Consider the following 131,390-nt stretch of genomic DNA (forward strand, 5'->3'; position numbering starts at 1 on the left):
ACTTGCTGCTCTACAATCCTGCTGTAATAAAAGGGAAATTGCTGTTTGTGGATCTTTTCCCATCTCCCCGGTGCCAGCGCAAAGAAAGAAAGCAAATCCAGCTGTGAGCTGGGCGTCTCTGACAAGATCTTGGATAGGTGCTATCCAAAGAACTTTTTCTCTTAATTGTTCTGATGGAGACGAGGATTATTGCAACGCCGACCTCTTTTTCTAACAGAGTATTTCCCAAGTAAGTAACAACTGAGAAACAAAACTGCCCCGCAGCCCCATCTTCACTGTGGATGCTGACACCAAATGACTGACCCACTACTGGTGTCAAAGCCAACGCAAGGGCACAGAAGTCTCTGCCCCAGCTGTAAGCAATGGGATCACAGCCCCAGGCAGCTGAAAACAAAACATCAGCTCTTGGTCCCTTGGCGGCATCCTGCTCTGTCTGCTCTCTCAGCACTGTTTTCTCTCAGCAAGTGGCTTCAAGCAAGCAAAAGATTTAGCAAGGAAGCAGCAGAACAAAGCCTCGCAGTGCTGACCCATTCTGGGTATTAGAGGAGCTGTTTGAACCAGCCTGGCTCTGCAGTCAGGTCACACCAGTGCTATCAGCCTCACTCACCCCGTCTCAGCATTTCCAGCACCAGATCCTGCAGGTCCACAAAGGCAGCCCGACCTCACAGCCCCCACACAAAGCAAACAGTCCCACATAGTCGCACCTCACAGGACTTATCACAGCCGCGGGGAAGGAGGCTTCCCCATGCAAGACAAAGGCAGCAGGCAGGTGCTCTACACACCGCAGGGCAGCGCACTGCATAGAAGGGCTGAGAAGCAGCAGGGCAGGACGAGAAGGGACGGCGCGGGGCGGGTCCGATCCCTCCAGCTGAAGAAGGGGTGCTCCTAAGGCAGGCCGGGCCCTGAGACGGGATGATGGGGGTTGGTCTCACCCTCCCGCCCCCTTCAGCCTCTCCGTGATCCGTGTCCGTCCCCAGCAGCCCATGGAGCAGTACAGACGAGGGGTCCCGCACAGGCCCCGCCGCGTCCCCTCCGAAAGCCTCCGACCCGCGGCCCGCCCGCAGGCCCCGAGCTCGGCCTGGCCGCCCCGGGGCGGTCCCGCTCCCACCCCGTGTCCCCGGTGCCTCCAGAGCGGCCCGTCCCTCCGCTGCCCTCCCCGCGACGTGCCCACAGCCTCCGGGAAGGCGGGAGCGCGGCCACCGGCGGCACCTACCCCGCTGCCTGACGCCATGTTGAGCAGCAGGCGACGAGGGAACGGGAACTGTCGCGCTGTGCCAGTCGGTGTCGTAAAGCGAAGCGGTCCGCCCAAACACCAACAAGTGCAGCGCTTAGACATAGAGCGGCGGGGCGGCCTACCGCTTCCGGACGGAGCGGCCCGCCCCCAGCAGCGCTCTGGCCTTGCCGTGCGGCGGCAGCTCTATGCTCCCGGCTCGGCCATGCTGCGGGCGCTGCACGGCGCCGCGACCGCCCGGTGCCCGCTGCTGCTCGGGCTCCTCTCCCGGCAGGTGCGGGCGGCGGGCTCAGCCGGTGCTGAGCGGGGCTCGGTGCTGAAGACGCCCAAGGTAAGGACGGTGCGGTGCGGTGCGGTGCTGTGCGGTGCTGTCCCGTCCCGGTGCTGTCCCGTCCCGTCCCGTCGCTCCGCTCAGGCTCCGCTCTCCGTCCCGCTCAGGGCACCCGCGACCAGCACCCCGCGCAGGTGGCGCTCCGCGAGCGGCTGTTGGGCACCGTGGTGACGTGCTTCAAGCGGCACGGAGCGGCCGCCATCGACACCCCCGTGCTGGAGCTGCGGGTGAGGACTTGGAGCCCTGGGAGCTGCGGGAGGCCCCGGGGTGCCCGCAGGGATGGCTCAGAGCTGAGCTGTGGGGTGGGATCACTGACCGAAGCACTGACGCTGCTTGTCCGCCGTGCTGTGCAGCGCCTGCTTTGTGTCTCACTGTGCCTTGTCTCCTCTGTTGTTCCACTTTGCTCTAGGAAGTGCTGATGGAGAAGTATGGAGACAACTCAAAGCTCATCTATGAGCTGCAGGATCAGGGAGGGGAGCTGCTGGCCCTGCGCTACGACCTGACTGTATCCTGCCTTTACAGCACACGGAATATGCAGCTTTGGTGGCAAGGACAAACTGAGATACAGCCTCCTCTGCCTAGTTTAAAGGCATTGGGTAGATATCAGTGTCCTGGCCTGTCTGCAGATCCCAACCTTTTCACATCAGGATGGCCAAAAGCTCCTTCCCATTAACCAGTGGGTGTCCTTTCCAGTCAGTCTGATATCTGCAGCAAAGCTACTCTTTCATACTGTGCTCATGCAGTGCTCCACACCACTGATCATCCTTCTGCCTTGTTACAGTGCCCAGCTCTGTGCTGTCCTGTGCAGGCTATGCCACCTTGCCAGTGTTGTGGTAGTTCTGAGAAAGCAGCAGTGTTTGCTGCAGGTGGAAAGCAGGCATCCATCCTGCGCCTTCTCCATTTCCACAACGTGCCTGAAAAGCTCTTGTGCACTACATGTTGTGTTTTCTCTGTGTCACACCTAAAGAAAGCAGAATGACCTGGTAAGGGTCCATGTCAGCAAGGTGTTGCCTTGCTGTGGTTATGGAGGAAGATGGGGAGCGTTAGGTTTAGCTTTTCGCACCTCAGAGGATCTTCCTTGTTCCCATCCTTAACTCATCAGTCCCGCAGGTGCCCTTTGCTCGCTATTTGGCAATGAACAAAATCACCAACATCAAGAGATACCACATCGCAAAGGTGTACAGGCGGGACAGCCCGGCCATGACCAGGGGCCGCTACAGGGAGTTCTACCAGTGCGTGAGTGTTGTGCCCCTGTACGAGGGGGCTGGGGAGAGCACATAGGGGAACAGCTGAGAGCCAGACTCCTGCAGCTACCCAGCTGTGCCAGAGCCTTTGCCTTTCCTTGTGCCTCAGGATTTTGACATTGCTGGCCAGTTTGACCCTATGATTCCTGATGCTGAGTGCCTGAAGATAGTGCACGAGATCCTGAGCGAGCTGCAGATCGGGGATTTTCTCATTAAGGTGAGACCAGAGGCAGGTATTATTCACACATTTGTGCCTTCGCTTCCTGGCTCCAGTGTGCTGTGGGATTGAGACACCAGTCAAAGGACACAAGCAGACTCCCAGCAGCTTCTAGCACTCCTTGGATGAAAGCAGGAGGAAATTGCAGTGGAACATCTTCCCTGAGCTAAGTGTGTTCTCCAACCCCCAGGTTAATGACAGACGAATTTTAAATGGCATGTTTGCCATTTGTGGCATCCCGGAGAGCAAGCTCGTAACTATGTGCTCTACTCTGGACAAGCTGGACAAGGTAAGCATTGTGCTCTCACAGCACATCACTTCCAGTCTTGGGTTGGATGTTGTGTGCAGGTCACTGCCTTAAGAATTAAGCCATTAGTAATTGTAAAGGACACAAAGAGATTCTGGGTAATAGCAGTGGCTGAAAGTAAGACTTGGCATCTTTAGTGATCTTAGTTAACAATCTCTGTGAGATGCACACAGATCGTTAGTAAGGATCGTTCACTGAGAATTATGTTATATTCCAGCATATGTTCTGGATACATGGGCCTCTGGAGGCTGCGGCTGATGCGAAAGTTCTGCAGTGACAGATGCTCTTTACTCACCTTGTAGATGCCGTGGGAGGAAGTGAGGAGCGAGATGGTAGGAGAGAAGGGACTCCCACCTGAGGCTGTGGATCGAGTTGGGGAGTACGTTCAGCTTCACGGTGAGCACGGTGGGATCCAGCCCTTGCCCTCCCTCTTGCTCTGTTGCTCTCCCCATCAGTGCAGCTGCTCTCCTCCATGCCAGGCAGGCTGGGGCAGCACACGTTGTTGCAGGTGCTGCTGCACTGACTGACCTGAGGCACAACTTGTCCCTGCAGGTGGCATGGACCTGATTGAGCAGCTTCTCCAGGACCCAAAGCTGTCCCAGAACAAGATGGCCAAGGAGGGGCTGGAGGACATGAAGCTGCTGTTTGAGTACCTGACGCTGTTTGGCATCACAGGGAAGGTGAGGAGGAGCAGAGGCAGGAGGGGTTGCTGCCCTGCTGGCCTAACAGCCCTGGGCCCCTGAGCACAGCTGCTGAAGGGGCTTCTTTTGTGTCCCGCAGGTCTCCTTTGACCTGAGCCTGGCGCGAGGCCTGGACTACTACACGGGGGTGATATATGAGGCTGTGCTGCTGCAGCAGCAGAACAACCACGGAGAGGAGTCAGTCGGTGTTGGGAGCGTGGCTGGAGGCGGCCGCTATGATGGTCTGGTGGGAATGTTTGATCCCAAGGGACGGAAGGTGCCATGTGTGGGGGTCAGCATTGGGATAGAGCGGATCTTCTCCATCCTCGAGCACAGAATGAAGGTAGGTGCTGCTGGCTGTGTTTTGTGTGGGGTGGTGCTCTCAGAAGCAGTTATTTGTAACTTGAGCTCCACGGTGTTGAGGAGGAAAGGATTTTGGAGGTGAGGATGATCCATCTCAAGCCTAAACATCCATGCAGAATGTAGAGCCCATAAGGTTACAGTTGTGAGAAGCATTTTGTAGCAATCACTAACGAGGTTTCAGAGAAAGCACCTCAGTAATTTTTAGGTCTAGTGTGATGAAATAGGTGAGCTCCTGCTACAAGGTACATTCAGCTCACACAGGCGCTTCCATGACTGTGTCTGTCCCTGCAGGCTTCAGGGGAGAAAGTCCGAACGACTGAGACGCAAGTGATGGTGGCTACGCCTCAGAAACATTTACTCAGTGCGAGACTGAAGCTCATCTCTGAGCTCTGGGATGCAGGAATCAAGGTAAAATCAGGGTCTGCGTGAGATCTGGAGACCTGGGAGCACTAAGGGGAACTGCTGGCTGCAGGATAATGAGATTTCTGTGCAGTTGTTTTGTTCCAATATCCACCAGAGCAAATTTGCATTGATGATTCACCACTGCTTCCTTCTAGGCAGAAATGATGTACAGGAAGGATCCTAAACTGCTAAAACAGCTGCAGTATTGCGAAGACACCGGCATCCCCCTTGTTGCCATTATAGGAGAGGAGGAGCTGAAGGATGGAGTCGTCAAGCTGCGAGATGTTGCAACAAGAGAGGAGGTGAGCATGGCTCTGCAGCAAGTCTCAGGGGTGATTCCAAAATCCAGCCGCTCCCAAAAGGCTCCGTGTTTTCCTGGAATTCCACTGCAGGTCGGTGCTGTGGATCTGGCAGATAACTGCTCCTTCCTGCTTGCTCTGTAGGTTGATATCCCAAGAGAAGAGCTCGCTGCTGAGATCAGAAGAAGGCTGGAGCCGTAGGACTTCTCTGGCTGGAGGTGCAGAACTGGAACCGCACTGCCCCCAGCCGTTACCTTCCTGCTGGAGTCTCCTCAGTGCCCGCCGGGATTAGGATTGCACGGCGGTGTCAGGCCAGGGCAGTCTGCTCAGCAGGAGCAAACAGGTCTGAAGGATCACACACAGTGCCATGCCCTGCTTAGCTGCTGGCCGGGCCGAGCTTCTGTGCTCTGAAACTGTGATGTGGGACCGTGCAGGGGCTGGTAGTGCTGGTGGACAAGGCGGCGCGGTGCGGGCAGGACGGCGTGGCCCTGCGGATCTACCCAGTGGAAGCAGAGCTGCTGCTCGGCCCGGGCTGTGGGTGCACGGCAGCGGCTGCAGACGGGAGGGAGCTGAGGGCGGCGGGGCAGGATTGGGATCAACCATAGCGGGTGTGCGGCGGGGCAGGGTTGGGATCGATCACAGGCTGTGCAGCGGGGCAGGATTGGGATCGATCACAGGCTGTGCAGCGGGGCAGGGTTGGGATCGATCACAGGCTGTGCAGCGGGGCAGGATTGGGATCGATCACAGGCTGTGCAGCGGGGCAGGATTGGGATCGATCACAGGCTGTGCAGCGGGGCAGGGTTGGGATCGATCACAGGTTGTGCAGCGGGGCAGGGTTGGGATCGATCACAGGCTGTGCAGCGGGGCAGGATCGGGAGCAGAGCGGGCGGCGCTGTCGCGTCTCGGTGCTGTTACAAAATAAAGCCCCATCCCGCCCCGCACTCATCGCTCCGCACGGCCGGTCTGGCTGCGGCACGGCACTGCGCAGGCGCGGTCCCGGGGCGGTCGCGAGCAGCAATGCGCATGCGCGGTCCCGGAGCTGTCAGAGCGGGTGCGCGCGCGGCGGTGATGGCGGCCGAGGCGGTGCGGGAGCAGGCGGAGCTGGTGCGGAGGATGAAGCAGGACAAGGCCGAGCCCGACCAGGTGCGGCTGCGCTCTGCGGGGGGAACCGGTGTGACGGGGAGTCGGGTGAGGAGGGCTGGCGGGGGCCGTGCGGGGTGTGCGGGCACGGCGGGCTGACTGGGCCCTGCCTTCCTCACAGGTCGCCAAGGAGGTGGCGAAGCTGCTGGAGATGAAGGCGGAGCTGGGAGGGGATGAAGGCAGGCACAAGTTCGTGCTCAAGAACCCCAAGGTGAGCTACGCCGCCGGACCCGGCCGTTCCCAGCCGTGCTGATCGCACGGCGTGCCGGGCTCCCGCTGGGCAATGCTTTGCAATGCTTTGTGATGCTTTGCAATGCTCTGCGATGCTCTGCAATGCTTTGCAATGCTTTGCGATGCTCTGCAATGCTTTGCGATGCTCTGCAATGCTTTGCGATGCTCTGCAATGCTTTGCGATGCTCTGCAATGCTTTGCGATGCTCTGCAATGCTTTGCGATGCTTTGCAGTGCTTCGGTGCTGAGGCATGGAGATGGTTGTGAACATTGCTCCTCAATAACAACTGCTACCTTGATGCCGGTCATTTCAAGGCTGCGCTTCCAGACCACCTGCCTTGCCCATTCCCTTGTTATAGCAAACATTAAGTGCGGTGCGGGGCCGGGGAAGGGAAAGATCCCGCTGCTCAGATGTGCAGGATGAGGATTTGGTGGCTGTGTGAGTGTCAGGAGAAGCAGTTTGTGTTCCCAGCCCGTCCCAGCTGCGCCATTGCACTGCTGTGAGCCCTGGGTGGGGTGTTCCTGCTCTTTGCTTCCACTCATTGTTGGGCCCTCGAAATCGAAAGGCAGTTACTTGGCAGTGAGTTCCGTGTTCCTGGAAACAGGAAGGCTTCACGGCAGTAATTCAATGAACCTTAACAGGAAGATTAAACGGGGACCCATGCAGGCGAATTTAACACGTATCAATTGTCAAAATACAGGCCTGACCCTTCTGGCTTTTTAAGTGCTGGATTCTTTGCATCACCTCTGTCTGCCGCTGCACGCTTCTAACCCAACGTGCCGTTTGCTTTCCTTTCCCTCGCCTCGTGGCAGGGCACACGGGACTATGGCCCCAAGCAAATGGCCATTCGTGAGAGAGTCTTCAATGCCATCATCGCCTGCTTCAAGCGCCATGGGGCAGAAGTCATCGACACGCCGGTGTTTGAGCTGAAGGTGAGTGAGAGTGCAGCACATCAGCAGAGCTGGTGGAGATTCTCTGTGCTCTCGGGCTCATCACTTGACACTGAAGATGCTGTTTGCTCATGTGATCTTTTTTCCATAGGAGACGCTGACAGGGAAATATGGAGAGGACTCGAAGCTCATCTATGATCTGAAAGACCAAGGAGGAGAGCTGCTGTCCCTGCGCTATGACCTGACTGTATCCTGCAACAGCCAGTGCTGAGGGGTTTTGTTGTCTTTTCTGCCCTCCTCCTGTGGCTGCCCGCAGGGAGGAGGAGGGTGGGGGGGCAGCCCCTTGGCATTGACCCCCTCCAGGCAGGGATAATGTTAAAAGGTAACATGTTACAGTGGGTGCAGAACTGTTGCTCAGTTACTTATGCTGCCCGTTGCTTGAATTAGTCAAAGTAATGCAGGTAGGTAGAGAGAAGGAAGATCTCTGCAGAGCGGAGTTCTTTCTGCAGCAGGGTACCCAGACTAGGTGGCAAGGTCTCACCTAAGGCAGTGCTGAAAGATGCCCGTAGGGTAAATGCCCCCTTGGTAGTGGCAGGATGCTGCCAGTCCAGCATCTCTTAGCTGCTGCTTTGACCCACAGGTGTGTGCCATGTGTGGTGCCACGTGTCTGTGCTGGGGAGATAGTGAGGCTGCAGCGCTGCCCGTGACTGATATCTGGGTGTGGTGATCCCTCCTTGTTCCCATCCTTAACCCTGTGGTCGCAGGTGCCCTTTGCTCGCTATTTGGCAATGAACAAAATCACCAACATCAAGAGATATCACATCGCAAAGGTGTACAGACGGGACAACCCGGCCATGACCAGGGGCCGCTACAGGGAGTTCTACCAGTGTGTGAGTGTGGGCAGCTGCAGTGCGGGGCTGGGGGCTGGGCAGTGCTTGTGGGGCCGTAGGACTGTGGCCGTTATCCTGCAGCCGCCCTCTGTGCAGCTCTGGGAAGCTCCTATTTTCCATCGTGTTCCTCTTTGTGTTTGAAAAGTAGCTCAAGAGTGGGAGAGGCTGAGAACGTTGGCTGTAGCACAGGGCGGTGCCTCGTCAGGGCTCTGAGCCATTGTAACCCCCAGGTGTGGGTGCTGTTTTGTACTGCGGAGAGCAGCAGCTCGTTGCCCCATCTCGCAGTGCTTGTCAGTTTGGTCGAGGGGAAGAATTTCCATGGGATCCCAAAGGTGACAAGAGCTGAACTGCTGAGCTGCCCAGCTGCCGTGGGAATTGCATCATCCTTCCTCACCTTCAGCTATCAGAGGGCTGACTGATGCAATCACACACACCTCCTTCTTTCTCTGTTGCCCCGTTTTATTTTGGAAGCTTGGTGAAGCTGCATTGAAATTTACTCACCATTCCGTCCCATGTCCCTAATTGTTCTCTTCCTCAAAGTCTGATAGAAAAACTGCGTTTGGGGTTTGTAAACTGGAGGTGAGCAGAAGGTTTCCTTTTGCTTCTGTGTTTTTCTTCTCTGAGTTTTGATGCTTTCTTTCCTGTTTTTCTACCACGGGGCAGCAGCTGCCTGAGACATCGTGCTGTGAAGCTGCAGCTGCCCATGCTGGTGCTCTCTCTGGTGATCTGCAATGGACACTCAGCGTGTTTGATTTCTTTTTCTGTAGTTGCAGTTTTGGTTTCGTGTCAGTCGAGATCACTTCTGCTGCCTTAATCCCCCCGTGTGCCTTGATCTGCTTGTTCATTTAGAAGGGGAAAGCAAATAAAGAACATCTTGAGGATCAAGAGTTGAAGCCGTGGCTGCAGCCGTGCCCAGCAGTGCTGAGCTGCTCTCTGCCTTTTCTTGTGCCTCAGGATTTTGACATTGCGGGGCAGTTCGACCCAATGATTCCAGACGCCGAGTGCCTGAAGATAGTGCACGAGATCCTGAGTGACCTGCAGCTCGGGGACTTCCTCATTAAGGTGAGGCCAGGACTGGATCCTTGGGTGGATTTCTTTGGGCTGCAGTTGGAAGCAGTGATGGTGGTTCCTGTGGTTGTACCCAATAGTACCTGCCCACCGAGGCTGGATCCAGAGCACTTAGCATCTTGCCTCTCCTCCCTCTTGTGGTGTCTATGTGGAACGGCTGTGCTTCCTCTCAGGACCCCTTTTAAATGGGTACATGAGGAGGTCTCCTGAGGCCATAGTTAGCAGAGTTCTCTTGTACTGGCAGTGCAAGGGACATAGTGAATGAATCTCCTGAGTCTGTGGCCTGTTCCTGAGCTATTCTGACAAACCCACGTATCAGATGATTTGTCCTCCCTTGTCTCCTCCTTCCTCCTTGTCTCCCAGGTCAATGATCGGCGCATCCTGGATGGGATGTTTGCAGTTTGTGGTGTCCCAGACAGCAAGTTCCGAACAATCTGCTCCAGCGTCGACAAACTCGATAAGGTACGGGCTGCAGCTCCAGGCTGCACCTGCTGGGCTCCCTGTGAGTCTCCGTCAGGATTAGGATACAAAAACTGCAGGGTTAGGATACAAAAAGACCGTGCAGAAGTGCAAGAGATGGAGTTACAAGCATGACCTGAGGGCATTTCATCTGCTGCTTCACTCATAAACCTTTTAACCTCCCCAGTGCTGAGGGAGTTCTGCAGTGTGGAGATGTGCTGAGCGGGGCTGGTGTTTGATCACCTGTATGGGGCAGTGCTATCAGAGACCTTCCTCAGGGGAGACCACATCCCTGAGGCAGTGGCTGATGTTCTTCTCACCCCTCACAGATGCCATGGGAGGAAGTGAGGAGCGAGATGGTAGGAGAGAAGGGACTCTCACCTGAGGCTGCAGATCACATTGGGGAATACGTTCAGCTTAACGGTGAGCACGGTGGGATCCAGCCCTTGCCCTTCTTCCTGCTCTGTTGCGCTCCCCATGAGTGCAGCTGCTCTCCTCCATGCCAGGCAGGCCGGGGCAGGTGTGCTCTGAGCAGGGATGGGGGGACACAAAGGCAGCACACGTTGTTGCAGGTGCTGCTGCACTGACTGACCTGAGGCACAACTTGTCCCTGCAGGTGGCATGGACCTGATTGAGCAGCTTCTCCAGGACCCAAAGCTGTCCCAGAACAAGATGGCCAAGGAGGGGCTGGAGGACGTGAAGCTGCTGTTTGAGTACCTGACGCTGTTTGGCATCACAGGGAAGGTGAGGAGCAGAGGCAGGAGGGGTTGCTGCCCTGCTGGCCTAACAGCCCTGGGTCCCTGAGCACAGCTGCTGAAGGGGCTTCTTTTGTGTCCCGCAGGTCTCCTTTGACCTGAGCCTGGCGCGAGGCCTGGACTACTACACGGGGGTGATATATGAGGCTGTCCTGCTGCAGCAGCAGAACAACCACGGAGAGGAGTCAGTCGGTGTTGGGAGCGTGGCTGGAGGCGGCCGCTATGATGGTCTGGTGGGAATGTTTGATCCCAAGGGACGGAAGGTGCCATGTGTGGGGGTCAGCATTGGGATAGAGCGGATCTTCTCCATCCTCGAGCAGAGACTGGAGGTGAGTGCATTGGTACTCAGCTAAGCACAGGGTTTACATTCTCCCCATGTATTCCATTCCAGCAAATGTTGAAGTTGGTCTTTGATGGATAAGCTGTGCAGGCCCCTGCTGTGTTCTACAGCAGGGTGTCAGAATGAAGTCAGTCTCCACCTGTGCACACCTGCAAGCACAGGAGGGAGGCTGGGATAAACCCCAAAACATGGGACCATCACAGATGATGTGATTCTAGGATGGGTCTCTGGCTGCCCAGAGCGTATGCTGTTCTTAGAGCCTTGACTGTGTCTGTGTGTCAGTAGGATCCTTTGAGTCTCATCTCCTTTCTAGGCCGCTGAGGAGAAGATCAGGACAACAGAGACACAAGTGCTCGTGGCCTCTGCTCAAAAGAAGCTCCTTGAAGAGCGACTGAAGCTCGTCTCGGAGCTGTGGGATGCTGGAATCAAGGTATAACCAGGTGATGGCCAAGTCAGGAGCTGCCTGATCCACTGTCTTCTTTCTTATGCCTGGAAATGGACCACATCTGGCTTTGCTCTGCGAAGAAGGAGCCGTAGGGAGAGGGTGGGCAGCAGCCTGCCTTCCTGAGTGGAGCTTGCCTCTCTCTGCCCTAGAAGAGATGTTCTCCAGGGGGCGCTGGGTGGTACGGCTCGCTTGGCCCTGTACTGCTGCAGGGGCTGTCGTGGCTTTGCTCAGGGTGAATGGCCAGAGGAGGGCAGCACTTCGGGCTCTGCTGAATGGCAGCTGTGATGTGCGCTCCAAAACACAATGTTGCAGAGCATTGCAAGGAGGGGAGGAGCCTGGGCTGGATATTCATTGTGAAAAAAGCCACCCGTGTCTGTGCGCTGCTCCTGCTGCAGGTCTGCCCAGCGGAGAAGGGGTGCTCCATAGGGCTTCTGAGCCAAAGGAACACCACAGGTGTCAGTCTGACACACACTAGAGCTGACAGCCTGGTGCTTTCCTAGGGGAAGCAGCATCTTACCAGTTCCTCTGAGCTGTGCTGCGTTACTTTCTAGCTGCAGTGGCCTGCCTTGATGTCAGCCAGTCCCTGCATGCCCCCCATTCATGGGATAGCAATTGGACTGGCCTGGGAATGCCAGAGCAACGATGGGGCGCAGAGCAACAGGCCAGTGCTGAGAGCAGCCTTGTGCTCTGGTTCCCTTCCAGGCAGAAGTACTGTACAAGAAGAACCCCAAGCTCCTCAATCAGCTGCAGTACTGCGAGGACACGGGCATCCCCCTCGTGGCCATTGTGGGAGAGCAGGAGCTGAAGGATGGAGTCGTCAAGCTGCGCATAGTGGCAACCAGGGAGGAGGTGAGGGCTGCTCGACCTTCCATCACAGCTCAGAGCTGCCTTCCATGCCACAGGGTCAGCCTGTGTACAGCAGGGGAACTGGTGCAGGCCCACACTTTGAGTTTGGTACCCAGGGGAGAGGTGAGAGCTCAAGGTTCTGCAGCGAGGGAAGGGTCGGTGTTGCTCTATGGCTGCCTCCATGTTCCTTCCAGGGTATGGGAGTATCACTGAGGGGCCTGGAGGTGCCCTGCTGGAACAAGGAGGGGAGCAGCGGCCGTCTGTGTGCTGGTCTGCTTTGGAGAGAGTGGAGGAGCATTGAGCTGGGAGGGTTACAGTAACCTGTACTGGAGGGTTACTTACAGTGCTTTACTCTCACAGGGTTCAGCTCTGTGAATGCTGCTGCCTGCTTGATCCCCATAGAGGGACTGGTGTCCTGGTGGCACTATTTCATCAGACAAAGGCCATGAATTACAGCACGGGCCATTGCTCAGGGAGCACCAGCTGCTCGTGTTGTATTCATGGAGCCTTCTGCTTTCTGTGTAGGTCAACATCCGCAGGGAGAGCCTCGTGGAGGAGATCAGGAGGCAAACAAGTCAGCCTTAGCGCCCACCTGGACGGCTGCTCCTATAACCACGAGGCTGCTCGGCTCCACCTCCCAGCCCCCTGGCAGCGGGCACAGGGGCGGGGGAGCCCTTGGAGGTTGCGTTTATTCTTTGTTTTGCTCCCTGCCCTTCCCAGCAGGAGCGGAGGGGCCGCACTGACTCCTATGAACCGCTCGGCTGTTATCGCAGAGATGTTTTGTGAGCGGCTCTGGCACACGCTGCCTTCCTGGCTGCAGCTGCGCCATGACCAGAGGAGCCCCACGCTGCCAGCGGCCTCCGGGCTCTTGGCTGCAGCTCCTTGTGCCCTTCGCGTTCAATAAACGTCCAGCCCGGCGTCTCCGCTCTGGCTGCAGGGTTGACCTTATCCCGTGCCAAACGCTCTGACAGACAATACATCTCGTCCATCCCACGCCTCGCCTCTTTCCTTCCTTCCGCCCACCTGCCCCCTTCTGCTCCAGGAGCGCAGCGCTGCCGGGGGAGGGGGCTGTGCTGCGCCCCGACCCTCCGCGTTCTCCTCCCTCCCCGGGGCGGGGCGGTGGAGGCCCAGCGGTGGGTGGTGGGGATGGAAGGTTCCAGAGCCGGGCGGGAGCCACGAGGAGCGGCGATGGCGGAGGAGGTGGGTGCTGTGCGGGACGGGGGTGCGGGGCGAGAACGCACTCAGGGGGTCCCCGCGTGCTTCGGCCGTTCGGCTTCGTGCCGCGCGACTCGAGGGCACCGCGTGGGGCCGGGCAGGGGCTCGGAGCGGCTGCTGGAGTCTCGGCAGCGGGTTCGGTGTGCGCACGTCGGGGCTCAGAGCCGCTCCGCGCTGCCGGGGTTGGGAGCCCCGCGTGGGGGGATTGCCGCTGCCCGGACCCGTCCGGAGGGGTCTAATGCGCTTCAGGAAACGCGGAGCCCGGCGGGGACAAGGAGGCGGAGGTGCGTGGGGGTAAAATGCAGCCAGGCGCTGTTTTAGCGAGAGCCGGGATCAGAGCGGCTGAGTCCTGAAGGTTGGAAAAGACCTCCACGGTCAGAGACCCACCCCCACCACAACGCAGCTCCGAGGTTCAAAGGCGCCGATGGGGCCGGGCGGTCCTTAATGAGTGCTCGGTCAGTACTCGGTCAGTACTCGGTCAGTACTCGGTCAGTACTCGGTCATGGTGGTGCCGCGTGGGCAGCGTCCTCGGCTCCCCCCTGGGGCCGCAGTGCCGGGCGGTGGGCAGGAGTTGGGAGCCGGTTCCCCGAGTCCCACCATCCCGCCTGGGGCGGAGCTCAGCGCGGCCCGACGGCTCAGAGCAGCGCTTTGCTCCCGCCTTGTGTTGCCGTCGGTGCCCACGTGCTCCAGCAGAGTCGCTGCTCTTGTGGCGCGGAGCCGCATTGCTGCTCGGTTGTGCCCCGGGAGGGCAGAGCAGCGCCGCGCTCCTTCCCACGGCTGCAGTCCGGCGCTCAGCCTGCGGGCTGCACTGCGGGGCTGGTCGGGCAGCCGGACTCTCCGCCCGGGGGCGACGCCGACCTCCTTACTCCGTCCTCCGCAGTGGATCAGCAGCGTCAACCAGAGCAACAAGGCGGCTCTGCTCACCTGGGTGAGAGAAACCGGCATCGACCTGGTGCAGGTGAACGGGCAGAGGCGGTACGGCGGCCCTCCGCCAGGTGGGTGCCCGCAGCTCGGCGCGGTGCTGCCGGGGGGGGGATGATGCCGGGATGGCGGGCGGTGCTCTGACGCCGCCTGTGTGCCTGCAGGGTGGGTGGGCAGCCCGCCGCCCCCCGGCTCCGAGGTGTACATCGCCAGGCTGCCGCGGGACCTGTATGAGGACACGCTCATCCCGCTGTTCCAGAGCGTGGGGCAGCTCTACGAGTTCCGCCTCATGCTGACCTTCAGCGGGCTCAACCGCGGCTTCGCCTACGCCAAGTACAGCGACCAGCACGGCGCCGGGAAGGCCATCGCCGCCCTCAACAACTGGGAGGTGCAGGACGGCCGCGCCATCCTGGTGTGCCGCAGCTTCGAGAAGTGCGAGCTGAGTGTGAGCGGGCTGCCCGGCACAGTGCGCCACGCTGAGCTGCACACTGTGCTGCTGGACGCCACCGAGGGGCTGCTGCGCTTAACGCTGCACGCCAGCACCGGCCGCAAGCAGGGCAAGGTCGCCGTGCTGACATACAGCTCGCACCACGCTGCCGCCATGGCCAAGAAAGCCCTGCTGGAAGGTACCGGGAGGCAATGGGGTGGCTGGGATGGATGCTGGGGGGTTGAGGTGGGACGGACGGAGCGTGCAGCTGCTGCGGCTCCCCTAGGGAACGTCGAGCTCTTCAAGAAGAAGGTGAAGGTGGAGTGGCTGAAGCCGGATCTGAAGGAGCAGCTGCAGGCGCTTCGGGAGGAGCCGCCCCCCAGCAACGTGCAGCACCTGGGCAGCCCCGAGCGGGTGCTGCCGTCCTCGGAGCCGCGTGCTGCTCTGGGCCGCCTGGGGGCTCTGTGCCGGCAGCTGCACCTGGGGACCCCCCGCTTCCTCACCCGGTGTGTGCAGGCCGAGCCCAACGGCTGGCAGCGCTACTGGGGGCAGGTGGTGATCCCGTCACACCCCGTGCCCTGCAGCACCTTCCTGTGGGTGCGGGAGGACACGCCGGGCACCGCGGGGCACGAGAAGATGAAAGAGGCGGTGGCGCAGCTGGCCCTGATGATGCTGGGTGAGTCCATTCCCACCTCCACTACCAACATGGGGCTTTTCCTGGGGCTGCTGGGGGTGGATGGGATGCAAAGAACCACGTGGCACCCAGCGCTTTCCTCTCCTGCAGGGCACTGAGGGCACATGTGGGCACACGTTGTGCCCAGCTATGAAATGAACCCGAGCCTGACGTCACGCCGTGCAGCAGAGCTGAGCCCAGCCGGGCCGTGTTCCTGTTCAGCCTTGTTTTGAGTTCGTTGGGGTTTGTTTAAGGCCATCTGGAGGATGCGGGCGCTGCCCCGTCCCCACCGGCGCTGGTTCTGTTGTGGGCAGCAGGCGTGCCCTGCCTGCTTCCGTGTTCTCCCGTTGATGCAGTAGTTCTGTGTTGCTGTGCTGCTGCAGGGCTCTCAGGAGCAGCAGCTCACAGGGAAGGATGTGAGCTGGGGGGGGCTGGTGTTGGGCCCCATTGCCTGCAGCCTCATTGTTTCCATGGGGCAGCCCGGGAGCCCTGGGCTGTCTGCAGGCACTGTCCGCAGCCTTGAGGCTTGTGGCCACTGCTGGCTATTAAAGCAGCCTGGGAAGCACTGGGGGTGTTCTGATGTGTTTTGTTGCTGTGGTTTCCCTGGGTGGGTCCCTTTCTGCAGCCTCGTTGTGCAGCACTTGCCGATGTCACCCCGCTGTCAGCTGCACACGCAGCTCCTGGAGCACAACAGCCACCTTTAGCCCAGCCATTCCTTTGGCTGAACGTACTGTGTGTTCTGGGCACCTCTGGCACATTCTGTGTGTTCCCATCATTTCTTCTTAACTACTTCAGCAGGGCTCTCATCACCCCAGTGCCCAGCAGGCACATCCCCAACGTTCTGGGGAGCCTCAGGGAACTTTGGACAAGCCATCAGCACGAGCTGCTAGGAACCAAAAGGCACTAGTTTTTAATACACCTAAGCTTAGCAGTTGCCTGATGATGTATCTGCTCTGCCGCAGCCTGCGGGGGATGTGGCACAGTCCCCACCGACCCCGTGGAACATCACAGCAGATGGGAACTGCCCCGTTTCCTCTCGCTGTCCCCACACCGCAGGCCCCACCATCACCACCATCACCACCATCACCCTGCCTTGTTCCCAGTCTCAGCACGGCCCCCAGCAGCCCCTCAGTCACTGTCATCACTGTCGCTCCCCGTTGCTGCCTCTGTGGCTTCCTGCTCCTCCCGCAGGTCTGCAAAGAAGTCCTCCCCGCTGCCTGCAGCTTTACTGCTCAGGGCCTTCAGCTGCCCGCCCCGCTTCTTCTTCTTGCGATACTCATCCACCACCATGGAGCCCAGTGACGAGATGTCCCAGAACTTCACCTTCTGGTCGTGGGCGCAGCTGGCCAGGAGCTGCCCGTCTGGAGCCACGGCCAGCTGCTCGATGGGCTCCCCCAGGTGCTGCCCAACACAGCCCAGCACCCGGTTGGGCAGAATGTTCACTGCCCTGGGGGAAAGGGAATGGATAGAGAATGGATAGAGAACAGATAGAGAACAGACAGAGAACAGATAGAGAACAGATAGAGCCCGGCCAGGGGCAGGACACCGGGATGGCAGCCCAGCCCTCCAGCTCAGTGTGTTCCTTGCACTGTGAGCAGCAGCTCAGCTCACCCTGCCCTCCTCCTCCTGCACCCCCTGCCCAGAGCCCTCCCCGCTGCATCCCACAGCACTGACCTGATGACCCCATCGAGGGACCCTGTGCAGACGATGCTCTCAGTGACGGGCACCATGCAGTCCACCGACTCGGCCCTCAGAGAGAAGCGGTCGCTGGTGGCCCCAAAGCCGTTCCAGTTGAAGAGGTAGATGGTTCCTTCGCTGGAGCCACACGCCACTTTCCTCCCTCGCTGGGCAAGAAAATAGAGACCAAAGCAAAGGCAAAACGAGCCGGAGCTGGGCAAGAAGCACAGCAAGGAAACGAGGGGGCTGTGCATGTGCTGGGCTGCAGCCCGGCCCTACCTTCAGCAGCACTACAGACGTCAGGTCACCACTCTGCGGCTCCGAGAGCAGCTCGAAGCGGCGCCTTTTGATGTTGAAGACTCCCATGGTGCCATCGCCACTGCAGGACACGGAACGGCCCGTGGGGTGGGGGTCTGGGGCCTCCGAGGGCAGCACGGGGCTCAGGGGCAGCACCGGGCTCATTGTGGGCAGCACCGGGCTCATTGTGGGCAGCTCCGGGCTCACTGCAGGCAGCTCCGGGCTCATTGTGGGCAGCACTGGGGCTCACTGCAGGCAGCTTTGGGCTCATGGGCATCCCGGCCCGCGGTACCTGGCGGTCAGCAGGATCCTCCCGGCCCCATCCGCCGCCATGGCGCTGATGTACTCCTCGTGCTGCCGGGCCTCCAGCACAGCGCCGCCCTTGCGCAGGTCCCACACTTTGAGCTCCCCGCCGTCGTCTCCCGTGGCCAGCAGGTGCTGATCGATGGGCAGCACGCAGTTGAGGGCCGCGCTGCGGGAGCACGTGTGTCAGCCGGGGCCCGACCCGCAGCCGGGTTCCCGCAGCCCGTCCCGGCTCACACCCGTGCGCTTTGGCGATGCGCGTCTCCAGCCGGCCGTCCTCCGCCGCCAGCACGTGCAGCGCTTTGTCTTTGCTCACGGTGAGCAGCCCTAAGGACGGAGCGTCGTCAGCGTCGTCAGCGCCGGCCCGGCCCGGCCCCGCTCCCCGCTCCCCGCCCCGACACTCACTGCTGCCGTCCGGGGAGAAGGCGACGTCGCGGCACGACTTGAGGTGGTGTCCCGACGACCAGAGCTGCCGTTCGTCCCCTTCATCGCAGCGGTACGAAAACCTGCGGGCGGCCGTCAGGGGGCGCGGGGCGGGGCAACACAGTGCGGGGTGCTCACAGGTACCCGGTACTCACAGGTACCCGGTGCTCACACGGTGCTCACAGGTACCCGGTACTCACAGATACACGTCGCCGTCCACGTCCCCCGCCGCCAGCAGCTCCCGCTCCGGGTGCAGCGCGATGGCGTTGGCCGCCGCCTCCAGGCAGATGTCGTGCGGGGTGTCCCGGAGCTGCGGCTCCGCGGGCGGCTCCTGCGGGGGGATGGAACGCGGTGAGACGAGACGAGCTGCGGCCCCGCACCGCCCCGCACCGCACGCACCTCCTCGGACGCCGCCATGCCGCCGCGGGACGCCTGCTGCGCATGCGCGGGCTCGGCCGGTGCTGAAGCGCCCCCCGACGTCCAGGCTGACTGAAGCGGACGGCGAGAGTTCGAATCCCGGCTTCGTCGCGTGTCCCCCCCACCCCCAACTCGCACCGCCCCCCGCTCCAGATCCAACCCTACACCACCTCGGCCTGTGCCGCAGTTGCCAGCTCCCTTCACCCTCTCCAGCCCTCGGACCCAACGCTGAGCCAAGCACCGCGCTGCCTACACACACACACACACATTCAGAAGCCTTGAGTGTCATTTTATTACATCTACGAGGGTTGCAGATCACAAGCTGTACAACAAACCCGAGGAGCCCCAGCACAGCCCCATAACGAGGCTGGGGCTGCGTGTGCTGCCCAGGGCAGGCAGAAGCCAGCATGGGGGTGAAGGAGAACGGCAGCCCAGGCAGAGGCACACCCGCACTCTGGGAACGCTGCATCCAGCAGGACCAGGCTCCAGCTGCAGAAGGAGCAGATGGAGGCAGGCAGCTCCAGCCTCAGTACTTGGGCCTTTTCACCTCCACCCTGGAAGGAGAGACGGGCACAAGGCCGGTGAGGTTGCAGGAGGGGCTGAATGTTCTCCCCCCTCCTTCCAGACCCATTGCCAAGAGGCAGCACAGCTCTTTGCCCCCTGCAGCCCCCAGGAGGGATTGTAGGAGACACAGCACAGGTAACTTTACTAACCCATCAGCCTCCAGCTTCTTCCTCTTCTCAATGATCTGTGGAGAAAACACAAATGCCTGTTATACCTCATGCACAGACAGCCACCCAACTGCCCCCCTCTCCTCCATAAGGACAAAGCAAGCAGCAGGAGCACTGTAGGATGGCAAGATACTCAGTGTGAGAGCTGCAGCTGGAGCAACGTTGTCCACAAGCTGTCTGAAGCCTGGACAAACTCGGTCTGTTCCCCCTTTGGCCATCAAGGCCAAGTCCCACTTTGGTTCTCACTGGGGGTGCTCATGGCCAGCTCACCCTGACAAACCCTCCTCCTCCTGGATGGCCCAGCTCTGCTTCTTAGAAAACAGGAAGCCACAAAACATGCCTCGTCCCCTCCAAGCCCACCTGAACGGCTCAGAGCTGCTGCTTTTGGGCACATCCGCTTGCTACACAGTACTAAGCAAAAAGCCCCCCTGCAGCACAGCAGCAATGCCTGGCTGCAAGGACACGGGCTGGACCAAAGAGAAGAGCCAGCACAGCAAGCAGAGGGTCAGCAGGGAGTTCTCCTGAGCCAGGGATGTGCTGGTAATTCACGGCCTGAAAGAAGCACCACGAGCTGCAGGCACTCACCGCACTGATCTTCTTCCACTGCCGGTCCAGCTCTGCCTTGTCGTTTGTCTCCTTGAAGCGGCGGGTTTTGCGTCCCTCTGACATTTTGATCCCATACTGGAAGGCCGCCCTGCAGAAGGAATGAGAGCTCAGTGCCTGGTGCAGTCCTGTGTCCCGGTGGTAGAACAGACACACCTGACCCAGTCACAAGCCTGTCATCCACTGAGCCAGCTTACAACCCTGGGAACTGCCCGGGCAGGCATTCCTAAGGGCAAAGACAACCCATGGTTCCTCCTCCAGCCCTCACAAGGGGCTGCTCTTCTCGGTTCAAGCTCCCCCAACACCTGGGCTTGGCAACTACTGCCATTCCCACCCAGAACCCACCCGTTCCTCAGCTGGATCTAGCACTTCACGCGTGCTGCACTCACTTGGGCAGAGCCTCTTTGTTGTTCATGTATTCGCTGTATTCCTCCTGGGTATCGAAGTCCCAGCGGCCCAAAGGCCCTTTCTTGTTACCCTGCAGCAAGAAGAGATGATTCAGCAACTCCTCAGTCGACACTGGCCAGGACTCTTCAAGCCTTTTGTATGCCCACAAGATCTCAGACCATCACCAGCCCCAGTTCAGCACTCGTGCATCCAGTGTGGACCTGGCTCTGAGATCCTGAGCCCTGCAGTGATACCCAGTTCACCATCTGGCCTCAGCCTATGGCAGCCTACCTGATCCATCTTGCTGTAGTCCACTTCTTCATCGCTGTCCACAGCCATATCATCCATTCTGTATGGGGGGAAAAAAGCACAGAAGGTGCTCAGAGTAGGTGTCTGGGACACAGATCAGGATGTTGGAGCCACGTGTCAATACTGATCAGGCAGTGAGCTCATGACAGACATCTCTCACGTCCTCATGTTGAACACTAAGCTGACCAGAGAGAAGTGCCTCCAACCCAGAAGATTCTCAGCCATCTCTGCTCTCCCTGGCACTGAGGGGCAGGGGGCTCCAAAGAATCATTTATAGCAAAGATCAGATAAGAAACTCAAGGAGCATTTTTATCAAAAAGTTGCATAGACTGGCAATGCACCACAGCCAGTTGAAGACCTGCTCCTTCCAGCAAGGAGCAGTGGTGCTGAGGAGCAAGTTCCTGCTGCTAGAGAACAGTGGCCCCTTGGTGCACCCTGTTCCCAACCCACAGCTTCTTGCTGCTTCCTTACGTAGCAGGGTAGCACTCGGCGTAGCTGTTTGACATGCCAAAGAAGTCTCCCAGCTGCTTCTTGTCTTCTGGCTTCTTCAATGTGGTAACAGTAAAGGAAAACAACAGCAGATAGGATTATGTACAGCTAAGGCTGAGGCAAACAGCACACTCTCCTACACACCCAGCAGACATCCACCCCAACACAACTAAACCAGATGCTGCTGGGCTTACGTTTGGTTTAGAACAAGTAACGAGGCCCAAGCAGCACTTCTCTACTCCAGAAGGAAGAGCCCTCCCACAGGAAGGAAGGACAGACACATAGACACTCAGCACAACTGGCCTACAGAGGAAGCCTGGTCCTGTAGTCAGCCAGGCTGCTCAGACGGTAAAGGATATGTCTCTGTCCCTTCCCAGCCAGCAGCTCCAGCAAACTTCTCGTTGATGGACTTGATGAGCTCCTTGGCAGAACCAGGTCCTGGGGCAGGAAGAGCAGCAGGATGAGTTTTGGTGGGGGAAACAGCTCACCTATTACACCTGGGGCTGCAAAGAGCCTCCTTCTGTATGATCAGTTCATGCAGCTTTAAGGCAGCCTTAGGGCAGACAAGTGCAGTCTGCTCCTGCAGGGTACATGGGATGGACAGCACTGGGATGGGGTAGCAGACAGGAGCACAGGCTGCACAGCAGGTAGGAAAGGGGAAGCTGGAGAACAACAGTGAGCAGCAAACGTCAGTTTGAGCACAGACAGAGGTAATTCATGTAAGGCTGATGCCAGGAAGAACTTGAATCCTCCCCAGCTGGCATAAGGTCATAAGTGGATTTGCTGCTAGAAAAACATTTGTATACCCTCAACCAGGGCTCACCTGCAGCAATTCATAGGCAAGAGGCTCTTAACTGCATTACCCACCTTCCACAGCAGACAACTCCTGTCATAGCAGTTTCTGGGAGAGCAGAGCTCAAGCAAGACAGTAAGGCAAGCAGCTGTTCAACAGCCTGCAACAGCATGTGACCTCACTGCAGCATCCAGCCTCATTCGAGTAAGCACACGACTCTACTCACCTTTGTCAATGTCTGTGGGCTGCAAAGAGGGAGAGATACTGTGTCACTTGGGAGGGCTGAAAGTATGCAACCGATGGTGCTGCATGACTTGCAGCTCCACTTTTAAGACTGCTCGTGGCAATCAAATGCACACGGAACTAAATCAAAAGCCACCAGCCCGTGCCAGTTTTGCCTCGCTTGCTGAAAGAGAGCACAAGCACCCAACCACCTGCCGGCCCCTGGCTGGAGAGACAGAGCTCAACATGAGCTGAACACAGGCACAACTGGGAGTACGATCACACCAACCCTACAGCTGCGCTCACCGTGCTTCAGGAGCAGACTCACCTCGTCATCAGCCTTGGGCTTCTCAAAGTAGCTGTGCCTCTTCTTCTCCTCCTCCCGGTCCCGCTCCCGGTCCCTCTCGCGCTCCCGCTCCCTGTCACGCTCACGGTCCCTCTCGCGGTCTCTCTCACGGTATCTCTCCCGCTCCTTATCCCGTGGCATCTTTGCAGTGGAGGGCACGTAATCCCCAATGTCTTCAAAGATGCTAAAGTGGAAAAGAGCCCATGCTTACAGGTGGTGTAAGAGAAGCCACAACCACCTCCCTTTGAACTGGAACCTGACAAAGGAATGTGCAGCATCAGCACAAAGAGCCAAGGATGCCTCTAGAACTGGCTCCTCTGCCTGTCAGAAGTACTGCTGCATTTCTGCTCTCTATCAATGTCTGATTTTGCCTCTTGTGGACCAGGACAAGAGACTGCCCTTGCCTGCCTCAATCAAGAGATAAAACAAAGCTTGTCTCCAGCCTTAGCCATCTTGTCTTAAAAACAGCATGTCCAAAGAAGCAACTTGCTCCACACGCACTAAACCCAGTACTCTCCAAACTCAGATGATCAAAAAGGCATTAAGGCAGATAGCTCTGACCCCACGGCCTGTGGTGGCAGAAGGACACTTACTTCATATCAGCTTCAGGGGGTTTCTTCTCATCCAGCTTCCCTGCAAGGACACAACAGCAGTAAGATGCACATTGCTCCACACCCACCTGTGCTGCTTCCCAGCCCAAACAGTGGCAGGCCTGGAGGATGTCCTCCCAGCTTCCTGGCCACAGCACAGCTCAGCACCTCAGCAAACCATCAAGTTCCTCCCCCACAGAAGGCAATTCCCAAAGAAACTGGTTAAGAGTAGGGAGAACAGAGCAGCACAAGCCACTCCTGGAGCTGTACTTTCTCAGCACTTATTCAGCTGTGAACACCCTGCCTTCAGGATGCAGTGTTTGGAGAGCAACAGGAAGCCACTGTCCTCCAAGCTCACTGCCCCGCAGTGCAGAGAATGCGGGAAATCAAAACGTATCTCATTCTCTTGGGAGATGCTTCGAGCACGAGTCCTTCCACTTGGCTCCCTTCAGCACCTACCTTTGTCTTTCTTCTTGAGCTTCTTGTTGCGAGTTCCTTGCCTGAGGTAAGAGAGGATCTGTGTCAGCTTGCTGATGACGATGTCATTTGTGGTCAGCGTAGTCTGTGCCTGAAAGAGAAATGCCCATGGAAGTGGCTGACTCTGCAGAGGGCAAGCCCTGCTCCAGGCAACTCAAACCAGCACAGTCAGGGGACCTGGACACCAGCTGGATACCTCCATGGTGGGGCAGTCGGCCTTGCTCCGGATCAGCGTGGTGGGGATATCAGTGTCAGCGTACTCATCATCCAGATCTACCACGTAGGCCATCCTCCCTGGCAGGAACAGCTCATTCCTCTCGTAGGCTTTGCTCTTGAACAGAATGCGGTAGATATTTCGACCTGGAGGGAAAAGAAATGCTCTTAAGATGCTCCTAGGAGAGCAATGGACAAGCCCATAAAGAACCATGTTTAGCTGATCAGAGACATCAGAATCAGCTCCTAAGAGCCACGGTTGTGCTCTCAAGTTCATTATTCCTATACCCTATATGCCTCCTTCCATCAGCTTCAGCATTCCTCCCACATCCAAAACAACACAGATAAGGTAGGGAACAGCCACACGCACACAGCCTTACCCAACCGAGTCTTAAATTCAATTTTGTTCTCAGGATCTTCATCTTTCCTGGAAAGACACAGAAACTAAGCATGCTAAGCACTCAGCCCCTCCGCATCATCCCTCTGAGAGGCAGCTGCACTCAGCAGTGCAAAATCCTCCACCACTCACTTGGTTTCTTTCTGAGGCTTCTCCATCATTTCCTCTTCTTCCTTCTCTTTGCTGGCAATCTCAGCCCGCACCTAACCACAGGGTAGATCTGTGCATTACAGACCACGTCACACCACTGCCGTTCATCACAACAAGGAAGGCCATTGCCACGAGTTCCCCAGCCATTCATAAATCTTTCCATGAAAGGACGATGCATTCCAGGAATGCGCTGGCAACACCACAGTATGTGACAGCAGGAACTACACCCCCTCCTCACCACCTCTGCCAGCTGGATAGGGCACGATAACAGAAGAGCAGCGTGGTGGTATCTGTACTCACCTTCTGCAGCAGGGCAAAGTCCAGACCCTTCACCAAGTGAGTGTGCTCCATGTCACCACCCAAGAACTTGGACTCCTGGATCAACTGTCTCCTCTTCTCTGCAGCAGATTTATCCCTGTGCAACAGAAGTGGAGGCTGTTATGAGGCAGCCGCTGTGAAGCAGAGTGTTAAAAGAAGGCCATGTCACAAGCTCACGTACGCCTCTGCAGTGGGCCCCACAGCCCTGTAGTTTGCAGTTGTACTGATCAGCTCTGTTTCCTCGTAGTCCTTGTTCACACCATCTCTTCTCTCCTTGGCTCGATCCCTGTACTTCTCAGCCAGTTCTCTTTCACGCTCTATCTCCTGCTGGCGCAGCTTCGCATAATAGCTGAGGTTGGAGAAACAGCCCAACATTAGTGACACATTCAACACTTGATGCACTGCTCGGGCAACAGCCTCTAATGCCCCACACACGCCTGTTCCACTCTCCATCTCTTCCCCAAACACAAACTAAAGCACTGTGGGACACATCTCAGATAAGATGAATCTATAGTAATGAGGAGCTCAGTCTTCGCTTCCAAAAGGAAAAGATGAACGCCCTGATGTGTCCCTTTCAACACTTACCTTTTCTTCTTCCTTCTACGAGCGGCTGGATCTTCATCTTCATTGTACTCCCGGGGCATCCTGGAAAAGGGTAAGAAACAACAGGTACAACCTGCACAGCATGACGGAACAGTCACAGCAGAACATCACAAAGCCCAAAGACAGGAACAGCACAGTCCAGTATGTCAATGAGAGGAGGACAAAGTTCATATCTGCAGTTAGCAGAACCTGATCTGCTTCTTAAAATCCATGTAAAACATTCTAACAGCTCTGACCCACCCGTTTCTCACATTAACTCCAGCAGCACACACGTGCAACACGGATACCCCAGCACAAACCTCGGTCCAGCTCTGCTCCCCAGTCCCATATCCACACTAACTAGCGTAGGCCTTTAAATACTGCACTATAGAGCACAGGGTTAGAGAGCCGGGCAGGTTCAACAGCCCTGAGGGATGAAGGCTGAGCTGCGCCGCGCAGCCCCGTGAGATGCACCCAACTCACTCATGGTGGCGAGATTTGGATGGTGGCGCCGATGTTGGCGTCGCCCGCGGGGTCATGAGGAGCTTCCGAAAGTCTTCATTGGTGAGTTTGGACCTGCAGGGAGGAGAGGAGAGCAGCCATCAGCGCCCGGCATGTCTGCCATGAGCCGAGTGTGCTGCAGGGCGGGCTGTGTGCACAGAGCTGTGTGTGCTGCAGGGCAGGGCTGTGTGCCCGGCACTCACTGGTGGAAGGAATGCGCGTCGTCCACGTCGTGTCCATCGGGGGCCAGAGGGTTGGAGAACGGCTCAGCTGGGGGCGGGAAGGAACAGCGCTCAGAGCCGGCCCCGCACCATCCCGTACCCATCCCGCACCCGCCCCGTCCCGTTGGCGCACTCCGTTCCGTCCCGGCGCTGTTACCCGCAGATCTCTATCACCGCCCGCCCCTGCGTCATTCCAGCCGCCCCGATCGCGCCACCCCCCTGCGGCCGCGCCGCCCGCCGCTCCGCACCAACACCCGCCGGTCCCGCTCCCGCTCCGCCCCCCCCTTCTCCTCACCGTCCCGCTCCGGCATCTCGACCCGCTCCGCTCCCCTCAGCTGTCGCACCGGAAGTGCCGGAAGTGCGGAAGTGCCCGTCGCCCTCCCCGCCTCCCATTGGCCACTTGACCGGACGGGCGCGCCGATTGGTCGAGCGCCGGGATCACGCTCCCTGCGCTTCCGACGGAAGAGCGGCGCGCAAGATGGCGGCGGCGGTCGTGAGGGGCATCGGGGGCGGGTTGGGCCGCAGCCTGCGGGAGCTCCGCGTCCATCTGTGCCAGCGCTCCGCCGGCAGCCGCGGCGTCAGGTGAGCACGGGGACGGCGGCGGGGGGGCGGGGGGCTGCTGCCGTACGCGGCTCTAACGGCTGCCGTACACGGCTGTGACGGCTGCCCGCCCTCGGCAGGGAGTTCATCGAGCAGCACTACGTGACGCTGAAGCAGGCGAACCCCGACTTCCCCATCCTCATCCGCGAGTGCTCCGGGGTGCAGCCACGGCTGTGGGCGCGGTACGGTGAGTGCAGTGCGGGACCGTGAGTGCAATGCGGTGAGTGCAATGCGGTGAGTGCAATGCGGTGAGTGCAATGCGGTGAGTGCGCTGCCGAGACGCGGGTGTCCATCGTGTCTGTGAGCTCCCTTTAAGCACTGGAAGGCTGTGCTGAGCCCCCCCACGTCCTCACCTTTTAAATAGCAGCCCCCTAGTGCCAGCACCAAGCCTGCAGGTATCTGCTTTGTCCCTGTGATCTGCAGGGAGATAGAGCTACTATAGTAAGGGCTACTGTAGGAGCAGTGCGTTTTTCAGCACGGTTTTGCTGAGGGGGTTGTGATGATCTTCACATGAGCCAAAAGCAGCCGGGTTGGTCACTTTGGGACAGCACAGCGGCCTCTGCTCAGCTGCAGTGCTCTGTGAGGTGAGCAAACATTGTAGGGTGTGTTGGATTCTCCAAGGAAACGGCTGAGCAGTGCGGTCAAGAAAGCTGGAAGCAGTAAGTAGGGCACAGGAAGGCAGCTGGGGGCTGCAGGGTGCTGAGGGGTGCTGACACTGACCGGAGACACTGGCCCTGGGAAGCCCAAAGCGAGGCCTTGGTTCACCCTTCCAGCAGAACAAAAGGATGAGGTCTAACCCTCCTTCTTTTCTGCAGAGTTTGGCAAGGAGAAAAGCGTGTCGCTGCACAACCTCAGTGTGGATGAAGTGGCGAAGGCCTTGGAGAACATTGTGAAGGGCAAGGTGTGAAGACAGCCAGCAAACAGACTGAACGCTTGTGACTTTTAATGTACGATGCGTGTCCTTAACTTAATCACATAAATGCACGTGCTTCTCCTGAGCATCGCTTCTTGGGTTTAAAACTGTAGCAGTAAATCCAGCAGTGTTTGTACATCTCTGCAGCAACAGGAACCTTCCTGTACTGGTTGCAGCTCAGCTCTGCCCTACATAGTAGGGAGGCACAGGGCATCTTGGCAGTGCTTACACCATGACCGGGACACCAGGACCAGCATTCCTATATGGCCAGCACTGCTGCTTGCAGATAATCTGACCCCCCAACAAGCCTTCAGGCAGCGGTGCAGGAGAGCAGGGCACGGGGTGAACAGTTTATTCTTCCTCAGGTCAGGACGGCAGGTTATGTCATCTGGGAGAAAGTGGATGATGCAGCAGATGGAGAACTAAACACAGAGGCACCCAGTGGCTGCAGGGCCATGTCCAGCAGCGCTCGCACCCGCTCCTGGAGTTCTGGGGTGTTCTGGTGCTGCTCGAGCATCTGGTGCCCTCCTTGTCTGACAAAGTCAACAGCAACCTGTGTGAGAAAGGAGGAGTGAGAGTGGGCTGGCTGCTGCTCCAGGCTGAGATGCCTGCAGTCTGCTCCATCTGTGCTGGGCCTGGATTCCCCTTGTTCAGCACAGGGGTCAGGGCTGAAGGGATCCACCAGAGCTCTGCCAGATACTTGAGTCCAGAGCCAGGTAAATCCAGCTGTTCTGATCACTGCTCTGAGTGTGCAAAGCTTGAAGTAAGGACAGTGGAAGGAAAACGATGCTTCCCCACATAACAGTTGTGACTTATAGAGGGGGCAAGTACCATGCACAGAAAAATTATCATAAAGGAGCTGCCCCCCAGAGACAAGAGAAAGGCTTCCGACTGTCACACAGGTGGTTCCCATTTCAGATGTGTATCTGGGTGCTGAGGAGTGTGGGGAGAGAGAATGAACAAGGGAAAATACTTCTGTTTAAATGATAACGCCCACCTGTGGCCAGTGCAGGAAGAGGAGGTGCAGCAGCTCCAGGCACTGCCCCACCACCTCAGGGTTGGGTACCATGAGAACATGCAGCAGCAGGGAAAGGGCATCTTGCTGGTGCAGCTGCTGGCAGTAGGCCGGGCCCTTCTCTGCTATGTTGCACAGCACTGTCAGGACCTGCACAGAGAAGCCATGAGAGTGAACAAGGAGCGCTCTGCAAAGAACTCCTCTTCCTCAGAGGTCCTCCCCGGTGGCTTTTGAATGCTCTCCAACAGCTTTTCCCATCTCCCGAGGCACTGCTCGTCTGCATGTCCTGCTTTCTCTCAGCAGGATCCCTCTGGAGCAGTCCCAACTACATCACCCCTTAGGAGAGCATCCCTCGAGACCCTTCCCTTCAGCTTTAGAGGCTTCCAAAGGAAGGTGGCAGCAGCCTTCCTAGGCTCACCCCAGGTGCAGGCAGGCCTGGCCTCAAGTCAGCATCTGTCCCATGTCCTCAGGCAGGAGATCCCTCCGCCAGGATAAGACTGACAAGGCAGAAGCAGCGACTTCAGAGGACACGGACAATGATGTTACCACCACACCAGACTCTATGAAGTTGTTAGCACCGACTCAAGCTGACTTCAACTTGAGCACTGCACACACACGACTCCTGTTTGTGGAAGTTCAGAGCTCTCCATAGATGTGAGGCACAAAGGAAGGCCTTACCAGCATGCTCACTGTCTGGGAATGTGTCAGGAGCTGCAGCAGGGCTGGGAGCAAGTCCATAGAGAGCAGAGCAGAGCAGAAGAAGGGCTCATCCGCTACAATGGGCAGAGAATAAATACGTTAATGAAATTGAGGCCTCAATGCACGAGGCACAGACTTGGTACGTGCCGACTGCTCTTTGCAAGTGTGAGGTGTGCTCACAGCACAGGACAGACCAGCTTAGACAAAGCAAGTGCCAGCAGACAGGGTCTCACTGCATCTTACCAAACTCAAAACCAGTCCTGGAAACTCAGTCAAGGAGGAAATGTGTGTGAGGGGAAGAGCCTGGCTAATTCAGGAGCATTTCTGCTGTTACTCCTTAGAAAAGAGCTCTTTTCCATCCCCAGAGCACCGCCATCTGTATGAGGTGAGACACCACCCGGCAGTCCCTCAGGGCCTGTCACCATGCAGCATGGCTCTGCTGGCAGGCTCCTTGTGCAATGACCTCCACGCCTGCAGTCAGGCAGCTCAAGCTCTGCTTACGGCCTCACAGGGACACTCACCTGTGAGGTTGTTCAGCAGCCAGAGACTCTCCGGTATGATGAACGGCTGCTGCTGCAGGTAGCACTGCATGATGATGAAGAGGGCCACGAGCAGGCGCTCATCTTGGGGCTGGACTTCATGGCCTGTCTCTTCGGCGAGCAGGTTGCCGAGGCAGCGCACAACCGGGCAGACGAGCTTTGACAGCATGAAAGAGCCTTTCGGTCAGCCCGCATCCCCAAAGCAACACAAAGAAAGGCTGACCCTGCCTGCGTCTTACCAGCTCCAGGCCCTCGGAATCACTTTGAGAGATTTCAGAAGCGATGTCGCACAGGAGTGAGGTAAGAGCAGGCACAGCCCCCAGCGACATCAGCTCCACGTTGGCTGTATGGCTGCAAAGGAAAACATCACTTATGTAGGTCAGGAAACAACAGCACTGGTCCTGCAAGCACGCACACTGTCCATTCCCTCCACTGGGGCACAGATGGCTGGCTGCAGTCAGGCTGGACAGGTGATGCTGAGCCAACCACAGCAGCTTGGGGAGAGGAGGACACAAACCCAAAAGCATTTACCTACAAACAATGTAGTGGAGGCACCATGCAAACTCTACTGCGGCTCCTGTCCCAAACTTGAGGCCAGAGCAAACCAGTCGAAGCATGTGCTGGGGGAGAACAGAGTCCAGAACCAATCTGGGATCAGAACAGCAGAGTTAATGGAGGCACCGGCCAGAGCAGGACCGATAAGCAATGGGGACAGATCAGCCCTAACCGCTAGGCAGCTCCAAGAACACTCCTGGAAGAGGCTCTTGGATAAGGGCTACAGTCTCAGCATCAGCCAGGCTCCCCTGTCAGTGGCAGGGCCTGGGGGCACTCAGACACCTCGGCTGCGGTCACATTTTTGGCACTGGGTGTCAAGCTGATCTTTTCCAAAGCCAGAGAAATACAGCCAGAATTTCCCCACTGGCCTGCCCTGTTCAACACTGTCCTTTACTGAAATACCAAAGCTATCCACTCAGATTAAGCTGAGGGAAGAGAGTCAATCCTGGCACCCTGATCTGCAAAACAGCCTCCATAATTCAGCAGGAGACTGCTCTGAATTATTAACATCACTGGGATGGGAAATGCATCATTGTCTCTGCCGTGCAAATACCACGCAGGGCCCCGGGGCACATGCTGGTGCAGGGTACAAAGCTCAGACTCACGGAATGATCTCAGTGGGGGCTTCCTCGGCCTGGAGGAGCTGCGACAAGACGTAACCCAGACCTTCCAGCACAGCCTCATGCGGGGACTGCAACCAAACAGAACAAAGGTGACATCCACAGCAGAGCCTGGAAGACCCAAGGCACCAGCTGCGTGCCACTGAAAGGTAAGGGTAATTCAGGCAGACAGTGTCTGAAAGGCCTAAGACAAGGTCTCTTTATGGGGAAGGGGGTGGTAAGAGCTACTTCACCCACCTGGATGCAGGATGCCAGCACCGGAATAATGCCCTGGGGCAGAAGCTTCTTCCTCACAACTTTGCTTTCCACTACCAGGTTGCCCAGCGTGTACAAACACAGCTCCTGAAACGCACCCGAGAGCAGCTCATCTCCATGCAGGGCTGACCCTGCCGTCCTGCTCCGCGGGGGAGGATGGAACGGAGCCTTCCAGGGCGTCCCTTCCAACCAGCACTTCCACACGAGAGCAGCAGGCTCGGCCAGCTGAGCTGTACTGGGAGCAAGAGAGGGCAACGCGAGCGTGGGCCTTACCGTCAGCTCCACGCTGTGTCCCGAGAGGTACGTCAGCAGGTAGGAGGTGCCGGGCATGCACGCCTCAGCCACGGCAGCATCGCTGGAGTGGGACAGCTCGTGCAGGCAGCGCGCCGCCTCCAGCTGCACGTCAGGCAGGTTGCAGGTGAACAGCCCGACCAGCGTCCGCACGGCTCCGTCCAACCTGCGGGCACACCGAGCTGCTGCCGGCTGCACAGCGGGACGGGCGGCGCTGCGGGGCCGGGCTGCGCTCACCTGACAAACTGCTGCTGCGTCTCTTTGCTCTGCAGCGCCCGGCGGAGGAGCCTCAGCCACCTCCTGCGATCCTCACCGCCCCGCTGCGCGCCTCTGAGCAGCTCCGAGACCTGCCCGCACGTCGGTGCGGCACCGGGGTTAAGGGGCCAAGAGGTCAAGGGGTTAAGGGCGCGATCCCCGCCCCGCCGCCGTGCGCCCACCCCGCGCTCACCTCGCCCTGCAGGGCCGGATCCTCGCCATCCTCCGCCGCATCCCCCGCGCCGTCCCGCCCGCGCTCCGCCCGCTCCTCCCGCAGGAGCCGTTTGCTGACCAGCTGCTGCTCGCGCCGGGCCTTGCGGAGCGCTGCGTGCGGAGCGGGTTACAACGCGGATCCCAGACCGGGCGGCCGCCTCGCCCCGCTCCCCCCCCCCGCACCCGCGTCCCGCTCCCACCTGCTTCCCGTTCCCGCCGCCGTTCCCGCAGCTCCTCCGCGCCGCCCCCCGGCCCGGCCCCGCGCCGCCGCCTCCACATGGCCGCGGGACGAGCGGGGCGGAGCGCGGCGCCACGTGACCGGATCCGGCCCTGCCCCCGCAACGCCGGGAGGGGATGGGAGCCGAGCGGTGCCGGCGGCGGTTGGGGCTGTCGGGAACCGGGAGCCGTTTGTGTCGGAAGGGACCCCAAGGGCCGCCCGGCCCCTGCAGCGCACCGGGACACACAGCGCTCACAGCCCGCACAGCCGGACCGCGCCTGTCTGCGGGGATGGGGCTCTGCCACCTCTCTGTGCACCCCGTGCGGGGCCTCAGCGCCCTCACACACACAAATACACACACACACACACTCACACACGCACACGGTCCCGAACCGCAGCACGGTGCGGTCACGTCGCTGGGGCAGCTCTTACATCCCGCACATCCCGCACATCCCCGGGGCCGTCGGGGCAGCCCTCGGCGGAGGCGCGCAGCAGAATCGCCCTCCCGCTGCTTCCCATGGCACGGCGGTTCCGTCCCGCTCAGGAAGCGACAGTGCCGGGATCCCGCAGTGCGGGCGGTGCCGTCTGTGAGCTGGGAGCGGGCGGGAGGAGCCGCTAAAGCGAAGCGGGGCAGGACGGAGCTGAAAAGCGCCGACGGGGCCGGGACGCACCTGCGTTGCCGCTGCGCCGCGCTGGAGGCGGGACCGGCGGGCGCGGAGCTGTTGGCAGCGCCGTCGGCTCTTGGCAGCGGCTGGAGGAAGCGCCGCGGGGCACTCAGCGCCGTGCAGGGGCTGCCCGGTGAGACGCAGCGCGACCCACCTGCGGGGGGGAGGGGGGTGGGCGCGGCCGGGCACGGAGACCCCGGGCGGTGCGCGTCGGGAAAGCTCCGACCCCGCGGGGATCGCGGGGAGGGCTGGGGCTGCTCTGGGCTGGGGCAGGCGGAGGGCTGGAGCGGAGCCCTTCCGGCTCCTTCACGGCACCTTTTCGGCAGAGCCGAGTCTGCCGTACCTGGGAGCTCGGGGTACTTCTGGTTACCGCTCCCGACATCAGCCTGCAGTTATCTGGGCTGCGGAGCGCTACGCGGTGCCGGCGGGGGCGGGCGGGCATCCCCAGAAATGATTTTCTGCTGTCCCCCTGGGGCTGGTAATGAGGAACATCCCTGGACCGGCAGAAGGAAAATACAAAGCTCTCTTTTGCAATTTCCTGCCCCAGATTGCACGGAAACAGAGCTGCGGCCGTCCCACACTTGGCTCAAACCAGCAGCTCCGGCTCTGCTGTGCTCAGCGCTTCTCGTTTCTCCAAATCCGGGATGTTTGCCGGCTGCTCGTGGGCAGCACCCAGCAGCCACGTGCCCCATCTCCAGCCCTGCTCCCGCTGAGCCAGTCTCCTTCTGGGCCAGAGCAGCGCCGCGCAGCAGCAGGTGGAGCAGGCGGGGTGTTGTGCCGGTGACCGCGCGGGGCTGGAGCCCTGCCCCGAGTCACGGCAGCGCGGCACCCACCGGCAATGAGGGCAGCGTGCGGCCGGCGAGGGCTGCTCGGCAGGGCTGATCTGTGCCAGGGCTGCCCCGCTGGCCGCAGTCCCACAGACCGCCCCGCTCGGCGCCGTCTCGTTCCCAGGCTGCTCGCCGCGCGTGGGGCCGCTCTGCTGCTCCTGGCGCTGGGGCTGCAGCCGGCCGAGGGTCGCTGCGTCTTCAACCGCACGCAGGAGTTCTGCCTGTGCTACAGGCTGACCCAGCAGAGCGCAGGCAGCGTCATCCAGTGCCTCGCCGCCTCCACCGTGGAGTTCCAGGGGGGAGACGTGGAGAAATACGCCGACTTCCCCATCCAGGACCTGGACGACTCCACCATCGACATGCTGGGCAGCCTGCAGATCAGGAAGATCATCTTTTCGGACCTCGTGGTTCCCGAGGTGCTCCTGGCCCGCGTGCTGCGCTTCTTCTCCTACACTCAGGTGCAGGAGCTGGTGTTCGAGAGCTGCGGCTTCGTGGGGAGGAGCAGCTGGGCGGACATGGTGGGCCGGGCGCTGCCCATCGTGTCGCTGCGCTTCCACAACGTGACGGCCGCCGAGCTGCTGGGCCGCGAGCCGGACCTGTCCCCGCTGGGCCGCTGGCTGGGAGCCCTGCAGGAGCTGTCGGTCACCGCCTCGCGGCTGGTCGCGCTGCCCTGCGCCGTGGGCCGGGCGCTGGGAGCCCTGCGCTCGCTGGACCTGACGCGTAACAGCCTGCGGGACGACAGCCTGGCGGCCGCCTTCTGCCGCGGCTCCTTCACGCGGCTGCGGGCGCTGATCCTGCGGCACAACAACCTGACGTCGTTCCGCGGCGTGTGCGGCAGCGTGCGGCTGCTGGGCGAGCTGCGGGAGCTGGACCTCAGCCACAACGCGCTCACCGCCGGCGCGCCTTCCTCCTCCTGCCGGTGGCCGGAGACCCTCCGCGTCCTCAACTTGTCCAGCGCCGGCCTGGACGAAGTGCTCGCCCCGCTGCCCGCCGGCCTGGAGGTGCTGGACCTCAGCTCCAACCACCTCCGCGCCGTGGCCGTGTCCCTGCGCTCCCTGCAGACGCTCTTCCTCAGCCGCAACGCGCTGCCGGCCGCGCCGTCCGTGCGGGGCTGCCCCGCGCTGCGCAGCCTGCACCTGGAGCACAACCTGATCGCGGAGCTGCCGCGGGACGAGCTGCTGCTGCTGGAGCGTCTGCGGGACGTGGCCGCGGCCGGGAACCCCTTCGACTGCAGCTGCGCCGGGGCCGGGGCCGTGCAGGCGCTGGCGGCCGTGGGGTGCCTGGGCCGGGGGTGGCCGCAGGGCTACGTGTGCCACGCGCCTGCCCGCTACCGGGGCGTGCTGCTGCGGGACGTGCCCACCTCCGCGCTGCGGTGCAACCCCGCCGCCGTGCTGGCTCCCGTCTGCACGGGCCTGGCGCTGCTCTGCGTGGCCGTGGCCGGCGGGTTGCTGTGGTCGCGGGGGACGCGGCCGCGGTGGCTGCGTGGCCGGGGCCGCCAGCAGGATGCTTGCAGCAGCGCGGAGCGCTTGTAAGGGATCTCCCGGTGTCCCACAGCGCGCTCACTGTGGAGCTGGGCTGTACCCTGCGCTGTCCCGCAGTAGCGATGCCTTTCCCAACGTGATTTTGGAAATGCTCTTAGAAGCATTAAGGTTGGAAAAGATCTCTTGAGATAGAATCAGAACCTTCAGGATCATCGAGTCCAACCGCAGCCCAGCCATCCTGCCCTTACTAACAGCCCTCTGCTCAATCACGGCCCTGAGCACCACATCCAGGCTGTTCTTAAACACACCCAGGGATGGTGACTCACCCACCTCCCCGGGCAGCCCGTTGCAGTGCTTAACAGCCCCTTTTGTAAATACCTTTGTCTTGATATCCAACCTAAACCTCCCCTGGCACAACCTGAGGCCATTTCCCCTCATCCGTGCCAGCAGTGAGAAGAGACCAACCATGCCCTTTCTTTACTGAAGTGCCTCAAACAGAACACGGCACTCAAGGGGAGGCCTCACCAGTGCCAAGTACAGGGCAGGATGACCTCCCTAATCTTGCTCAGCACACCATTCCTGATCCAAGTGCCATTGATCATTAATACAGATATTAAATAGAAGCAGCCCAGTATTGAACTCAACGGGAAACTGCTTGTGACTGGCCACCAACTGGATTTAACTCCATTGACCACAACTCTTTGAGCCTGATCCCATGGCTGACCTTTAACTGGTCCCTGATGGCTCCCAAAATTACCTGTTCCATCACCTTTCTGGGCACCAAGGTGAGGCTGACCCTCCCCTGGCACAACACGAGGCCGTCACCTCTCATCCTATCTCTGTTACCAGGGAGCAGAGCTGGGACCCCCCCTTGTCATTACCTCCTAGCAAGGAGTTGCAGAGAGCGATGAGGGAAAGGAGCGGGGAGGGGAGAGGGGGCCAGCTGGGGGTGGGCAGTGATTGTGCCATGCTCTGTTCTGCTTTCCCATTAAAATCTGCTCCCGGGCCTCGCTGGTGTCACCTCTCCATGCTCTGTGTGTGGCTGCCAGCGTGTGCAGGCTGGGCCGGGTGGTGAGCAGGGCGCAGCATGCAGGGATGCTGGGGCTGGGTGTAGCTGTGGGCACTGTGGGGTCAGGCTGCCCACCCACTGCTGTCAGTGTGCATGGCGTGGGCGGGTGTGCACGTGTCTGTGTTTGCACCTTGGGGTTTGTTCTGGGAACTGGGAGCAGCACCTCCACCCAGCAGAGCAGGAAGGGAAGTCCCTGCATACTGGAAATCACTGACCCTTATCAGAACCTCTCTGCTCCCACTGGACCCACTGGGCTGTTTTCCCATCTACACCCAACAACTCACATCCCGTCACACCAGACACTGGGGTGGGCTCAGGGGCAGGACCAGCTCTGTCACCTCGTCCTATAGGGAGTGGTGGCAGATAGAGGTGTGTGTGCCTGCTCCCACCCTAGTGCTACGGGCAGGGCCTGAGACCCCTCTCCTGTCCCTTCAGCCCGTATTGCCACTGAACAGAGCTCCCCAGCTCCAACTGGGTGCTCTTGGTACGACCAGCCTCCAGGAGATGTGAGCCTGTGGGCTGTGTCTGCTTCTTGTCACTGGATAACATTGTCCAAAGAGCCTCATCCCCTGCCCGCCTGGCTCTGCACACAGCTGTACCCGATCACCATCAATAATGCACAGGAACACAATCCCCTGTGCAGCCTGATCCTGTGCTGGGTCTGAGCCATGGATGGTGAGGAGCTGAGCAGGGCACATCGCACGTGTCTGGGGGTTCTGTCCCCTGGTTTTGGGGCGGCCTCCAGGGCTCACCTGGCTCCTGGTGGTGCTCGGGGCAGGAGCTGGATCGTGTCCCTGCCACCATGCACGTGTCCCCGCCAGCCGAGCAGGAGGTGTGTGTACGAGCAGCCGTGGGACTGCAGCAGGCAGCAGGTGGGGCTGGGAGCAGCAGCTGTGCTGGGGGGTTGGCGGTGGGCCCAGCGTCCTCCCCTTCACCTGCCTGGAGACCTTGAGCACCGTGGTCACAGTGGGAAGCCCTCGGAGCTGTTCCCTTGGTGCTTGGGGTACGGGGGGAAAAGCTGGGGCAGCTGGAGTGACCCCTGTCCATGCCCGATGTTTCCAGGGGAAAGCCGGGCAGCTGGTGGTGCAGACCCACTGCTGCTGCTTCTAGAAGAGAAGGAGATCCAGGTGAGAGCAGCAGGGGTGGGGGCACTGAGGGGACAAAGGTTCCTGGGCCTCAGATGAGAGCAGGGAAGGGTTGGGAGTCTCACCCCCTCTGTGCCACACTAACCATTTACAGCCCAGTGTGCCCAGTCCTTCCTTTGCCCTGCACTGGTCATACTGGGAGAAGCTGAACATCTTCACTCCTTCATGGCAGGAGAGCTGCTTGGCTGTCGATGACATCTTCCACTTGGATGCAGGACAGGTACCATGGGCAGCCCTGTGCCCAGCCAGACGAGCCAGGGACACGTGGCGGCCATCAGGCTCCTGTCTGGGCAGTGCTGGTGGTCACTGCTGCCTCCTGGGGCGTGCTCAGGTCCTGGAGCTTGTCCCACACGTGGCTCTGCTGCTGCTCCTCATCCCTCCCTGTTTCCTCTTGGTGTTGGGTTGTGTCTCCGTGCTGTGCCATACTGTCTGTGCCATTCATGCTGTCCCTTGCCATCTCACCTTTGCCATGCCATCTGCTCCATGCCGATGTCCTCTGCGCTGGGCCATCTGCACTGTTCTGGTTGTGCCTCCTCTGCTACATACGTCTCTTCTACCAGGAGAAGGTCTTGGAGCTGGCAAGACCTCAGCTGGCTCTGCTGCCCCTTGGCTACAGTGTGTCCCTGATGCTGTGGGACCCAAACAGCCCTGAGACCCAGCTGCCACTGCAGGACATCATCTGGCAGGTGAGGGCATGGGGAACGGCTGCAGAGAAGTGACCTTGCTGGGCTCCAGGGTCCCAACCTGCTGCTACAGCTGTCAGACACAGCCGTGCCTGTGAGAACCAGCAGCTCCCAGCTTGCCCACAGGTGATCAACACCGTATTTCAAGAGCTGGAGATGTCGGGGAGCAACGTGCAACGCCTGCAGACGGTCAGCCTGGTCCAGGTACGATGGCAGCAGGGCTGGCCAGGACAGGCTGCTCCCAGTCCCAAGCGATGCAGCCTTTGGAACTAGTTTTTCTCATACCCGGGATCCCCAGAAATGAGAAGCCTGTGCACAGCCCCATGCGGTTCCCAGGGCTTTGGCTTTGCCTGGTGCTGGAAGCAACCCTGACACATTCCCTTCCCAGCCCATACATGGACACCAGCAGCCTGGGGCCCCAGTGGGTGCAGGTTGCCAACAACCCCCTCCTTCTACCCTCCATATAACACTGCCCCGTTCCAGGTCTGCGCTGAGGGCAAAGCCTGGGACCTGCTCCGTCCTGATGGCCGAGCCCTGCACGTGATGGACATCACACCCCTGGGCCTGTAGGTAGCTGAACCCCAGGGGCTGGCACCCCAACACCCATCGTGGGGATGGGCCGGGGCAAGCAGAGGTGAAAGGACGTGGTTCTCCGTGTTCACTCTCATCTCTCTGCTTCTAGAATGGTGGAGGATGCGATGGAGGTTGCTGTGTCCAACGCCCAAACTGCCATCAGCGTCTACATGTGGGGACTAGGAGCTGCTCCAGCCGCTGGACCCTCAGCCACACAGGGGTGGGGGCTCGGCTGATGCCCCAGGCGGGGATCCCGGCTCCCAACATCACACATTGCTGTTCACTCCAGCCTCTCCCCAGGGCCTGCAGCCTCTTCACCCTCACGGTGGAGCAGCAGCTGGACGGCGGCAGGCAGCAGCGCTCGGCTCTGCGCATTCTGGCATCCCCAGGAGCCCATCCTGAGCTGTACGTGTGGGAGCTGCGGCTGGGCCTGGCCCTGCCATCACACATCACACCCAGCTCCACGCACCATCCCGTCTGTGGGTGTCTCTCGGCAGGGTTCCCCATCCCACGCTCCAAGCAGCAGGCACAGGAGCCCTGCCCTGGATCGTGGAGCGGCTGCTGGAGGGGAACAGCCTCACCTTCCTGCTGCTGTGTGTGACGCTGCCAGGTAGCACTGGGACCTTGAGGTCCCCCCCAGCAGTTGCACTGTGCCAGCCCCCGGACGTGGCACGGCTGCTGCACCCCGGGCTCACTGCTGCCACAGACACCCCCGGAGAGCAGATCCGGGCTGCCCTGGCGCTGGCTGAGCAGGTGAAGGGGGCGAACAAACCGGTGTCACCCACACACTGGGACCCTGCACGGGAGCTGGCAGCGCGTCGGGAGAAGATCCGAGGGCTGCGGACGGAGCTGCAGGAGGCAGCAGGCTGCAAGGAGCAGCACGGAGTGCTGGGGCAGCTGCAGAGAACCCTGCGGGAGCTGCAGGTGGGAGGCACTTATGGACACCCCGCGGCCCGGCCAGTAGTGGGGCAGCACCAACCCCTGGCTGTGTTAGTTGTCCCAACCCGTCTGCACTGAGGCGGTCTGGGTGGGATGAGTTCGTGCCTGGAGCTCCCTGGCACCCCCCGTCCCTTTTTCCAGGTGCTGAAAAGCCAAAGGTGGGAGAAGAAGCAGGCGGCGACCAGAGAGCGCGAAACAAACCAGGCGCAGCAGCCCAGCACCAAGGTAGGTGCAGATCAGGCACTGCCCACCTCCCCGGGGACCACCTGGGCACAGAAGCAGCACTGAGGATGGCTGCCCCCCATTGTGTACCCTGCCACCACAGGACTCGATCTCTGCACCAGCACAGCAGCCTGGGACCCAGATGTCACCAGAGAGTGCCAGCCTGGAGCCAGTGGGAGGTGGGGAGCAGGGGATGGACGTGCCCCACGCCTGGGGGACTGAGGCGGGCAGGAGGCATTGCCTACACTGCATCCTTCTCGTCCACTAACATCAGAGCCCAGCGAGAGCTGCAGGGCAGGGACCAGCCAAGCCCCAAGGAGCACAGGGCAGCAATTGATGGAGGAGTCATGGGCACCAACCAGGAGACACACAGTGAGTGAGACCCCACCAAGTCCCTGCCCAGAAGCAGCCCAGGTCCTCCTGCCCCCAACCCCTGGCTGTACACCCTGTGGCCCCGCTTCTGTCAGGCAGGGAACCAGCACGAGCCATGCCAGTCTGAGCAAGTCGAATACTCCCTGGCAGAGGCCCAGAGGCAGCAGCTGCAGGGTCAGCTCCAGGATGGGGCAGCACCAGACCAGGAGGTGAGTGTGAGAGCAAAACCTGACAGGACAGGGTAGGGAGGCAGACCTGAAGGGCTCCAGGCTCCCACACATCATCCCAGTGCTGCCCTGTCCTCATCCCTATCCCTGCAGCAGGATGCAACTCGCTTGCAACAAGAAGTGGCCGTGCTGCATCCGAAGGCAGCCACGCAGCACCTGGAAGCCCTGCTGCATGGCCAGGGGCAGGAGATGCAGACCTGGAGACAGCACCTGCAGCAGGTGGGCAGTGCTGCTGGCATGGCCACGCTCGCTAGGGCCAGGTTGGTGCCAGAGCCCCTCTGTGTCCTTGCAGGTGCTCCAGGACCAGCGGCGCCGGGGAGAGGAGCGGGCAGAAGCACTGAAGCAGCGGTACCAGGCACTGCTGCTGGAGGTGCTGCGGGACGCCGTGGAGCTCTCTGTGCACAACCAGGAGCTGCAAGAGGCCAGAAATTACAGCTCAGCCGATGCCACCACGCAGACGCCCTGAGCAGCGGGGACAGCCACCATGGCAGCAAGGACAGCAGGTGCTGGTCCCTCCTGCTGCTGCCAGCAGACAGGCAGGACGTGGCTACAACTGCTGCTCAGCACAACACCTCCCGTCCAACCTACACTGCCTTCTGAGCAGCACGGGCAGGGCTCTGTGTGGCACCAGGCTGACGCAGGTGTGAGGCTACAGCTGGTGCCATGGGAGGGCTCATAGCCCCAGGGGTGCTGCCAAGTGCAATAAAGCGGGTGACCCCACACCGAGGAGTGAGAGGCTCAGATGCGTTACCAAACAGGGCGGTATGGGGCTCTGCCAAGTGAATCTGACACCTTCCTGCAGGCAGGACAAACACACACATCATTAAACCACAGCTTTAATAACCACACCAGAGCCAGCAGTGACTTCTGCCCACCAGGAACTCACAAGCCACACAGCACTTGTCCAAATCCAGGCGCTGTTTCCTCTTTCCTCTGTAAGACTCCCCTTACAATCCCTGCCCACAGAGGCAGACAGCGACGCTGTGCCCAGGGCAGGCAAACGGGGCCCAGGGGCAGCAAACCTCCAGCCAGGGGCTGGGCTGAGGATCAGGGTGAAATACTGCGGAGGAAGGCAATGAGAAACCCCCAGCCGTGGCGTAGGGCTCTGCTGACAGCAGCACGCTGCTCCCACTGCAGGGCTGGCTGCATGCTCACGAGCAGCACACCAGAGCTAACCCTGCAACAGCTTTTACTGGCACACGGGACAAGCTTTGGTGTGAAGGAATGGGGGAAGCAGCAGAAGTGTGATGTACCATATGAGAAGGGGCTCCAGATCCACTCTAGAACCTGGGCCTACTGGATAAAGGCGTCCCTCAGCACGGGGCCTGGCACAGGAAGGGCACTCTGCCCTTTTCCTGGACAGGGGCACACTGAGCAAAGCAGTGCACGTGCTTTAGGCCAGTGGAGACTCACACTGAGCCACCCCGCCTCCTTCCTTGGACAAAAGGGCAGGGAGGCACCGCTGCGCCCCACAGCAGGCAAGGAACACCCCTAAGCACCAGCTGAAGGCTGCCCTGGTAGGGCAGGGAGGCAGCAGCTACGTCACCCCATAGTACAAGTGAACGGCGAGGCCGATGCACAAGACAGCGATGAAGAAGAGCGGGGTGAGCTGCAGGTCGAAGAGGGCGACGGACAGCAGAGCGTTGACCAGGATGGAGCAGGAGATGACGAAGAGCCTGGTGATGTTACTGCTGTGCTTCATGACCACGGACATAATCAAGCCGTTCAGGGCCTGGCTGAGCACGATCACCAGCACCCAGGAGGAAAAGCCCTCCAGGAAAGCTCTGTCTGTGCCGCTCCAGAAGTGGCCGACCAGATTGACCAGGACCCCAAAGCAATAAAGGAAGAGGTTCTGAAGGCTGAGGGGCAGCGCCTGCGTTTTCAGGATCGCCTCCGTGTAGACGGCGGACAGCCCCGAGATCAGGCAGTACACGGCGACCAGCAACAAACCCACCGGCGTGACGTGCAGCCGCGTGGCGGGGGCGCTGCCGGAGCCCCGCGGGTCCCACAGCCCCCCGCAGCTGTAGCTCAGCCCGGCAGCCAGCAGCAGGCACAGCGCCAGCCATTGGCGCACGTGGAGCCGCCGGCGCAGGAAGAGGCTGTAGAGCAGCGCGGTGCTGGCGATCTTCAGGTTGCCGAGGATCTGGAAGGTGCTGGGGTCCATGAAGAGCTGCATGTGCACCACCAGGTTGTTGTTGGCGGCGTAGAGCAGCGCCGAGAGCGCGAACGGAGCCACGTGGCGCCACGACAGCGCCGCCCCCAGCGGCCGCCGGTCCCAGGTGAGCAGGAACAGCAGCGAGAGCAGCAGCTTGGTCAGCTCGGTCAGAACCACCGCGGCCGAGGAGCTGAAGGGGATGGCGCCGTCCACCTTGCACAGGGCGAGCAGCGGGGCGTGCGAGCCGTAGATGGACACGGAGCAGAGCAGCAGCAGCGCCCACAGCCCGCGCCGCGCAGCGCCCGGCGGGACAACGGCGGCCTGACCGAGCACGGCCACGTCCGGACGGCAGCACGGAGCGCGAGAGCTGCGGCGGGGGGAGGATGTACAGAGTCCCAGCCGGGACACCCCAGAGAGACCGAACGCCATGAGTTTAATGAGCGGCCGCTACCGGCTACACGGACACACGAGGGAGCGGGCCGGGCCGGGCTGCGGGCGGACACGGGCTGCGGGGGAGGCCCGTGAGGCGCCGCCGGGCTCCGTCCGGTCCCGCTACCGGCCGCCTTTCCGCAGCGCGCCGAGGCAGTCCCGCACCGTCTTCTCCACGTCGGGCACGGCGTAGTTCTGCGCCGCGTAGATACCGGTGCACGTCCCCACGGCGAAGCCCAGCACGGCCGAGAAGCGCAGCTTGGCCACCAGGTACCCGGCCAGGAAACCCTTCACGAACGGGGAGGCCAGCAGCGAGCCGCCCTGCGGGCACGGCACAGCACGGCACGGCACGTCAGGCCGCGGGGCCGGCAGAGCGGGGCAGAACCGAACCGGGCCGAGATGGGCCGAACCGGGCCGAGCCTGCCCGTCCTGCCGGCGCTCCCGCCCTACCTGCCCCACGCCGGCCTGCACCTCGTCCTCCACGCGGCGCTGCAGAGTCTCCAGCTGCCCCTTCAGCAGCGCCAGGTCCTTCAGCTTGGGCAGCGAGTCCTGCGGGCACACACGGCTGCAGGCCAGGCCGCCGCACGGACCCGCCGGCCGCCCCCCCCCGCCCCCCACTCACCTTATCGTCCGCCATGCTGCCGCCCCGCCCCGCCCCGCTCGCGGGAGCTCCGCCCTGCGCGCCGCCATCTTGAGGCGGGGCGGCCCGGCACTGGGCGCCGCCATGTTGGGGGCGGGGCCGCCGCTCCATCCCGCTGTGCGGTGCGAATGGAGGAAAGGCCTTTAGTGCCGGTATGGAGCTGCCGTACAGCCGGCCGGTAGGAAATACAGGTGTTCTCAGCTCAGCACGTAACGCTGGAGGGCAGCACAGCATCGCTGCCCGCCTCCGGGGCGCCGCTCCTGGCGGGACCTTCCGGCATTACCGGCCTTGTGGGCGCCGTGCGGAACGAGAGCATTAAAACGAGCGCTGGTGGATGTCTCCAGCCGTTCCCAGCCGTTACTAGAGCGACTCTGTGCAGGCTGTGATAGTGACAGGGCAGGGAGGAACGGCCTCAAGCTCAAGGAGGGGAGATCTGCGCTAATGATGGGGAGAATCTTTGTACGCAGAGGATGGTGAGGAGCTGGGACGGGCTGCTCCATGTCTGGAGGCATTTGGGGCCCAGCTGGAGGGAGCCATGGGCAGCCTGTGCTGCTGGATGGAACGGGGGGACCCTTAAGGTGACCTTTAAGGTGACCTTTAAGGCCTGAGATGTGATTTCTTGCCAACTGCTCTGAGAGCATCAGGATGAGTCTGTTGGGTGTGTGGGAGCACCAGCAAAGCCAAGAGCCCTTTGTACCCCGTCACCAGACGTCAGGCTTGGGGGTCTGCTAGGAGGTGTTTCCATTTATATTCCAGTTGCTGTGCAGGCTGCAGTGCTGGCTTTTCATCCTTGACAGAGGACACACGAGAGCAGGGGTTAAAGACAGAACAGAACCTGCTGGGATAGGAGGAGCTGCGGGAAGCCTCAGCCTTGCTTGGAAGCTGTGCCCAAGGTTGGCGCTGGCCCCACTCCTTGTGCAGCCAGGGGACATCTGGCTCTGCCTCGCTCACACAGTGGTTTCTGGGTTGCCTGCTGCAACCCGTGCCACCCTGTGAGGTGCTGCCAGCTCAGCCCTGCTACTGAAGGTGACCTGGGCTGTGGGTGGCTGTGCCAGGCACCTCTGGGCCACCGGTGTCCTCAATTAACATGGCTGGGCACAGGGCAGCGGTGTCTGTGCTCCACACATCTCTCGCATGAAACGCAGGCTGCAGCAAGGGGAGGTTGCAGCACTCATGCTCAGGTGCTCAGGCTTAAGACAGTGCCTCACACACAGCTCTCCTCCTGTTGGCAGCCTGGTACCTGAGCACACCCAGACCCAGGCGGTGTGCTGGGACATCGGGGCTCTGGTACCTCCTGCCTGAGGTGGTGACAGTGACTGCCAGAGGCAGCACTGCCCTGTGAGTGCCGGCCAGCAGCGGGCACCGACAGCTGCTCTAACAGGCCAGGTCTGGTGGAGCTTCTCCTGCTGAGTCTTGCTATTGCTGCCTCTGTACCAGCCCTGCCTGCCGTGCTCAGCCAGCCATGGCTGTCCCATTGCCATTGCTTGGCCCTGCCTTTGTCCTTGAGCAGCAGCATGAGCTGTGCTGTCAGACGTCAGCACGATGCCGCTGGAACGAGCCGCGCCGTCCCTCTGTGCCCACGCCTGTCCTCAGCTCACTGCACTGAGCCCAGCCTGGCCTGGCTGAGGGAGCCGGGAGGGAGCATGTGCTGCTGCTGCACGAGTCCCTGCAGAGAAAAGGCACCCAGCTGGGGGCCGCGGTGCTGTTGGCTTCACTGCCCTGCAGCTGCTGCTGGCTGTGCCCTTCTGCTGAGCTCAGCCCTGGCACCGCACGCTTCCAACCCAGCAGGTGCTCCTGCACTGCAGAACAAGGGGTGGGAGGTGGATGCAGGCCAGCATTGCTGCCCCCAGCCCACGCGGGGCGAGTGGAGCCCTCAGAGCAGCAGCAGCAGCAGCGCGTTCCCAGCGCCTGCAGGAGGTCCCCAGCCTTTCATCTGTGGCTTTCATCTCATGCAGATGCAGTGCCTGGAGATTAGGCTGCAGATTAAGGCTTGGCTGAATCCTGCCTTGGCTTCCAGCTCCAGTCCCAGAAGGATGGCTGTGCAGCCACATCTCCCTGTAAGCTTGCTGGAGCTGGGACAAGCATTTCATATCTTATACTGAGTATAACATTGCTGCTCCTGTTTACACGCTCCCACCACTCCTGGAAGGCTCAGTGAGGTCTCCCCAGAGCCTTCCCCATGTCGGATGTCCCCAGCTCTCCCAGTACGACACGAGGCAACACCAGGCCAGGAAACACCGCACATTCATGTATGCACACGAGAAACATGCAGTGCTAAGAGGCGCTCACGGGGCTGCAGGCGGCCGCTCCGGGGGCAGCTGCGGTGCGGGGCCGCGCTCAGGGCCGGTCACTGCGCAGCGGCTGCGGCAGGTCGGAGGAGCTGACCTGCAGGCTGAGCTCCAGGGAGCCCACGGGCTGCTCCTCCTGCACCAGGTACTCCTCGCGCTGCTGCTGCTGCAGGTGCCAGAGGATCAGCCCGGACAAGAAGTGGCTCTCGGCCTCCGCCGGTTCTGGAAGGAGAGACAAAGCCGTGCTCGTGTCCGCACCGAGGTGGGGCTCCGAGCGAGGCTCAGTGCGGACCGGCCGCGCTCACCCTCGTATGCGACGAGGCGGTACGTCCCCGCGCACTCCCTGGAGCTGCCCAGGATGTCCCGCAGCGTCCTGTAGAACAGCCGGGTCTGCTCCAGCCGCTGCTCCCTGCTGAGGGCTGCGCACTCATCCTGCGACATGGCGCACAACGTCTGCAGCGGGGACGCGAACTCCAGCACACAGGGCCGGGGCTGTGGGGAGATCGGCGTGGGGAGGAAGGGCAGCACCTGCTGGGGCCCCATGCTGCCGCCCAGAGCTGCTGTGCCCCATCTCTGGAGGTGCCCCATCTCTGGAGGTGCCCCGTGCCACCTGGGCAGCCCGAGCTGGGGGGGGCTGCTGGCCCGTGGTGGGGCTGGGGGGCTGTAAGGGCCTGTCCCACCCAACCGTGCTGGGGCTCTATGGGTCGAGCAGTGCAGCTCTGCCTTGCCTCCATCCCCAGCCATACAGCAGGACCTGTAGCTGGGGACACCTCACCCACCTGGGGATGTTGCCCCAGCATACCTTGTTGTCCTTATCTCTGATCATATACAGGCTGTGTTTGTAGACCCTCCTTTTGATGCCTGCACGGGTCAGGGTGGTCTCGGGGAGGTCTGCCACGTACTGGATGTTGCTGTCAGCCTTCTCCACGTCATCCCAGATGTCACAGTTCAGTGGGACCAGGATGTGGAGCTTCCAGGTGTCTCGGTGTGCCCGCAGAATGGGGTTGGTCCTGCTGATCTCTTCCATGCTCTCCTTCAGGCCTGGAGGGAGAGTGGGGTTAGAGCAGAGAGCAGCGCTGGGGTCTGCTCCTCGCTGTGGAAGTGCGAGGGCTGCAGAAGCCATTTCCATCTGTAGCCATGGGAGTGCAGGGGAAAAGCTGCATACGTGGCAGAACTATTTTCAGGTAGCCCACGTAGTAGGACCAGGCGAGGCCGTGAGCAATGTTCTTCTTGGAGCTCTCGGTCAGCTCCGACACCTCCACCGCCGAGAGCTTCTGCGAGGGGAAAAGGAAAGAAAAACTGGCAGCAGGGCTGAGGGGAAAGAGAGCAATGCCCCTGCCAGCACCCAGAGCGGTGGCCCTGCAGGTGGGAGGGCAGGGCAGGGTGTGATCGGGCCCCTCCCAGCAGCACCCTGCAGATATGGAGCCACGTGGCTGAACATCACTGCTGAGCATCCCCTTACCTGCAGCCCGAGGGCAAGGACCAGCAGCTGGCACAGGCAGGTGAGGGCGAGGCGGGGACTGTGCCCGTTGTCCTCCTGCAGGTCCAGGTAGGCTGAGCAGCCAACAAGGAGCAGGGCCAGCTGCCAGCGTGGAGGGAAGCAGGCACACAGAACCTGCCACAGGCTGCCACGGTGCCTGGGTGGGCGAGGGACAAGAGGTGGGCGAGGGACAAGAGGTGGGATGGCAGCTGAGCTGGAGGGGCCAGGCAGGAGTCAGAGGCAGGGAGTGGATCTCCGCCGCTCACCTGGAGTGCAGGTGGAAGATCTCCTCGGCCAGAGAGCAGCAGCCCTTGAGCAGCGCCCCGAGCTGCAGGGCCGCCAGCTGGGTGCAGGCGCGGTGTGCGATGGACGGCAGCGGCTCGTCGGTCAGGAGCAGCAGCAGGATGCACACAGCCAGCAGCGCACACGCCGCCTGCCGCGCCCGCCCTGCGCGGGGCTCGGGGATGAGCAGGGAGCCGGGGCTGCTCCTGGTCGACGGCTCCTGGGGCATCTGCGAGCAGGAAGGGGGGCGGCAGCAGCTGGGACCCCCGAGATCCACATCAGCACGGCAGAGTGCGGGTGCGCACCCCAAAGCTCGCAAGCACAGCCCACACCCCGCATGCCCCAAAGGGCCGGCAAATCAGCGCCTCGCCGGCCGCTCCGCTGCCCTGCTACTGCCAGCCCTGCTCTGCACTCACCGAGATGCAGCTGTGATGCTCGGCGCTGCCTGGGATGTCTGCGCTGCGGGCAGTGGGCGTAGCAGCGCTCAGCGAGCACAGCCGCGGCCTCCACTTCCTCTGGATGCTACTGCTGTGCGCAGCAGCTCGCAGCGCAGGGAGAGGGCAGAGCTGCACGGCTGCCAAGCGAGGAACGAAATGAAAACGAAAGCTGCTCTGGCAGCTGTAGGTGGCGAGGCAAGGCGTGGAGCCTGCCATGCTGGGCGCCCGGGGTGTCCCTGGCTCCAGGAATTGTACCGTCCTGGGCAGCTCCGGGTTACATCATGCGGGAATTGATGGCTCTGGAAAACCCCAGCATCCCTGCCAGCTCACAAAGGCGCCGCGCTGGGTCAGAATGAGGGAGGAAATGAAAGCAAGTTTTTGCTTAGAGCGGGTTTTGAGAGCGAGCAGAACTTCGGCACAAATGGATTCCTGCAGTGAGGCTGAGTCGCAGCATTCCTAATGCTGCCATTGGGGAAGCCTGGGGCTCTGCCCACGGGCACGGCTGGAACCTTCACCTGCTTTGCTCACACACCTGGGCACTGCAGCAGCCCGGGCTCATGGTGGGGGCAGGGAGCTGTGCGCCTCCCAGCACCAACGCTGCCCACAACAGGCGGATACCTGCTGCTGCACGCGGGGCTGCTCCCCGCTCCTGCTCCCAGCTGTGCCGCTCTGCTGCTGGTTCGATCCCCTCACCCTGTTCCTGCCCCCCTCGCTTTTGCTTCCAGGCCGTGCCCCGTGCCCCGTGCCTGCAGTCTGTGCCCGCTGTCTGTGCCCGCTGTCTGCGCACACCGGGTGCTCCCGCTGCCTTAGGGCCTTGCTGGCCACGTGCCGCACCACCCGCTCAGGAGCTCCTCACTTCCTTTGTGACACCGAGGCTCCCTCCCCGGTTGCGCCCATTCGGTAACAGACCCAGCTGCAATTATCTGCCCCCTTTCGATGCCCTTTAAGCCCACGGCAGCAGATCCCCATGTATGTGCTGTTCGGAGCCGTCCCGCTCTGTGGCCGCATGGTGGCGGGTTACAAGGGGCGCAGCGCTGCTCCTGCAGGACAGCAGCACCCCGCACTGCGCAGCCGCGGCTGCTCCACGTGACTCCCAGCCGCGGGGCTGACACGGAACCGCCCTGAACTCCTTCCTGCCGCAACTACCGCGAGACCTTCCCGTCTCGCGAGGCGTTCTGCGTCACGCGAGGCTTTCGCTCCTCGCGACACCGTGTCGTCACGCGCGGCGCCGCGGTATCCCTCCGCGCTGTTCCCCTCCCCCTTCTGGAGAGTTCTGTGCGTGCGCGGCACGACAAATAGTCCCCGCCCGCCCCTCCCGCTCTCGCCCCGCGCTGCTCCGCGACCCCCCGGCCCGGCTCCGGCCCTCCCCCCCCCCGCGCCGTTCCCTCCCGTCTCCTCCCGCTTCGCTCCGGGCGGTGGCGGCGCTGCGGCGGGCAGGGCGCGGCGGAGCGATACGCGGCAGGGGGCGGCCCGGAGCGGCATAAAGCGGCGGCGGAGGGAGCGGCGCGTCCCGGCAGCAGCGAGCGGAGCGGCCGCCCCGGGGAGCAGCGCCAGGCCGCGCCGGGCCCCTCGCCGAACCGCCGCCATCTGGGGCCCCCCCCTTCCCTTCCCCCCCTCGTCTCCTCCCCTCCCCCTTCTCCTCCTCCCCCCGCGCCGCCACCTCCGCGCCGCTTCTCCTCCTCCTCCTCCTCCTCCCCTCCCCCGCGGAAAGTAGTCCCCGCGGCCGCCCCCTCCCCGCGCCCCTCCTGGCTCCGCGCACACAATGGCGCTGAAGAGAATCCACAAGGTAAGGCCGCGCCGAGCACCGACCGCGGGGCGCCGCCTCGGGCCGGGCCGGCGGGGTGAGGCGGGGGCAGGACGCGGGGGCACGGCCCGGCCGCTCGGCCCGGCGCTGCACCGGGAGGCGCTGTACCGGAGGTGCCGAACCGGGAGGCGCTGTACCGGGAGATGCTGCCCCGCGGCCTCCGCGCCCCTCGCTCCCTTCCCCCCCCCAAACCACCACCGCGCCTCGGCCGCAACGTGGCCCCGGGGAGCCCCGGGGGGCCGCCAGGGGGCGTGGGGCCGCGGCCTGCAGGACTCCGGGGTTGCCGGAGGGGAGCGGAGGAGGCCCGGCGCTGCGGGGGCCGGAGCGGCGCGGGCAGGTCTTAACCGGGAAGCAGAGGCCTGCGCTCGGGGGCGGCGTGCGGCCGAGCCGGGTGCGGCCTCTGCGCTTCCTTGGGGCTGCCGGGCCGCGTCCCGGCCCCGCTCCGGTCCCGCTCTGCTCTCCAGCGGCAGACGGATCGGAGGCCGTGCTGCAGATCCTGGAGCTCGGCGGGCCCTGCCGCTCAGCGTCGGAGCTGAGGAGAGCGATGGGCCGTGTGTGCCGTGGGATGGGCCGGCCCTGCAAGGGAAGGTTCCGTGTAATTTTAGTTACTGGGAGCCGCACGGTAACGGGTTACATAAGCAAGCGGTGCTCCAGATCAGTATCAGTCAGATCCAACGCTTTCAGTCTCTTAATGTGGCAATACTTAACGCAGCATGGAAGCTGATCGAGGCCGCTTCCCCAGTTCTGGAAGCCTCTGGTGCTGGGGCTGGAGGGCACTGTTGGTTTGGAGCAGCACCGGGAGTGCCCAGATGGGGATGTGAGTGCGGGGCGTGGGGACCTGGGCAGTGTAGGGCTGCGGGGGTGGTGAGCTTCTTCAGGGCCGCCTGGGAGACCAGCAGAACTTCCTTTAAGCAGCGCTTGCTTTGCTTGCTGTTCACGGTCAGTGCTTCAGCAATAGAAACGGAACGTGCTGTCCCTCGGTGAGCGTTGGTTGGTTGTGGGTGGGCTGTTTGTGCTGCTCCTCGGAGGTGAAGAACCTGAGGCAGGATGGGCTGCATTGGGTTGTAGGGCCCTCACAAGTGGGGAAGCAGTGAGAAGTGGTGCCTGGAGCTCAGCAAAGCGCTGAGCAGTGCAGTAGAAATGGTGCTGCGGTGGGGCTGCAAGCAAAAAGCTCCAGTCAGGGCCGTGGTGGGATACCCAGCTGTTTGTGGGTGCTCTGAGAGTTAGCTGGAGGCAGGCTGCAGGTGGAGGAGTGCTGTGGTGCCTCGCTCAGCTGCCTACCGGTGTCTGTTTGCACCTCAGCTGTGCTGAGCTACAAGGGAGCTCCCATCCCACCTTCTGTTGTGCTGCAGGAGCTGCAGCAGTGACGGTCCTGTCCTGATCAGTGGCTCCATCCTCTGCTGTTGCACCTGGTGACAGGAACAAAAGGCTGCAGAGTGTGGATTAAGTGGAACTAATCCCAGTAGGCTCGTGTACAAAGAAGCAATGGTAAGAAAAGCTGCTGCTTAGGCATTTTTGGAGGATACTCTCGATACACCACTGTGTGTCTGCATCTTGCCACTGGTGTTTGTGCTTGGTGCTTTGGATTTTGTTCCCTACCGCAGGCCGTGTGTGAGGCTTTCTCCAGAGCTCTTGGACAACACAGGGATGAGAACTTCAGGAATGAGCAGCAAATCCCAGGAGCAAACAAACCTTCGATGCCCTGTAGCTGCTGTTGCACGAAGCAGAGTCTGGCACGCTGAGCCCCCCTGGGCTGGAGGCAGGGCAGAGCCCAGAGCTGTCTGCCATCCCATCAGAAGTCTTACTGTCAGCCTGGAGCTGCTGCCAGCTGTGGGGCTGACAGGCTGTCGGGGCCTGGAGCTGCTGTGCCGGCTCTGCAGCTGTTCTCAGAGCAGATGCTGCTGGGGGGATCCCCCCTGGGGGAGCTGCTATCAGGTTGCTGCTTGTGGTGCTCCTGCAGCGCTCTTAATTCTCCCGAGGTGTGGACTGGCCCTTGCATTGTACAAGAAAGGAGCTCCAGGTTTTAGAGCTGTTTTGGTTTGGGCAGACTGGGATGCATGCAGTCACAGTGGCCAGAGTAGCCACGAAGTGTGGGAGTAGCAGTTTGCTTTAACATGTAGCTGATCACTGTTATCTCTTAGAAGGAATGCCACGTGAAGGCATACGGAGCGAGGGAAGAGCTAGTGCTGGAAGACCATAACAAATGATCAGGACTTCAGTCACAGCGTTTGGGGTTCAGCCACATCCCTACCCCTGTAACCGAGCGAGCAGAGCTCTGCCTGGAGTGCGACAGCAAGGGGAAGGTGAACTTTGTCCACAGTGGAGCTGCTTGGTGTGGGCCCTGCAGTGGGGAAGCAGCGGAATGAGGAGCTGTGCTGGGGATGCCGGCTTACTACCTGTCTGTGGGCCCCTGTGCTATAAAGCACACAGCTGATGGGTGTCTGTAGCAATGCTGCTGTTGGTGGGTGGTTGTGTTGGGGTTCCTGGGTAACTGAGCAGCGCTGAGTTGTGTGCACGCTGCCTCTGAACTTCTCTGCCCGTGCTGAGAGTTGGGCCTAGCAGCAGCCCATGGGTGCAGCGCGGTGCTTCCTCTGGAGCTGCTCGCTGTGTTTGGAGCGATGCAGCCCAGCGGGTGCTGCTCGGGCTCCTGCCTGGTGCCTGGGCTGTGCTGCATTGCCAGGAGGAAGCGATGTGCTGCTTTGGTGTTCTGGCTTTGAACAAAGATGAAAGGCGACTGATGGTTGCAGCAGAGCTGGTTCATGGCGCGTACCCTGCCCGGCTCTGTGTGTTTCATTAAGATCGGCTTTTCTTACGCTGCTGAACTGCTCGCCTTCTCATGTGCACGTGTTGTTAGAAGTTGAGAAGGTCAGCGGATCTGAGCCGTTCTGTGCCCTGGGAAGGCAGACTCTGTAAAAGGAGAAGGATTAAAATCCTTCTGAAGATGAAGATGTATCTGTTGTTGGGAAGAAGCACCCTTAGAATGCGAGATGTTTTGGGATTGCGGTCTTGTGGACCAGAAGTGCCTTCGGAACCCACATAGGACGCTGGAGCCTGTGTGAGTGCTGCCTTGACAAACTGCCTGAGCCCTGTGCTTCACAGCCTGCCCTGTGTGCTGCCCTCTGTCAGCTGAGCCAGGAGCTGTGCTGTAGGGCCGGGTGGTGGGGCCTTGCTGCCCGTTCCCACCTGTGCAGGTTGCAGGCAGTGCTATTGATTGGTCTCTGGCCCTGTTATGTATCGCTTGGTGATGATCTATTGCAAAGTGCCAGGAAATCGTGGTTCAATGGCTCCGAGTTCCTTTCTGGTGAGTTAAGTCGCAGTTCTGTGGCACGGTCCCAGGCTGCCTGTCACTGAGGGATTTGGGGGCTTCAGGCAAAGATTCTTGCTGAAGACAGATTAAAAGCTTATTTTGCTGTCAGGTTGCTGCTGCTGTAAGTGAAAATAAGGCTTACAATCAAGCTAATGATGTGGTCTCTGAGTCAATTAGAGCTTCTGAAAGCAGCTCAAACTGCTGGAGTGAGGAGGAAGGACCACGGCTTTGCATAATCTTTGGCTGCTTGGAGTCCCATCTGATGGGGTTTGGGGAGCTGCCCCAGGACAGCGGCTCTCCTCTCCCACAGCTGGCTTCTTGCTGCTGCTTGTTCTGCTGCAGTCTGTGAAAGCACAGCATCCTTAAACCCAGCCTTGTCTCCTGGCCAGGCCCTCCCTGCCATGCAGCAGATGGGCAGCGTGGGGCTCATTGTCTGGCCAAGTGAACTCCTGCATCTGCAACCAACGTCTCTGGAGTTTACAAATAAACGAATTAAAGCTTGGAACTTGTGCAAGGTTAAACTTGGAGCGCTGCTGTTCTTGAGAACTCCTTGTGCTGCTCGTGGAGCCCCAGTTCAGCTGCACTCAAAATGCTGGGGCCAGCTGCTGGGAAATGCAATGTTGGGGGCAGGGTGGCAGGTGGTGGCAGGGCTGAGCAGGGCTGCGGGCTCAATGCTGTGCCCCCGGCTCAATGCTGTGCCCCCTCCTCACTGCCGCGGGTGCTTCCCGTGCCTTTGCTGGTGCAGTGAGGCAGTCTGGCTTACGCACTGTGCCTTCTCTAAATGCTGTTCTGGAGTGCTGTGTGGGGCTGTGCTTTCTGTTGGGAACCCGAGCACAAGTAGAGCTGCTTTTGGAGCTGAAGTGTTGGTTTCTTGTGCGAGACCTGTAGCTTTACAAGGAGCTTTACAACTTCCCAGATGGAGTTTCTTACCACTCGCTCTTTGGGCAAGGTGCTCGAACTTTGCAGTGTGCTGTGCATTCAGTTCCTTTTGCTGTGGGGCTCATTAAAACTTCTAAGTGAGATGTGGGTGCTGGTACAATCCTCAGCAGTGGGCCTGACTCTGGGGACCTTCCCTGTGGTAGGTAGCCCTGCTGCTTGCTGTCCCGCTGCTCTTGGACTCAGTCTCCTGGGAGCCAAAAACCTCAGCTGGAACTTGCCTGAAGGCTGCCCAATGGTTTGCTTTTGCATTCCTGGAGCAAAGCCTTCTGCACCAGAAACTCGACCGATAACCAGCTGCAGCTTCCTCTGGGTGCTGGTTTAATAGCAGTGCTCTCAAGACCTGGTCAGTGACCAAGGAGCCTTTCTGGGACAGAGGGAGAATGTGGCAGGCCGTGCAGGTTGGGGTCTGCTAGGTGGTGGTGTCAGGCGTGTAGGTGGTAGCAAGCTGCAGTGGAATTCTCTGCGTATGAGAAGTTAGTTTCATGCAGACACCAGGGTAATTAGCTCAGAGTTAAGCCAGTGTTTCTTCTGTCCCTCTGTAGCATCTGGAAACCAAGCCCTGCGTGGGCTGGGGGTGCTAGCTGTACCTTGGGAACCTCATGGAGAGCTTTTGAAAGGCAAGGTAACCTTCTGGATGGATGCAGAAGCCTGGCCTTGTGCTGCAGCAGTGCTTTGTGCATGGACAGGTGTAGCTGCATGTAACTGTCGTTCCTGTTTTTAAGCTCAGTCCTGCAAGTCTGCGACTAGTAGAAGGCTGGCTGGTGTGCAGGCAGCTTGGAGATATAGGTATGTTAAGTGTGATATCTGTGCCCTGCCAGGAAGCCCTGTGCTGTGGAAATGCACCAGTGAGATGGATGGCAGAGCAAGTGCAGCCTCAGCAAGCAGGCAGGGACAGCCAGCTGTGAGTGCAGCTGACGTGTGTGAGGGAGGGGGTGACACCCAGGGGAACTGAGCAGGCTGGGGAGATGGCCTCATGTGACCCTTCTGAGGTTGATCCAGGCCAAATGCAGGGTGCTGCTCTTGGATGGGGGCTGTTCTGTGTCCCAGGCTGAGTGCTGATGGCCTGAGCAGCCCTGCAGGGAGGGGGTGGTGGGTGGAGAGCAGTGAGGCAGCGATGTGCTGTCAGCCCAGAAGGCAGCTGTGTCCGGGGCTGCAGCAGGGTGAAGAAGGGGGCTGTCCTGTTTTATGAGCCCTTCCCCAGCAGTGTTGAGACGCACTTAGTGATGTGCTGCAGCTAGAGCTCATGCACCAGAGATGTCCTGTGGATGTCCAGCCTTTCCACTGTTGTTTTGGTTGCCCTACAGCAGGTGCAGGGCTTTGTGTTGCAGGAGCTGAATGTAAAAGTTGTTTCAAAGCTTCTGTAAGTGCAAGGAGCCGGTGCATCACTTAGACAGGCCTTTCAGTCTGTGCTGCTGCAACCCGTGAGATTGTAAAGCAGAACCTGAACTGCTGCCTGCAGTGGGAGCTGCACCAGTGACCCCCACAGTGTGAGCATCTACCCGGTCACTTCTCTGCAGTGGGATCCTGCACACAGATTTGAAAGCTAAAGTATCCCTTCTGCCTGGAACTCAGCATTGAGAAGGAGAGAGTACACTGCTGACAAAGGCTGCTCCTGCTGGCTGAGCTTTGAGTGCCCTGCCTGCCGTGGGCCACGTACGTGAGGTGCTGTGTTGGTGCTGCTGTGAGGCAGCTCTGCCAGCTGCACCATCAGTTTCCCAGTGCTGGTGGAGGAGATGTGCTGGGCTCTGAAATGCAGGCACTGGGAGCTTGTGGTCTTACATGGCACAGGTGTGCTCTTGCAGTGGTGTTCCTTCCCAGTGTGGCCTTGTTGCGTTGTATGATGCACAATGGGAGCGAAGAGGTTGCCAGCTGATGCAGAGGAGAGGCTTAGGTGGTTTTACTAATGGATGTGTTTGGAGTTCTGAGCAGTGTGACATTAAATTGCCTTCTCCAGGAGATTGGGGTCAATGGCGTTCGGAAGTTACTGTGCTCCACACGGTTATTGCAGGCTGTTAGAGGAATGAGCTCTGCTCCTGAATTTTTACTTCTAAGTTCTTATGTCTGTACTTGCTGTGAGTGTATGCAGGGAGAGAGCGAGAGCTGCTCCGCTCTTTGTGGCTGTGTGGTGAGGAACATGTGCCTGTCAGGTGAGCAGGAAGGCACAGAGCTGACTGCCAGCTGCTGCCGGGCTTCCTGCCACTGGAGCGGAGCTCAGGGCACTGCTCTGATGGGGGCTGTTTCTAAGGCCGCCTCTGACTGCTGTTGCAGTGCACACACTGCTGTAGGATGAAGCAGAGCTCTGTAGCTTGGGTTGGAAGTTGATGTGTTTAATGTTCTGGACTTAGAACAGGTGTGCAGTGGGTGGTGTAAAGTGTGATGATGGGGAATTAGTGCTTTACAGATCTCTTTGCTGGCTCATGTTTCAGGCAGCGAGGAAGAAGGGAATCCTCACAGGGCTAAAATTGACTGCTCTGAACTGACTTGTGACTCTGAAGGGCTTCCCTCTTATTTAATGGAGGCACTTGGAGGTGCTGTCTGCCTTCAGGTGTGCTGTAGCTGCTGCAGCAGGTGCTGCATGCTCAGTGCCTGTTTCAGCCCAAGTCCACAGGGAGTTGGGATCCCCCTGCTCAGGTTGGTGCTGTGGGAGCTCAGCTGGCCCTGCCTCCTGGAGGCTTCCATCTGGGCTGGGGAGGCAGTGCTGGCGGTTGCTGGTAGCCCTCGTGGGCTGTGCAGTGAATAGCTGTGTGCGCAGCAGGCTGGGGGGTTTGACGTGTTTCCTGGGTGCTACATTCATGATAGTGGCCTGGTTCTTGTATTTAGCTTTTAGACTGAGCTAGCATGGAAACAAGGTTTAGAGCCAGCACGCTCCTTTTTCACAGCTGTGCAGGGCAGCTCAGTGGCTGAGCCCGGGGCAACACAAACGGGTTGGATTTGGGGATTTTATTCCACTTGTGGGTGCTGTTGAGTACCTGCTTCCTGAGCAGCCTGCAGGTGTGAGCAGCGGGTACGTGTGGGCTCTGGGCCCAGCGGAAGGTTGGGGTAGTTTGGCTCATGTCATGCAGCCACACATTGAAGTTTGTAAGGGGGTTGCTTCAGAGTGAGGCTTGACTGACAAAGTTACTTGAGAAGTGTGGGTTTGTTTGTGCACTTGAGCTAGTTACCAAAGGCCTGCTGCTCTGGTGTCTGACAAAGCAGCAGGGTGAGGGAAGTTCTGCATTAAGTGGAAGGGCTGTGGTGGAGCAGCCTGGGAGCTGTTACAGGGCAGGAAGGAGGAGGGCCGGCAGCAGTTGTGGGCTTGAAGCTGCCCTGGCTCTGTGGCCTGGACGTGGTGTGATTCAGGAGTGACTCCGTGTCCTGGGGTGGTGGTACCGTTCTGTGGCCTCACCTCCCTGAAGGATGAAGCTGATGAGCAGTACTCCCATGCAGGAGTAATTGCCCGAGTGCTACCAGCAGCTTTTATAGCAGTAACATGATTGGTGTTGAAATCAAATGAAACATCTGCTCTGTTTTTTGTTTTTCTAGGAGTTGAATGATCTGGCACGTGATCCTCCAGCACAGTGTTCAGCAGGGCCTGTTGGTGATGACAGTAAGTATGCCACTATCAGTGTGCACTTGTGGTCCCTGTTTTCCTTCTAAAACAGGACAGCTAGTTCCTCCATAAGCAGAACTTGTCTGTGCCCTCGGTTGGTTGTACTGGAGACTGTTCCCCATGTCAGACTGAGGCTTGTTGCTGTCTGGTAATACCATCCCTGTGGATCACTTGAGATCTGTGCCCGTTTCATGGGGCAGCTCCCTTTCCTCTCCCAGAGCTCTGGCATTCTTGTACCAGCATTTGCAGGCAGTGAGTTTCAGTCGTGCCCTGGCCCAACCAGTGAGCAGCCTCCTACAGCTGTCTGAACTTGTTTGGTACCTAAATTATATATAGTGTAGTCACGTGGGCCTGTGGAAGTAAAGCAATCTGCTCCTAATGCTGGATGGTGGTACATCAAGGTCACAGTTAACTGTGTTTTACACAGGACTTAAAGCAACCACTGCCTGTCCTAAAAAGGTAACGTACAGTCTTTGAAGGTAGCAAGGTGAAATGTGAGTGGAAGGAAAACTAATGAGAATTAGAAAGGATTTTTAGATTCTAAGATACAGGAACACTTGAAAAAGCTGTTTGTTTTTAATTGGTTTGTGCTTTGCACTACAGAGTGTGTCAGTATAAGGACTGAAAAACAAGTTGAAACCTTTAGGCAGGACTTAATCTGACGCTCCTTGAGGACTTCTGAGTGTGCAAAACTGGGATGTAAAGGTCTTGTTGTATGACAGCTTTGTCACTGGATTTGTATGTGGGTGCTTAGCTATGAGATGAAGTGCAAGGAGAGGATCCTTAAGTTGCTTGGTACAGTATGCTGAAAGCCTGTTCTGATCAGTGAGTTCTGCCAGGTTGCCTGGAGGGAGTAGTGTGCTGGGAAGGAATAGCTGGGGCTGCCCTGTTGGCCCAGGCTCCAGCTGCTCTGTGTTCTGGTACATGTGTGACCTGGGCATCTTTTTTGCCATGTGTTGAAGCTCAAAGAGCTCAGTGGAAGAAGAATGCTATTCTTTGAAGCCTTCCTCTGCATTTCTTTTCTCTGTGGTAAGATCTCCTATCTTGCTCACCTATTTTTTCCCAGAGGAGGGCAAGATGTGTTGTGTGATTTAGTAGGTTTTCATTTGGGTCTTACTGTAATTCTGGGTCATGTTCCCCAGGCAGCTGCGATCACCTGTGAATAGCGTAACCTGATTGTTGGTCCCTGCTGCAGCCACTGATTGGTGTTGGGTTGTTTTTTTGTGTGAAGACTGAAGTGATTCCACAGGTTGCTCCGTCCTTCCTGTGCTCACATTTCTCACTTCTTGCTCAAGTGCAACTTTTCTTTGTAACGACGTTAAGCGTTTGGTCCTGGTTGAGATGGTCGAGGTCAGTGAGGTGCCTGCAGTGACAGGAACACTTGTAAGGCCGCCTCTTGCTTTGTAGCTTTATGACCTGCCCTGGGGGAAATGCAGGTACTTGCAGTATGAACTGAATGCATGAGTATTTAAAGCATAAGATGCCTGTGATATGAGCAATGTGTTGCTGCTTTTGTAGTGGCTCTGCCATACCGAAGAGGCTGCATAAGAACAGTTCAGCTGTTACGGAGGTGCTCACTAAGCAGCATGCTTCCAGCTGTGCAGCAGCATCTCTGACGGGGCTGCTGCTCAGTGTAGCATCCAAGCTTGTAGGAGTAAGGAATGTTTAAGAAGGGAGGCCTCCATCTGTGCTGAGAGCTCCTAAGCTTGGGTGTTCTTTTGATGAGAGATTCTGATCGGTTGTAGCCGTTAAACTCTTTTGAGCTGTTTGGAAGTTCTGCCGTGTACAGAAACTTGCATTTGTGAGTCTGGGACCAGGTTAAAAAAGAGCCCTTCACCAAAGAATGGAAAGGCTGATTACTTTTTGTGTGGAGGCATTGCTGTGCGGCAGTGCCTTCGAGCAAGTGGAAGCTGTACCTCTTGCAGAGGGGATTTAGCCGTACTCACAGACTTGCTGTTACTCTGAATGGTGTTTCTAAGGAGCTGGCAGGTGTGTGGGAGGCGTTCAGCAGGAGCAGAGCCCATCCGAGGACTTTCTTCCCACTAACCGACAAGTTTGACTTGTGCCATAATGAACTACTTTGTTTCGGAAGTGTGTCAAAGACGATCTGGGGTTGTGTGGGGGAGGTGGAAACGTGAGCTGCTCTGTGTGGTTGAGGGCACTTCAGAGCTTCCTTGATTCGGCAGTAATACTCAGGTCTTTATGTCACCTTTCTAGTAGATCCCTGAGCATCTTGCACTGCTGGGAGCTCACCCTCTGGGTGTAACTGAATACCAGTGACAGCAGGAAGGTGCCTTTCTTACAGTGCTCCCTGTGCTCTAGGCCTGCCTGGGGTGCCTTGTTCAAGTTAACATCCAGTATTTATATATATTCCAGCACAGCTGTAGTCAGTCCTAACCCGCATCTACTGATGCATGTGAAAATCTGTGTGGTTCTTTAGCTCCTCATTGGCTTTTTGCCACCCCCCCCTCCAGTTACCAGCAGCGGACTTGCTTGGAGCTGTCTGAACCTTTGAAGATTGGTGAATGTTGCATTTGAAGGCAAGAGGCTACACTGTAGCTACACTGTAGCTTTTCGATGCTAGCTGCTGTCAGCAGCTGTAATACTTTTTGTTACAGAACGTAACAAAACAACGTCCTGGCGGAGGAGAATTCCCACAATATCCGAGAAATAACTTTTTAAGCTGGTGTGCCAAGAACCTTGGGGTGGTAGGAGGAAGCAAGAACCCTGAAGTACATACTGGGAACTTTATTGCAGGTTAACAGCACTGATTATTTTCCTTATGTTCTGCAGCATAAAGATGTTCTTCACGAGCCTTCTGTATTACCAGATTAAGATGTTCTCTTGGACAGATGCATATGAGTGAGACTTAATTTTTTTCCATTTAACCTAAAGTATTCTGGCACACTGGTCTCAGGTGTTTAGCAGACTCGTTCTTATGTTCTTCTATGACTTGTGTTACTTTCTGTTGCTTTAATGAAATTTTCCTGCTTCTGTGGAGGCTGAAGTTGGGTGTTCGGTCAGGACACTGCTGTCTGTAGGTGAGCTCCTCACACATGGTATACACAAGGCTTAGGCCTACCCTTTGTTCAGTTAAGGAGCCACACAGGAGAGATCCTGTTGAGGAAAGGGATGAACTTGCGCTGTGCCTTTGCTGTAACTCACTCTGAAAGGGCTGTACAGCTGTTGGAAGCTGGGCTTTGATTCAGGTGGACTTTCATTGGAAACTACAGAATTAAATGCTCAAACTTGTTGGGTCTGGAGCGATGAGTAAACTCTGTTTTTATCACGATGGGATTTCTTTCAGGGTGCAGCACAGGGATGCTACCACAGCAATTGCAGAAAGAGTGCACCAAATGTCCATGAAATATAGAGTACTTCACCCTGTCTCTGTTCAGCCTTTCAGCCGGTGTCCTTGCAGTTCTTCAGAAGGTTTTGTTTTTAAAATGGACTTCTCTGTACTGCTTTCTCTTGACGTTAAGTATTCATTACTCGAGCTTCTCCAAACCAAAGTAAATCTCTCTCTTTTTCAGTGTTCCATTGGCAAGCTACAATAATGGGACCAGTAAGTATGAAAGAATTGATGTTCATAGTTCCTATGACCAGCCTTCTTGTAAAAACTCGAACTGCAACGATTCCTTTTCATTAACAGAATGACAGTCCCTATCAAGGTGGAGTATTTTTCTTGACAATTCACTTCCCAACAGATTATCCCTTCAAACCACCTAAGGTAAGTGCCTCGTGCCATAGATCTATTCATTACCATGTGCTGGAATGTACATTTTTGAGCCTACACTGAAATTTTCCTTCTTCTACAGGTTGCATTTACAACAAGAATCTATCATCCAAATATTAACAGTAATGGCAGCATTTGTCTTGATATTCTACGATCACAGTGGTCCCCAGCACTAACTATTTCAAAAGGTACCTCCAATGCTCGCTTCATTTTACTCTGCTGTAATGAATCACTGACCTGGGTTTAGAATGTAGGAAAATTAAGTAAAATGCTGCACTCTTAGTATTAACTGCTCCTTCAGTCCCGTGGCCCCGTGTGTAGCTTGTAACTTGTAGCTTGTGTAGCTTGTATTCTTCACAAGCCCTGGATCATCCAGTTTCTTTGACCCTGGGGAGGCTGTTTGGATTTGCTCAGAGATGCAGTAAGTCTTACTGAATTATGTACTTAGTCCTGGCTGTTCTGTGCAGGAAGCTGTAACTTAGGAAAACATTTGAACTTAAAAACATGTTTGTGACAAAAGAAGATTCCAGTGTTGAAACTGTGCGCAAAGTAAAATATGCAGGAAAATGGCAGTGGCCTTTTAAAAAAGGGCAATAAAAACATGGGAGCAGAGCTGGAAAGGCAAAGCAGTATCTTGTCTCTTGATGGAAGTGAACCTGCTGTTGCACAAAGCTGAAGGTCTTTACTGCAACTTGGAAACTGAAGAGTGTCAGTAAAGAGCACAACTGTGTGCTTGTTGTAGCTTTATGAATGCTTTCAGTAGGGCACACACTGCTGTTGGAAGTACTGAGGTAGTATTAACATGTACAACGTAATCAAAATGTAATCAGAATTCTACAGCTGCAGAGCGTGTAGTGTGGCATGATATGTTATTTTCACTTGTCTTAGGGATTCTGAAGTTAGCAGACATTCGGTGGGATGATAAATAGCATGTTTGAAAATAAGGAATATATACTGAGACTGTGACAGAAGTAGGGTGAGAATTTAAGAGGCTTGTTGAGAGCATCAGCAGACTTGCTATTAATGGAGAGCATTCATCAAAATATACCTGGACTTAATTTCATGAACCAGATCCAGCTGCAGTATGCTTCTGCTCCTTTCGTTCTCTGCCTTGAACTCCTTTTTCTGATCCTCTTCACACTGCATCCTCCTGCATGGCTGGAGTAAGCCATGGGATCAGTGTGGCCATTCTGTCACTGTCTCTCCCCCTAAAGCATGCTTCCTGAGGTTAGGTGCATATGTATTACTGACCAGTTGTCTCATTGTGCTTTCGTATGAGCTGTCTGCAAACTCTCCTTTGTGTAGCACAGAATGCATACAGATCTAACCAGTGCAAAGTCTTAGCAGGGTTCACTTGGTGTTGAGTCATGATGGGAGTTAAAAGCAGCAAAAGAAATGCTGATGGGTGATTCCTGTCATAAATAAGAGATGCTTTCTGTCAGAAAGCAGACAGAATTACCAATGGGCAGGAGTCAGAAGCGGCGTTGCTATCTTGATCCAGTACAAATACATTTTACAAAGACAACATTGGTCTTCTAGGGTGGAAATCTTGTTTTCAGGGAGGCTGCAGCTGCATTGTTACAGACTTCAGGGCTATTTCAGCTCCCTGGTGACTTCCTGGTTAGCCTCACTGAAGAGTAAATGTGTTGCTAATAGGAAAAGCTGCTGGGTTAGGTAATTGCTGTGAATAACAGGACTTCAGCTTTATGCTGAATAACTGATGGCTTACAGCCCTTCAAAAGCAGCACCGTGGGTGTGAGGAAGGTGTGCTTTCTCTACTGATACAGAAACTGGGGGAAGACTAGAAACAGTTCTTCTATTTGACAGCTTATCATTTGCAGCTTTCTGAGGCATCAGGAAGATGACGTTACCAGCAGCTCCCACCGATGGGCTGTTGCAGTTTCCATGTAGCAGCCCAGGTTTCTTGATTGTGCTGCTTCTCACTCTCCCCTGTAGAACCTCGGTGGATTTCATGGTTCCTTGTTCTCACATACAGGAAATGATTTGTTCAAAGTCAACTTACCAAATTGCGGAATATCTCAGCTGTAAAGATAGTAAGGATTAAAACAAGGAATATAAGGGGGAAAAGAAAGGATACTAAAGATTTAAAAAACAAAGTGCCTGAAGCTCAATGTGCGTGGTATCATTTATGGGGCTGGTTGTTAGAAACGTTACAACTTAGAAACACATTGAGCAGTCAAGTACTTTGCATTCTGTATCTCCCAAAATACACTTCAGAGCCTTTCCATATCACGGCATGCAGAATGACTGCCTGTGCTGTACGCAGGGAGGGCTGTGCAGCTTCTGCCTTGGTATTCACAATAGTCCTGATGCGGTCAGCTCCATGTGCAGCGCTAAGAGTTGCTAAGAGAAGCTTTGTAAAACCATCTCAGGGTGCTCTGTGCATGTTCTCTCAGAAGGAAGCTTGTGAGTCCTTCACCTTAGCAGCAGCAGCAGGCTGCCAGCTGCACCAAGAAGAAACTGCACCTACCTGTGGAGGGTTTTAGCTGTCAGGCTGATGGTTAGGAAAGGAGGAACCTTGGCTGTTCTGAGGAGTAGGAGAGCTGGATAAGGCCCCTGGAATGGAGTTGCCTTCCCGAGCAGTGATGTGGCTAAAGCTCACGTGTATGTTGTCTTAAGGTTTTGTGGTCCCCAGAGTATCAGGCCAAGCTAAACTTGAGTTTCATTCCTTTGATGTCAACATGCATCTGTGTACAGGCGAGATCAAAAAGCAAAATGCTGTTAGAGCTGGTAGCCTGTTCTCTAGAAGGATAACTAAAGCCTTTCTAGGGGAAGAACTTAGTGGCATAATGTTTGTGATGTGTCTGGAGCAGAGCAGGGTGGGTGGGCTCGTGATATCAGCATGGTTACAACAACCAGCACTGCCCTTCTGCTGTATTCCTGCTCCATGTCAGCACAGAAGAGTTTTGATTAAATGGTGATCTTGAGATGACTGTGTGACTTGAGCCAGGGTTTGTAGTTGAGCACATACCTTGTTATCCTGACATTGAAAGGAACTCCCATTGCTTTGTCAGTACAGTGAAAGGAACTTTCTTGGTACAGTCTTTGTTTGCCCTCTCCTTAGAAACAGATCTTTTGGTGGGAGAAGACTGGCCTGGTCTGACGAGGCCTTTTGCCCCTTATAGGAATTGACTCTAAGGGATGACTTCTCTTTAAGGGGCAGCTGCTCTGTTCTCATTCCGTTGATACTTGAGTGCTCTTTGCCCTTAGCATAACAGCTAAGGTTTGCAAGGTCTTTGTGGAGGTAGAGCATTGGTGAATGCCTTATCTGTTTCTGACCTGACCTCCTTGGTACCCAGGGATACATTTAACTCCTAGGTTGGTTGTAGATAGAGTCTGTTTAGAGAATCTAATAGTGCCAAGCAGCAGTTGGGCCGGAACACCAGTTAAGAAGCTCCTTTCAGGTACCTCATTAGCTTGGAAATAGTGCTTTTTAATTTCTTCTCTCTGGTCCATTCAGAAATTCCATTGCCCCTGAGTTGCTTCGTGTCCTGAACTGACCTGCAGATGAATGGCTACTGAGCGAAATTCTGCTTGGAATTCCAGTCAGATTCTAGCTGGAAGTAACTGATACGAGACCCACTCCGGCTTTCTTACCAAATACAGTGTTTTGGCTTCTGAATTTGGAAGATGATTTCTGCACTGAGAAAGTGGAAATGATCATCAGCTCTTCCTAGTAATCTTATGGAAGTCTGTGCCTTATAGGTCACGATTCAGGCTTCTACATAAATAGCATCTTTGTTTCTTAATTAGCTGGGATCACAGTCTGAGCACGGTGTGATGGTGCAGAGCTGGGATTGGCCTTTTGTAGTGCTGATATCTGGAGAAACTAGAAGTGTAGCTTTAGTGCTGCTAATGAGGCTTTCAGTGGTAACCTTTCCTACAGCAAACAAGGACTAGACTTGGTCTAATTGCACATCTGTGCAGATGTCACACAGCAGGATGGCACACAGTTTCTTCTGGCCCTTAAAACTACAGTCAGCTGCAGCTGTTTGCTGCAGGTATGCGAGGGGTGTCAGAACTGTATGATGCACTACATGATCATCTCTGCCATCAACAGAACTTGGTTGCCATGGGCCCTGCTGACTTCCTGCTGGAACTCTAGGAAAGACTTTTGGATGTGGAGCTTGCTCTCCCCAGTGAGCCCCATGGGTGCCTGCGGTTCATAAAGGGTCTGTTTCCTGCTGTGTTCTGGAATCTTGATGCACCTCTTAGAGTTGTGTGGGCCAGCAGCATGTTCCAGTAGGCAGACGGTGGGTTTAGTTGTCCTCTATGTTGGTCGTCTGGCTAGGCCCTGGAAGGATCTGCAGAGCCTGCTTTGTGAATCCCGTCCTGAGTAATGACTGAGCTGTTTGTAGCTGAAAAAATACAGCCATGGGGCTTACATATTGAACTTGCATCTACCTGCAGTTTTCGTCAGAGGCTTAGCAGAGTGAGAAGGATAAAGGTGCCTAATGGCAGACTCTGCTGCCAGTGATGCAAGAACGTAGCACAAGAGCCTACTGAGAAGATGAGATGAATCTTGCAGCAGCAGCAACGTGTTCTTAAGATTGTTGGCAAGCTGTAAATGACATGATTCTCTGCACGCTGGAGCTGCATTCAGACAGACTGCCCTTGAATTTTGGAGCCTTATATAGTGTAAAGGGAAGTCTTGCAGAGTAGACATAGACCAGGGTTGTGTGCTGTTACATTGGTAGACCTCAGCTGGCTTCAAACAGAGCATTGCTGGAGCTTCCTTAACCAATATCAAGTGTTAAATGATCAGACTGCTTGAGAGAGCCGTATCAGTGCCCTGGGGGGGAGCTGGGCCCATTGCTTCTTTAGAAACACTTTAAGTCTTTCTCCTTGATTACTTCTGTTCTCCTGATTCTTTACTTAAAGGTTGTGAAGTACTTCAGAAAGAAGGGAGGAGTCCTCTAAAGGATAAGCTGTTCTCATTGTCTGTGGGAGATAGAGTTCACAGCTGAAGTATTGGAGTTAAGCAGGCAATGCACTCGGGGAAATAAAGCTGGAGGAAAAGCAGTTTTTGAATGAAAGGAGGCTTTAATGGGCTGCTTTAATTTGCTTGATGTTTTGCTACAGGCTGGACTGCTTTGGCAATTAGGAGCGAATAGATGAGAAATAACTCCATACTTGAACCCTCTGAGTCAGTGAGAAGTTAAATTTTATCTGTTCTATTACTGACAAATTCAAACCTAGATTCTGAAGTCTGCGTGCTCCTACACTATTAATATATCTCTCTCAGTGGAAGACTTGAAATGCAATCAAACTGATGCTCCACAAGCACCACAGCAGCCTTGTCTGTTGTCAAGCAGGACGAACAGATCACGGTGTAACTCAGTGCCACTCTATATCTCGTACAGTTCAACCTAATCTGCAGTAGTTCATTTGCAGTAGGAAGTATTAGTCCAAAATTCTAATAAATGGACTCCATCTCTTGATTTCAAGCTGCACCGCCACATTCAGCCTAATACTGTGCTCACAAGACTTGCTTTTGTGAACATTTTACTGTTGTACACTATCCCCTGTTCTGCTGATGTGTTCATCTGAAAGTGAACATCAAGGCTCTGCAGTGGAATTCATGGCAGTAATACTCAGTTGCCCTGCAGAAGCTGGTCTGCTCATTGTTTTCCACAGTGTTTCCTATTTAATTACTGCATCAGAGAGCTCACAGCAGCAACTGCCACTCCTAAAGATCTGCAAATTACTTGTTCTCTCCTCTTAGCCCTGGCTTCTTACCTTTTATGCCAAGGTAGTTCTCTCTTCCCAGTGGCCCTGTCGTGCTCTAGAGGCTGCCTGGTGGTTGGTTCAGGAGTTGTGCTCGTGTGCTCAACAGAAGAACTTCCGGAGTTTATTTTGGACGGCCAGCTGGCTTCAGCCTATCAAAGTTAAACCGCATGAAATAAATTCCAGTTAAAACTGCTTTGCTTGCTGAAGCTGTACAGATAAAACTCCAGATCCTTCAGTTCGGAGTCAGCGCAAGTAGTGGAGAACAGTTCTGATTAATGAGGGCTTCTTTAAAAAGCAAACCGACAAAAACAAACTGAATGCGTGTGTCAGTGCAGCTCGACGCTGCATGGTTGAGTCTGGTTTCTAAACCGTTGGACAGGTGCTGCAGTAGAAACGATCTGCTGCAAAACAACATCTAGGAATTGTTTTTGAAGTTACTAGGATGCCAGAACTCATCGCTGGGAGCACACAGCTAGCAATGGAGCTCTAATAAAGCACAGCTTCCTTCAGTGAGGGGGACACGACAGTGTTCTCTGTGCTGACCAGTGAGTTGGTCATACTAAGGGAGGGTCACTGGGGGTTGCTGTAGCCCTGTGGGCACAGAGCAGCACCCTATCCTTCCTGCTGCCTGTGCTGGGAAAGGGCTGTTGGGAGGTGTGCAAGGAGCTGCTGCCTTGTGCTGCGGGGTGCACTGTCAGTGGCTGGGGAAAGTGAGCGGATGGGACTGAACAGAGCTTTGCAGGTGGGTGCTGCTGCTGGTGAGCCGTCTTGTGCACAGAAGTAACTAAGAGACCATGGAAAGATAAATAGGATCACGGAGTTGTGATGTTCCCATATGGAGAAGGCCCACAAGAATCATAGAGTCCAACCCTAGTTCCACACAGTACCAACCAAGTTTCAAACCCTGTGTCTGAGAGGGATTAACCCCTGGCAGCCTGGGGCCACAGCGCTGCCCTGGGGGGCTGTTCCGGTGCTCCTTGGGTTGATTTCTTCCTTCTATTAAAAGGAGGGGATGGACATTAGCTTTTGTTACTCATCCCACCGCCTGAGGAAACCTCAGTGTCTGTCTGGCAAAGACAAAGACAAAGGCCACAGGAGAGGAGCTACAGGAACCTGCTGTGTTCAAGCCACACTGACTGCAGGTGTGTCTGAGGTGGGAGAGAGAACAAAGCTGAAGCTGCTGGAAAGAGCTACAGGTGATGAGCTGCTGTGTCTCTTACAGCCTTGTCCACCTTCTCTTTCAGCCTTGGTAAGGGACAGCAGTTCAGGTCTGGTAGTTCCTGTATGCCTCTGGCACACAGTGAAATCATTAAGCTCTGAAGCTGCGTTCAGACAGGTAGCTGTCTGAATGGTCCAAGGGGTAATTGATTGTGCAGAATGCTCTCTCTTTTCTAATTACAAGTGGTCAGTAGAAAGTCCTGAGCACAGAGTGAAATTGGCAGTACTGGATTTAAAGCTTAAATTCCAGTTGTTCCTTAAACTATAAGTCTGTGGAACTTAACTGTGCAGGAGATGGCTGGTACTGAAGTTCTTGAGACCAGAAAAGAACTTGTAGTTGCTGCCATCACAGATGTACTTGGAAGAAGCCTTGTGACAACTTGTTGGTGCTGTTGATGAGGGGGGACGTATGGAGTGGCACTGTTTGTATTACATTCGGCCAGTTATAATCAAAGGAACGCTTGGCATTCCTCAGAGGACAAGAAGTCCTTGATGTGCTTCATGTAGTGTTGTCCTGATGCGCTTTGCTTATAACTTACTCCTTTTCATCTCTTCTGCTTTGCTGTGAGCATAGGAATGCACACATCTGTCTGTAGTCTTGTGGCTCCTTATGTGGATGAAGGTTGGTACTTTGCTAGGCAGCATCATGCAAGTGGGACGTGGCTTCTGGGATGTGTACAGTACCCATCTGCACTGATGCTCCTGTGTTCGGTGCTCTGTGTCTGGTGTGAATGCAGAAGCTGCATTTCAAGCGTAGTAGCAGGTACACTGCTGAGAAGGCTTTCATACAGTATGCTTCTCCCTTAGGATTTCAAGGTTCTAATGGGGTTTTCCTGTCCAGAAGATTCCCAGTCATGGTGGTGAGATTGGAGAAACTTGGTATTACACACAGTTGATTAGTTAAGAACTTCTGTTCCAAATGCCTTGGCTGAAGTATGTGGGATTGCTGCACATCGTTCAGGAAATGCTGCTACTACTAATGCCTGGGGGAAGCAAGTAGGCTGCCTGACTTGTGCAGGTGCCTTCAGCTGTGTCTGAACTAATGCGGTGTTTTTTCTCTCTCCCTAGTACTTTTGTCCATCTGTTCTCTGTTGTGTGATCCCAATCCAGATGATCCTTTAGTGCCTGAGATTGCACGGATCTACAAAACAGATAGAGAAAAGTAAGTATGGAAGCCAAAAGTGTGATGTAAACAGGGCTGGTGCTTAAATAGCAAAAGGGAACTCAAAAAGAAACAACAACAAAACACTTCTCAGAGAAGTGCAAGCTTTGATTTTTTTCCTTTCTAACTGTAAACGTGATGTGTTTAGGTTTCCATGGGTTGTATCGTACAGCTGTTTGTGCAGCTTTTCATTGCTGTAGGAAAATGACACATTTTCTGGTAGAAGTAAAGTTAAAGTAAGCAGTGACTTTGCTCTTCTTTGTCCTTTCATCCTACACAATAGTTTTTCATTAGTGTGGTAGCTGTTAATTGCAGGTTTGCTTAATGAAAATGTGAACAGTGCAAATCTGTTTCACATGATTCAAAGTTAAGGCTTCTAAAATCTCATCTGCTTTACTGTATGCTTTAATCCTACATAGCCAGCAGAGGGAGAACAAGTTACTTTGGTGGGAGAATGTTTCCCTGCTAGCTGTTGGTGATGGAGTCACGCAAGCAAAGAAATAACAGAATACTATTTCATCTTCATTTGATGACCCAAGAAAAGAACAAGTGGTGTAGAGAGAGGGTGGGAGGACACAGGCTCCTTCTGAACTGCCAAACTGAAGAGAAGTCCACTAATGAGAAGGTTTTAATTGTTCTGCTTAATAGGAACCAGTTTAAACATAGAAGTGTAGAATGGATTGGGTTGGAAGGGACCTCAGAGCCCATCCAGTTCCAGTCCCCTTGCTATGGGCCAGCTGCCCCCTGCCAGCTCAGGCTGCCCAGGGCCCCATCTGTGGCCTTGGGCCCCATCCATGGCCTGGGATACCTGCAGCTTGTGCAGGCAGCCAGTGCCTCACCCCCATCTGAGTAAAGAATTTTCTTCTCACCGTATAACTTAAGTCTCCCCTCTTTTAGCTTAAAACCACTCCCCCTTGTCCTGTTGCAGTCAGATCATGTAAGAAGTCAATCTCCTTCCTGTTTATAAGCTCCCTTCAGGTACTTGGAAGGTCACAGTGAGGTCTCCCCAGAGCCTTTTCTTCTCTACACTGAACAAGTCTGGCTTCCTCAGGCTTTATTTGTGAGCAGAGTGCCACAACATTCAGAATGTCGTCTTGGCCTCCTCTGGACCTGCTCCAACAGCCCTGTGTCTGTCCTGTGCTGAAGGCCCATTTCCTGGGTGCAGCATTCCACGTGGGACCTCACGAGGGCAGAGCAGAGCGGGACAATCCCCATCCTCACCCTCCTGGCCATGTCCCTCTGTCGGTGCAGCCCAGGGTACTGTTGTCCTTCCAGGCTGTGAGCGCACACTGCTGGCTCATGTCAGTTTGTTGTCCACCAGAACCCCCAAGGCTTTGTCTGCAGGTCTTCTGCCAGTCTGTGTGCATACCAGGGACTGCCCTGATCCAGGTGAAGCACCTTGCATTTGGCTTTGTTGAACCTTGTTCGATTCATGCGTGTCTGCTTCTGGAGGCTGCCCAGGTCCCTCTGAATGGCATCTCTTCCTTCTGTCGTATCAGCTGTGCTGCCCATCTTGGTGTCATCAGCAAACTTGCTGAGGGTGTACTTGATTCCGCTGTCTGTGTCATTCATAAAGACACTGAAGAGCTCTAAGATGGACCCTTGGGGTTGCTGCTTGTGACCCGCCTCCACGTGGTCAGGGAGCTGTTGACTGCAAGCTTCTGTCTGTGACCATCCAATTCCTTATCCACTGATTAGTCCACGCTTCAAATCAATTTATTTTCAGTTTAGACGTGATGATGTGGTGTGAGACCAAGGCAAAGGCCTTGCAGGAGTCCAGATGGATGACAGCAGTTTACCTTCCTTTCTTCACCAGTGCCATCGCTGTCATAGAAGGCCACCAGACACAGTCCGCCCTTGGTGAAGCTGTGCTGGCTGTCTCTGATCATCTCCTCATCGCTCATCTGCTCCGTCTTTCCAGGCACAGATGTTTGGGGTCACAGTCCTGTATTTTCCTGGGTCTTCCTTTCTCCCTTTCTTGGAGTGATGCTTCCCTTTCTGCAGTCACTGGGGACCTCACCTGACAGCCGTGACCTGTCAAATATGATGGAGAGCGGCTTAGCAACAACATCAGCTGCTTCTCTCAGGACCCTGGGCTGCACGTTGTCTGGCCCCATAGTCTTGTACACATTCAGCCTCATGAGGTGCGCTCAGCCTTGCTTATCAGTGGGAGGGATTCTGCTCCCCCAGTCCCTGCCCAGAGGCTCATGGATGTGAGTGATGTGGGAAGCCTGACTGCTGGTGGAGAGCAGGGCAGAGAACTGACTAGTAGCACTGCCTGCTCTGTACTTGTAGTTGCCATCTGATCGTGTGAGCTTTTTTACCTCTTTGTTCCCATCCGGCTCTGATCACTGGTGTTAATTCCTGGAGTTACAGTTATCTAATGAGAGCAAGGAAGGGAAAATGATTCTCAGACTTGTGTGTTTGAGATGAGGAACTCTGTGCATCTTGGATTTGATCAGCGCTGCAAGATCTGCAGCGTGTGTCAGGTCCCAGCTGAGTGTAGGATTGCACGTCCCTGCTTACTGCATGCACCGCTTTCTTCCCCTTTCTCTGGAGTCAGAAACTGCTGTGCATCGTTCTTGTTGTTCTCAGCAGTGACAGCTGCTCTCCTGTGCTTTTCTTGATTGTCTGAAGCTAAAGAACTTTGTCTACAGACTAAATTGCAGCACAAATCCTGGCTGCTGTAAATAACCGGAAACCTTCCTGCCTTGTGATGCTTCTTCTGCAAACTCTGCAGAACAACTCGAATTGTGGAGTCAGAAACACAACTTTTATTAGTACTGAGAGTCACAACAACTGCTTTGTTTTATGTAGTTGTCCTGAGCTTCCTCTAATGTGATTCTGGCTGTAAAGGGGAGCAGGAGCTGCAGTTGGCTGGGGGAGAGGAGCAGAGTGTGCCTGCAGGACAGAAACTTGCATGGCCAAGTCTGTGTGTCCTGGTAGCTGTGAGCATAAAGCTGACCGCAGTGTGAGCCTGCTGGGGTTTGGCACCTCGCTGTGTCTGTACTGGGCTGAACTTCTGGGGGAGGAAGAAGGGGGTGGTGGGGAGATGCTGATGTGTGGTTTTCCAGGATGCCCAACTTAAATCCAAAGGCTGCAGGAGCAGCTCCTGGGATCCAGCAGCTGGGGGAGGAGCGGGTGGAACCTGAAAATACTTGTTGCACCGGCTCTGGGGCTGCTTTGTGCCTTGAATCACAAAGCGGCCTTCGCTCCTAAATAGGGCCGGGAGGTGCAGCGGGGCTGTTTGTTTGTGTCCCTGTTGGCACGGTGCTCCCATCCGCTCCTTATTACGTCACTGAGCAGCCCTCCTGGAGGGCCTCAGGTCGGTGCTGCAGGCTGAGCTGCGGGAGCTGCAATGCTGGCGGGACGTTATGTTAAGTCAACCCTCTTTTTATGCACGCAGGTACAACAGAATAGCTCGGGAATGGACTCAGAAGTATGCGATGTAATTACAGAATTATTGGATAACCTCTACAAATAAAGATAGGGGAACTCTGAAAGAGAAAGTCCTTTTGATTTCCATTTGACTGCTTTCTATGAGCCCACGCCTCATCTTCCCCTGTGCACATGTTTACCTGATACAGCAGTGCTGCGTGTTGTACATACTTGGAACAACAAACTAGAAATACTGTATTTCCCCGTACCGACATTGACTCCTAGCAGAGAAGTGTGTGTGTGAAAAGCTGGTTCTTCAGTCATAACTTTGTGAGCCTAAAAGCATTCCTTGTTGGTTTAAATTGGGTGATAGAACGGGAGTAGCGGAGCTCGGGTGGATCCCATATTTCCGGGGGCGCAGAGTTGTTGGTCCGTGGAGGCTTTTTGAAGCGGAATCCTTTTAAACTCATAACAGTTATGAACAACCAGGTGAAGAACTCGAAGCTGTCTCTGTATTGGTTTGATTCTGAAGGACCTACACCTTAGGGCTGGGCTCTGACCATGGATCGAGCCGACCCGCGTCCTGTGCCCGAGCTCTGAGTGTAGCTGGCCGGCATTGGAGCGGCTCGGAGCTCTCAGAGCTATCAGTGCGTCGAGTGACGTTGATTTGTTTCGACTCTCTCCCCTCCTTCATGCTCTTTTTGGTTTGTACGTGGTTCCTCAGTTAATACATAGCTAATAGCTCTTCTTTTTCTTAAGTTTTTTAACTGCTTAGGTCTTTCTGGATGTAAGGGTAAAAATCCATCCCACCCAAAACTTGTGTATATTTAAAAACCCAGCTGCTCCCCCGCAGCCTGTACGTTCGAGAATGATTAATCTGTGTAATAAACTGATTACTACAGTCATTACATATAACTCTGTGTGAGCAGGCTTTTAATTACCGAGAGCAGTTTGGTGCAGGCTGAGCTAACGATGGATCGCTCTCCTCCTCCCGCGGTGCCTGGAAATGCCGGAGCGGTTCGGTTCGGTTCGGTTCGCATCAGGCCTGAGCGGGGCAGGCTGTGAGCCGGGTTCTGAGCCGGGTTCTGAGCCGTGCTGTGGGCCGTGCTGTGAGCCGTGCAGGCTGTGAGCCGTGCTGTGCCCGCAGGGCGCGGTGCCGGCAGCCCGGCGCCGTTAGACCCGGAGCCGCGGCGGCGCTTTGCGGAGCCCGGCGCTGTTTGATCCCCACGCGTGGGCGCTGCGGGGAGCCGGAACCCGATGTGATGCAAAGGACGGATGTTAAAGGCTGTCAGCAACCAACCGGCTACCAAACACATCAGCACAGACGTTCATCAAATGTAGCTTTTACATAATTACTTTGCACTAAACATTTGCAAATGTTCGTACACTTTTAAACTGTACCTGTGTGTGTCTTTTTTGAACCGAGTCTTCACTTGAATCTAGTGACAAATGTAGTTTGGAACTTTTCTTTGTATACGAGTGTATTTGCCAGCATCAGTCGTGTGAATAGGTGAGTCTGCAAGTTCCTCCTCCTAGTATCACTGTAAGCAGCCATCGACTCCGCAGGGCAGGCTGCGGCTCCAGCTCCCCCCAGCGGGGCGCGTCCCGGCCGCCCCAAAGTCGCATCTTTACACTCTTGCACAAACGAGGAATAAATGTCCACTGCCTTTGGTCTAAGCCTCTTCTGCTCGTCTGGTCTCTCGTGTCGCGCTGTGCCCGCCTGCCGCTGCCTGTGAGCCGCGTGCTTGGAGCGCTCTGCAGCTGCGTGTGCGCCGAGCTCCGTGTGCGCCTCCTGCAGGTGTGCGGGCTGCTGCCGTCGGGAGGCGGGTGGTGCAGGCGGGGCTGGAGGACGGAGCTGCAGGGGAGGGCAGAGCCGGAACGTGGGGTGCGGGCTGCTGCTGCTGCTGCTGCTGCTGCTGCTGCTGCTGCTGCTGCGCCACGAGGCTCCGTGCTGCTTGCAATGCGGTGGGTGCCCATCTGCTGCAGCGTGGCCCCGTTGGAGCTGGAGCGCGTGCTGGTGGCTGCACACCTGCCTGAGGCATCTGCTTTTGTCTCCTTTTCCCGTGTCTGGCCTTACCTGGGGTTGGATTCTACATGCACGCTGATGCTCCTGCAGCCCTGTGAGGTGCAGGGAGGGAACGCGAGGCAGCCGCCCCGGGGCCATCCCTGCTCTCCTAATGGGGCCGGCCCTGCTCCCCCGGCGGAGCTGCCGTGTGCTGCTCGGAGACGGGAGGGAGAGAGGGCTGGAGATGGGAGCCTTGCAGCAGATGGGAGCCTTGCAGCAGGCAGGATCTGGGATCCCCCTCGGCCGCTTACCAACAACCACCCGGGAATGGCGTCTCTAAAAGAGGCCTCTGTTCTTTGCCCTGTCAGCTGCTGGAAGAGTTCTGGAGGTGTCGGGAGAGCTGCGAGGGGAGGCAATGGGGCACAGACAGGCAATGGAGCACAGGTGGCAGCAGTGCAGCTGCATGGCAGCACAGCATTAAGTCCCACATAACAGCTTCAGCTGAGGTAGATCCCGTTTAAGGCGGCTGTTCCCTTTGAAATGAAGCAGTCTGGAATCACTCACCGAGGGCCCGGCAAGAACCACGCTTCAGGAAAAGCAAGCTGCAGTGAGTGTGGGTGCTGGTCCATGTGTGTGTTTGGCCAGGACCTTCCATAGGGAGGGAGTGTGCTGCTCTCAGCCTGGCTGTGCTCTGCTGTGCTCACAAAGGCAGGGAGCTGTGGGCGCAGGTTGGGGACGTCCTGGCAGCCCGGAGTTGTGACACGAGGAACTTCTTCCCTGTCCGTTTTTAACCCGATGTTTTACCTCACTCCAAGTCAGCCGGTACTAAGTGCTGTGTGTCCTGGCGGCCCTTCTGCCAGCACAGAGCTGTGCAGCCACTCGGGTGCAGCATCAGGCAGCTCCGGGCCGCGGGGCAGCGTTCCTCGTGCCCTGCCGGCAGCTGCAAGGCCTGAGCGCCGCAGATCTGTTCCCGTGTCGCAGCTCAGGTGAGCACGCTGACGCTCCGGGCGCAGGCAGCGCTGCAGGCTGGAACCAAGGAGAGCCCCGAGGGGAGTCTGAGTGCGGGGGAGGCCGCTCCGACCTCATCCTTCGGCGACAGCGAAGCACCTCCGGCCCCCGCGCCCCCCACAAGTCGCCTTCCCAGCCCCAACCTGCCGGGTTCTTCCCATCCTCTGCTCCACGCTGCGGGGCGCTGAGCGGCGGCTGCTGGGGGTGAGTCAGAGCTGAGCGCTGCGGGGAATGCGGGCGGACCAGGAACGCTGCGCAGAAATGCAGGAATGCATCACGGCGTGCGTGATGGAAGGGAAGGGATGGGATGGGATGGGATGGGATGGGATGGGATGGGATGGGATGGGATAGGATGGGACGGCCCAGCAGCCCAGCAGCCCAGCAGCCCGGCTCTGTGGGTGCCTGCAGACCCTGCGCGTGTCCTGCCCGCAGCCTGTGTCCGCCTGGAGCTGCTCCGATCCCGCTGCGCTGCTGTGACCCGCAGCCGTGTGTTCCCCAGCAAACAGCGCCGTTCAACTCGCCGCGCCCCGATCGCTTTTTTGCTCTTTTTGCCCATTTCTGAGCTTGTCTCGGCCAGTTTCTTTTCTCTCGTGACGTGTCCGTCTCCCCGCCGCCCCCGTTCTGTGCGCGTCCCCTCCCCGCCCTCCCGTCCCCATCCTGCTGCCCGGAACGGGAAGGCTGCGGTGCGGCCATGGGGCGGCAGCAGAGCTCCGGGAACGGCGCCCGCTCCGCGAGGCTGCCCGGTTCGGGCTGTTGGATTTATTTCATTCTCGATTTGATTTTCAGTTTCGTTTCGTTTCGTTTTTCTTTTTTTCTTTTCCTCCCCCCGTTTATTTGCCCCGTTTCCTTTTTCTTTCCTCTTTCATTCATTCTGCTTTTCCCCCTTTTTTCTTTGGCACGAGATGCAGTGCCCCGAGTGCCCGCAGGGATCCCACGTCCCCCCCACGCACACACACACACACACACACACACACACACACACGGCTGCAGGAGGTGTCCTGCCAGGGGCTGACCCCACGTTGGGGGCGATTCCTACGTTCGGGGCTGTCCCTGTATCAGGAGCCGACCCTGTTTTGTGGGGAAGCCTCTGCCGGGGCCGTCCCTGGGCTCAGCGCTGTCCCTACTCCGGAGCCGTCCCTCGGTCCGGCCGTGCCGTCGTACAGCGCTAAACAACGCCGCGTCCGCAGCCGCCCCGCGGTCATTCCTGGCCGTGCCGAGCCGTGACAGCCGCTCCACGCCGTGACAGCCGCATCCCCACGCGGCCGCCCCGACGCCTCCGGCAGCTGCGTGGGGCGCTGGGGCCGCTCAGCTGCCGCTTTGAAGCGCCGCGCTGCCATCTGCGCCATGCAAATCCCGCGCTGCCCGCGGCGTGCGAAGCGCTTCCGGAGCTGCGACGGAGGGGGCGGCGGTGCTGCGGCCGCTCCGCCCTCCGGCACCCGCGGCGGCTCCGGGCGGGGGGGGGGGGATAGGGGGGGCTGTGGGGGCAGCGCGGCTGTCCGCGGGGAGAAGCCCCAAACGCACCGAAGGAGGCCGGGACGGAGCGGGGCCGCCGGGGATCCCCGGTGCTCTGTTGCCCCCCCCGCGCTGACCGCAGAACCACGGCTGCCCCCCCCCCTCCTCCCCCCTCTTTTCACAGCATCTTTAAATGCAAATCCGGAGGCGAAGTGGCGGACCCCCCCCTTTACCCCCCCCCCCGTCCCCGTCCCCGCTCCGGGACTGCGAGGGGGGGCGCCTGGAGGCAGTGAGCGGCCCCGGGCAGCTGCGGTTGGCGGTGCGGACGTGGGGCTCCCCCGGCTGCGGGGCCTCGTTAATATTGGACGAGCTCTTTGTCCGCGGGGGCCGGGCCGGCTCTCGCAATGGCCTTTCATCTCTGCGAGGCCGCGGCTCGCTCTTATCTGCCTCTTCCTCCGCGCCGCGCTCGGGGCGTTTCGTGCTTTCTTTTCCCCGGGCAGGGCTGGAAAAAGCCCGTCGGCTCCCGGGCAAAGGGCGTCGGGCCCCCCCGGCCGCCACCCCGCCGCTCCGCTCTCACCGTCCCCGCGTTCGCCGCCCGGACTCTGCCCCGCGCCGCCCCCAACGCAAACACGCGCGGTGCGGGGCGGTGCGGGACGCGGCCGGGCGGCGCTGCGGGCGATGATACGCGATCCGCGCTGCCGCGACCTTGCGGGAGGAGGAAGGGCACGCGGCTCTCCCGGCGGCAATTCAATCCCCGCGGAGACGCGCTGAGCGTTGAGCGCCCCGACGGCACCGCGCCGGGCCTCCCCGGGGCCGCCCGCACCGCACGGCGGGGTCCATCCCGCCGCCTCCGGGACACGAAACTGTGCGAGAGCCGGGCAGCGCCCCCCGCCCCCATTGATGTTAATGCCGACGCTCGGGACGCATTAACGCAGCGGGAGCGTCCGGCGTTCCAACGGCAGTGAATGCCACATCCGAAGGGGCGCGGGAGGGGGGCGAGGGAGGGAGGGAGGGAGGGGTCCTCATCTGTTGCTCTTCAAAGCGGAGCGAAAATGGGGCAGCAGGTGAGGGCGGGGACCGAGTCCCGGCCGCGGGGGGTTCCGCGCAGCTCCGCGTCCGGCGGACAAAAGGTGCCGGGCCGGGGGGGGGCGTTTGTCCGCAGCGCCCAACGCAGCGCCGCGTCCCGGACCGCCCGTTAAATAACGCAGGAGCGCTCCGCTCTTTTGCGAGAAAGCGGCTCGTTTTCTTTTCTCGCCTCCCGCTTCTGCCGTTCGGGTTCGGTTTGTTTCTTTCCCCTCTTTTTCTTTTTGTCCCCTTTTTCCTTCCCCAGGAACAGCCGGGATGCAGCCGGGGGGCAAAGCCGCTCCTGCCGTCCCGCCGTGTGTTTACAGCGCAGCTCCCGGCGTTATTTAGGGATCGTAAACCCGCAGCACAGCTCAGCAATCCCTCTCATCCCTCTCCCGCTGCAGCTCGGTTTTATTCCCCCCCCCCCCCCCCACAACCTCCACGCGGTTTTCGTTGCAGCGGCAAAATTCAGCGCTGCCGCTTCGAACGCCGCCCCCCCCCCCCCCCGGGATCACGGCGGGGCGGAAATCGGTTCTGGGCCGAACAGAGCGCACGTGGGGAAGGGGGGGGGACCGGGGCCGGTGGGGCTGGGGCACGGCAGGGCTGCGGGGCAGCGCCCGGCTCGGGCTCTCGCGGCCATCCCTTCCCCTCCGGCCCTGCCGCAGCCGCAGCACCGAACGCGCCTCCCGACGTTGCCAGCGAATGGTTTTTAATTAAAAGCAGCCGCCGTTCCGCCGCGTCCCGGCTCTCCGGCGATGACCGCCGCTTCCATCCTCCGCCTTTGGTCTTCCTTTCCGCACAGCGTGAAGCGCGGAGATGAAAGGAACCCGAAAAGCGCCAGAAAGAAAACACCGAGGCGGCCGTAAAACCGCGCCGCCCCCGCTCCCCCCCCCCGGGGCAGTGGGATGAGGTGCTCGGCCCCACCGCCAGCCCCGAGCCGTGCCCGGAGCCGATGCCTTCAGCCCTGCTAAAAATAACGGCCCCGAGCGGCACCGACGGCGCCTCACTGGAACCGGCTTCGGGGCGGCCGGCTGCAAGCGGGGACCCGGGCCTGTATGGGAAAGAGCAATTAAAAATAGCTGAAAGCTGAGCCCCCCCCGCGGGTCCCACGCGTGCCCAGAGCAGCGACACGCAGCCCGGAGCTCTCAGCCCGCTGCCCCCCACAGTCCTGCAGTGCAGGCCGGGCACCGCGCTCCTTCCGGCACCTTCCAGAACCTGCTGCTGGGCTCCGGCCACTGTCCCAGTGAGGGATGGGGGCACGGCGCAGCCCCGGTGCCTCTTCCCTAATGCTGTGCCCACGCTGCTCCATCCTGAGCGCCCAGCGAAGGGCCGTGCAGGAGGAAGCAGCTCCCATCTCCCAGCCTGGTGCTGCAGGAAGCCCCCCTGGCCGGTGTGACACGTGGTGGTCGTGGCAGGACGCAGCGCTGCTACCCGGCCCGTCTCCCTGCCCTCCTCCCTCTGAGCAGCAGCTGCTGCCGGGAGGTGCTGGCTGCCATGGAGCCCCGTGTTGTCCTACGATGGGGGCCTGCTGAGGAGCACCCCCTCCTTGCTGGTGCCAACCTTGGCCCCGCTCTGCCCCAGGAGCAGCCCTGGCAGCACAGCTCGGGAAGTGCCCCTCAGCACAGTGAGCACCTGCTGGGATGGCTCTGCAGCGGCACAGCAGGGTTCATTCACTTTGAGGTGACACCGAGGAGGGGTGCGGAGCTCCCCGGCTCAGCCCAGCTCTCAGCTCTGCTCCTCCCAGCTGTGCTCTCTGCCGCGCGCCCGGCCCCGCTTCCCCAAAATACTCGGAGGGCTGGAGCGGCCGGCGCTGCCACCCTCATCAATGCTGCCGGAGCCTATTTTAAGCCTTGCTAACGTAGGAGGATTAAATTTGGCTGGCTGAGACACGTCCTGCTCCCAGCTGTCCCCCGGCCTCCCCTGGGGCTGGCAGTGCTGCCGTGCTGCTCGCTGCATTGGGACCAAAGTGGGCACCTCCTGCCTGTGGGGTCACGCTGGGATCTTGTGTGGGTGATGGAGTCAGGAGCGGCAGAGCCGTGCACAGAAGGGGAGGCACAGGACAGCTCTGTGTCCCCAGCTGAACATCACCACACTGCTTGTCCCAGGGAGCACCTGCACGGCTGGTCCCACCTGCAGAGCACCCTGCTGAGCCCACCGTGCGCTGTGGGGATGGAGGGGAACACGGGGGGACGTGGAGGGGATGTGGAGAGGGACGTCAGGGGGACATGGAGGGGATACTGGGAGGACATGGAGGTACATGGAGAGATATGGGGAGGGCATCAGTGGGATGTGAAGAGTGATACGGAGGGGACGCAGCTGACGGCCGCTGGGCCGTGAAGGCCCTTTCCCGGTTTGTTCCGTGGGAAGAAGAGGTAACAATGCCACCCATCACCTCCGAGCGGGGCTCTGGGCAGGAAAACTGCCGGATCAGCTCTACGCAGTGATAAACAATGCTGAGCATTTACATATTCAAAGCACTTCGATTAACTCTCGGGCTTTAAGGACCCGACCGAATTCCACCTCCTCGGGGGCGGCCGGTCCGTCCCGGGGCAGCGCTGTGCGGAGCGGCGCGGGGCGGTGCGGCGGTGCCGGGAGGTGCGGTGCGTGCGGAGCGCGGGGCGGCGTCGGTTCTGTCCCCAACGCCGCAGCCGGGTGCGAAATAGCTGCGCGAGAGACCGCGGCTCGGCTCACACCGGAGCTGCCGAACGAAGGCGGTCGGCTTTAAAATAGAAGGAGCCATCGCTGCTCCCCGCGACGCGGAGGGCACGGGACGGAGCCGGGCAGCGCTCTCTCCCTGACGTCGTCGGGCACGGGTCGTCGTTCCCCTTCGAGTCTCCGCCGCCGCGCGGTTCCGAACGCTGCCCTCCCTCGGGCCGGCGCCGCTCCGCCTCCCTCCCCCCCGCCCCGGTAAGAGGATCCCGCGGCGTTAACGACGACGATCCCCGAACGGAGCGGAGCGCGGAGCCGCCTCTGCCCGGCCGCGACCCACCGCCTTCGGGGCGCCGCGGGGATGGGCTCCGCCGTCCCGGAGACCGCGTGGGGCCGCGCCGCAGCCCGCGCCGCGATCGATCCGCATCGACCGTCCCCGCCGCGCTGCTCCACTTTCCAGCCAATGTCAGGCGGCGGCGGCGGCGGCCCGGGGAGCCCCGGCGGTGGCACCGCGCGCCCGGCCTGGCGCACCGCCCGCACCGCGCTGCCCCGAAGAGCCGGCCTGGAGCGGGGAGCGGGGAGCGGGGCCGGGAGAGGGCGGAGTGCGGGCACGGCTCTGCGCGGGGCGCTGCACTGCCCACGGCTCCGCACCGGCGCTGTGAGCCGCACGGACAACCGCAGCCCTACCTTACAGGTGTACCCGCACCTCCACACCTCACCTGCACCATCACCTACAGCATCACCTGCATCATCACCTGCATCTCAATCTGAGCCTGTAGCTGTACCTTAACCTGCACTCACACTACACCTGCACCTACAGCCAAACCTGCACCTACACCCACATCTACCTCAACACTCACACCCAAACCCACACCTCCATCCTCCCCACATCCTCACCCCACATACGGCTCCTCCTGCTGCCAGGCCCACATCTGTTCCCACACACCAAAACTCACAGCCACACCTGCCCCTACAGCTGCACATCTGCACTCATGCTCACACCCGACCCCCTACCTACATTTACACCCACACCTCCATCCACACACACACACACACACACACAGACCCACACCAAAGCCCACCCTGTGCTACCCCCAGCTCACTGCGCTGCAGCTGCCCCCCGTGGATTCCTTTGGGCTTTGGGGTCAGGGAGCAGCTCAGCAGCACAGCCGTGCCCACAGTCGCCAACCCCACCCCCAGCTTTGGGATGCTCACACTGGGGCTGCTCAGCCAGGCTTTGGGGTGGGCAAGGAGGGGAGCTGGGGGGGGGGGAGGGGACACTCCGTGCCTCGGTTTCCCCATGCTGGTACTGCTGGTACTGCTGGTGCTGCTGGTGGTGCTGCTGCTGCTGCTGGTACTGCTGGTGCTGGTGGTGCTGGTGCTGGTGGTGCTGGTGTTGGTGGTGGCCCTGGGCTGGCAGCGTGCGGCCGCGGCGCTTCCTGTTTGTGCAGGATCTGCTGGCATTGTGCCGCACAGCGAGGGGGGCAGAGCCTCTTCTTGCACCTGCCCAGAGCATCTGCTAGGGAGAAAATCTCCATGGCAACTCGGCTGGCTCCTCCATCGCCGCTCCGCCGGGGGCCGGGGGCGCTCCCTCTGCGTCCCCTCGGCTGTTGGGGTCCCCGGGGCACTGGGAGCTCAGTGCCAGCAGAGCAGAGGCGGTGCCAACACACTGCCGTGCCCCCCCCAGCGGGAACCCCGGGTCCCAGCACAGTGCCGGGAACACAGAGCGGGGCATCCCTGAACATCAGGGGTTCACTCTTGAGCCTGGGGTCCCCGTGTGCCCCGCGGGGCTGAGGTTGCAGAGCAGGGTGGGTGGCACAACGCTGCTCATCACGGTCTGCCCGTGCCCCGGGGGCTGCCCAAGGGCTCCCAGTGGGCTGTGTGTGCAGTGGGGGAGATGGGAGCTGAGATCAGAGAGGGGTGGAGGGAAGTGGAAGCGGTTCCTGAGGGCTCCAGAAAGCATCACTGAATCGCCGGGTGCTGGTGCCCATGGAGACACGGGGGAGCACAGCAAACCCCCTCCTGGTGATGAAGGACTCCACGTCCTGAAGGCCCCATAACCCCACAGCTCCTGACAGCTGCGGCCAGGAGTGCAGTGCTGCCATGTAGCCCTGTCAGCACCCCAGTGCAGGGCTGTGGGGACAGGGATGGGGCTACTGGGGGCTGTGGGGCTGACTCACGGCACTCCACGGCTTCGGCTCTGGGCAGCCCCTGTCCCTCAGTGACATCGGGATGCTGGGGATCTGGGCGGGGGATGGACAAAATGCGCTCATGGCCCCAGTTTGGGCTGGGAGCTGCTATTTTGGTGGCTGTGACCTAATGCTCCGTAGGTGCCTCTGGAAACAGGGCTGGGTTGCAGCGGGTGTGGTGCGGAGCTGCCTCACAGCAGCGCTGGTTGTGCAGCCCCACGGCCCTGGGGGTGTCGGTGGGGTTGGCAGTGCATGACCTGCATGTGCAGAGATGGCAGCGCGGGGAGCAGCGTGGGTTTCCTATGTGAGCGGTGGCCCCAAACCTGGCTTTTCCCGTGAGCTATTCTGCCTGGAATGAATCTGTTTTTCCCAATCCAGCGGCTCCTGCAGGAGTTTCACTGAGAGCAGTAAAAAGCCTTTCCAGAATGTTTCCACTGCCCAACGCCGCTGGGGACAGGAAGGGCTGGGCAGGAGGGGCCGGGGTGGAGGCTGTGGGTGGGGGCCTGGGAACGGGGCTGGGCACTGGGAGGCACTGGAGACCCCCGCATCCCCATGTCGGTTTTGCTGATGTTGCCATGCGGTGATGAAGGCCCTGGCACGGGGACTGCTCCGGGATCAGCTCCAGGCTGTGGCTGTCCAGCAGGGCCACAGCAAGGCTGGAGCGTAGGGTGCCTGTGGGCAGGAGTGGGGCTGGGTGGGCACATCGTGCCGGTGCAGGGCTCCCACTGCCCGGTGCTGGCGGTGAGACCCCAAATCTCACCCCAGAGATCCCCACCGCTCCCCACTTCCCGACCCAGGCGTGCTGCTCTGCTCGGCGCCAGCCCTCCTCCCAGCATCCTCCAGCCCCGAGTGGTTCCAAGGGCGATACGCCGTGCTCCAGCAGTGGCACGGAGGCAGCAGCCAAGGCTGAGCCAGACAGAGAGAGGATTGAATTCCCCGAGTGTGCCTGAAGCGGGAGGCAAAGCGGGACGGTGACCAGGAGCCACGCAGAGCACAGGGGACAGGCTGCGGTTGTGGGTGCGTGGGGGCTCTGCACGGGGCCCCCAGTGTGTGCCTCTAGGCAGAGCCACAGCGGGTTTGTTGGCTGGGCTGGGGGGGCTTTTATGCTCGCTCTGTGCCTTCCCTCGCTCTCAGGAGTAATGAAACGCAGGAGCCAGCACTAATGCACCATTAAGGCTGCAAATTTCAGCACGCAGCCATCGGAAACGCAGGCGCTTGGGTCCGCCGCCAGCTCCACCTCTGCTGCGACAGCGGAGGAAGGGGCTGGCGCTGAGCTGACCTTTGGCTCCGCAGCCCTGGCTGAGCCCCGGGCTGCCCGCGGGGCTGGGGGTGCCCGGGGGGGGCTGGGGCCGATGGGGGCAGGAAGGAGCCTCTGAGCAGCGCCGTCTGTTCCGCCTCGTGACCGTGCCATGCTTCGCTGGCAGGGACTGCTCTCCATAAATTTGGGTGGAAGGGGGAGCTTGGCAGAGCCCCGGGCTGCAGGGGAGGATTTACTGCGGCTCCGCTCACTGCTCGCACGGCTGCGGCTCCTGCACCAGCACAGTGAGGAGGAGGAGGAGGAGGAAGGAGCCTGTGCTAGAGTCTGGGTGGGGACCTTCCCCCATTCCTGCAGAGGGTCTGGACTCACTGGGGCCCACAGGGTGCGAGCAGTGCCTGTGTTCACAGCGCACCCCTTGGGAAGCACAGCACAGCAGTGAGCTGCCTCCTCTGACGGATCCAGGGGCACAGCCTCGTGGCCACCTCCCCTCCTCCCCTCCCTTGCTCTCTTTAAGTTGCCACAGGAGTCCAGCAGGGAGGCCGCACAGTGCAGTTGTCCATCCCGTGCCTCCTGCACAAGGCAGGCACAAGGCGTTGGCTGCACTGCCAGGCCCGGGGATGGATGGAGGCTTTTCCAAGGCTTGGGAGCAAGGTGTGGACAGCGCTGAGAATAGCATCTCGAAATCTCAACTGCCAAGCCCTTAGCCTAACCAGAAGGTTATTCTTCTTCCCTTATGCTCATACATATCCATTAGGATGGGACCATATGTGTGAGATGTAGATGAATTTCTTTCCTCTTGACAAGTCCAGTTGGTCTCCTAGGTAAGGAGATGGTGGTCTGTTCCCATCCAACTCTGCGCTGGCTCCTTGCCGCCATCCCTTGTGTTGGGCCCGTCCTGGAGGAAATGCAGGCCTGGCTGCTCCCAACAGCCTCCATCCACTGCGGGCTGCAGCTGGGCAGGGCGGCTCGGGGCGGGCGATGGGGCAGCTCCTACAGACACAGTCCTGGCAGCTCCTTGCAGCAGCACCGGTCATGCCTCGCTGCCAGTGAGTGCAGCACAGAGCTGCTCCCCAGGGCTGGGCTGCTTCACCCAGGGGCACACATCGCTCCGGCCCCAATACCTGCTGGAGGGGGCAGCGGCCGCGGCACTGCTGGAAAGAGGGGCTGTGTGCCGGGAGACCTCAATGCTTCTATTGGGCCTCTCTGGGTGCTCCTCTGGAGCAGCCCCTGCGCCAGCATCCCCAAACTGGGGACCATCCCGGTGTGTCTCTGTCAGCTGCCTCAGCAGCCCGGTGTCCATCCCGCACACGCTGCTTGTGCCCCGTGCCAATGGAAGCACCCAGAAGGACGCCGCTCATCTCCAGCTCGGTGCTTCACCACGAGCTTCAGCTGAGCACAAACACGAGTCCAGCCCCTCTGTCAGCACAGGCTGTGGGCACACCAGTGCTGCCCCTTCCCCAGGCGGCGTGGAGGCCGTTGTGTGGGGTGTCCTGGGCACCATCCCGAGCGGGGCAGGCGGGCACCGTTCCCACAGTGTTTTCCCCGCAGCTCCTGACTCAGGCCGCCCAAATTAGCTCTCGCCGGGAGTTGCTTCTGATATTTCCCGGGGCTGTGGTTTCTCTCCTGGATCTTCCTGTCACGCTGCCCCTGTGCTGTGCCCGCACTGCCCCTCTGCCTGCAGGACCGGGCAGCAGCCGCCCTGCAGGAGCCCCGGGAGGGCCGCATCCCAGCAGATGGCTTTGCGGGGCGCTCCGGATGCTGGAGCCAGGCGGCTATTTTGGACCACGTGGGCGTCTGAATTCCAGGCGAATCCCTGCTCGGAAAAACGCCTGTCAGGGTCCCCGGGGCTGGGAATGCTGCGCTCTGTGTGTCCCCACGGCTCCTCCACGGCGCTGCAGCCTCACGCAGCCCCATTCCCGACCCCCGTCTCTCCTCGCCGTCCCATCTCCCTCCACACTGCTGGCTCCATCCACCCTCCCGTGGGCAGACACTGAGCCACCAGCCCACGCCCCGCGCTGCCCCACACGGCTCACACTGGGGCGCACACAGCTGCGGGTGGGAGCGGGCAGGGCCAGGCGCTTCCTGCCCTTCTCCTGGCCGCCGCGGAGCGTGTTTGCTTTGAGGCCCGTGTCCTCTTGCCAGGACATTCCGGGCAGCACGGCTGCAGCTTGCAGGGAGCCGTGGGACGGCCCCGACCACAGCTGCCCCGCTCCCAGCTCTGTGTGGGGCACAGCCCCCCCCCCGGCCCCACACATCCCCAGGAGCCGGGGCGACTGCCTGCCATGTGGGAGACAGCTGGGGTTAAAAATTAACGCGGCGCTGCCTCAATTAATGCGCAGCGCGGCCGGCCCTGGGCTACGTGCTGCAGCAGGAAGGCAGCACTGGCCGCGGGGCCCTTGTGCCTGGCAGTTCCCATTGCACCATCCCATGGCCATCAATGGCTGCAGAGCACAGGCCCCACCGTGGGGACATTGTGGTGGCTGGGTGCTGACCCCGCTGTGCACTTGGCACTGGGTCTCTGCAGCCCTGTGCCCATTCCAGATCACCGTGTGGAGGTGCTGAGCAGCCTGCAGCTCTGTCACCCACTCTGAGGCAGCCAGGCTCAAGGTTTGCAGGTCGGATTTGTTTTGGAACGTGCTTGCATGCCGGGAGCCACAGGGATGCGTCCTGTCGCACGGCCCCGCATCCCCACGCGCTGTCCCATACAGCCCCACATCCCACTGCCACCCCCTACCTGCAGGGCCGTGTCCTGCCCGCTGGCACGCTGCCCGCTGCTGCTTCCCCGCTGCTATGCCAGCAATGCTGCAGCAGCACAGCCGGCCTCCGCCTGGAGCCGAGCGCAGCTCCTGGCTTTGCTCAGCAGCCGGAGAGAGGAGACAGCACAGGGCCCTGCCGCGGGAGCCACGTGCCCGGGTGGTGGGGATGGTTTTGGCACCGCTTCTGGCACACGGGCTGAGCAGCACTGCCGCCTGCACGCCTGCTTGGTGCCCTCGTCCTCCAGCCCTGCCCTTCTCACTCCCCACCCCCGACTCCTCACCTTCCTTCCCGTCCCCTGTGCCCTCTGTCCCTCCCCACCAGCTTCCTGCACTCAAGTGCCCTCCATTGTCATCCCCATCTCATCCCCATCCTCATCCCCATCCCTCTCCCTATCCCCATCCCCAACCCCCGTGTAAGTGGCTGCTTGGCTCCATGCCTCAGTTTCCCCTATTTTTGGTGCAGTCCCTGCAGGCTGCACCTTCCCTCAGCCCAGCTTACTGCAAATGACCCCAGCCCTCAGCAAAGCTTCATCCCGGCAGATGCACTGTGCAGTGTGCACAAAGCCGGTGTGCAATGCAGGACGTGGGGGATGCGTGGCCGTGGTGCCCCACTGTTATGGCACTGAGGGCCTCCAGGTTACTGCTTCCGGCACGACCTGTCCCTCCCTCCACCCCACCAGTGCCACCACAACCCCAGTGCAAGAAATAGTGCACAGGAGGGTCCGGCTGAGTGGGACCTGGTGGGAACCCCCAGCCATGAGGTCAGCCCCACAGCCACACTCACTCCACCACGGTGCTCATCCCATGACTGTGCTTATACTATTGCCACGCTCACCCCATGGCCACACTCATAGCACATCCACGCTCACCCCACACCTGCCGTCACCCCACAGCCGCACTCACCCCACGTGTGTCCCCGCTCACCCCACGGCCGCTCTCTCCCTGCCCTCGCCCACCCCACGGCTCCCACTTCTCCCACTGCGGCACCAAGGGGAGATTTTGGGGGAAGTGTCCGCGTGGGGCTGAGGAGCTGCCAGGGAATTGGGAGCATCGTCACAGCAGCAGCAACCGCATTTGAAAGTCCCAGTTGCTAAATATGTGAAACTTGCATAATTAACAAGACGTGGATCAAATACAAACAGCGCATTCACAGCGCTTCCACGTTCCGGTTCCCACCCCCCGCCCCCCCCGGCACCGCTTACATTTTTGTTTCTCCGAAGGACTGGATGGGGTGGGAAGTGATTCTGTGCGCCTGTGAGAAAAGCACGGGGATGTATTTAGATACAGATATGAGCGCAACAAACCGGCTGCTGCTTTTGTCAGGGCGCGCTGCCGGCAGGGCTGGATGTTGGCGGGGCTGCAGGACGGAGCTGTGCCCCCCAGTGCTGCGTAGGGCGCTGGGCTGGGGGTTGGCTCTGGAGCTCCGTCTCCCACAGCCCGACGTGCGGATGGAGGTCCCACATCCCGGAGCCGTGTGGCCCCACAGAGCCTGGGGAAAGGAGAGCGGGGCGATGAGTGCTGCTGAGCACTGCAGGGCTGCCCCTCTGTGATGGCGTCTGGGGACATCGCCCACGTGTGTGGGCAGCGACTGCCCTGTGGGAACTGCTGGCCTCCGTGTCCCTTGTGGGTGCCCCGTGTGCTATTGGGGACCAGCCCTGTCCCACGGGGCACTGCACTGACCTCCATGTCGCCCAGCCCTGTGCTGGAAATGGGGTCAGGGGGACGGACACTGCTGAGATGTCATGGGGTGGTCGGGGGAGCACAGCGGGGTGACACCCACAGAACAGATGTGTTGGTGACACCCACAGGACAGATGTGTTGGTGACACCCACAGAACAGATGTGTTGGTGACACCCATGGGATGCAGGCAGAGGGGTGCTGTGCTGTGGTGGGCAAGGTGCATGGAGGAAGCAGCCCTAGGGAGGGTGGGTGACACACTGCTAGTGTGGATGGGACATGGGGGGCACAGGGAGGTGACACTGCGTGGCGGTGGAAGGGACACTGGGGTGAGCTCGCAGAGAGCTGTGACTGCACAGCTGCGGTGGGACTCTGGGAAACATGGGCCGGGGGTGCAGCGAGGTGACACCACGTGGGGGTGGGACATGGGGAGCACACTGTGGGGACAGGTGAGACCAGGGGTCACGTGGTGGTGGTGCCCTATGTGAGCAGATGGGGTGGGGGATACACGCTGAGGTGGCACCCTTGGGGGGGTCGGCACTTATTGAGGGGCAGAGAACAGCAATAGCCCACAGGGGCTGAAAGGACACAGCGGGGTCACGTGGCAGGGACGGCCCTGGGGTGGGGGCGCAGCGCAGTGACACCTCGTGGGGATCAGAAGGACATTGGGGAGGGGGGTACGCAGCAGGAATACCCACAGGGGTCGGGGGGCACAGGGTGACACGTGGGGTAACAGCCGCGGGGCGGACAGAGCGCTCTGGGGGACGCGGCACGGTGACACCCCACGGGGGATGGAAGGACACGGGGGTTCCCGGCCGTGATTCCTACGGGAGCGGCGAGGACACGGGGGGGACGCGCGGAGGTGACACTCTCGGGGCGCGGCGCCGAACGGCGGCCAAAGGGGGACTCTCGCGGACGCGGGGCGGCGATCCGGAGGGCCGCCCGTGGGGGATCGTGGGGGCGAGGAGGGGGGGCGTCTCGCGCGGCACGGACACGCGCGGCCATCGGGGGACCCACCGCGGCGGCACCCGGCGGGGACGCGCTTCGGTCACGCGGACGGACCCCAACGCGCGGAGGGCTGCGGGCGGGCGGCGCGCGCGCGGGGCGGCGGGGGGCGCGCGCGGCTCTCGGCGCGACGCGGCGCGGGGCGGTCCGGTCCGGTCCGGGTTTTGCCGGCAGCCGCGGGCAGCGGCCGCGGCAGCGCCGTGCAGCGCGTTTCGGGGGCTGTGCACTCCCAGAGCGAGCAGCGATGTGGAGGTGGGTGTGCGGCGGCGGCGAGGCACCGCGCCCGCCTCGGCTCCCCTCTCGGCGGGCCCCCCTCTCGCGGCGGCGGGCAGGTGCCGAGCGCGGCCCCGTTCCGCCGCCCGCGGTCCCCGGGTTCGGTGCGCGGCGCGGAGCGGCTCCGTTCCCTGCCCGCCCTCCCCGCCCCCCCCTCCCTACCCTTCCCGACCCCGGCCCGGCCCGGCCCGCCGGTACTTGCCGGCACCGCGGGGCTGCCCCGGCGGCGGAGTTGGGGGAAAAGTGTCGGGAAAAAGTTTGGCGGGGGGCGCTGGGCCGGGGGCGGCTCGGCTCGGCTCGGCTCGGCTCGGCTCGGCTCGGCTCGGCTCGGCTCGGCTCGGCTCGGCTCGGCTCCGCTCCGCGCTGCGCTCCGCCCGGCGGTGCCGCTCCGCTCCGATACGCGGCGAGCAAAGTTTGGCGGCGCGGCCGCGGGATGCGCCGTGCGGTGCGGGGTCGGGAGGGGGGAGCAGCGGCCGCACCGAGCTCCGCTCCCCGCACCCAGCCCCGCTCCCCGCGGCCGCCGCCGCACCGCCGCCTCTCGGTGCCCGCCGCCGTTTCCCGGGTGACAATGGTGGCGGCCGGGGCGCGGGGGCGGCGGGCAGCGGGGCGCCCGCTAGCGCCGAGCCCGGGGGGGAGGTGGGGGGGGGAGTTGGGGGGGGGGGGAGGGTTGTGCGGCGCCGGGCGGGAGGGGGCGGGGGGGCGGGGGGGGGGGGTTGTGCAGCGCCGCCACCCGCGGGGACCCTTCGCGAGGGCGGGGAGGGCAGCGCGGCCGGGGGGCGGGGGGAGCTCCGCGCTCGGTGCCGCGGTTCGGCCGGGGGCGGTGCGCGCTTTCCGGCGGCGACAGCTGCGGGGGGGACGTGGGAGCGGCGCGGCGGAGCCGTGCGTAACAAGTCCCGAAGTTTGGGGGTTTGTCGTTTCGTCGCTTTTTGGGTTTCTCGTTTTTTTTCCTTCCCCTCTCCCGAAGTAAATCCCTTTTCTGTAGGATTACTATTATTTTGCTCTTCCGCTTTACCCGGTGCCGTCCGCCACGGGCGTGAAGGGAGGGAGGGAGCGGAGCGGCGGGGAGGGCAGCGCTCGGCGCCGGGGATGACGGCGGAGCCGGGCGCGGGCGGTGCGGCGGGTGATGTCTGAGCGCCGCGATCCCCGCTCGGAACTCCGCCGATCCGCAGCCGGGCGGCCCCGCCGGGTTTCGTCGGTTTGTTGGTTTTTTTTTATCCCTCCCCCCGTTTCTATTTTCTTGCCGCTCTTTTCCTCGCATCCAGCTCCGGCGCTGCGCTCCTTCCCGCGGGGCCCCGCTCGCTGGGGGTCATTCCGCGCGGCGGTGATGGATGGGGCTGTGAGGGCAGGGGGCAGCTCCGCGTCCCGCGCACGAACAAAGCTGCTCACGGCGGTGCTCGGAGCCGCGTCGTTCCCCCCCCATCCCCCCTCCCCGGCTCCCACGTGCGTGGCCTCGCGCCCCGGGAGCCGCCCGCCGGGCCGGGAGCTGCGCTGCTGGGTAGCGGCCGTGCCGTGCCCCTCGGACCGGCTTTGTCCGCCGCTGCGACCCCGCGGCCCAGGAGCGGCCGTTCTTTAGCAGCCCGATCCCCGGGGAGAGGCAGAAAGCGCAGCGGGGGACCCCAACCCGGGCATGCGGGGCCGTCCCACGGCTGCCGTGCGGCACCGCGTCCCGGCGGGCCTTGTTAGCGCTGCCGGGGCTCCCGGCCCTCTGACACCCCCCCCCCCCCCTACTCCGCCACCGCCGTGCCCTGACCTCGGAGCGGCCGTGGGGGCCGCGCCAGCGGGTGACAACAAAAGCAAAGTAACAAAGGCCCCGCCGCCGCGCGCAGAGCTGCGTCCCGGCCCCCCACGGCGGCACAGGGCGGTGGGGCCGTCGTGCAGCGGGAGGACGGGAACGCGGCGCTGCGCGTGGGGGGCTCCGCGCCGGGCGTTGGGGCGGGCGGGGGGTGTCGTGCCCCACGGCTCCGTGACGAGCATCGCGCCGCCTCCGTGGGAAACGTTGGAGGCGTGCGAGGCGCTGAGCTGGGCTGTCCTGGGGGTGGGTTCGTGGCGGGGATGCGGGGAGCGCGGTGCTGCCCGGGGGGGGATCGGAGCCTGCGGAGGGGGTCGGTGGGCGCGGTGTTCCCACGTTCGGTCCCGTGACGGGATGGGGGGTGGCGGCGCAGAGGAGGTGCGGGACGCTGCGCGGGCTCAGCACCCGTGGGCAGCCCCGGGCTGCAGCCAGGCAGTGCGGGTTGCCGCTCTCCGGTGTCCCGGCCGTGGGGATGCTGGGTACCCCTGGCACGGCCCCCTCCCCGGGGTTGTCTCCACTCCCCCGTGTGCGGCTCCGTCCCATACAGCCCCACGTGCTGCTCACGCTGCCCCGTCCCGGTCCCTGCTGTCCCCCGGCTGGACGCAGCCCCACGTCCTGCTGGCAGCTTTGCAGTGGGGCCGTGTGGGGCTGCCCGGCCCCATCTCCCACCACCTCTCCTCCACTCCTGCCCCGGTGGTGCATTTGTTTTCCCAAACCCCGGGTGCAGGAGCAACCTCTTGATTAAGAGTATTAATAGTTAAACTTTCAGCTCATAGCTTAGACTCACCAGACCACGAAAAGCCTCCGTCCTTTACTCATGCTCTGTTGCTCAACTAAAATATTGCACTCAAAAGGTTTTTCTTTTTTTTTTTCTTTCCTTTTCCCCTGACTCAACTTTGACTCCTGGGAGCTCAGGGGCCGCTCAGGGGCTCCTCGTGGTCCCGGCTGAGGGGGGTCCTGGCTGCCAGCCTCCCCGCCTGTGGGCACGGGTCGGTGGGTGGGGAGGTGCGATGGGGCGGCTGTGGGGCCACGGGGGGAAGAGGTCAGGAGTGGGGCCCTGGAGAGCACGGGGTGACCCACGTGGTTGGCCGAGGGCAAGTTGTGATCCCAGTGATGGTGGGAGAGCGTCGGGTGTCTGCAGGTGGGGGTGAAGGGCACCTATGTGTCCGCCCGTGTCGCTGCGCTTGTGGCACCAATGCTCTTGCCTTGCGCTCTGCCCCCTCCCTTTGGGGTGCTGCAGGGCTGTGCTGTACTGCAGCTCTGTGACGGGGTGGTTCTGTCCCAGCTCACCTTTCCCTGCGCCTTGGAAGCAGGTGGAGGGCACTGTGCAGCCCGGGATGGCAGTCGTCACCATGCGCGGGTGGCAGCCTGTTATTAGATGAATAAAAGGATTTTTAAGGTCACCGGTTGTTCGAGAGGTGGAACAAAGGCCGTCCTGCTGCCCTGGGTGCCCGCTGCTCTGCAGGGCTGTTGCTGCCCTGGGTGCCCCACTGGCATCTCTGGCCATGGAGCTGCTGCTGGTAGGTGCAGGGAGATGTGCCACCCCCAGGAGCTGGTGGCCTCCTGGCAACCCCCCATCCTGCTGCCCCAGCCAGGTGCTGCTGGCTCCTCGGGGCTGGCTGCTGGGGGGGGAACAGCCTTTATGGGGCACCCACGAAGGGAAAGTTGTGAGGTGGGAAAGGGACTGAGATAATGGCCCTGCTGGATCTGTGTGCTGAGGCTTGGCACTTGGTCTGTGGTCCTGCTGTGGGATTTGGGAATGTGACTCTGTTTCCTGTTGCTCAGATGATATTGCGTGTAGCAGAGGGTCACCCGTGACCTGAGCTTGGGCATCCTTAGTGCTGGCGGAATGCAGAACTGTGGCCTCCACAGCACAATGCTGTGGGGAACTGGCCCAGCTGTGGGGTTTCGTGTTGACCTCATCCCTGCAGCTGATGGCAAAGAGGTGTAGTGCTGTGTCCTGCCTTGCCAAGCACGATGCTCTTAGTGCCGCAGCTCAGAGAGGTGAGGGCTGTGACAGGCGTTGGGTTGCTGGCTCCATCCCTCTCTGATGCTGTGATGCAGCTCCCCAGGGCTCTCGGTGTGGGTGTCGGTGGGCACCGTGCTGTATGGTGTTGCTGTTCAGTGGTGGGGGAGGAGCTGGACCCATGGGGAGGTGCTGTCCTGGGCACTGTGCTGCTGTGCTGTGCTGTGCTGTGCTGTGCTGTGCTGTGCTGTGCTGTGCTGCGCTCTGCTCTCCAGGTGTCAGGGTGTGCTGCAGCCGCTGGGCATGGTGGGAACCATCAGACTGTTCAGCTCTGGTGTCAGCTTGGTGCCGGCTGTGTCTGTGTCATGGTGCAGGGCAGGGCAGGCTGTGTGCCTCAGTGCATGTGTTGGGGTGCTCACCCCCGGCGCCTGCTGCGGCACCGCTTGGTGTCCTGGCACTTGGCAGCTGAGTGAGGGCAGCCCTGGCCCTGCCTGGGAGCGTGGTGTGATGGATGCTTCATTTTTGCCTTTGCGATCCTGCCTTGAGTTCTTGTCTCCACTCCAGCTCTTTGTAGAGATGTCTGGGCAGTATCCATCTCCCACAGTCTTCCTTTCAAGAGTCTTAATCTGTGCCCGAGCAGCTCCATCCATTCTGACCCCAGGTGGTCTCTTGGTGTCCAGCGAGTCCCGGGGTCACCATTTCTCATGTATTTCTGCTAGGCCTGCCCTCGGGCCTTTGTACCTTGTTTTCCATCCGGCTTCATGAGAAGAGCTGTCTGCAGTCCAGCCCAGAGCTCAGAGCTTTCCACTTGGGCACCTCCCGGACGTGCCTCTGCGTGATGCCGTGTTGGCGATGCGGCTGCTCTCTGTTCATGGCCCTGGCCCCAGGGCTGGCTGTCCCACAGGCTGTCCCCGTGTCCCTGTCTGAGACTCGAGAGCTGTTGGTGTTGGGATGGCGCATGGGGGTTCCCGTGGTGCTGTGCTCAGATGAAGCTTTGGGTCCGTGGTGATGGAGCTGCGCTCTCTGATGCTGTGTGCAGCTTGGCGTGGTCCCATCCCTGAGCTCTGGGCCGTGGTCAGTGCCTGGCACCGTGGTGTCCCCCCGCACCAGTGCTGTCCCTGCTGTCCCCGTGCCGTGCCTGGCTCCCCGTGTGCCACTGCTGGGACTTTTCCCCCAGTTCCATACCCTGTGAGCGTGGCCGAGCATGGCTGGCCCCAGGAGTGCTCGCCTTGCCCTCTGCTTTACCTTCTTCATCTCGCTAATCTGATGGCCGGAGGTATGCGAAGCATTTCAAATATGGCCTCGTTCTCTGGCTCCGGACAGAGCACACAGGAGGCGTTCCTTCACACTCCTCCCCAGCCCTCCTGCCGTTCCCCCTCCCACGAGCATCCCGTGGTGTGGGCACAGCGCAGGGCACGGCGTGGTGTGGGGCAGCCGTGGGGTGGGGATGGCCAATAGATGCTATGGGGAGGGGGCTCCCACGGGCTCTGTGGTACCACCGGTGGGGCCCAGCCCCGGGGACGGCGGTGTCCCTTGCTGGGGGTGGGGCGTCAGGGGCTGACGTGAGCGGGCACGGGGTGCAGGCTGTGAGGATCCCATGGGGTCCAGCTCTGCGAGGTGCCCCGCTCAGCTCTGCACCTGTGTGGACACTGACCCTGTGCAGAGCTGTTCATGACGTCATTTCTCACCCCTGGCTGCCAGGAGCGGGGCAGGAGGCAGGGAACAGGGGGCAGGGAACAGGGGCAGGGGGCACGGCTCCTGGCAGCGTGGTGGGGCCCAGCGCCGGGTGGGGGCTGCATGGGGAGGTGCTGCATCGCGCTGCGCTGCAGGAGGAGGCAGTGGGAGTCTGTCAGCGCTCCGGCTCAGCTGAAGTTGCTATTTAAAGCCAGGGCAGGAAAATCGACGCGGGAGATGAGGAGGGGGAGGTTTTGGGAACAGCCTCGCATCCCTCTGCCCGTGGGAGCTGCGGCCCCAGGACAGCTGCGGGGCTGGCCGGGGGGGGGTTCTGGTGTGACGGGGGGCCGGGAGCCAACGCGAGGCGTCCACGCTGTAATGCATCAGGACAGCTTGCAAATCCCAGCAAGGTGCCGGCCGCGGCCGAGTGTGTGCTGCTGCACCACCGGGAGGGTCGCGCTGCCACAGCGGGTTGTCATGGGCACAACGGCCGGGGGGCACCCACTGCTGCCTGGGGGGAGGGGATGGGGAGGGCTTTGCAGTGGGGGTGGAGGGGTCGAGCCCCAGGGCTGAGGGTGGGGTGGTGCGTGTGGGGAAAGTGAGGCAGAGGGACATGCCGCGCTGCAGCTGCCGGCACACAGGGGGCACAGGATGCAGCCCCGCTGACCCCTCCATCCCCAACTCAGCTCCGTCCCCGTGGCTGGGTGGCACCTGGCTGCTGCCCGGCCCCAGAGCTCCCCTCCCGCTGCCTGCAGCTCTGCGCCAGCGCGGCGCGCCGTGCCAGGCTGACGCCGTTTGGCTCGGGAGAAGCTGTGTGCTCGCACATGGACGCTTCCAAAGCGAGCAGCTGGGTATGCGTGCGGAGGAGGAAGGAAGGAAGGGGAAAGCCAGCCGTCAGGGCGTTTCTATTGATGAGTTTGTTTTATCACGTAGGTGTCGAAATACTTTGCAAAGAGAGCAGCCGAGCAGTGTTTGGGCCTTTAGCAGAGGCGTGATGGAGGAAGGGGCTGAGCTGGGGCTGGGCTGGGCTGTGCTGAGCTGCCCCCAGGGCTGGGCGCTGTGCTGGAGCTGCAGGCAGGCTGCTCGCAGGGTCTCAGTTGGCTGCAGGCCTTCCCTGGGGTCCTCCCTTCCCACGAGGCTGATTGCCATCCTTCCTCTCGCTGTCTGAGCTCCCAGGGGTCAGGATGAGAGCTGGAGGTTTGCCTCCATCCATCGGTGCGTCCAGATCCGCCCAGCGCTGCCTGCTTCCCTCCTCATCACCATCAGGTTTTGTTTCCTTAAATAAAGAGCCTTTAAAAGCGCTCATTAGCCATCTTAATGGGAAAAGAGGAGTCACCTTGGATGCGGTGGTTCGATGGGTGCAGTTGGTGGGTGGAAGTCGCTGCTCCCCTGCTCTGTGCCCGCACCTCCCCAGGGCGTGCAGCCCGGCCGGGATGGGCCCTTTTATTTGTGAAGGCGTGGGGGGATCAGGGGAGGATTAGTGAATGTGACCGCAGGTAGAGATTAAGGCTGGAAAAAAAAAGCTGTTTTTTCCCTGCGCTGATGCACCGTGAAGATGAACGCAGGGATTCGCAGGCGGCCGTCAGAGGGGCGGCTGTGGCAGGAGGGGTGGGGGGGCGGTGGGGGGCTGTATGGCCTGGGGTGCCGGGAGCCCCAGGGGTGGGTGTGCTGGGGGCTCCTGCGGGTGGAAGCATCTGGGCTGCTGTCCTGGTGCCGGTAATTGCAAGCAGCCGAATGCTGGCAGGTCCTGACACTCGCTGCGAGGCCGCGGCTGCGGCAGCTAATCTGAAAGGACATAAACTCGACAGGGAAGGCTGGAAAACACTTGGAGCAGCTGAGGAGGTGGGAGCAGATCGCCCCCCCCCCCTCCCGGCCACAGCTCTCCCGTGCGTCAGACTCCTTGTGCCCCAACCCTCATCCTGCAGATGGGCCTGGGGCTCCCTGCAGAGCTCCGGGGATTAGCTGGGACCTGGGATCTCAGCTGCGTGCTGAGCCTCCGTCAGGTGAAGCCGTGTCCCACCGTGCTGCAGGCACAGTGCCTCGCTGCGGGCTCTGAGGTGCCGGGGGTCTTTGGGAGGACACTGGGGCATCCCTCCTCGGGGGGCTGGAGGGGTTCTCTGGTGCAGGATGGGAAGCAGGGATGGCTCCAAGCCGTTGCTGGAGCAGCAAGAGGGCCAGGCGGTTTCCCTGGTGCATCCTCACCCTGCTCCCTTCTCCCATCAGATGTTTGCGTTTCTGGCTCAGGGCTGAGGGGATTCCTCTCCTGGAGCTGGGACCCATCTCCCAGGTCTGTGGTGTGCTCCGGGAGGCAAGCAGGGCTCTGCACATCCTGGCAGCCTTCACCCCTCCATATGGGCTGTGCGTCATGGCCCTGCTTTGCAGAAAGCGGGAGGGTGCTCTGCAGCTGCCAGAAGTCCTGTGGGAGCTGGGGTGCAGACCCACTGTCCCACTGCTGCTGAGCTCCTCCTGTGCCAAGGGAGGTGGGATGCACGTGGTGGTGTGAACCTCCTGCTAGGTGCAGGCCTGGCTCTGCAGGATGGCTGTGGTCACACTGTGCAGGGCTCGGAAACCCCATGTCTGTGTGTGCCTGCTTGGGGGCGCCTCGGTGCTCCCTGAGGTGCAGACGTGCCCCTGGGTTGGGGGGTCCGTGAGCTTCCAGGGCCGCTGCCTCCCACCAGTGCCAGCCAGGTGTGTTGGTGGTGCTCTTGGTACATTTCTGGGTGCCAGCCCGTGGTGCTGCTGGTGCTGCTGCAGTCAGAGTGGGGAACACAGCGTCCCCCCTTCCCTGGGGGTCAGGCTGTGCCCTGCCCAGAGCCGTTCTCCTGCCGGCTGGGAGCGGAACAGGCGTTGCTGTAGTGAGTGGAAAGTTGGAGGGGTGAAGCGCGGCCATTTCCCCTCTGGGAGCCACCTCCTGCGGCCGTGTCATCGGGCTGGCACAGGGACTGCTTGCCAACGTGAGTGGCATCAGGAACGAGCGTTCCTGGCTGGGTGGCAGCGGGGGGCACGAGCTCTGTGCGAGTCACCTCCAATCCCACGGGGCAGTGCTGTCCCAGGGCCCCATCTGCCAGCCTGCTTCCCATGGCAGCTCGTGGGAGCGGAGCGGCTGAGTGAGCCCTGCTGCCCCCAGGGAGTGGGAGGACAGGGGCAGGACTTCCTGGTGCAGGGCTGCGCTGTGCTGTGGGGAGCTGCAGGGGTCTGTGCCCACCTGTGGGTCTTCAGTCCCTGCAGGATGTGGTGAGGGCGGGGGAGGAGGGGTTCTGGGGTAGGAGATGCTGGCCCAGGCCCCGGGGATGTTGTGCTCTGCCTGCGTGGAGACCGTGCTTGTGACTGGAGTCCGAGTGGCGTGGATCTGTTGTATTTGTGATGGGATCAGGCATCCCGTGCCCCAGTGCCAGCAGCCCAGTGCCAGCAGCCCTGCATCTCTCTGTGCTGGGGATGCAGCACGACCACGGCTTGGGCAGGATGTGTGCAGCGCTGGGGCTCCCTGCCCTGCTCCTGCCACAGTGATGATGGGCTGCTGGGGCTTGCACAGCTCCGGGGTCACTGTCCCTGCCCAGCTGCGCCCCGCTGTGCTTGGGCTGGGGAAGAAAAGCCCCCGAGGACAGTAGGAGGAAGAGGCTGCGATTTTATCAGCAAAAAAATATCGGCCCTCTAAAGACAGTTTAATGATTTAAGCAAATACCCATCACCCCCCGCCCGCACTGTTTCAGGTCGGGTTTGACTCAGGCTGTGCTTGGGGTGGGGAGCTGAGCATCCCCCATCCTTGGTGCCCGGACACCTCCTATGGGGAAGGTGTTTCCCCAGGTTGGTGCCTGGGCTCCCGGCTCACCCCACGTCCGCTGTGTGTCGGTGTGGGGCACGGCAGCCGTGGGGCTTCGCCTGCACTGGAGCTGCGGGGCCGCGCGGCAGCCGGAGAGGTGGTGTTTGGAACAAGGGCTGTGGCTGATAGGAAATCACGTGGCACGGAGACCTGGGGCTTTACGGGAAGAGAGATTAGTGAGGCGAGGGGCAGCGTGGGGCTGCTGGGTGCCTTGGGCTGCCGCCTGCAGCACAGCTGGCTCTGCCGCCTGCTCACACGCAGTCTGGCCGTGGAGCTGTGGGGCACCGTGGGGCGCAGGGCAGCGCGGGCAGCGCGGGCAGGTGGGCGGCGGGAGCACCCTCCCCAAAGCACCAAAGCAGATGGTCCCTCCGAAGCGAGCTGCCCCTTCCGCATCGATTCTCCGCGCTGGATGGTTAACGATTGCTTTCCAGGGTTAATTAAACTCTCCTCGTCAGGGCTGCTGCGCCGTGGGGGAGGAGCGTTCCCTACCTGCGCTGCTGCCTCCGACTGCGGCCACGGCTGCAGCCGGGATTTGCTTCCAGGCCGGCGCTCGGTATAAATCCAGTTGTGGCAGTTGTGGGGAGGATCTCGGTGCGGCCGGCTCTTCTCTCTGGGGCATCTGAAGCGCGGTGCTGTCAAGGTCAGCCCTGAGCCCAGCGCTATCCGGCTCGCTGCGGCCTTGGATGCTGGAGCAGAGGCTGGCAGGCGCCTTCCCAACGTCTGTCGATCTGTTTTTGAGGCCCGCCTGGTCCCTCCTCCCGCTCCCCTGGTCCTTTAGGTTTAGGCTGCAGACACGTCTCTATTTCCAATTATTTTTAAAGCCGTCAGATATTTGGCAGCTGGACAGTCATTGTAGAGTAGCGTGTTTTGCAGAGCGGGTCACCAGCCGTGCAATTGTTCGGAGTTTCTGATTCTTGCATATATAAATATGCCCTTTCATCGGGAGCTCTCAGTCGAAACTGCCATCTTTTGCCTCATTGTCAACATCGGCGAGGTTACGCATCGTTTGCTGACTCACAGCCTCCTGCTCTAATTACTCGGCTAAACTCCCTCTGTGGCGCGGGAAGCAGTCGGAGCCCCCCGCCTTCCCTCCCTCCCCGCCCTGGTGGCCAACCCCCATGTCCCTGCTCCCCATCCCTGCCCCAGAGCTCACCACCCCCCGGCCCATCCTTGCCCACTGTGCCGGCACGGGGAGCTGGTGCCATCTCGATGTACCCCCGTATCAGTGCCTCTCAGAGCACTGGGTGCAGCTGCCCACACCGTGCTCCCCGGCTGCTGGACACGGCCTGTGCTGGGGACCTGGGGCTGTTTGGGGCTGGCGGTGGCTCGTAGCCCTGCTCAGGGCTGGGGTGGATGGCACGGTGCGCCTTGCTGAGAGCACGTGGCATCACCTGCCCCACTGATGCGATGCCCTCCCCCAGGTGCTGCCCCACCGAGGGCTGCTGGCTGGGTGCTGCTGCAGCACCAGGACCAGGCAGTGCTTTGTGCCAGGCAATGCGCCGGGGCCCTGGGTCAGCGGGAGCCTCCTCTCCTCCCTCTGCGGCAGCACCAACTCAGACAAGCTGTGCACTAAACCTGTTAGCTTATCCTCTTTTATCCCAGTCTGATATGATCATCCGCACTGTAAGCTTTCATCCGGGCCCAGCGTGATTTCCAGCGTTGGAGTGATTTGAACAGACGCCGCAATTACTGCAGGCTCAGTCTCACCCCACTCCTCCGTGCAGCTCGGGCTGCTCTGCAGGGCCACGCAGGTGCCCAGGAGCAGAGCCGCAGAAGATGGCACAGCCTCTGGCGTTCATTACCAGCATCAGTTCTTACACGGTCCCAGCCCGCGCTCAGCACTGTGCCCTGACACAGCCTCGCTGCTGGGGGCTCGCGCCTTCTTCCTCCCGAGGGCCCCCAGCCCTGCGTGCCCCCATCCCATGGAGCCCGGCGCTCTCGTTATCTCCCCGTGTGCTCGGTGCTAATATTGTGGTGGAAACAATGCCCTTGCAAATCCCGCTTGCTAGCAGAGGTGAAACCTAGACTGGTAATCCAGCGGTAGTGACCGAGCGCCAAGCCAGTAATGCAGCACTGCTGGCTTTGGAGGAGCAGATACCTTATTTATTTATATACATATATCAACATATACGTGTTTGCCCAGGCTTCTGTCTGTCACAGAATGGTACGACCTCGCATCTTATCTTGTACAGCCATATTTTGGCCCTTTTTTCCAAAGAAAGTGAATTTGAAGCACAGGAGACAGCGCTGGTTTCTTTGGAGCCGTTACGATCTGCCATGTACAATAAATCCGTCTTAGTTTGTGGATTATTGGCCCAATAGACCGTAACAGCTCTGTCAGCCCCTCCTGGCATGCTGTGTCCAGCCAGCGCAGTGTTCTGTTGGTTCTCCCTTTATTTCTAACAGAAATTTCCGACGGGTTTTTCCACGCCGTGTGCATGTACAGCAGCTGATATGGAAATGGCAGGAGCTCCGCCGCGTGCCCAGGTTTTGTTGGTTTATTTCTTTACATGTATGTTTCCCCTCTGAAAATACCCACGGGCACAAATCTCCGTGAGGGAGTCCAAGTCCCTGAAACCTGTTAAAGCATGAAGGCAGAGCTGTCACCGTTGGAGAGCAGCAGGACGGCACGGAGCTGTGCTGGAGGAGTGGGTCGGTGTTTTGGGGCTGCTCGGCACGGCTTCCCATGGAGAACCCCGACCCTGCCCAGGGACAGCAGGGACAAGGCCAGTGCTGCTTGGGGCCGGAGCAGGAGCTGTGTCCGTGGGGATTAGCGCATTGGCAGCCAGTGGGGAGATGTCTGCCCTTGTGCTCGGGGCTGTGTGGGGCTGCTGAGGGCCAGGGTAGGGCTTGGGGTGGGCTGAGCACTCGGGGCCATTGGTGCTGGGTGGGCAGCACGTGGCCACACTGTGACTTGCCCCCGGCGGCACCTTTAAGGCCCAGCCCTGCGCTGGGGGAGCCAGGCAGCCAAGCAGCCCCGTAAGCCCATTAAGAGCTCAGCGAGCCCTGCGCCTCGGGGGGCTGTGCTGGGGACTTGCACTGCTCCACCAGAAACAGCCTGAGCCCGCAGCCCCACATCCCAGCATGGGGCTGCCTGCTGCACTGGGACCGTTACCTGTCCTTCACCTGGATGTCCAATGTATCGGAAATGAGTGAAGGGGGAAAGAAAGCAGCATGGGTCTTTGTGAAGGCCTGCAATGGAAAAGTGCCTTCTGCTGTTCGTGCCCAGTGTCCTTCACAAAGGCTCTCATAGTGAGCTCCTGCACTGGTTAAGCAGAAAACCAGGAGAGGCTGGGGACCCTGAGCCCATTGTGGGCAGAGCAGCATGGCATGGCAGGCTGTGGTGGTGGCAACCCGTCCAGCTGCCATTAGCCATCAGGGAAGGGCAAGCAGACAGAAGCTCTCACCCCCACACTTAACAGCTGCTGTGGCTGTGGAGCCCTGGAGCTTGGGGCCACCACCGCTTACCCTCTGCATGTGGGCAGGAGCCCCACGTTGCTGCCTGAGCACTCCTCCCAGCAGGGCCCCTTTGAGCAGAGCCCCAGCATCCCTGGGAGCGCATTGGGAGCCCATTATCCGTGTTGCTGGAGGCCTCATGGAGCTTTTGGGTTTGTCTGCCTCAGCTGCCAGCCATGGGCTCAGCCACGCCGCTCTCCTTCGGGTGAAGAGCTGCTCAGAGCTCGCTGCTTTCTCTCCAGAAGGGCACTGGCACTCTGTAATCATCTCAAATCACAGCTCCTGTTCAATAAGCCAACTGTCTCGAGCTCCTTCCATCCCTCACCATCTTCCCCTTGTACTAATGGCGTGGTTCTGAGCTCTCCTCAACCCTTGTCTATTCTGCACCTCCTGTGAGCAGCTCATGCCCTGCTCCCCATCCTGCTTCATGCCATGCATCCCGCGGCTCACCCAGCCCCATGCCTCATGCACACAGGCATGCTGTGCTGTGCCTTTGCTCCTTCCACCTTGCACTCAGGTGGCCATGGCTCCATCTCTGGGACCATCCCATCCCAGCTGTGCTTTCTTGCTGAGGCAGTGTGTGAAACTCTACCTAGCCCTAGACCTAACTCTTAATCTGATCAAAGACAGACACCGGGGTTCCTTGGTGGAGCCTCTTGCTGTCGTTCCAGTATATCCAGGAGCATTCTGGGAGGTGTTTCCCAATGGCTTCCCATCCTCCTGCTTAGGACTGATGTTTTTCCATCCTGTCCTGGCAAGCTAGAATGGAAGGAGAAACCCTTGGTCTCGAGTTCAGTAAGTGTCAGGCACCAGGGGAGCTGGTGGACACCCCTCCAGCAAGGAGCTTGATGGGGGCTCATTGCATGCACTCAGCAGTGCAAGCTGGTGGAGCTCGGTGTTCCCCATGGCGGAGCACGGTGTGCTGATGGTGCAGGTGTACCTCTGGTCTGTGTGCCATCGTGCTCCTGGTGATTGCAGTGCGGGGTGGTGGCTGGATGGATGGATGGAGGAACAGGAGTCCTGAGCGAGTCTCCCTCAGCCCCCACTGTTGTCATGGCTGCGATGTCTCCCCTTCTCCCGCTGCTGTTCCCAGAGCCCAGCAGCAGGCAACCAGCTCCTGGCTGCTCTCTCTCACGCTGGGGGGTCTCAGTGCCATTGATTGCTGTTTGCAGTTGTGCTGAGGAAGCTTTGTGGCTCTGCTCCGTGGGAAACAAGAAGCTGGGTGCTCTACGGTCTGCAGCAGGTTTACAGGGAGGAGGCCCTTGGGCAACCTTACCTAGCTGTCATCTCCTCGCTGCTTCTCCTGTGCTGCTCCAGCTCACCCATGGTGTCACATGCTGCGCCGCCGTGCCTTCGCTGACCCCAGGCTGACATTGTGACCGCTTTGGGGCTGGTGGCAGTGGGGACACAGCGGTGGCTTTGCTCAGGCTGGGGCCCTGAGGTGCCTGCCGAGGCTCTCCAGCCTGCATCGCCCCAGCACTGGGGCACCCTGTGAGCACACAGCTGGCACGGGGGCTCCTGAGCTCGAGCGACCGCCTGCTGCCCGCCCGGGGTTTGATCTGTATTGTAGATTTAAGAAATGTGATTGCTCTTTCCCAGTTGCTGTGTTTCCTGAGAGCGGTCTCGTTTCGAGCTTATCTTCAGACAGCCTCAGGGGTATTCCCTGGGAGTTTGGGAGTTTAATCAGGCATTGCTGGGGCATGTGAACTCTGCGTATAGTGGCTGTTCCCATGGAGGGGAGAGCCTCTTGCAGATATTTAGGTTGGCGTGCCTGTGCTGGGGGCTGGGCCTGGCTGGGAACGCACGGCTCCTTTCCCCGGGAGGGGACAGGGAGTGCAGGGTGACAGCTGCTGCCCAGGGGTGGCTCGTGAGCTGGGTGTGGGGACTTTGGGGGCTGCCCCCTGCAGTGGGGCTCAATGGATGGAGCGGCCGCACCGACATTGTTGGTGCTTCTGTGCCTCAGCCGGGCAGCTCTGCTCCCCTCCATCCCTGGCTCTGCCGCCTGCACCCTTCCTTCCCAGCCACTGAGTTCGTGTCGGAGCATCCCGGCTGGGACCCACCGTTCCTCCCATCCCACTGCCCTCCTCCTGCCCTCCCCAGCCCTCACTTTGCTGCTCATTTTGGTTCGGGTGGTTTTTAATTCCGCCGCTAAGGGCAGGCAATCAGGAGCTGCGTGGAAATGACCGATAGGCGAGATGTTGGGCTCTGCTTCGCTGGTGAAACCGAGGGCTTTTGTTGCTGGCTGTTTAGCAGGCAGTATTTCTTTTTAGGCTGGATATATTCCTGGCAAGAAAAATGATGGATGCTCTGTTTCGTTTCCAGTGGCAGTGTTTCAGATTCCTTGCTCCAGGGCAGAAGCTGAGCTAACTCCGATTCCGGAGCAGCTCTGGTACCTTGGCAGCTTAAAGGCCACGGGGTTGCTTGAATGACAAGTGGCACTGAGCGCAGGGAAGGCTCGGGAGAGTCGGTTTTGTGCAGCGTGCCCTCGATCTCTTGCAGGAAGCGGGGCGGGAGGAGTGAGAGCCCACTGAGCGGGGAGGGAGCCTTTCATTGTCTTAGTGCTTTGCAGGCAGAACGTGTGGCAGAAAGCGAGCCCAACGCACAAAGGAGCGGAGCACTGTGCCTTCCTGGCGAGCGGGGCTGTGCTGAGAGTCGCTGCCCAGGCAGCCGGGTAGGTGCTGAGAAGCGCCGCGTCTTGGGGTGCAGCTAATTCTTACATCCCGGGAGCTCCTGTGCTCCCCTGGCCCCCCCTGAGTCCCACTGTGCCTGGCTGGGGGTCTGGGTGCAGACCTTGGAGGCTCAGGGTGGCTCCAGTGCTGAGCTGGGGCTGTGGACACCACGGCACAGAGCAGCGCTGTGCCCACCCCGCCCCGGCCATCAGCCTTCCTCTTCTTTCTCCTTCTTCTTCCTATTTTCCTTATGCAAGCACGGCCAAGTGAAACATGGTGCTGACCAAAAATAACAACCACAAGCAGATCCAGACAATGGATAAGCCCCCAGTGAGGGCAAGGGCGACCCGAATCCTCCCAGAGGAAGACGGGATTATTCTGCGTCCTATTAGACATCTGTCAATAGCTGCCATTTGTGGACCCCGGCTGCTTCCCGACGGCGCAGCCGCCTTCCCAGTGCTACACCAAGTCGTTCAGCAGCCCATGAGTGCTGCACAGGGCTGCTTTGGTTGATGGCACGTGTCGCTGCTGTCGGTGCAGCAGCCCGGCCCTTGGGGGTGGTTTTGGTGTGGGCAGCTGAGATGCTCCCAGATCCCCTCATATGCCAACGTCCTTGTCAGCCTGCAGAGGGTGACCGGCTGGTCCGTGCCCACGCTGCTCCCATCCTTTTGTGTCTCCTTCAGGCTGGGTCTCTGCATTTGGGCAGTTGTGCAGTTGGGAGCAGGATGCAGGGTCCTGAGCATCCCTTGGTGTGTGCTGTGCCCTCATGGGATTACGGGGGATGTGATGCAGGTTGCTGGGGCTGCTCGGGGAGGTGGTGCTGGTTGGTCTGGGACTCTTCACCACCAAATACTCCCGGGCTGTTGTGCCTACAACTTTGTTTTTAATTAACTTCTAGAAGCTTTGCTGCTGCTGATCAGTCTCTCTGTGGCCCGGTTATCAGTTATACCCCACGTTATTTTATGCTTTAATCGGCCCATCTGTTAGCCATGGTGATTCACATGGCTCAGGGCTGCGGGGGTCTCCCTGGGCAGGGGTCCCTCTGCAGTGCTCAGTGCTCCTGCTGGGTTCTGGGGCCACACGGGGCAGCTTGGTGGGGGTCCCAGCAGTGCTGCTGGCACATGGGAGGGCTGCATGTCTGCCAAACCTCCTTTGGTTCGCTCGTGTCCCCTCCCACACGAAGGGTCCAAGTCCCTTCCTTTGAGACACTCTGCCAGTTCTGCTTGGACACCCTGGCTGTGCACAGTGCTTGGGTAGCAGTGCCTGCTGTGGTGCTCTGCTCTTGCCCTGGGGTTCTTCAGCTGTGGGTTTGGTGTCTTCTGTTTGCTGGGATGTGCCAGTGCCCAGTGGGCAGTAAATGTGCCCAGTGTCCTTCCTGTGGGGTCGGTTAGCCCAGCCCCTGAGTGCTGCAGCCCCAAAATGCCATCGGTCCCCTCCTATGGCAGCCTGATGGGGCCGTGCTGGAGGTTTCTCTCCAGGAGGGTCTGGGGGCTTTTCAGGGGAAGGTGGTTTTGCTGGACGGAGGCCACGTCTCCAGGGTGCGCCCCCTCTCCTGTCCCTGCAGGGTGGTTGGCTGGGGGTTCGCAGCACCTGATAGCATTATCTGGGACCTGGTGGGTTTATGAGCTGCTCTTCAGCCCCGGCTCAGAGCCATCCCTCCTCCTGTGGCCGCGGGTGGGGAGCGGCGCTGAGGAGTGGGCGACCATGGAAGCGCTCCCCAGCAGAGCCGTGCCATGGCGCGTGAATGTCAGATGCTGCTTGGCTGCGAGATCGGCTCTTGCAAACACAGATCTGTTCAATCCCATTTGGAGGGAGGTGGGGGAGGCGGGGGGGGGCCTTCCCGAGTCTCAATCTGGTAGGTTTTAGTTACAGTCGTTTTCGGATTTGGGCAGTGAACGGCGCAGCTTTGGCACGGGGGGATGGATGAGCCATGCGGGGAGCGCGCCGGGGGAGGTGCCGCTGCCAGCCCCCGCTGTCCCCAGGCTGCGGGGCCGGCCGTGGCCACGCTCGCCTTCACTGCATCCCCGGGCAGCAGCTGCGCGAACAGAGGAGGGGGAGGAGCCGCCCGGAGTTGTCCACAGGGCAAATGGAGCCCTGAGACACTCGGGTGGACGTTTCAAATCGCGTTATCTCCATAACCGCCCTGCTCTGGCCCTTCCAAGTGGCAGAGGAGATAAGTGGATTTCGAGGGAGCGCCTGGTCGTCTGACATTTAAGGCTCCGTAATCCATAACTGCCGCCCCTCAAAGGCAGGACGGAGCCACGCTCCCCAGCCAGGCAGCACGGGGCAGCCCCAGGGGTACCCGTGGCCGTGGTGTGCTGGGGCAGGTTGGGCCCTGGATCACTGTGGGGAGACAGAGCTGCTGCTGGCAGCACAAGGATGGGGCTCCTGTTACTGGTGTGGAGGTGGTTGTTTGCTTGGTGCAGCAGTCAAAGGCTCCTTGGAAAGCCAGGGCGCTTTGCTCTTGGTCTGAGTGCATCTGTGCAAGGCAGGAACCAGCGCGGAGCTGGCATTGCCTTCTGCACGGACACGTGCACGGAGGTGGTGTGACCCCAGCACCCATCCCTGGCTGGGCAGACCACATGTGAACAGTGAGCTGCTCCTGGGAGGCACCATGGATGGAGAGAGGCTGTCTGCGAGGAGGAGGCTGGTGGAAGCCACTCGGTGCCACGATGCTGTGCCATCTGCTTTCGGGGCTAATTCCAGATGCCGGATTTAATCTTCCATAGCTTTTTTTAATTCGGGAGTTGGCTTCTTAGCGTCCCCCCGTGCCACCTTGGGAGCGGAGCGGCTGCCACGGCCGGCCCTGTAAGAACGTTCTGGAGATGAACCACCTCTGTGGAAGCACCCAGCTGGTGACCCGGCCCAGCTCTGGTCACGTCAGCTGCACCTACAGCACCACCCAAAAGCACTGCAAGCCTCTGCATCCTCTCCTGGTGCCCTGAGGAACCGAAGTGGGTGGCGGTGATTTGGTGCATCCGTGAGCGGAGCTGCTGGCTGGACCAGTTTTTGGGAAGGTGAATGGGAAGAGCAGAGCTTGTGGCCTGTTGGGCTGGCAGAAAAGACTTGCAAACAGAGAGGAGAAGTATGCCCTTGCCTTTATCTGCTGGTACCTGTGCCTGTTATTGGGTACCATTAGAACCCCCCTGGATGGATGTGCTGCAGGGTCGTTCAGCCCTGTGCCTTGACTCTCATCCCTTGGTTCCCTTTGGTTTCCCCACGTCTGTAGGTGGCAGTGCCATGCTCTCCGTCCCCCTGCCCTGCTCTCCCCTGCAGCTGGGCACTTGGTGGGTCCCGTGCCTCCAGGCCAGATCAGTGACACCGTGGGCCTTGGTCAGGGCTGGCCACGGCGCTGTGGGGTCTGCCTGTCCGTCTGTCCGCCTGTCCTGGCGCGTCGCTGGGAGGCGGGGGCTGTGCCGGGCGGCTGGCCGTGCCTCCACGGCGTGGGGAGGGGCGAGGGGGAGGAAGCGGGGACAAAAACCCTGCGGTGGACACAATTACAGCCACGTAGAGCCTCCTTTTTAGCGGCTGAAAAGACGCTGGTTTCCCTTCCGTCGTCCGTCTGCTCCACCTCTGCCGGCCAGACAATGGCGGGCCCCGGTGCCCACCAAGCGACACACAATGGGGAGGGAGCCGCGCTCCGGCATTTAAAGAGCTGAACTTTTAATTTCTGTCCCTTTGTCTCCGCAGCCTGGGAGCAGCTCCGGCTTTTCTTCCTTTCCTTTCTCTCTTTCCGTTCCCGTCTGTGCATGGCTGAACGAGCAGCGGCTCTTACGGGAGCAGATTGATTTATTTAAAATTAAAGGAAAGCAGAAGTTATTTTTAAAGACAAGACTTTTTACATCTGAGGGAGCCGATTGCTTTCCAGTAACGCCAGGCAGCAGGCAGCGAAACAGCGCAGGGGCTGCAAAGCGCCGTCCGTCGTTTCCTCTGAGCTCCGCACCTCTCAGATCGGCGCCTCCTGCAGCCTCAGCGCCCGCAGTTCTGCTCCGGAGCTCTGGAGCCGGAGCAGCCCCGGCACGGCGCTGGGCTGGGAGGCCGCGGGTGCCCGATCTGCAGAGTTCGGGTTCTTCGGGGTGAAGCCCGCGGGAGGCGGTGGCAGGAGTTGGGCTGCCGCTCCCCGCAGGGCAGCGCCGCTGTCGGGGCGGCTCCTGTCGGGTTCAAGTCCGCCCCGCGCGGAGCTGCTCGGGCCCCGCTGGCTGTGCTGGGGGCCGGGGGCTCTCCCGCCCTCGGTGGGTCCCCTTGAGCCCTGGCACGCCTCCAGCCTAAGCCGCGCGGCGCAGACCTGGGCGAGCGGGCGCATCACATGCAGCTTAATGCCACACCGCGGCTAAGCACCTTCTGACAGGGACCCAGCTGACGCCGCCCGGCGCCTTCCCCAGGGGATGGGGGCCGGGAAGGGGGCCGGGGCCGGGGGGCCGCGCTCTGCCCTTCCTGGGGTCGGCCATAAAGACGGGATTAAGATAATTAATTCCTTCCCCCCCCATCCCCCTCCTCCGGCAATTAGCGACGCGGGGCCGGGGCGGCACGGCCGTGCTGTGGGGCGATGCCGGGGTGGGGGGTGGGGGGGCCTGTGCCCGCGGGCACCCCGGGGCGAGGCAGCGCCAGGCGGGCGCAGATGGTGGAGCTGGCGGGGCAGCCACAGGACAATGAGGGGATTGTCCGGTGCGGGACCGGGCGCGGGCAGCTGGGTGCTGTGCGGAGCTGGGTGCTGTGCGGAGCTGGGTGCTGTGCGGGGCTGGGGGCCGTGCTGGACGGCCGTGCTGCGGGGCACGGGGGACGCGGCGCTGGGCTCTGGCGGGATGGGACCTGCTTTGTGTGGCCGGGTGGGACTGGAAAGTGGGTTCGTGCTGCGGGCAGATGCGGGGTCCGGCCGATGAGTCTGACCGCAGGTGAAGATGCGCCCTCAGAAATAACCGATGGGGACGGAGACCGCCGGGGTCCGAGCTGTGGGGCGAGGGATGCTCGTGCCGCCCTGCAGCGCGGCGAGGCCGGTGGCACGTGGTGGAGGTTTAAGGGCGGCAGCTCAGCCAAGAGCCCCGGAAGGTTCGAGCGCTACCAGCCGCGGCTCAGCCACGTGGCGCCTGCTCTGCCGAGGCCCACCGGTTCCTGCTCAGCAGGCCCACCGCCCTGCCTCCTTTACCGGGCAGCGCCGGGTTGCGGGGTGAGCGGGGCCGCCGCCGCGAGGGGCGGAAGAGGAGAAGGGCCGCAGGAAAGGCGGTCGCGGGCGGGCGTGAGATAACGCCGCCGGGCCGCTTTATCTCACATCCTCCCGTTAGATGCTTTTCCTGCCGCGCTCCCCTCCTGGCCCCAGCGCTGGCAGCTTTTGTCACTGAGGTGTGACCCATCCCCGTGCTGCAGGCGCTGTCCGGGCTCCGCTGCCGCCCGGCGCCCCTCGGCCTCGCTGCCCACCTCTCGCCGCCCGGCCGGGCTGTGCCGCGGCGCTGCCCACGTGGCCACCGCTCGGGAAGGGCAGGCTGTCCTGCGCCGCAGCCCTCCCTCCCTCCCACGTGAATCGGAGAGCTGCGGGCTGGAACCCGAGTCCTGCATCGATCCGCGCTGCATCTTAAATCCCACAGCAGCTGAAGCAAGCGGTTTTAGTGCGAGGGTGGGGGTGTTTTTCTCCGCAGGCGAGCTGTCTCCTGCGTCGGGGTGAGATGGGCTGTCTTCCTGTTCCAGTAATGTGATGTTTGGCACAGGCACCTCGCCCCCGTCTGCATCCAACGGCTCTGCTGCCGGGCTGGTCCGTAGGCAGCGCCCCGGGCTGTGGCACGGTGCGGGCAGGCCAGGCCACACCGAGGGCCGTGGGGTCCCGCAGAGCTCCGTGCGTGGGGATGCTGCGGGAGGAGGTGGGGGGGATGCAGGAATGTCGCCTACCTGCGCCCGGCCCTCCCCGGGGTGGTGGGACCGGCGAGGGGCCCCCTGCAGCACTGCCCTCCCCCAGCTGCTGCCGGGGTGGGGACGCGGGTTCCTGCTCCGCTAAGCCCTGCAGCTTTTCTCTAAAGCCTGATTACTCTGGCAGTGCCTGTGCGTGCGTGCGTGCTTGGGAGGGGAGGAGGAGGAATTTCACAACAAGTGTTGGCGGCCACGCCGGGGCCCAGCTGCTCCTGACCCCCCCCGGGCTGCGGCGATGCCGGGGACCTGTGCTGAGGGGACTGTCGTCACCTCCCTGCAGTGATGTGTGGGCAGGGGACGTGGGGCGGCATGGCACCGCGGGGTGGGCAGGAGGTGTGTGCTGCAGCTCTGCATGTTGCAGCTCTGCATGCTGCAGCTCACCTCCCTTCCCCTGTTTGGTGCCGGTGTGAGCGCGGCCCTGGGGACAAGGGCCCGGGGAGGCGGTGAGCACAGCCATGGGCAGCGTGCCACGCACCAGCACCGGCTCCGTCCCGCATCAGACCCTGCAGGGCTGCGTGTTGCTGGAGCAGAGCGGGAGCGGCAGCGCTGGGAGCCCTTCGGCAGCACAGGCACATGGCTGCGGGGCCGGGGCTCCCTTTGTGCCCCCCGATCTGTGTCGGGATGGCGACCCTTTTAGAGAGCAGCGGAACGGATCTCCACCAAGGTCCGTTCCCTGGAGTTTCTTTGTTCGTGGCGCCGAGTTTCGTTGCAGGGGGAGGAAGAGCTGCTTTGAAAAGCCTGCTCGCTCTCGCCGGTGCTAACTCTCTTTTCTTTTCTGCTTCCAGAGCCGTGTGTTCTGTATCAGAGCCGCCGACTATGTCTCTGCACTGAGACTGTGCTGAAGACCTTTGCGGCCCGGCCTGGAGCTCCCGCCCCGTTGATGAGCGCTCCCGCGTGAGCTCTGCCGGTGGCCGCTGTGTGGGTGCTGCGAGAAGGGCGGCGGGGCTCTGCTGGGCTTCGGGGTGCTTCTCCTTTGGTTGGGTCATTCCGCTCCGTGCACCATGTCGAATTCGGGCTCCCATCAAGGCGCTGGGAACAAGCCAGAGGCGGAAAAAAATAACCAGGATGACTCTCATCCCCCCGTCAGCTCCGAGAGGAGGAACAAAAGTGGGATAATAAGCGAACCTTTGAACAAAAGTCTTAAGAAGTCCCGTCCGCTCTCCCACTATTCCACCTTTGGTAGCAGCAGCTCGGTAAGCGAACATTCGGAGAAGGGCAACCCCTTAACTAACGGCAACGACGCGACTGTGGATAAAAGTAATTCTACCTCAAAGCACAAAAACATCTCTAGTATGCTGAGCAAATTAGACAGGGTGGCGGAAATCTCCTCAGAAGGACAGAACGCCCTACAACAGTTTGCTCAGTCGACAGAAATGCTCAAAAGAGTGGTACAGGAGCATATTCCTCTAGCAAGTGACCACGGGACTGCTATCTCTGATATGGAGGCGGTCTCAGCTGCAGAGACAATGAACGGCCCCTCCGATTTTCCTTACCTGGGGGCTTTTCCCATCAACCCGGGCCTTTTCATTATGACCCCTGCTGGCGTGTTTCTGGCAGAGAGCGCGCTCCATATGGCTGGCTTGGCAGAGTATCCAATGCAGAATGAATTGGCATCTGCCATCAATTCGGGGAAAAAGAAACGGAAAAGATGTGGCATGTGCCCGCCGTGCCGAAGACGGATAAACTGCGAGCAGTGCAGCAGTTGTAGGAATCGCAAAACTGGCCACCAGATTTGCAAATTCCGAAAATGTGAAGAACTCAAAAAGAAGCCTTCTGCAGCACTGGAGGTAACCGGCCCCTGTCAGGCACCCTAACCCTTCCTGGGGCAGCTCTCCTGGGTTCGGATCTTGCCCTAGATAATAAAACGCCTGGTACTTCCTACTTTTTTTTTCTTTTCCATTAACAGTTCTCACCACCAGCCGTGTGCGTTGCCCTGTGCCCCTGGTCTGCCCCTCCGTGTGCTGGGTGAGGGCCGGGGACGCCTGGTGCCGGGGGGCCCTTTGTCAGCATTCAGGCGGCGCTGGGTGGCTCTGCAGGGCGATGCTTTGTGGCCATGGGGACTGTACCGTCACAGCAGTGCTGGCCCTGGAGCTGCCGACCCACACACTGGGCTGGAGGCTGCCTTGCTGTAAGCCAGGGAAGGCACATTGCTGGCCCAGGGACTGCAGGAAGGGGCGGGTGGGCTGGGTCGTGGGCTGGGCTGGAATTTGCCCTGGGCTGTGCACACCCAGCAGGCACACGGTCCTCTTGGTGAGGGCATGGAGCGCTGGGGAGCGGCTGCGCTGTGCCGAGGCCCCTCTGCAAATCCCCCCCGTCCTGCGTGTGATGTTTGTGGTGGCCCATCCGGCCATCAGCTGTGCTTCCCTGTCCTCATGCTGCTGCTGGTGGAGGCCAGAAGTCAGCCTGACATCGGCCAGATCGTGCGTCCTGGCACGAGGGCACGGCCTGCGCTCTGCTCGTCCCCAAGAGATAACCCGCTGTTTCCTTAACCACGTCCCACGTTTTCAATTAGCATCAGCTCCGAATGAATCGTGAAGGGGGAAAAAAAATCTATTTGGGCGGTGGGGATGAGGAGAGGGGGACCGTGTCTTTCACAAACCGCTGTATTGCTAAATTATATTCTTGTTCTAATTTGCTGAGTCAGTGATCTGGAAAAAGGGAGAAAGGAAAAAAAAAGTTCATCTCTTCGGAAGAGTCCTAAAGCGGGTCAATAGAATCACAGCTCCCATCAGCCGGAGGAGCTGCTCCCTTCTCCCAGCGCGGTGCTGGTTTGGGGACAATAAATAGCACGGGGAGCCCACGAAGCACCCCTTGATTTGTCCCATTCCACGTCTGGCTGAGATGGGAGCTGCTCAGGTAGGGCTTTCGCTTTGATAGTGCTGGGGCCTGCAGAGGATGCTCCTGTCATTCCTGGGCCAGGGCTGTGGAGGCTGAGGATGGTGGGTGACTCTGGGCCGTCTGAGTTTTGGAGCAGGTGCTCCTGCAGCAGCCGTGGTCAAGCTGTCAGCCTGCACCCTGCATCTCCTTGGTAGGGCTGAATGAGATTGCAGCCCTGAGCAGCTGGGATGGCGGCACTGGGACCCCGGCTGGTGTCCCAGCATCACCCGTGTCATTAAGTCTCAGCCCACATCACCCAGCATTGGCGGTGTGCTGCCTTGGGCCAGCCTGAGTGCAGCCATGGGAGCCACCATTCCTTGCCTGCCCTGCAGCCCTGTGTTGTTGGCAGCAGGCAGCACCATGGGCTGCAGTTCCCGGCAGGCTGCAGGCACACAGCGGGGCTGGTGTTGGGCTGGGAAGTTCAGGGGGCTTCAGAGGGGTGTCATTCCACCGCAGGGGCTGTGCAGAGCCGAGTGGCAGAGGAGCAGCCCGCAGTGACCCTGCCGGGCCATTCTGTCTGCCAGCCACACGTGCAGGCAGCAGCGTCCTCAGAGAGCCCGGACAGGGGCTGCAGCTGTGATTAAACATTGATCTAAAATCAAGCAGTAAAAAAAATAGAATTAAACCTTTATGGAGGCATAAAAATCAGGCTAAGTCCCTGTCCCGCCGTTAAGCTTTATCTGCACATCTAAAGAGCCTGAATAACCGGTTGCTGCTGGTGTCCTGGTGGAGTGGCTGCTGGACCAGGCGGGTCGAGGGCCTGCGATGGGTGGCAGTGCAACCCTGCACCCACCGGGCTGCTCTGCGCGTAGCTTGGGGCTTTGCTGCTGAGCTGTAGGGCACACAGAGGCCGCAGACGGTGGGGATTTCACCCAACAGAGCTGTCTTCCATTTGGAAGAGCCTCGGTGGGCTGACCGTGCTGCTCCTGCTAATGCTGGTGCGGTGGTTGTTGTCACATTGCAGGTGTGAGGCAAGATCTGCCCTTGGGCATCTGCACTATGGCCCTTTGTCTCCCTTTGGTAATGGAGAGCTGCCTCAGACACCTCCCAGGCCTGTTGGGAGTTCCCTCTCCCTCCTAGGTGAGGGGTTTCTGAAGATCTGCCCCTTGCCCATCGCTGTGAGCCCCGTGGCTCAGCGGCATTGTGTTCCTCAGACCCTTGGTTACAGTTTGCAGGGATCATGGCTCATCCCGGAGAGCAGAGCTGGGTGTAGGGCTGTACCAGTGCAGGGTATGGCCACTGCCCAGGGAAGGTGCCATGCTCCCCATCGTGGCACCGCTGTGATGTGTGTGACCTGGGATCACTTCAGTGTCCATCTGCCTCTGGTGCAGCAGCAGGTGGGCTCAGGGAGCTCCCAGCTGTTCTGCAGGTGGTGTCAGAGAACCCATTGGTTCCTCATTGCTCCTCGTGTCCAGGCATGGTTTGACTGGGCTGGGCTGGGGGATGTCCTCACCAAACCTTGGCACAGTGCTGGGGCTGCTGCCACTGCTTTCCCATGCTTGGTTGGGTATGGAGAAGCGGAAGGAGAGGGCTTCTGTGGGTGCCCTCTGCTCTGGCCTGCTGTCCCCCTGACAGCTGGGGCTGGGGCTGCTCTGTGGGGTGGCGGGCGGTCACCAAGGCTGCTGGGAACACTTGCATCCCTGGGACATGTGGGTGTCCCCAGCAGCTCCTGGGTCCCACCGCTGCCAGCAGGGCCTCGGCTGCTCCCGGCCTCCCGTGTGGGTGCTGTGTCCCTCCTGCCGTCCGTCCGTCCGTCCGACTCAGCACAGGGTGGGCTGTGGGATGTTGTGGGGACAGGATGGGCCGTACCTGCCCGGCCGCTGTGCTCACTATGGCTGGGGGGAAGCCGGGGGTTGTGCCTGTGTGGCATGGGGAACAAATCGGGAGGGCTTTTCCAGGCCTCCCCTGCAGCGGGCAGAGGGCTGCGGGGCCCTGCAGCAGTGCCCTGCATTGCGTTGGCCGGGAGCCCCACGCTGAGCCTGCTGGGGGCTGAGCTGTGGGGCTGGGCAGGGCTGGCTGCCCATCTCCTGCTCCAGCAGCTGCAGCCCCAGATCCAGCCCTGCAGCCCCGCAGGGGTCTCAGCTGCCCACCTAACGCCTTGTCCCTCTGTCCTGCCCCCCCCCTTCTCTCTTCCTTTCCAGAAGGTGATGCTTCCTACAGGAGCTGCGTTCAGATGGTTTCAGTAGGAACGGGAATCCCAAAGCTCTGTCATCCAAGTGCAATGTCACTGCTTGCTTGTGTTGTCTCAGGCAAGGGATTTTGGCTGAAATGAATGGATGCACCTGTGTCTCTTTAGAACCAAAAATATTTTCTCGCAAATTTCATTCCTGTTTTTATAATTCTTTTTGTTTGTTTAACATCTCCGAGTCCTCGTCAGACATTTAACTGCTCTCCATTAAAATAATCAAAAGAGAAAAGCAATGGATCTGTAAAGTACCGAGACTTAATAGACAGAGTATGGACAATCAGTTTCTTTCTGTGTTTTGGTGTTGATGTTGTTTATGTGTGAAAGATGCAGTATTTGTGTAGGGAATGTAAATTTACAGTAACCTTTTCAAATCTAGTTACTAATAAGCACTACTGTAATTTAGCACAGTTGTTTAATTGCACCCTCATTTATACTTTTTATTTGATTCTTTCCCGTCATCCAATAGAGTGGATAGTTTCTAGAATGCCTCGACTTCATGTTTATAAATGAGAATATGTTTGAAGCGATGTAGTTCCCCTCTCCTCGCCGCTCACCTGCCTACGTTTAACCAGCGAGAGGTTTGGAATCACGGACGGAAGGAAACAATTGCTGCACAAATGGCGGCCTGGGGGCAAAAGGAAAAGGAGAATGTAAGAAAGGAGAGGAAAAAAAAGCAGGAAAAGGTCCTTGTTTGTTAGTTTGTTCGTGCAGAGCAAGAAACGCTGAGTGCAGGAGAGCCCCGCGCTGCAGCGCTCCTGGAAGCAACGTTTGTAAACGGGCTGAGGCTGGAATGGAAGTAAAACCAACATGCAGGACCTGGGCTGAAGCAGTTCCGAAAAGCGATCTTTCTCTTCTGTTCAAATCCCCGTCTCCAGCTCTCCACACCATTAAATTGAAATGCTGTTTGTAATGTTTTAGCGATCCAGGCTGGTTTTGTGAATAAAATGAATGCATGTTTTGTGTCGTCATTCTCAGCTCTGTTATTTCTCCCCGTCCCCACGTGCCACCTGCCCGGCCTGCAGGCGGTGCAGCAGCAGGGTGCTCTGCTGCCAGCTGTGCTGGGACGCTGCTGGGCCAGGGTGGCCGTGGGGCTGCTGGCACTGGTGGGGGTTCCCAGCTCCTCGCAGTGGGGCGGCCGGGGGGGAAGCGCTGTGTGTGTGCAGGCTGCCCAGCCGGAGCTTTGCCATGCCGTGCGGTTTGTTTGGGTCAAACAATATGGTTTGTGCCACAGAAACTGCGCTGCCACCCTCCTGTTGGGACAGGCACCCAGAGCCTGCAGCTACTGGGGCTCCTCCAGGTGAGCCAGGTGGGCAGGAAATGCCCAGTATCCGGGACGGCTCCTGCAGTGAATGGGGCATGCTGTGCTGTGCCGGGCTGGGGGCTGCACTGCACTCACTCCCCATCGTGCTGGAGCTGCAGGATGGGGGGTGCTAGGTGGGTTGCAGTGTGCAGTGTGCAGTGTGCAGTGTCACCCCGGCTGGGAAGGGGATGCAGCCAAGCTTTGTCCTGGCTCCAGCATCTGCTGGCCAGATGTGTGCCCCGGGCAGCGGAGCAGTGGGGCAGCGTGCGAACGTGGGCTCTGTCCTGTGGGCAGCGAGCCCACAGCCAGGGCAGAGGGCAGCGCCTGGGGGTTCCCAGGCTCCCCAAGCAACATCTGCTCTCACCCCGGCGGCCCCCATGACTGCCTGCTCTCGCACGCAGCGCTGAGCCTTCTCCAGCAAGGAAAACAGGTTTGGGAGAAACAAAGGACCGGAGAGCGTGGAAGCCGTGCCACTGTGGAGCTCCCAGGGAGGGCCCAGCGGTGCCGTGTTGGGGCGGTGGGGGCTGCAGCCTGGCCCCGGGCTGACCCACCCCCCCCCACCCGGCACGGCCCTTGGGGCAGGATGCAGGAAGCACAGAACAAAATGTGCCTCAGCTGAGCCGGATGGCGGGCCGGCCACGAGCAGCACCGGCCAGGCGTGACCTCCCACCGGCTGCGCCTGCCCGGCGGTGCTGGGGCCCAGGGTGGCAGCTCCCGGCTCTGCCCCGGCCCTGGTTGGCCGCTGGTGAGGTTGCCATGGAAGGGGTCCAGCTCTGCCCCAGGTTTCCCCAGGCAGCTCCACGTTTTTCACATCTGGGCTAAGAACGCCCATCTCCTTGTGGCCCGATCTCTGCCTGGGTTCCTCCCTGCCCTAACAGTCCCGGGTGCTGGGATGTGCCGGGCACACCTCTCCCTGCTCCATCCTCCCTGCTCCATCCTCCCTGTTCCATCCTCCGCCCCGTGGCACTGAGCAGTGCTGCCCCCCGCTCTCAGCTCTGATTAATCCCGACCAGCCCCCGCGCCCCGACCCGCGGCCCCTCCAGCCGCTGTCTGCCGGCTGCAAAGTTCACACCAATCCTGCTAATCGCAGCCCTGCCGCTGCGCCAAGGCCGGCTCCAGCCCTGCGTCAGGATGCTTTAAGGGCAGAGCAGTCAGGATTTGTGAGAAATAGGTCGGCCTGCCACGGCAGAAGGAGGCTACTGAGAGAGATGCTGCGGCATCGGGGGGAAAACTGCTGTGGCCTCTGCGCAGCGGGGAGGGATGGGAGGATGTCGTGGTAGCGTGGCCACAGCATGACACTGCTGGGGGGTGAGCAGAGGAGCAGCAGTGGGGAGCTGGGTTCTGAGCTGCCCATGGGGGGTTTGCAGTGGGGCTGCTGACAGCCTGGGGCCAATGGGTCCTGCAAACCCCCCGCACACTACAGGTGGGTGCAGCACTTGTGCCCCAGGCTGTCCCATCACACAGCCCAGCTCTGCGGCCCACAGGTTGCTCTCAGCACATCGAGGTCTCCATTCATTACCGTGGCTCTGCCCCTCCGAGAGGCGTGAGCACCTATCCCTGGAGGTGCCCCATGCCATGGATGGGCTCTGGGCAGCCTGAGATGCGGAGGCAGCCAGCCCATGGCAGCGGTGGGGCTGGGAAGCTGGGGGTCCTTCCAACACAGCCATTCCGTGGCTCCGGGCAGCCCCGCCTGGCACACGGGGCTGGCACCGGCTGCAAGGCACAGCCACGATGGAACGACCCTTGGCTGATGGCTGTGTGTGACCCGGCACAAGCAGGGGTGGCCCTCGTTCATCAGGAGCACCAGAGCGGGGCTCGTGGGGTGGGGGTGGGCTCCTTCCACAGCCCCCTCTTCACGTCGGTCCGCGCAGCCCCAGCTCCCAGCAGCTCCCAGCAGCTCCCAGCAGCTCCCCCGCATGCTGGGCTCCCAGCGGCAGCACGACTCGCTGCTCGCGGCCAGCCCTGACATTTCGACACGGAGACAGCCGCAGGGGGAGGTTTAAATTGGCTCTGCTGGCAGTACGTGCCTGTGTGACGGCGCGGCACGGCCGCTCTGCGGGAGCCCGGCGTGGCCACAATGCTCTGCGGAGTGGGGGATGTGGGACGGACCCCAGCCCGGGGCAGGGGGTGGGGCGGCGTGGGGCAGGGCCGGCGCGCATCCCCAGGGCAGCGAAAGGGAGCGACGGGCGGGGGAAGGGGCCGGAGCGGGGTGACCCTGCCGGGTGCGGGGCACGGCCGTGGGCTCTGCCCTCCACCTCCATTTTCTCCCCTCGCCACCGAAGTGACCATTTTCCGCCGCGGTTCCAAGCCGTGAGCGCGGCGCTGCGCTCAGCCCCAGCTGGACACGGGAAAGAGGAGGAATGCGACCAGGCAGGTTTGTGCAAACACAGGCACTGCGTGGTCCCTCTCGGTCTTTAGTCTGGTAAGCAAAATCAGCATCTAATCCAGATCAAACAGGACTTTAGCTCCTGTCAGAGGACTGATCCCCTGTTCTGCCCAGGCCGTGGTATTTAAAGGGACACGGCCAGGTTAAGTACGGCTGGAAAACAAAGGGTTTGTGAAAATAATCGCCATGAAAATAAAAGCAGGGAAGGATTGGCTGGAGGAGAATTGGTAATGAAATAGAACTGCCAGAGAGAACTGTGGTTAATGGAGACATCTCCCCGGAGCGCCTGAAACCTCAGGTAGTGGAGGAGGAAAGAGATAAGCGAAACCACTTAGAGAGCAGCAGCAAAACAGCCCCGGCTGCACCCGGATCAGAGCAAAGAGCTCCTCTCCTCTCCTCTCCTCTCCTCTCCTCTCCTCTCCTCTCCTCTCCTCTCCTCTCCTCTCCTCTCCTCTCCTCTCCTCTCCTCTCCTCTCCTCTCCTCTCCTCTCCTCTCCTCTCCTCTCCTCTCCTCTCCTCTCCTCTCCTCTCCGTGCCTCCCAGCTGGGACAGCCCCATTAGGATTTAGCCACCCGACTTCTCCTGACCTTAATAACCAGCGCTGACATAGCTGGGAGCCTGGTGGCTAAATCCCGCGCGAGGCCGAGAGTGTAGGAGTTGGTGTCACAAGTAATTTATTCCGCACGTCTCAGCCTCCTAAACTTGGGGAAGGAAGTTCTTAGTGGAGATCCCAGTGCTGCTGGCAGAGAGCTGTTCCCCCATGGGCTGGGACCCACGGGCCGGCCACCCTCTGCAGCATCAGCTGCAGCTGTAGGTGATGGCAGAGTCTGCACGGCTCTCAGGCAGGGGCTGACTGTGGGGTTTGGGGCCGGGGCAGTCGGGGCAGCCAGGATGGAGCTTTGAGGCTGCAGGGTTCAGGCTGGGTGACCACCACTGCTGCAGTCTGAGCATCATATTCATATTCCAGTCACATTTTTTTTGGCAATGTTCCCCTCTTTGGACGTGGCTGAGCTCCAGGAGAGGAGGGCAAGGACACAAACGGGCTCCGTTTGCCTTCTCTTGGCCGCTCTGACTCTTCTGGATGAGTTTGCCATCTTCTTGAGCCACACCAGAGCAGAGCCCACAGCCCGGGCACCTCCTGGTTCTCCCTGGTGAGGGCACTCGGGGTCAGGCCACCTCCCATCCCCCCTTGGCTATGCAGTCACCACCATGGAAAGTCCCTGCTCTGCTCTTTCGAGCTCTGCTGGGAAGTTAAAGCCTCATGGAAGCAGGAGGTCCTGCAGGAATGCTGTGCACAGCACCGGCTGCTGAGCAGATCACACTGGGTCGCACTGGGCTGTGGGCTGTCCGTCCCACACAGCTCAGGGTGCTGGGGCAAGGGCAGCAAAGAGAGGAGTGAGCCTGGGGTGCAGCTCCAGCTTGCAGTGAGAGCTCTGTGTTGTCCCCTTGTTCCAGGGTTGGGCACGTGTTTGGTGGCATCAATGATGTGCAGACACACCTGAGAGTGGGCGCTTCTGGGAGCTGATGGGCACCTGGGTGCAGGCAGAAGTGTGGGATGCTTCAAGGAAGCAGTTGGTACGTGGCAAGATTAAACCTGGGGGGTGAGAAGGAGTGGGGTTTTGTTGTTTGGGAGGTTAGATCAGAGGCCAGGGAGGAATCAACCACTTCAGCTCCATCCAAAAGGAACTGATGTGATACTTTCTGAAACTAAGAGGGGTTGGTACAGAAGCAGGCGTTGGTTTCTTCCAGTACCGACACGAAGTTCCATCTCCAGTGGAAATCTGCAAAGTTCCTCTGATCCCACCGAGGTAAAAAAGAAACCGTTTGCTTATTCCACCATAAGCCCCATCAGGGCCGTGTCTGTGGGTCCGCTCCTGGGGGCTCTGGCGGGGGAGGGGGGCACTTCCTGGGGCACGCTGGGGTGCTCAGAGCTGCCAGTCCCACCGCAGGGCCGTGCTCCCCCCCCCTTCCTCTCGGGCAGCAGCAGCTCTGCCTTTTGCCGCGCTTCCCCGGCGCCGGTTATGCAAGTGGCTTGGGAAAGCAGCGCAAATTGCAGCAGGAAGAAATCATCTCCCCGCTCTGCTGGGAAAAGCTGCAGTCGGTCCTGCTGGAGAGCCCGGCCGCGGCAGGTAGGGCCGGAGCAGAGCCGTGCTGCAGGATGCGCGCTGATAAGATGCCGGGTCCTGCTCCCACGGCCTCGGGAGACGGAAGCGCTGCGCCGTGAAGCTATGGAAACGGCGCGGCTCCGTGCGAGCGGTAATTGGGCCACTTCTGCTCGCGGCACAGAGCGCAGGCAGGTACGCCTCGCTCTTTTGTGTGCGCGGGGGCACGGCGGCATCGCGCTGCTCTGTTGGAAGCACGGGAGCCCCCGCAGCCCCCGCAGCCCCCGCAGCCCCCCCCTCCGCTGCCCTCCCGGGGGGGCACCGCGTCCGCCCCACTCGAAGGTCACGCCGCGAGTTGGCCGCGGCCGGGAGCGGTGCTGCCAAATCCGCCCCTTTGTTGGGGAGGGGGCTGCGGTGAGACCCCAAAGTCACCTTCCAGGGAGGGGCTCATCGCGTCCTTTGTTGTTTGCCGAGAAGCGCCCGCCCAGAGGGCCGTGAAATTGTCAGGATGTGTGAAATCAGGCAGTGCCGGGCAGCTCTCCCGCATGACCACGTTAAATATTTAATGCGTCGGTTGGAGGGGATTTGTACCCACGGCGCAGACCTGCAGCCCGGCTCAGCCTCGCTGCAGCGGGGCCGGGGGCTGCACGGGGCGCCCAGCAGCCGGCAGCTCCTGCGAGTGACAAACGCGCTCGGGAGCAGGAATTCATTCCTGTAAATATGTTTGCATTATTTATTTTAAGCATTTTTATAAATCATAATAGGAGAGACATCTGCTGTTAAAACTGCAAACTGCATTCATGCCTAGGGCAAGATGGGAAGAGGCTGATCCCCGGGAAAGCTCGGCAAACTTTGGGGAGCGCGGCCGTGGGGGGCTGCGGGGGGGCAATACGTGGGGGTGCAGCGGGGCACACTGGCAGCAGCTGCCCGCTCCTCCCGGCCTCTGTTTAATTGCCTGCAGCTCTCCTGCGGCCCTCCCGCTTTTGACACCTCTTTATATGCAGCTTTATCACGGGGATGGCATCTTGTGCTCGCTCTCCAGACGGCCAAAGGAGAAACCGGGACGAGAGCTCCCTGCTGACATCCATCGCTGTGCGCTGTGCCTTCTCCCCTTGCTGGCTGTGGAGGTGCCTGAGTTGGGGGTGGCCCCTCTCTGCAGGGAGGGCAGCTCGTCCCAGCCCGTGCCATTTCCAAGCCCGGAGCCGGAGGCGGAGGCGGCTCTGGGTGCGGGGAGGAAGCTCCGGGTGACTGTGACTCACTGCGGCGCAAGATTAATTGCCAGGCGTTGCAGGAGGTTTATCACTGCCACCCTCGGCTGGCTGGACCGCACCTCTCGCTGCAGCTCTGTGTGCCCGGGGAGCAGGGGGGCGGTGGGCAGGGAGCACGGTCCCCATCGGTCACCTTGGGGCCGGGGCAGCGCCAGTCCCCCAGGTCACCTCATCCTTCAGAGTGGGGCCGTGGGGGTCCTTGCTCCTTCCTCGAGCCGTACTGCAGCCCCTCGCAGCAGGGCCCGGTGTGGGAAGCACTCCCTGGGGCTCGTCCCTCTGTCTGTAGGGACTCTGCGTCCCACATCCAGAGCTGCGGGGTCCCTCAGCAGCACCGAGTTCTGCAGCTGTGATGAACCGAATCTTTTGCATAATCAATAATTAATGTCTGGGGTTTCCAAGCAGCTCATTAATCTCTTGGTGAAGGGAAAACAATTTTTAGAATAAGTGTGGGTGTTTCTCAGCCAGGTGAGATGGATGCCACCCTCCATCCAGGCTCTTCTTCCATCCCCTGTCCTTCCCAGCCATCCCCGGAGAGCTCCTTGCTACAAGTGATGCTATTCATTGCCAGAGAGAGGATCATATTGATCATAAATATTTGCTTAATGAGATCATATCTGCTTTCCAGCGTGCGCAGTGAGTGACCTCGCGAGGCCCGTGTCCTTTGCAGAGCCTGCAGAGCGCTGCATTGCCTGGCACTGTGCTCTGTGCTAGCAGTGAGCCCTGCAGTGCTGTCCCCAGCTCGGCCCAGGTTCCCTTCCTGCCAATGGAGAGGAGCAGGTACTTTCAGAGCGGGGGCTCTTTGTACCCCACAGATGGCAGCGCTCGGGGGACCGGGCTGTCCTTGGGGCACCTGTTCTGCCTGTGACTTTTGGTGGCCACGTGGCTGTCTCCAGCTGCAGACAAATCACAGTGAATGTCCCCCTGTGGCTCCTCACTGGTGAAGGATGGGGCCCTGTGGGCCTCCGCTCAGCACAATATTCTGCTCTGCCTCCATGCTGGGCGTTGCAGAATCCAGGCTTGCTGCAGCCCATTTCTGTGCTAGCAGGCGATGAATTTGCTCTCCCCAGCTCTGGCTCCTCAGCTTGTCCCAGAATAGCCAAGTCACTGACTCGTGGCTCATGCTGAACAATTGCCAAGCAGCTGCAGCTGTCCTTGACTTTATCTCTGCTCCAGTGTGGCTTTGCCCAGCTCCACAAGTTCACACTAGGAGACTCCACTCCCCCTTCCCAGAATAGAAGACATCCACGGCCCAGCGTCAGCAAGTTCAGCAGCTGTGGGAAGCGTCCTTCGAGCCACCAATAATTAGGCTGGTGGAAAGGCCGCTCCGTCGGTAATGAGTAGCTCAGGATGAGACCTGGGTTCTTCTCGCCCTCTTGAAATCTTGCCGGTGACTTCCAAAGATTACTCGGCTCACCCCCACTCTCACCCCGGCTCGCAGCCATCCTTCCATGGGGGCTGGCCAGCTCCAGTAGACACAAAACTCACGGCTCTTGCCCCACCAGCTCTGGTTTTCTCCTGTTCCTCCCCACGCTGCTCTCAGCCACCCATTTCCATCACAGCATGGCTGGATGTGGACGGGGGCACAGGGCAGGTAGCTCAGCTGGGGAGCAGGCTGAGCGGGCAGCACCGGCTCTTCTCTGCAGATGGACACCGAGTTCATCCCCTCATCCCTGCAGGAGCTGCGAGGAAAATGAAGGTACCGTGTGATTCACGTATTTGCCTGAGACCCATCAAGTCTCACTGTCCTTCGTTTGAACTATTATACGCCTCTGCTTCCCTACAGGGAGCTGATTTCCTACAGAAAGTGGCTTTCTTTTCCTTCAGAGTTGTTACAGGCCAGGAGCATTCATTGCCCCACGGTGTTGTGTTGGCTGAAGGGTGGGCACACCTCAGACTGAGGTAGTTCCATTGCTTTGCTGTTTCCAGTTCTTAGAGCAGCCCCAAGCACGGTGAGCTGTCACATACTCATCTGCCTTCATGTTTACTGGGGTTGGGGGGGGGAGAGCACATAAGCTTAGGATGAAGGCAATCAGGCACCAGCAGGCAGCCCAGAGAGATGGTGCTGTCTCCATCCTCTGGGGTTTTCCAACCCCCACTGGACAACAGGATCTTATCTGATAGCTGACTTTGCTTTGAGCAGAGGTTGGGCTGGAGACCTCGTGGGGTCCCATCCAGCCCAAGGTGTTCTGCAGCACTGTGATGAGGATGAGATGTAGAGCTGATAGGAAGGGCAGCACTCCACGCAGGACCACCTTCAGCCAGCATCTCTCCTGCTCCTGAGGGCTGGAGCTGGGAGGCTGAGCCTTGCCTAAGGCTGTGGATCACAAGGCACAGGGCTCTTTTGTTCTTGTGCTTTTTGGACATGAGCTTGGATGGGGGTCTGACAGCTTGCAGCCCACCCCTGTGCCCCCGCTCACATCTCCCCATGAATGAGGGGAAACAGGAGGTGCCCACAGGGCTCAGCAGTGACCCAAAGGACAGCAATGGCTCAGCATCCCTGCTGCAGGACTTCCTGCTCTGTGCAGCTTGGAGAAACTGCTGTGCAGAAAGCTGTGACACGTCACACCACGTGCTCTGGGCTCTGCCCCAGCTCTGCAGCAGAGGTGAAGGCCATCAGCACCGAGACTGCCAGGAGGCTCACAGAAATGGCTCCAATCACTACTGGTACTATGAGAGCTTACCACAAGGGAACCACAACCCTGATTCCAACAGGCCTGGACCTGCGGGACCCCAGAGCCCGGGGAGACCACCGGGGACGGGCATGGAGGGGAACAGGGAGGCCTCAGTACCCCTCTGCCTAGCTTAGCAGAAACATCACCCAGCAGGTCCCCAGGTTACCCCTCACACAGCTGCATGAACTGTTCATGCCCATCAATTGGAGTTAGGATCAGCTTCTGGTCTACTCCACCGCTGCTGCCAACACTTCTAATGTCCACCGATCCTGAAGGAGGTGGGGAGGGCAGCAGCAGACCTGGCATGCCAGCACACAAAGACCCATGGCAGGCAAACATCAGCCTGAGGAGCAGGGCTGGCAGAGGGACTTACAGCTCCTGGGGGGCTGGGAGCAGCCTCAACCCTCCTGGTTGTTGCCTGGCCTCATGGGACACAGTATGTGACGGGCATGCAGTGAGCTCCAGGCTGCAGGGACAGACCCCAGCCCAGCTCCATCCCCATGCATCCCCAGCTCTGGGCCGATGGAGGCAGCGTGTGGCTCTGGCTGACGTCTCCAGGCCCACACTGGGATGCACAGCAGCCTCCCACCCACCTGAACACCAGTCTGTAGCTTTCACAGAGCAAAGAATGCCCCAACACGAGTGCTCCAAAGCAGGCAGTGCCGCTGCACAGAAGTCTATGCCCAAATGCTTCATAGCATTGCCTACCACACACATCTAGAGGCTGGCCAGCAGATTCAGAACTGAAGATGCCTATGATTGCTGGGTAGGACTTGGAGGCTGGAGGAACTTCAAAGGGAATCGACCTGGTTTGCCTCAACAGCAACGTGCTGGTGCTCAGCACTCAGTGGGACAAACCCAACCTCTGCGTGCCGCCGAGTGTGAGCAGTGCCCCAAGGTCCAACCTGGCGTGTTGCAGAGCCTGCTGCAGCTGAGAAACTTGCAGCACTGCAATATTTGTTGGCTCGCCTCAGAACTGAAGCTAGTTGGCTTTAGCACGGCACTCACTATTCCTGTGCAGCTTTTTCTCGTACTATTTCTGCAGCTCTGCACTGCCTACAGCCTGCCCTGCCAAAGTGGAAAATGCCATTGCTGGTGGTGGGTCTCATCCAGCGACTCTCCCCCTCCCGTGCAGCACCTGGTGGGCCCCCACTGCCCCCCTGCTCACAGAGCCCAGGTGAACCCCAGCGGTCTGAGGCTCTGCTGGCAGAGAGGAGGAGCAGATGGTGCCCTAAAACCGCCGTGCCCCGACAGCGCGACAGGGATCGTTCCCGAAGCTCTGGAGATATTTTCTGCAGCTCCTGCTGAGCCTGGCGAGCGCCGTAATTGCGGCTTGGACTGGCTGCAGAGGGCAATACCCGGATGGGCTCCCTGCCTTCCCCGCTGTAATTGGGCCCTGGTGATACAAAGCACAAAGCTCTTTCCTTCCTGTTTGCTGCTCTCCCTCTGTGAAACCTTCCCCTGCCTGTGCTGTGCATGCTGGAAAATATGTAAATACCAGGGCACAGGAGAATGACTCCCTCGTGCCTGCGCCGCGTCTGAAATCCCCATTAAAAATATATGTTCCAAAAAGAGCACCTCTGCACCAAAGCAGAAGCTCTCCCGGCAACGAGGGGCTGTTTGAAGGGAGCGGGAGGAGCGGATCAAAGGGTTCAGCTGCACGCCTTGCCGGGAGAAGGGACAGCGCGGCAGCCCCGGCTAAATTAGCTGCAGGAAGGGGCTGTGGAGGCTGCACAGAATCAATAGGACTACCTGGAAACGCTGCCACTCACATCGGAGGTTGCGACGCGGCACTGGGAACGACGACCAGGAGAGAGCAGCCCTAGGGAAGAGCTGCAGCCAATGGGGCCGTGGGGCTTTCATCCCACAGTCGTGGGGCCTCATCCTAGCTGGGGGTATGGGCTGGGGACGCTGGGTTGTTCTAAAGCCCCCAGAGCTGTGTAGGAGTGCAATTGGGGTTTTATGGGGCCTGGGAGGGTGTGGGAGGAGGAGGCTGGTGATGCCCAGCCCCATCTCCTCCAAAGCACCTTCGGGGATGTGGCAGCTCCTGGCTGCAGGCTGTGGTTGGCATCCCTGGCGGCTGCAGCCGGTGAGAAAGGGCAACCCACAGAGAGGTGTTCTGCTCTTCAAAGGGATTCAGTGTTCGGCAGGAGCTTTCAAAGGAGATTTAAAAAGAGAAGATAAAAAAGAAAGTTAAAAGCTGCCCAGCAAGGGGTGGGAAGGGGAATGTGGACGAGGGGCAGACTGGCAGCGGGGAGCAGCAGCCATCCTCACCTGGCCGCACAGCCAGCATCCCTCCTGTGCCAGCATCCCGCGTGGGGACACGGAGGGGACACCGGGAGGGAACATGTTAACGATGGCGGTGCCTCCCCGAGCCAAATGTAAATGAGATAATTAAGCTATTATTTAAAGCCAGGAGACGGTGGGGACAGGCCGGGGTGGCCGGACTGCATGTTAATCAGCTGCCTGGCGGGGCTGCCGCCCACGTGTGCCCACTGCTGTCCCCTCTCTGTGATGTGCCCAGCGTGGGCTTGGCTCTGGCACTGCCACTGCTGCCGGAGCAGCTCAGTGCTGCCAGCATGGCACCCAGCAACCAGGATGGGTGGGGTGATGTGACGAGGACAAATCCACCCATGGAAAAACAGAAGGTAAATGCTCCAGCAGTGTTGGCTGGAATGGGTCCTTCAGGAGCGCTTTGTTGCCCCATGCAGTGGTGTCGGAGGGGACCAAGGGAATGGGATGGCTCTGTGGCTCAGCTCCCCGCCCCAAGAAGCAGCACTGGTGCTGCAGAGCGGCCCTGAGCACAGTGAGAGCTCCGAGGTCACCACAAGCCAGGGGAGGAGGCAGGGTGGGATGTCCTTCCTGCCTGTCTCTATTTCGGTCAGGAATGGAAAACTACACTGTGATCAAAACCATCCCCAGCAAGAGGTGTGAACTGACCACGTGCCCTGTCCTTCCCTGCTGGGGACACAGTGGCTGGAGGCAGGGAGAGGGTGGCTGGTCTCTGTGTGTCCTCAGCCAGCAGCTGGGCACAGGGCAGATGGGATGTTTGGGGGCCAGGTTGGAGGGATACCCAGGGAGATGCCCGTTCTGAGGAGCATCCCTATGGGCTGGAGTGCTGCTCTGCTTTCTGGACTGGGAGATGGGTTTGAACTGCTGTCCTCTCCTTTTCTTTTCCACTCAGCACTCGGTGCCCTAGAATGAAGACAGCAGATCCCCTGCAATTCACAGAGCTGACCCCACAGGAGTGAAACGGTGACGCTGAGGATGCACACACAGGGCAAAGATGCCCAAGGGAAGCTGTTTCCTCAAGGGTTTGTTGTGCAGCCAAGGCTCCCATTCTCCCAGCAGGGAAAGGAGAGAAAAAACCTGGGCACAAAAGCTGCAGGCACAGTGCTGGATGGAAGGGGTGAGCGCTGGGCCCCATGTGGGGGCAGTAATTTTCCACGGTGGTGGCTGAGGTGAAGCATTTGGTCAGGAGCAAATTCTGGCTTTTCTTTTTCCCCTTCCTCTCCACCTTGGGAGAGCGGTGTTGGATGGAAGCCCGGGAGAGACGAGATAAAGCTCTTCTCTATCGGACAGCTGTGCAGAGATCTCAAATAAAGAGGCAGGCATCGCTCCGAAACCGTTTGGGGCAGCAAATGCAAAAGAACACTGCAGAACAGGTTGTGTTTGTCACCATGAGCGGCCCTTGGAGCTGCCTTCTCTCCCAGCCAGGTAACCCCTGGCTCCCCAGGCAGGGCTGGGCAAGCTGTTCTCGGCGACTCGTGATCCACAGTGCGGTGGCCGCCTTGCTGAGAACATCTCTGCACCTGGTTGGGGGCCACCGGCCCAGGGCCGCCTCAGAGCCATCCCCCCCAAGGCAGAAGCCCAGTCCTCAGCTCTGCAGCACTACGTGGAGCCAAGGCAGGGTTGGAGGTGGCAGCAGGGCGGTCCGCAGCCACACGCTATGGGTCTGCCTGTGCTGGTGACCGTGGCGAGCACCCACCAGCAGTGACGGAGGGGAGGAGGGGTTGCCCCGGGCAGCCCGCAGCCCCCGCTGTGCCAGAGCCCCCGGCAGCGCTGGACACGCACACAGGGCCGTCACGTCCTCGCCGTGCTGCGGTGTGTCACAAACCTAATCAGATCTCACGCTCCGGGGAGCAATTTGCTTCCCCATGGGAAAGCGTGAGATGCTTGTGCCTGGCTGTGCACGTGGCCTCCCACCTCCGGCACGGGGCCCTGCGGAGCGTGGGGCAGAGCAATGGGGCCACTGGGCACTGCTGGGGCTGCTGGGGCTGCTGGGCAAGGGTGTGTTGCACACTTTGCCATGGGCTGCCTGGGCCACCTGTGTGCCATGGGGAGCAGGCTCTGAGGTTTCCTGCCCTCTCATCCCTGCCCCATTCCCTCCTGTCCACCTGAGCTCACTTCATCTCTTATCCTCTCCTCTTATCACCCTTTTGTTTGGTCCCAGCCCATCTCCTTTGTTTTATCCCACCTCATCACGGTCCTGTCTCATCCTCTCTGCTTTATCCATCCCATCCCTTCTGCTTTATCCCATCCTATCCTGTCCCATCCTATCCCACCTCATCCCAACCCCTCTTCTTTATCCTATCCATCTAATCCCATCCTGCCCATCCCACCATTCCTGTCTCATCCTGTCCTGTCCCAGTGTTCCTCTCCCATAGCACCTTCTGCTATTGCACTCCATCCTCTCCTGGCCACCTTATCACACCCTTCCATCTCTCCCATCCTGTCCCATCCTCTCCTGCCCTCACTCCAACAACATCCACATCTCTGTCTGCAGCTCCTGCATACCATGGAAGCGTCTGCTCCTTGTGGATCCCACACTTACTCCTCAGATTTCATCTCTTTCCCAACCAGAGGCAGGTCCTCCTTGGAAATTCCATCTGCATGCAGGCAGGAGCCATGGGCAAGCATCACGCAGGGACTGATTTACTCCACATGGAGGGATGGAGGTCTGACTGCAGCAGGCAGACTGGCTTGGCTGCATCCCGGCCCTGGGGAAGGCAAGGCAGGGGGATCAGCGCTGCTCTCACCACACTGGGGTGCAGCTGCTGTTGTGATTGTGCCATTACTGAGGCAAGTGACACAGACGTGTCCTTGACTCAGCCATTTTATAGCAGCTCTTGAGCTCAGTGGAGCTGGCGTTAAACCTCAGCCGCTTTGATCATGACAAATAGGAGCTGGGAAACCAAATT

The 131,390-nt window shown here is 59.8% G+C and overlaps 13 protein-coding genes across 21 annotated transcripts; 7 read left to right on the top strand and 6 right to left on the bottom strand.

Annotated features, from left to right (window-relative positions):
• Window positions 1-1,220: 1,220 nt before the first annotated feature.
• On the top strand, window positions 1,221-6,014 carry LOC140258189 (histidine--tRNA ligase, cytoplasmic-like). The gene is made up of 13 exons (XM_072348257.1): window positions 1,221-1,562; window positions 1,670-1,789; window positions 1,972-2,067; window positions 2,673-2,798; window positions 2,916-3,023; window positions 3,214-3,312; window positions 3,633-3,726; window positions 3,883-4,010; window positions 4,111-4,353; window positions 4,665-4,781; window positions 4,931-5,077; window positions 5,219-5,682; window positions 5,857-6,014. The coding sequence occupies exons 1-12, from the start codon at window positions 1,230-1,232 to the stop codon at window positions 5,273-5,275; spliced, it is 1,668 nt and encodes a 555-aa protein (XP_072204358.1). The 5' UTR covers window positions 1,221-1,229; the 3' UTR covers window positions 5,276-5,682; window positions 5,857-6,014.
• On the top strand, window positions 5,977-13,131 carry LOC140258190 (histidine--tRNA ligase, cytoplasmic-like). Its single transcript, XM_072348258.1, has 13 exons — window positions 5,977-6,217; window positions 6,336-6,425; window positions 7,258-7,377; window positions 7,487-7,582; window positions 8,100-8,225; window positions 9,180-9,287; window positions 9,657-9,755; window positions 10,082-10,175; window positions 10,369-10,496; window positions 10,594-10,836; window positions 11,161-11,277; window positions 11,995-12,141; window positions 12,664-13,131. Exons 1-13 carry the CDS (start codon window positions 6,092-6,094, stop codon window positions 12,721-12,723), a joined length of 1,554 nt encoding a protein of 517 aa, XP_072204359.1. The 5' UTR covers window positions 5,977-6,091; the 3' UTR covers window positions 12,724-13,131.
• Window positions 13,102-15,623, top strand: DND1 (DND microRNA-mediated repression inhibitor 1). Its single transcript, XM_072348259.1, has 5 exons — window positions 13,102-13,338; window positions 14,234-14,348; window positions 14,439-14,900; window positions 14,988-15,377; window positions 15,486-15,623. The coding sequence occupies exons 1-5, from the start codon at window positions 13,285-13,287 to the stop codon at window positions 15,491-15,493; spliced, it is 1,029 nt and encodes a 342-aa protein (XP_072204360.1). The 5' UTR covers window positions 13,102-13,284; the 3' UTR covers window positions 15,494-15,623.
• Window positions 15,624-16,260: 637 nt separating this feature from the next.
• On the bottom strand, window positions 16,261-18,517 carry WDR55 (WD repeat domain 55). Its single transcript, XM_072348307.1, has 8 exons — window positions 18,474-18,517; window positions 18,275-18,405; window positions 18,057-18,157; window positions 17,891-17,978; window positions 17,641-17,820; window positions 17,331-17,430; window positions 17,049-17,218; window positions 16,261-16,821 (listed from the first exon to the last, which is right to left on the bottom strand). The coding sequence occupies exons 1-8, from the start codon at window positions 18,489-18,491 to the stop codon at window positions 16,503-16,505; spliced, it is 1,107 nt and encodes a 368-aa protein (XP_072204408.1). The 5' UTR covers window positions 18,492-18,517; the 3' UTR covers window positions 16,261-16,502.
• A 244-nt stretch (window positions 18,518-18,761) lies between these two features.
• Window positions 18,762-26,200, bottom strand: IK (IK cytokine). Its single transcript, XM_072347919.1, has 20 exons — window positions 26,116-26,200; window positions 25,803-25,869; window positions 25,582-25,674; window positions 25,102-25,161; window positions 24,698-24,865; window positions 24,499-24,613; window positions 24,181-24,251; window positions 24,032-24,078; window positions 23,635-23,798; window positions 23,421-23,529; window positions 22,965-23,004; window positions 22,354-22,555; window positions 22,030-22,048; window positions 21,370-21,448; window positions 20,993-21,073; window positions 20,504-20,561; window positions 20,215-20,303; window positions 19,808-19,916; window positions 19,205-19,239; window positions 18,762-19,045 (listed from the first exon to the last, which is right to left on the bottom strand). Exons 1-20 carry the CDS (start codon window positions 26,129-26,131, stop codon window positions 19,018-19,020), a joined length of 1,650 nt encoding a protein of 549 aa, XP_072204020.1. The 5' UTR covers window positions 26,132-26,200; the 3' UTR covers window positions 18,762-19,017.
• A 43-nt stretch (window positions 26,201-26,243) lies between these two features.
• NDUFA2 (NADH:ubiquinone oxidoreductase subunit A2) lies at window positions 26,244-27,418 on the top strand. Of its 2 annotated transcripts, none has more exons than XM_072347922.1 (3): window positions 26,244-26,402; window positions 26,501-26,607; window positions 27,236-27,418. In XM_072347922.1, the coding sequence occupies exons 1-3, from the start codon at window positions 26,299-26,301 to the stop codon at window positions 27,325-27,327; spliced, it is 303 nt and encodes a 100-aa protein (XP_072204023.1). In that variant the 5' UTR covers window positions 26,244-26,298; the 3' UTR covers window positions 27,328-27,418. The 2 variants fall into 2 exon arrangements, with proteins under 2 accessions (XP_072204023.1, XP_072204025.1); XM_072347924.1 differs by having other exon boundaries at window positions 26,501-26,602.
• On the bottom strand, window positions 27,353-32,109 carry TMCO6 (transmembrane and coiled-coil domains 6). The gene is made up of 12 exons (XM_072347920.1): window positions 31,976-32,109; window positions 31,756-31,886; window positions 31,545-31,654; window positions 31,290-31,473; window positions 30,999-31,103; window positions 30,747-30,832; window positions 30,118-30,234; window positions 29,826-29,937; window positions 29,569-29,743; window positions 29,027-29,121; window positions 28,331-28,498; window positions 27,353-27,886 (listed from the first exon to the last, which is right to left on the bottom strand). The coding sequence occupies exons 1-12, from the start codon at window positions 32,052-32,054 to the stop codon at window positions 27,713-27,715; spliced, it is 1,536 nt and encodes a 511-aa protein (XP_072204021.1). The 5' UTR covers window positions 32,055-32,109; the 3' UTR covers window positions 27,353-27,712.
• A 1,263-nt stretch (window positions 32,110-33,372) lies between these two features.
• CD14 (CD14 molecule) lies at window positions 33,373-35,882 on the top strand. Its single transcript, XM_072347921.1, has one exon. It carries the CDS (start codon window positions 33,496-33,498, stop codon window positions 35,014-35,016), a length of 1,521 nt encoding a protein of 506 aa, XP_072204022.1. The 5' UTR covers window positions 33,373-33,495; the 3' UTR covers window positions 35,017-35,882.
• A 5,139-nt stretch (window positions 35,883-41,021) lies between these two features.
• Window positions 41,022-42,779, bottom strand: SLC35A4 (solute carrier family 35 member A4). Its single transcript, XM_072348668.1, has one exon. The coding sequence runs from the start codon at window positions 42,777-42,779 to the stop codon at window positions 41,733-41,735; it is 1,047 nt and encodes a 348-aa protein (XP_072204769.1). The 3' UTR covers window positions 41,022-41,732.
• Window positions 42,752-43,787, bottom strand: LOC140258432 (SLC35A4 upstream open reading frame protein). The gene is made up of 3 exons (XM_072348669.1): window positions 43,402-43,787; window positions 43,230-43,328; window positions 42,752-43,100 (listed from the first exon to the last, which is right to left on the bottom strand). The coding sequence occupies exons 1-3, from the start codon at window positions 43,651-43,653 to the stop codon at window positions 42,903-42,905; spliced, it is 549 nt and encodes a 182-aa protein (XP_072204770.1). The 5' UTR covers window positions 43,654-43,787; the 3' UTR covers window positions 42,752-42,902.
• Window positions 43,788-45,647: 1,860 nt separating this feature from the next.
• Window positions 45,648-49,836, bottom strand: STING1 (stimulator of interferon response cGAMP interactor 1). 3 transcript variants are annotated; one of them, XM_072348667.1, is made up of 7 exons: window positions 49,819-49,836; window positions 47,454-47,698; window positions 47,170-47,344; window positions 46,873-46,981; window positions 46,510-46,748; window positions 46,013-46,199; window positions 45,648-45,929 (listed from the first exon to the last, which is right to left on the bottom strand). In XM_072348667.1, exons 2-7 carry the CDS (start codon window positions 47,696-47,698, stop codon window positions 45,757-45,759), a joined length of 1,128 nt encoding a protein of 375 aa, XP_072204768.1. In that variant the 5' UTR covers window positions 49,819-49,836; the 3' UTR covers window positions 45,648-45,756. The 3 variants fall into 3 exon arrangements, with proteins under 3 accessions (XP_072204768.1, XP_072204766.1, XP_072204767.1); XM_072348665.1 differs by lacking the exon at window positions 49,819-49,836 and adding an exon at window positions 47,886-48,130; XM_072348666.1 differs by lacking the exon at window positions 49,819-49,836 and adding an exon at window positions 47,886-48,017 and having other exon boundaries at window positions 47,454-47,726.
• UBE2D2 (ubiquitin conjugating enzyme E2 D2) lies at window positions 49,553-74,479 on the top strand. Its single transcript, XM_072348670.1, has 7 exons — window positions 49,553-49,692; window positions 57,479-57,542; window positions 61,079-61,110; window positions 61,198-61,275; window positions 61,364-61,469; window positions 69,319-69,412; window positions 72,819-74,479. The coding sequence occupies exons 1-7, from the start codon at window positions 49,669-49,671 to the stop codon at window positions 72,862-72,864; spliced, it is 444 nt and encodes a 147-aa protein (XP_072204771.1). The 5' UTR covers window positions 49,553-49,668; the 3' UTR covers window positions 72,865-74,479.
• Window positions 74,480-80,068: 5,589 nt separating this feature from the next.
• CXXC5 (CXXC finger protein 5) lies at window positions 80,069-117,429 on the top strand. 6 transcript variants are annotated; one of them, XM_072348413.1, is made up of 3 exons: window positions 80,069-81,227; window positions 112,182-113,183; window positions 116,415-117,429. In XM_072348413.1, the coding sequence occupies exons 2-3, from the start codon at window positions 112,398-112,400 to the stop codon at window positions 116,457-116,459; spliced, it is 831 nt and encodes a 276-aa protein (XP_072204514.1). In that variant the 5' UTR covers window positions 80,069-81,227; window positions 112,182-112,397; the 3' UTR covers window positions 116,460-117,429. The 6 variants fall into 6 exon arrangements, with proteins under 6 accessions (XP_072204514.1, XP_072204510.1, XP_072204515.1 ...); XM_072348409.1 differs by lacking the exon at window positions 80,069-81,227 and adding an exon at window positions 89,971-90,106; XM_072348414.1 differs by lacking the exon at window positions 80,069-81,227 and adding an exon at window positions 89,971-90,106 and having other exon boundaries at window positions 116,418-117,429.
• Window positions 117,430-131,390: the final 13,961 nt, after the last annotated feature.

This window comes from Excalfactoria chinensis, chromosome 13 (assembly GCF_039878825.1).
Source record: "Excalfactoria chinensis isolate bCotChi1 chromosome 13, bCotChi1.hap2, whole genome shotgun sequence".
Taxonomy (NCBI): domain Eukaryota; kingdom Metazoa; phylum Chordata; class Aves; order Galliformes; family Phasianidae; genus Excalfactoria; species Excalfactoria chinensis.

What these genes read in the sequence shown, in the direction of transcription:
- LOC140258189 (XM_072348257.1), top strand. Translation starts at nt 1,230, where the DNA reads ATGTTGAGCAGCAGGCGACGAGGGAACGGGAACTGTCGCGCTGTGCCA. An exon ending in TCGGGGATTTTCTCATTAAG is followed by an intron (nt 3,024 to 3,213) that starts GTGAGACCAGAG and finishes TCCAACCCCCAG; the next exon opens with GTTAATGACAGACGAATTTT. An exon ending in CTCTGGACAAGCTGGACAAG is followed by an intron (nt 3,313 to 3,632) that starts GTAAGCATTGTG and finishes CTCACCTTGTAG; the next exon opens with ATGCCGTGGGAGGAAGTGAG.
- LOC140258190 (XM_072348258.1), top strand. Translation starts at nt 6,092, where the DNA reads ATGCGCATGCGCGGTCCCGGAGCTGTCAGAGCGGGTGCGCGCGCGGCG. An exon ending in TGTTTGGCATCACAGGGAAG is followed by an intron (nt 10,497 to 10,593) that starts GTGAGGAGCAGA and finishes TGTGTCCCGCAG; the next exon opens with GTCTCCTTTGACCTGAGCCT. An exon ending in TAGTGGCAACCAGGGAGGAG is followed by an intron (nt 12,142 to 12,663) that starts GTGAGGGCTGCT and finishes CTTTCTGTGTAG; the next exon opens with GTCAACATCCGCAGGGAGAG.
- DND1 (XM_072348259.1), top strand. Translation starts at nt 13,285, where the DNA reads ATGGAAGGTTCCAGAGCCGGGCGGGAGCCACGAGGAGCGGCGATGGCG. An exon ending in GAGCGGCGATGGCGGAGGAG is followed by an intron (nt 13,339 to 14,233) that starts GTGGGTGCTGTG and finishes CGTCCTCCGCAG; the next exon opens with TGGATCAGCAGCGTCAACCA. An exon ending in GTACGGCGGCCCTCCGCCAG is followed by an intron (nt 14,349 to 14,438) that starts GTGGGTGCCCGC and finishes GTGTGCCTGCAG; the next exon opens with GGTGGGTGGGCAGCCCGCCG.
- WDR55 (XM_072348307.1), bottom strand. An exon ending in CTTCTCCCCGGACGGCAGCA is followed by an intron (nt 17,979 to 18,056) that starts GTGAGTGTCGGG and finishes CTCCGTCCTTAG; the next exon opens with GGCTGCTCACCGTGAGCAAA. An exon ending in CGCATCGCCAAAGCGCACGG is followed by an intron (nt 17,821 to 17,890) that starts GTGTGAGCCGGG and finishes GTGCTCCCGCAG; the next exon opens with CGCGGCCCTCAACTGCGTGC.
- IK (XM_072347919.1), bottom strand. An exon ending in CGTAGAAGGAAGAAGAAAAG is followed by an intron (nt 24,866 to 25,101) that starts GTAAGTGTTGAA and finishes CTCCAACCTCAG; the next exon opens with CTATTATGCGAAGCTGCGCC. An exon ending in AAGAAGCTGGAGGCTGATGG is followed by an intron (nt 19,046 to 19,204) that starts GTTAGTAAAGTT and finishes CTCTCCTTCCAG; the next exon opens with GGTGGAGGTGAAAAGGCCCA.
- NDUFA2 (XM_072347922.1), top strand. Translation starts at nt 26,299, where the DNA reads ATGGCGGCGGCGGTCGTGAGGGGCATCGGGGGCGGGTTGGGCCGCAGC. An exon ending in GCCGGCAGCCGCGGCGTCAG is followed by an intron (nt 26,403 to 26,500) that starts GTGAGCACGGGG and finishes CGCCCTCGGCAG; the next exon opens with GGAGTTCATCGAGCAGCACT. An exon ending in ACGGCTGTGGGCGCGGTACG is followed by an intron (nt 26,608 to 27,235) that starts GTGAGTGCAGTG and finishes TCTTTTCTGCAG; the next exon opens with AGTTTGGCAAGGAGAAAAGC.
- TMCO6 (XM_072347920.1), bottom strand. Translation starts at nt 32,054, where the DNA reads ATGTGGAGGCGGCGGCGCGGGGCCGGGCCGGGGGGCGGCGCGGAGGAG. An exon ending in ACGCAGCAGCAGTTTGTCAG is followed by an intron (nt 31,474 to 31,544) that starts GTGAGCGCAGCC and finishes GTGTGCCCGCAG; the next exon opens with GTTGGACGGAGCCGTGCGGA. An exon ending in ATTCCGAGGGCCTGGAGCTG is followed by an intron (nt 29,744 to 29,825) that starts GTAAGACGCAGG and finishes ATGCTGTCAAAG; the next exon opens with CTCGTCTGCCCGGTTGTGCG.
- CD14 (XM_072347921.1), top strand. Translation starts at nt 33,496, where the DNA reads ATGAGGGCAGCGTGCGGCCGGCGAGGGCTGCTCGGCAGGGCTGATCTG.
- SLC35A4 (XM_072348668.1), bottom strand. Translation starts at nt 42,779, where the DNA reads ATGGCGTTCGGTCTCTCTGGGGTGTCCCGGCTGGGACTCTGTACATCC.
- LOC140258432 (XM_072348669.1), bottom strand. Translation starts at nt 43,653, where the DNA reads ATGCTGTGCTGCCCTCCAGCGTTACGTGCTGAGCTGAGAACACCTGTA. An exon ending in GCAGCATGGCGGACGATAAG is followed by an intron (nt 43,329 to 43,401) that starts GTGAGTGGGGGG and finishes GTGTGCCCGCAG; the next exon opens with GACTCGCTGCCCAAGCTGAA. An exon ending in TGCAGGCCGGCGTGGGGCAG is followed by an intron (nt 43,101 to 43,229) that starts GTAGGGCGGGAG and finishes CCGTGCCCGCAG; the next exon opens with GGCGGCTCGCTGCTGGCCTC.
- STING1 (XM_072348665.1), bottom strand. Translation starts at nt 48,122, where the DNA reads ATGGCAGGCTCCACGCCTTGCCTCGCCACCTACAGCTGCCAGAGCAGC. An exon ending in ATCTTCCACCTGCACTCCAG is followed by an intron (nt 47,345 to 47,453) that starts GTGAGCGGCGGA and finishes TCGCCCACCCAG; the next exon opens with GCACCGTGGCAGCCTGTGGC. An exon ending in CCTGAAAATAGTTCTGCCAC is followed by an intron (nt 46,749 to 46,872) that starts GTATGCAGCTTT and finishes CTCTCCCTCCAG; the next exon opens with GCCTGAAGGAGAGCATGGAA.
- UBE2D2 (XM_072348670.1), top strand. Translation starts at nt 49,669, where the DNA reads ATGGCGCTGAAGAGAATCCACAAG. An exon ending in AGGGCCTGTTGGTGATGACA is followed by an intron (nt 57,543 to 61,078) that starts GTAAGTATGCCA and finishes TCTCTTTTTCAG; the next exon opens with TGTTCCATTGGCAAGCTACA. An exon ending in ATCCCTTCAAACCACCTAAG is followed by an intron (nt 61,276 to 61,363) that starts GTAAGTGCCTCG and finishes CTTCTTCTACAG; the next exon opens with GTTGCATTTACAACAAGAAT.
- CXXC5 (XM_072348413.1), top strand. Translation starts at nt 112,398, where the DNA reads ATGTCGAATTCGGGCTCCCATCAAGGCGCTGGGAACAAGCCAGAGGCG. An exon ending in AGCCTTCTGCAGCACTGGAG is followed by an intron (nt 113,184 to 116,414) that starts GTAACCGGCCCC and finishes CTTCCTTTCCAG; the next exon opens with AAGGTGATGCTTCCTACAGG.